This window comes from Perissodus microlepis, chromosome 9 (genome assembly GCF_051167445.1).
Source record: "Perissodus microlepis isolate ML-2025 ecotype Zambia chromosome 9, ASM5116744v1, whole genome shotgun sequence".
NCBI classification, from domain to species: Eukaryota; Metazoa; Chordata; class Actinopteri; order Cichliformes; family Cichlidae; genus Perissodus; species Perissodus microlepis.
Window position 1 is genome coordinate 27,013,057 of NC_140469.1, and position 112,544 is coordinate 27,125,600.

The window sequence follows — 112,544 nt, forward strand, 5'->3', positions numbered from 1 at the left end:
TGTCCTTACTGAATCATCAGAGCTGTGATGGAGAAACAGGTTTACCTTTTAGGTGACAGGAATGAGTTGAAGGGAAGTTATGAACTGTTTCTGAGAGACAAATAACACCAGGATCCTTTTCTAAGTAGCTGACAGCTGGTAACTGTGCAGGGGCGGGTCTAGCAAAGTGTTGCCAGGGGGCCAGGTAGGGCATTAACAGGGAGAGGGGGGCACAAAGAAATACTTTTCTTTCTTATTCTCATTTAAAATATCTAGCTTTTATTAAATAATTATCTGAATCATGCAAACAAAGTTTTTATCTGACGTAAAATGTATAGAAATCATACATATACCAAAAAGACAGTGTACATTACTGTCACAACAACATTTGTTTTCATTCAAAGGCTTTATGGCTTTAATACCTGGTGGGCCGGTCTGTAGTGAAAATGCCCAATTTTTTTGTCCCAGTCCAGCCCTGCAGGTTAATACTGGCAGTGTCACCATGCCAGCTGACTGTATTTCATCATCAGCCAGTGTTGTTCTTTATACATCAATATTACCAAAGTTTACCATAAGGCAGCATAGAAAGTATTTACTTGCTTTCAGGTTTTATTCAAATGTTAGTCTTACCAGTTGTTTCCCCACTTTTTTCCTGTTTCAAAATCAAACACCAGTTTGTGAGAAGATTATCTTCTTTTTTTTAACAGGCATTGGTTTTGCATTGGCATTGGCTAATTTGCCAATTTGTATGTTAAAAATGTTTGTATTTTAATATTCAAAAATGTTTTTGCCCAAAACATATGTGCACTACATGTCAGTAAAAATACTATGCAAATATTGATGTCCTTGAATACTGAATAAACACTGACTGATTGTATCTCTTGTACTTTATCAACGCAGTATCTAAAAACTTTGCACCGTAGTGGTTAAAATCTCATTCTAATAAGAGTTAAAAGCGCATTCGGTTATTAGGTTTATAGGGTTATTGAATTATGGTTAACGGTTGGTAGAATTGTTTTTAACATTATCTGCCAATTACATCTGCCACCCTTCTCCAAATCTGTGCCCCTACCTGGCCCCCCCAACAAAAATTTTCTAGACACGCCACTGGTTCCCAGAGTCAGAACCAGACACGGAGAAGCTGCATTCAGCTTTTATGCTCCATATATCTGGAACAAACTCTCAGAAAGCCTCAGATCAGCTGAAACACTCAGTTTATTTAAATCCAGGTTGAAGACTCACCTGTTCTCAGCTGCATTTGAATAAAGCACCAAATCCACACTTTTAAGCTTAAATTATTTTAAATCAATTTTAAATCGTGCTTTTTACTTGTTTTTGTTTTTTAATGTCTCTGTAAAGCACTTTGAATGACCTTGTTGTTGAATTGTGCTATATAAATAAACTTGCCTTACTGAATATTATGTCACTTATTTATGTGCAAATGTTGAATAATGAAGAACATTAAAACATTACTGTTGGCCACATGTCGGGAAAGTTATGTGACATTAGTGATGTTTGTACTAACTTGGTTTTAAAGCCTTTACTTTAAAATATTCACTGTTCAATAGTCGACCTTAATCTTACAGAGCATGTGATGATTTTATGGATAATTAAAGTCAGTCATATATCCACAAACACAACAAGCTGAAAGTCAGTGATGCTGCTCGGTTTGCAGTCCTCAATATCACGGCACAAGCAGGATTCACACTGCACTGTTAATGTTAGCTATGTTATATTGCTGCCTCTGTTCGGTGGTGTCGAGCCAAACGGACTTTAACGTGTGTTTGAACGAGCTGACGGTTCACTCGTTAAGCTGAAAGAAAGATGCCTCCGTGCAAGCTTGAACATGTTGCGTGTGCCGTCGGAACTGGATTTCAGTCTAAACTGATGTCCGTGTTGGTCCTGCAGAGAATCAGAGTTGGAAAAGTTGTTAATGTAGCAAAAAAACAAAATGTAATGCATTTTGTTCATAATCTCTTTAAAGCCATGATCTTTTTTTTTATCGCTGTCACTGGAGTAGGTAAATGAGTCTGCAAAGTTAAAAAAACAGATTTACATTTATTGTTTATTACTTTTATCGAATATCATCCCATCCCATTTATACACATTTAAGAAATAACGTGTAAAATATCCTTTTGTTTGCATTTGGAGACTCAGCATTTGAACCATCCCAAATATCTGCACCAGGGAACCAACTTCTCAAGCCGATGAAAAGGTCAAGGACACAGTTAGACAATCGCTAAACTAACCTGTTTTTGAATAAAAGAAAACCATATAAGCATGATCCCTGGAATCTCGGTTAAAAAAAAAAAAGTGAAGCACTACAAATTACTTTTCTTATGTTTAGTATACAGGAGTTGCTGCTCACACTCTGAGTTGCACTAATGTGTCTGTCAGACATCCCAAATGGACAGACCGCACGCGCACTCACGCCGGACACTGTAAGAGTCACAATGGTGTGGTGTCTCTTTAAGACAACCCAAGTCGAGGGTTAATGTTGTCATCCGTATGCGCCACTGACTCTCTCTGTGATTGTGTGGACATGTGCTTGCACGCTAGTGCATGAGGAGGGACGGATTTTATGATTTACCTCTCCAGACACCTTTGTTTGCAACGTTATTGTCACGGACCCGGCTCTGGAGGACTCAGAGGTCCGTGAGCAGTGGTTATTATTATTGTTATTATTATTACGACTATTATTTGGGGTCTGTGTCGTCTACTGTTTTGTCCACGTTTGTATGTAGAGTGCGTGTGTCTGCTTCTCTCTCTCTCTCCCCCCGTCCTCGGGGCTGTTGACGGAAGCGCGCGTCGTGAGAGAGGCGTGTCGGGGCGACTGTCGTCATCGGGAGTCCCTCTTTGCTGTTGCAGCTGATTACCTGACCAGCTGGTGGTAATCATCCCTCCCGGCTAGGAAGAGGTATTTAACCTGGACTCGCGGCGACAGTTGATGTGGAATTATTACTCTTGACCGGTATAGTCTGTGCTAGGCGTGTGGTCTGGGGAGTCGACTAGCATGTGTGGCTAACTGTGGTTTTTCCTTCTTCCTCCAGGAAAGTCGAGCGAAGAAGCGAGTTGGGGAGCACACAAACTAAGGGGGCTGTGGTGTATTCATAATTGTCTCTGGTACATTTGTTGTATGGGCAGTATGTGTTCATTGTTTGATTGTGTAATTACGTGTTACGCACTGGCAATGCATGCCGGGAGATGGTAATACAGGAAGTAAAGAGATGGTCTTACCGCACACAGTGGTCCCGCGTACTTATTCAGATTCAGAGTAAGAATCACACATGGTGTCAGAAGTGCTGTGTGACTTGTAAGACTCCATACATCTGCCGAGTGTGAGGAGAAGGGGAAGGTGGAAACAAAATGCCGAATGACGACGTAGACGATCGTCCGGGGCAGGAGTTAGCACCGCGGCTAGCACTCCCAGCGCTACGTTTAGCATCCAACCACTGGAGCCCTTTGATTTTTCCAAACCACATGAATGGACAAGATGGGTCCGTCGCTTCGACAGATTCAGTCAGGCAAGTAATCTGTCTGCGAGCTCGGAGGAAAATCAAGTGAACACTCTCATATATTGTATGGGAGACAAAGCGGATGACGTCCTGAGAGGACTAAAGTTAAGTGATGTAGACCAACGGGACTATGCTAAAGTGAGAGATAGCTTCCACAACTTTTTCATTGTCAGGAAAAATGTTGTTTATGAGCGCGCACGTTTTAATATGCGCAAACAAGAGCCGAATGAGACTGTTGATGCATTTGTGACTGCCTTGCATGCATTAGCAGAGCACTGTAACTACGGACCGCTCCACGATGAGCTGATAAGAGACAGAATAGTAGTGGGCTTGGCCGACGCGAGGCTGTCTGAGCGCATGCAGATGGAAAAAGACTTGGACTTGGATAAAGCTATAAATATGGCCAGGCAGTCAGAAGAAATCAAAAAGCAACAGTCAGCTTTGAGAAGTGAAACAAATGTAATGCAAGTAAATGCGAAAACGGTTGACAGAGTGATACAAAAGCACGACAAAACAAAGTTCAACATGTTCAAAAATAAAACTGTCAAAACACAACAGCAATATAGCAAGAGACAAAGTAATAAATGCTACAAGTGCGGAGGCTCTCCACATCCGAAACCTGAGTGCCCAGCAAATGATGCAAAATGTCATTTATGTGGAAAAAAAGGTCACTACCAGCGAGTCTGCAGACAAAGCAAGACAGTGCAAAGTATTGAGGAGGAAGAGGAGCAAGGTTTCTTCCTAGGCTCAGTTTCCAGTGACGGCCAGGCGTGGACAGCCATCATACAAGTGAAAGATGCAAAAATCACTTTCAAACTGGATACTGGAGCAGATGTGACTGTAATAGCTGACTCAGACTTATCAAAGATTTTTGCTAATGAACACTGACCAGTTCTCCAGCAGCCAGAAAAACCTTTGTTAGGCCCTGGAAAAACACCACTGGACGTTGCAGGTTTTACAAAGCTACAGCTCAACTACGGAGCAAAACAGACAACAGAGAAGGTCTATGTTGTAAGAAACCTGAGCACTCCACTGCTAGGCCTGCCCGCCATTACAGCTCTTGGCCTGCTGGTGCGAGTTGACGCGGTTTCAATGGACACTCTGAAGACTACTTACCCTAAACTTTGCAATGGTCTAGGGAAAGTGCAGCGGGCCTATCACATTAAACTCAAACCGAATGCTGTGCCGTACTCACTCAAAACTCCGCGAAGGCTTCCTCTGCCTCTAATGGGAAGGGTAAAGGAGGAACTCCAACGAATGGAAGAGCTTGGTGTCATTACCCGAGTTGAGGAACCAACGGATTGGTGTGCCGGCATGGTTGTTGTTCCAAAGAAAAACAGCCCTAGGCTAAGACTTTGCGTAGACTTTACCGGACTAAATGAGTATGTGTGCAGGGAAAAATATGTGCTGCCATCGGTTGAACAAAGTCTCGGAATGCTCGCAGGAGCCAACGTGTTTAGCAAACTGGATGCCAACATGGGCTTCTGGCAGATTCCCCTGTCCGATGAGTCTGCCAAACTCACCACCTTCATCACACCCTTTGGGCGGTTCCACTTTAACCGCCTACCGTTTGAGATCAACTCAGCACCCGAACACTTTCAGCGCATGATGGCGGAGGTCATCGAGGGTCTCGATGGAGTGGTGTGTCACATTGACGATGTGTTGGTGTGGGGACGTAACCATCAGGAGCATGATTCCCGTCTCCATGCTACACTGCAAAGACTGGAAAAAGCAGGCATACCGCTGAATGTTGAAAAATGCGAACTCTCCCAGAGCAAGGTTGCTTTCTTGGGCCACATCATAGCGGATACAGGAATCAGTCCTGACCCGAAGAAAACGGAGGCAATTACAGAAATGACAGAGCCAACTAATGTGTCAGAGTTGCGCAGTTTTCTGGGCATGGTGAATCAAGTGGGCAAGTTCATCCCCCATTTAGCTGAAAAAGACAAAGCCCTGCGAGATCTTCTTTCCAAAAAGAACGCATGGTATTGGGGAACTGACCAAGCGAGAGCTTTCAAAACATTACGAGATGCCCTGACCTCACCCCCAGTGCTCGCAATGTATGACCCCAACAGAGACATTAAAGTATCAGCAGATGCTTCATCCTATGGTCTCGGAGGTGTTCTTTTGCAGCTGTGGGAAGAAGGATGGCGACCAGTGGCGTATGCATCGAGGTCCCTTTCTCCTACAGAACAACGATACGCACAAGTGGAAAAAGAGGCACTGGCATCTACATGGGCGTGTGAGCGTTTTCGTGATTTCCTGATTGGTAAACATTTTTGTCTTGAAACGGACCACAAACCTCTCGTTTCCTTACTGGGAGGACAAGCTCTAAATCTCTTGCCACCCAGGATCCAGCGATTCAGAATGCGACTCATGCGTTACTCGTACACTGTGCAGTACGCCCCAGGGAAATCGCTCTGGACAGCAGATACTTTGTCCCTCTCACCTCTGAAAAAACCAATGAACCTGTCAGACAAAGAGCTAATGGAAAGCACAGACATATATGTGGACAGTATTGTAGCAAACATGCCTGTCAGTTCATCATATATGCAAACACTGAAGGAACAACTGAAAAGCGACAGTGTGTGTGCTCGCGTTATGGACATGTGCACCGAAGGCTGGCCAGAACATGCAAAACAAGAGCCTTTACTGCGAAATTACTGGCCTGACCGAGCCACGCTCACTGTTGAAGACAGCCTTTTGTTAAAAGACATTCCTTCAGCGATGAGAAATGAGGTGCTGGAAAAACTACACGAAGGACACCAAGGTGTTGTAAAATGTAAAGCTCGTGCACGCCAAACAGTGTGGTGGCCCGGGCTGAATCAACAAATCTCTGAGATGGTGCTCAAGTGCAAAACGTGTATTCAAGAAAGACACAATAACAGTGAGCCACTCATGCCAACAGAATACCCTGCCCGCCCATGGCAGAGAGTGGGCACAGATCTTTTCGAACTGGGAGGGAAAACTTACCTTCTCGCTGTTGACTATCACTCTAGATTTGTTGAGATTGCTTTGTTAAACAGGACAAAATCAAACGACGTCATTACTCACCTGAAATCTTTCTTTGCCCGTCATGGCATCCCAGAGGTCCTCATGTCTGATAATGGGCCACAGTATTCAGGTCAAATCTTTACAGACTTTGCAGCAGCGTACAGCTTTAAACACATCACAAGCAGCCCCAAGTTTCAGCAAAGTAATGGAGAAGCAGAACGTGCTGTGCAGACTGTAAAAAATCTTCTGAAAAAAGCGGCTGATCCTTATCTAGCTCTTCTTGCCTATAGAGCTACACCACTGCAGTCCGGCTACAGCCCCGCAGAGCTTTTAATGGGCAGACGTCTGCGAACCACACTGCCGATACTTCCATCGCAGCTGGAACCTACACTGCCGGACGACGCACTGCTCGCTCAAACGGAAAGGGAGAAGAGGATGATGGACATGGTAAACTTCAACAGGCGCCACCGCGCAAAACCTTTATGCAGCCTGTCCCCAGGAGAGCAAGTTTGGGTGACTGATGTCAAAACTACAGGCACTGTTATCCAAAATCACTCTACACCCCGATCATACACAGTGGAGTTACCACAAGGGACTGTGAGGCGTAATCGTGTGCATTTGATGCCTTTAAGTTCACCAGTGCATGAACCTGCTAATGTGCCTGTGTTGCAGAAGCCTCAAACACCCAGTGTGATCCCTGCTACACCTGTTAACACTGATGTGGTCAGAACCAAGTCAGGGAGGCCAATAGTTAAACCTAAAAAGTTAGATCTGTAAGAGAAAAAAAAGGTTGTTGTTATATAACTGTGTTATAATGGTTTTGTAGAGCACAGTAAAATACATCTAAAAGGAGTTGTCAAAAAAAAAGAAAACCAAAACAAAAGGTTAAAAATGTAATGCAGATTGTTTGCCAGATGTTCTTGTATGGCTTTGAAAAAGAGAAAAAAAAAAGAATCAAGAGGTAGTCTGGTTGAAAGTTCTGTCCTGAGAAAAGTAATATTCTGTTTTTGTTTAAAAGGGGAGATGTGGTGTATTCATAATTGTCTCTGGTACATTTGTTGTATGGGCAGTATGTGTTCATTGTTTGATTGTGTAATTACGTGTTACGCACTGGCAATGCATGCCGGGAGATGGTAATACAGGAAGTAAAGAGATGGTCTTACCGCACACAGTGGTCCCGCGTACTTATTCAGATTCAGAGTAAGAATCACACAGGGGCTACAGCACGGGACGCACTGGGAGCAAGGGATGAGCACCATTGGCAAATTACATCTGAGTTAACTGTTGGACTGACCTGTCTATTCACTGTAAATAAAGTGCACTGTGGCATCGCAGAGTCCTGCGTTTTGGGTCCTACTTTCCTCATCCCCACGGTCTGCCAGCCAGACCGTGACAGTTATGGGTTGTACGAACACTGCGCTCTATGTTTGTTAAGCTGCAGCCGTTCAACCGGGCTTATATGGTTGATGAAGAGAAGAGATATTAAAGAACACGCTGTGGAATTCCCAATGCCAGTGCGAGTGTGTATTCTTTTGGCTACCCTGCTAAGTGTTTTGCCGCCTCCTCTCAACCACTAAACGCAACCCGATGTTACAACACCTCCTGACCTTATTTCCACGAGCCCTCGACTCAGCTGCAAAGTGCTTACGGGGTCAGTTTCATCAGAATTATCTGCTGTCATTCAGACATAAGTTGAGCAATGGTTTAGCCAATTTTCCATCAAACCATGAAGGGATGTCGGAATTAAACAGAACATTGGATGTAAGTTAAGGAAATATAAGTTTGACTATGGAGCACATCTCCTTCAGCGTTCACAATAATGGATTGCATTTCTCTCAGTCAACTGACTGTTTAGGGGGGAAAGCGGCTAATAGTTAGTGGGCTCTGTGTTTGTGGTTTTTTAATCACACTAGGAGTGAACAAAAGCAGAAAACAACCCTGTTAAGATGCAGACTGTAAAAGTCTGGTATATATCATAAATCTTACCAGCTGTAACTGAGTTTTTTGTGTTTTAAGTTATAAGCACGTGTCAAGACTTCTGTCTCCCAGCAACATTGCCGATGTGATCCTTCTTTTTTGTTCCCTATTAATGATCTACGGTAATTTGTGATATTGCCCCCATAAAATAATAAGGCTTTAATGAAATCATTGTGATACAGAGATTTGGATTCTTGTGCATGCAATGTGCATGAAGTAGACAAACTAGAAATTTTGTCAAGATTGGATGTACTTCTGTGTTTACCAACTGCTCCTCAGTCCAAACTGACTATATGCTTCATACGTGTCAACTCAGGGAACTCCTGTCGTGACCTCCCCTCTGTGAGAGCACACACACACACACACACACACACACACACACATGCACACACAGACACACACGCACACACACAGAAAGAGAGAAACAGAGAGATCATTAATGCAGAGGATTGCAGCAGCTCTTGGATTTTCACTCTCTGCTGGATTTTAGATGAACAGTCACATAAATCTCGCTCCAAAATTTTCACCTTTTCTTCAATTAAGATGTGTCTTTAAATCCTTTCTAGTTCGAATAGTTTATTCACATAGTAAAAAAGTAGCTCAGGAACTCAGTAAGTAGGAACAGCGATAGTTTAAAGACATTTTCTAAAATAAAGAGGATTTCATCATCCACAGTTTGTGAAAACTGCAGTTAAAAACAGATCAGTAAATTCACAAATGATGGACTCTTTTCAGAGCTACGCTTCATGTACTGATTAACATACACTTAAAAGATGTACATTAGGGTGCAGACTGGTTATGTGGATTTGCTATATGAATATGCTCAAGAGTCTGTTTGAGCTAAGAAACTTGAAATATATACATATAATTTTAAATCAGTAACATAGATCAAATGTTTTTGGATAACAAACGAGTCACATTTTAAACACTGTTTGAATAATCAAAGAGACATTTCTAAAGTGCAGGCTACAACAGACATGCTTACCGGGAGCAGAGAAACACGCTGTATTGTCTCTTTTGCATAAGCCACACCAGAAACGCTCTGTGGGGACAGCAAAGTCTGCGCCGTGGGAGTGTCTGGACCCTCCATGCCGGTGTTCTGACAAACCATCCTACTTTGGCAACGTCCTACCGTAGGTAGTTTCTGCACATTTCTGCTGGCACAGAGTAATTCCAGCACAAATTAAAGTAGGTATGACGGTTTGCCACTTAACGTTGCCCATCAGAGTATGCTTGTAGCTTATATTCTTAAAGCCAGAATGGTTTGCCACTTCATTTTACCCGTTAAATTCTGCTTATAGGTAACATTCACAAAGGTAGCATGGTTTGGCACTTAATGTCACCCGTCAGAGTATTTTTCTAGCTAATATTCACAAAGGTAGGACGGTTCGCCACTTAATTTCGTGTTGTGCGCATGCGCAGAAACAACGGGTAGGATGGTTTGTCAGGTAGGATTGATTCCCAGAACACTGGGATCTGCCGCACAACCTTGCACTGGTCCCATGCAGGGGCACGGCAAACTTGTAAGCCCTAGTGTAGCTCCCGAAAAATATGCTCGAGTTGTTCTTGTGTCCAACAAAAACGAGTTCTAATATGTTTTATTTTTAATGTTACTGCGTTGAAGTTAGCACAATTTAAATTCAAAAAATTATTAGACTCTTAAATGAATGGCATCTTGACGTGGATTCAGTGAATGGCTTAAAAAACTAATACATTGTTTTACATCTTGTGCACTTGAGTATACTCCAATGAAACTCGAAAAGTGAGATAAATCCAGACAGATTATGGAGATGATGACTCGGCATTTGTTAGGGAGAAGTGTAAGTATAGAGAGGAGGAAAATAAAACAGGAAACAATACACAAGGACACAGACTAAGAAACACGGACCTTACACAGGCAGAAATAAACCTAAACCAGAATAAGCTGGAACCTAGATCATCATCATCTAGACCAGGGGTGGGCAATCTCAGTCCACGAGGGCCGGTGTCCCTGCAGGTTTTAGATCTCACCCTGGGTCAACACACCTGAATCACATGATTAGTTCGTTACCAGGCCTCTGGAGAACTTCAGGACATGTTGAGGAGCTAATTTAGCCATTTAAATCAGCTGTGTTGGTTCGAGGACACATCTAAAACCTGCAGGGACACCGGCCTTCGTGGACTGAGATTGCCCACCCCTGATCTAGACCAAGAAGATAACCAAAAATACAAAATCAAACCAAGACATGAAAACTCAAAATACTGTGTCAAACTGACCCAGAACCGTGACACTCTCTGGGTAAAAATTAAGCCAACATCCAAGTGTCAAAGGTCGGTTCTAAAAACAAGTCAGTCCCTGAACCTTATTTGTCTCACAGATGCTAATTCGGTGACTGCAGGAACGTGTAAGGAATGTTTTGGGACTGTACCCCTGTCTGATCTTAAAAAAAACTAACTTTGTTGTTACATTACAGCAACATTGAGGAAACACTTAACGGCTGATCATGGAGCAGGATGAATGTCAAAGGGAAAGTCCCTGGGACGCTTCCGGTTATGCTTCCATCCGGCGTAGTCATCTGACCGGTCCGTGCTATATCGCCCCTCCTGACCCGGAGTGGTATAACGTTTTGTAGAAAAGTTTGATCGATTCGCGCTCTCTCTCACTCTTACAAAATAATAAATTCTCTGGAGTTTTTTCTCATATTTTTATGGTACCCAACGGAGGAAGCATTGACCGGGATGAACCGACGGTCGTCTGACTCCTTCTTGATGTGCGTAAAACAAGGCCATTTTCTTTTAGGGTTTCTGTCTATTTTCTGTTAATGAGAAAACCCGTTGTAAAAGTAGCTATAAAAATGAAGAAAAACTCTTTACTTTGGTATGAGTGGCTGCACCAAACCAAAATACCTCATCGAGGTGTTTTAATAAATTATTTGGGATAGAGTTCTGAATATGTGAGCGGTGCTTTTTTCACTAAGGGATATTTTTTTTACACATACGAGGAGACGAGTGGGCGGCCTGTAGGTTAATATAAGAAAGTAAAATACATCCGCTATTGTAAAAAGAAATGGCTCTCTACAAGCAATAGAAAGTCCTTCTTTTCATTACAAGCGTTGGTGTAGCATGCCTCCACCCGGCTCTATAAATATAAATGCAATCCGTTACTAGTCAGATAATGTTAAAGGTTTTTATTTTATTGTGGCTGTAATAAGATTAACATAAGAAAGCAAAATAAAGCCGCTATTGAAAAAAGAAATAGCTCTTTACCGAGACAAAGGTTATTAAGATCATTGTCATAATACTGAAACATTTAAACAGAATTCAAACTATGAGTTTGTCTGTGAAAAACTAACTGCCTTGATCATTCTGTCTGTCTCTATGCAGCATGTGCACCGATCTCCACTGACTCATCAGAAATCTGCTGCGTCACCCCCCTGAACTTTTCCTCCCCCCAGGAACCACCCCTCCTTTTTTCCCACCGGATGCGATTAGTCACACATATGGAATTGATTAGACACTTCTGGAGTACTTCCGGTAAGGTCAAAAGGTCAAGGCTAGGGCCATCAATCAAATTGATGACACATGTTGTAGGGTTATGTTTTTTTTTTTTCTATAAGGATGGTATGTGTTTGTATACTTTCTGCCCAGTTTGACCCATTTAGCAGAAGTCAGCCTGTTTAAGGCTCTGATATCTATTCTGTATGACTTAAAGCAGTTATGACATGGTCTGATTTTCTCAACCAATAAAGGAATATTTAATATATCAGTCTACTCTTCATTCTATCAGAAACAGTTATCACAGCTTGTACATTTTCTTTTTACACATAATGTAAGCATTGAGCCAAATGTAATAATGCCAACACATTAAATGAACAATATTTGTCTCTTATATATAATACATCTATATATACACTGTCAAAGATACTTGTCTTTAAGTGAAGATTTAAGGTGAGGAAATATAAATAACTGCAACTTGAATCTTTACTGAAGCTCAGTATTTGACACGGAGTTCAAACTCACTGCTGTAATGACTAATAATGATTAATATAATAACTATAATATTGGCCATTTTATATTTACATTACCAAAGTGAGATGATTTTAGTCTCATGAACAACATTAGCTAATTGTTATTTACTAGCTAATCTTAAAATGACTGTTCAGTACAGAAATGAAGCCCAACAATCATGTTTTACAGTCCTGTGGTCTCAGCCTCAGATACTTATTAAATCACACAGAGCTCATGTAGAAACAAATGAACAAAATATGTTCTCCTTCATTTCTGTCAAACAAAGCTGTATGAAACGTTTCCAGCTGTTAGTATCATGGTTGCTAGGCAACCTGGGCAGCGCGACGGAGGCTAGACGTCCCGTTTCACAAGCCTACAAGCCTCGCACTTCCAGCCTTAGCGGTCTTTGAGTACGCGGCCCTTGAGGACCATTAAGGCTGCGTACTTTAAGGCTGCAGACCTTGAATTGGGATACAGCTCTGGTCTGATTGGGGAGGGGACCAGAGAAAACTACAGAGTCCGACATTGTTTTGGCAAAATTACACACTGATTCAATATTGATTTTAGTGACCTCCGATTGGCGTAACTGGGTGTTGATTGATTGATTAATTGATTGATTGATAATACTTTATCCATCCATTATTGCGTCACGAGAGGTTCCACTGTCAGCAAATAAAAAGTGGGGACTGACTGGACTGACAAAAGCTTTCACTGACTTGACACCAGTATGCAAGATTGCACCTCCACCCAGAGTGACCAAAGGGTGGATGTATGTATGTATGTTTCTTTTTACAGGAGCAGAAAGATGACAGCAGCAGGTTGCATGGGCTTTTGGGCCATGCTGACTTAACCTTTTAATTGCCACTTTCTGTGTCTTTGTGAATTTACCAGGGGTGTGTTATTCATGACCTTGTATTGTTTACAGTGCAGAGGTCACTGTGAGAAAGTGTGCATACAGATGCGTTGCGCTAACATCTACATCACTTTTTCCACAGCAAAGGGTTAATCGTGGGATCTAATCACATGATTTACAGCAGGACACACCACTGGCTAATGTTTTACCTTACAACAGGGCCTGGAGTGAAACTACTCCAGGGGAGAAGCCCTGGGAATTTTTAAGTGACAATGCACAACTTTATTGTGCATGTCTAATTGTGTTAAACTAACATGTAGCAAAAGAGGGTTTTCCGGGGAAGCTTTCATTTTTAAATTGCAGAGACCGTGACATGAGGGATATGGAAGGATTGACTGAGGTGCAGATGCAGACCATGACCAGGAGAGAACACTTCAACAGGACCAGTGAGAAGCAGGGACCATCTGCAGGACAACTGACAAACAACAGTGGGCTGCACCACCGGGCTTCAAAGATGAACAAAGGGTGGTGGGAGAACAGTGAAGAGAGGATACACAGTGTGAAACTCCTTTAAGTGAACAATAATGTTGATGTGATATACAGAATGTCAGGAAAGAAATTCTGGTATTAATGTGATTCTTGATTTAAGAATCAAAGGGTGGGATTGTATAGGAATTTCTTTTACTTGTGTATTAATCACATTATTTTATTGTATAATGCCTTGGTGCCACTGGATTTTAACATGTCTGACACCCATACTGTAAGAAGGAAGTTGGGGGAAGCAGACCACTCCACAGGAAGAGTCTTTTGTCTCTTTGAGGACTCTGGGAGGTAGCAAGGGAGTTTGAACCTTAAGGTGTGAAACAGCTGTGTACTGCCTTTTGTTCCTGGAGAAGGTATTTAACTGAGAGCCATGCTAGGCTCAGTGAGACTCTGCTGATCGTCTGTCCCGCGGTCATGTAGGCTCCACCAAGCTTGGTTGTCTGTTCTTTGTGTGTTTGGATTAAAGAATGTTAGCTACCGCTCACCGCTCGTCTGGAGGCTTTATTTAAATGGAAAACTTCCACAACACTCGTCACATACAAGGTCTTAAATAATAAGGGCCCATCGTATCTTAGAGCACTTCGCTCTCGCTCTGAAGGTTTACTTGTTGTTCCTAGAGTATTTAAAAGTAGAATGGGAGGGAGAGCCTTCAGTTTTCAGGCCCCTCTTCTGTGGAACCAGCTTCCAGTTTGGATTCGGGAGACAGACACTATCTCTAATTTCAAGATTAGGCTTAAAACTTTCCTCTTTGCTAAAGCATATAGTTAGGGTTGGATCAGGTGACCCTGAATCCTCCCTTAGTTATGCTGCAATAGGCATAGGCTGCTGGGTATTCCCATGATGCATTGAGTTTTCCTTTCTAGTCACCTTTCTCACTCACTTTGTGTTAATAGAGCTCTCTGAATTGACTCGTACCTGTTATTAATCTCTGTCTCTCTTCCACAGCATGTCTTTATCCTGTTTTCCTTCTCTCACCCTGTGGCGTGGGTGTGGTCTCTGGCCAGCTGCAGAGGAGGGGTGACGCAGTGAGCTCCCGGGGCGGTGCAGGGGCGGGGTGAACAGGTGTGCTGGGATCTGACAGTGATTGTGTCTCTTTATATGTTGGCAGTGACAGTCGGAGGGGAGAGCGGACGTGACAGCAAAGAGAGAGAGCGGGAGTGTCTGTGTCCCTGTACAAAACCACAGTATTAAATAAAAGTTCTGCTGTCGTCAAATTCGCGCCAGCTTATGTTTCTTGGGTCCAACGTTACACACCCCAACCGGTCTGAGCAGATGGCCCCTCCCCTCCCTGATTCTGGTTCTGCCGGAGGTTTCTTCCTGTTAAAAGGGAGTTTTTCCTTCCCACTGTCGCCAAAGTGCTTGCTCATAGGGGGTCATATGATTGTTGGGTTTTTCTCTGTATCTATTATTATAGGATCTACTGAGGCTTTCTGTCTCCCGAATCCGACTGTTGCGATTTGGCGCTATATAAATAAAATTGAATTAAATTGAAGAGATGTCATCGTGGATATCCCTAATCACGGCACTAGGTTAACTGAAGTAGAACAACGTGTGAGCAAACTTGAGACAGTAACTGTGGACCTGAGAGATACGCTAATTCGCTGTCTGGACCAGCAGAAAACTCTCCAGACCAAAGTCAGGGACCTGGAAGGAAGACTTCGTCACAACAATCTCCGTATATATGGAATTAAAGAAGGTGCTGAGGGCAATGATATGATGGCATTCAGTGCAGCTTAAAGAAAGAACTTGCCCTTCTGGAAAATGAGGATTTGCAGATTCAGCGTGCTCACGGATCACTGCGACCAAAGCCATAAGACACAGTGATTGCAAAGTCTACTCAGGTTAATGTTCAGAGGTATGACATAAAAGATAAAATTCCGAGAGCAGCTTGGGCTAAGAACATTTCTTATGAGGGCAAAACTAGACTATACAGCCCTGCTAGAGCACTAAGATCGTCTTCCCAGTCACTTTTGGTACAGCCGAGACCCGGCTGAAGACTAGAGGTGACCGCATGTTTGCCTTGGCTGCACCTGATCTGTGGAATAACCTCCCCATTGCCACCTTTGAGTCCGATTCCATTCATTCTTTCAAATCGTGGTTAAAAAACTATTTATTTAACCTCGCCTTTTCTACCAGTTAATGCTTGTTTGTTAGTTAGTTTAATGCTTGTTGCTACCTTCATTCTATTCTCAACATCTTTTAATTATTTTACATTTTTCTTGACTCTTTTATATTTTACACACAATGTTCTAATATGCTTTTATATGTATTTCTGTTTTTAATGCCATTAACCTGCTAGCATGTTTGGTACTTTGCCATGGCCTTCATCTTTCTCTTTTACTTACATCTGACCCTCTCACATGTTCAGCACTTTGGTATACCACTGGTTTTTAAATGTGCTATATAAATAAAGTTTGTTGTTGTTGTTGTTGTTAGTAGGACAGAGATCAAGAGTATAATACGGCACAAAATGAAGGAAAGGTGGCAAAAGCAATGAGAGGAAGAGAGGAAAGGGCGATGGTTTTTACGGTGTGGTCTCTCTTTGTTTGCGACTTCTTGATGTTGGTAGATAGTAATAATTGAAAAATACATATAATATACACATTATTATGTACAACACATTATGGAGTATACTTCTGCTGTGAGGCCCTGCTTCCATGTACTAATACAATTAATCACTGGACAGCTGAACAGGTATGTTTATTAATAATATTATATTTGGCCAATATTCTTATACATATTTTTGACCTGGGGGCAGAATTGATTGTGAACTGGAAAGAGAAAATGCTTATGAACTTAAAAACATGATGCATTTAAGGTAACCCTTTTTTTATTTTTATTTAAGAAGAGAATTTGTTCCACTGTGTGATGGCCGAGTCTGCTTGTTTTCATGGAGTAATTTCTCCTGCCTTAAAAAAAACCCTCTCAGAAGAGGCTGGAGTGCACAGAAACTGGTAGAGATGCAGGTATCTGGTCGTCCTGGGTTCCACAGACTATCAGCTAAAAAGAATAAACACATTAAATTGCTGCACATTTGTACAATAACATTTTAAGATTACTTTAAAAATAAAATATATTTTTTATTACATTAAATGTAAAGAGTCAAATGGAAGTATTTCTAAAGTTATTTTATGATATTTATATTATGAAAAGCAGATTTTTGACAATTTAAGTGTTTTACATTTTTAGATAAAATAAACATGCAAAAAACAAACGACAAGAACACAAAACTGGCAAACCCAACCAAAACTGACCAAAATCAACCAAAACTAATACCACACGACAGAACCTCTCCTCTGCCTCTCTGGCTCCATATCTCTCAATAGAACAATCTGTGGTTTGCTATCTCTCACCATCAGAACGCTCCACAAATCCTGTGAATGATTCACTTCCTTATAAACAGTGTTGGCAAGTCATTTTGAAAAAGTAATTAATTATAGTTACTAGATACTTCTTCAAATAAGTAACTTAGTTAGTAACCGAGTTACAATATTCTAAAGGTAATTAATTACTTGAAAAGTAACTATTGTGTTACTTTAAAAAAAAACATTTAACCCTCTGGGCTCCAGAGGATAATTGGCCATTTTTAACTACTTTTGATTTTCCCTTTAAAAACTATTTACTTTGCCTTCTTTGGCATCATTCTTTTCAGCACAACCTCAAGTGTCTGAATTTACAGTCATGTTTTCATTTTGACATACTGTACTAACACAATTGATCTAAAATCAGACAAAAACATAAAATCCGAATAGAAAAAGTCATATATTTTACTGTAACAACCACAATCATGTTTAAGGAATCATATTCCATAATTTTAAATGCAAATATAAATTGACAATTTTAAAATTATATACAAAAGTTTTGCAAACAACAAAGTTATTTGCAGCCATTTACCTTTTACCCCTTTTTATAACCATTTCAAACAATTTACAGAACAATCAGCTGTTCTGCATTCAATAAGATGCCACACAAATTATTTGTGCCACTCCAAATATCAAATCAAATCAAATCAAAATTTATTTATATAGCACATATTAAAACAACAGTGTTGACCATAGTGCTTCACAGTCAATAAAAACATGAGACAGTTAAAACAAACAATAAAAGAGGACAACAAACAATAGGTAACAACGCAACAAGCTAAAACAGCCAACTAGACAGAATCAAAAGCCAAAGTAAAAAAATAAGTTTTAAGACGTAATTTAAAAGACTGGATAGACTCGGCAGTGTGAATATGAACGGGGAGGTTATTCCAGAGTCTTTAAATATTTAAATATTTCTGTCCACTATAAAGGAGAACATCACAGCCTGATACCTGCAGGTCTGACAGCAGCAGGTGTATCACTCCTGTTTCTACCTGGAGACAGCAGTCGCCTCATGGTTCTGTCACACAACACAAAACTTTCCACAACACTACACTCTAACTACACAAGACAACACACTAACTACACACTCCAAACACGCTAAACGTCACAAATCTCTCACATCTCAAAACTCTCTCTCTCTCTTTTTCTGCTTTCTTTCTCTCTCTCTCGCCATCACTCCTAAAACTTCCCCCTCTTCCTAAACAACCAAATGTCATGTTGCCATATCATTTTTTGATTGGTCGACGTGGTGCATTTTTCCAACAACATGAACGGGCTGGTTTTTGTTTGGTCATAAGCAGAGAGTGCTTGCCAGCTCTGTCCTTAGACAGTAAACGTGACGAAACTATTGAGGAAAAAATGCCGCGTATATATTGTTTGTCATGACTCTGGTTTTACGTGGCCTATCAACACAATTTAAAAACTGGTATATATCACCTTGTTGCTTTGTCATCTTGAAGTGGTCATGTGATTGGCTTACCACGACTACTTTATTCTTCCTCAGTCAAACAGCAGCACTAATGCGATTGTTTTGCCGCCTTAGCTCCAGGTGTTGTGCCAAAAAGTGATCGTCGGACAGAAAGTGATTGCCGTCCGCGGGAGCGCACAGCTGCTTAAAGCTGTAGCGTCCAGATTACTTACAGCTACTTCCGTGCAACTGATATAAGGTGCAGTAAGCTGAACACAGCTTCAACCGTCTGTTTGTTGAAAAACAGTAACGTGACCGCACCGCATTTTCTTGTTAGTAACGGTAACGGCGTTGTAACGATAGAAATAGTAATTAGTTAGATTACTCGTTACTGAAAAAAGTAATGCCGTTTGCTGCTTATAAACCACTGAATCAGGTACGTTCTAAATGGGGGGCTGTGGCAAGATGGCGGAGTGAATAGACGCTCTCTACCGATTTCTGCACAGAAAGTTTGTGAGCAATGGTAAAAGCTCAAATTTATGCTGCTAACACTAACAATTCACTAAACAAGGGAAGATACAACAATCATAAGGCAAGAAGCAGCAAAATGCCGAATCAGAAAGAAGCAAAAAGGGGACTGGAAAGTTCCAAGTCTAAGACAATGCCTGAGAGTGCTAACAAGGAGAATGCTACGCCCAGCAACGTGCTAATGGATAGCTGCCATAACTACGCAGCTACTGCGGTAACACTCATGTTAGCCGAAGAGGAAATGAATGAGTTCCCACCTCTCCCTCTTAACCTCTTAAATCACCAGCTCTGAAGAAGGTGATGTACGAACACAGCTCTGACCCAGTTGATGTAAACCAGATAATTTCCAGTTTATCGGCACTAATAAACACCAGGTCTGATAACATCGAGAGCATGGTGAGAGAGAACTCAAACATGGTGAGAGATAATACGATAAAGATTGAGGGTCTCAAAAAGACGACTGATTTCGTGTGCGCGGAAATGAAAGACATGAAGGGGAAAGTTCGCAACCTGGAAAAAAAAGTCACTAAAGAGGAAGGCCGGGTGGACAACGGCCATCAGAGAATATCTGAGCTGGAAAGATATTCCAGGAGTTGGAATCTCAGACTACATGGAGTCAAGGAGACTGAGAAAGAAGACGTAAGGGGAAAGGTGATAGAGATATGCCGATCTGTTCTGGCAGAACAAAATCACAAGCTGCCTGATGCCATCGACACCGACTCGGAGCCAAGCGCCAAATTAGCACCAGACCCAGAGGCATCATTGTGCAGTTCACCTCCCGAGTCTACAGGGATGCTGTATGGAAAGCGGCCAAAACATCCCCCTAGCTGCAGGACAATCAGTGTTGGGGAGTAACAGAATACATGTACCGCCGTTATGTATTTAAAATACAAAATATGAGTAACTGTATTCCGTTACAGTTACCGTTTAAAAAGGTGGTATTTAGAATACAGTTACTTTGTTGAAATAAATGGATTACACAGCGGTACTTTCCTGTTTCATATTGTGGCGGGTCAGGACTGTTTGGGTTTTGTTTGACAGCTACGTTCTGTTGTTCCAGGTGGCAGCGTTACGGTTGCCATGGTTATAGGGTGACGCTCTCTCTCTGCGTGTTTCCTGGGTGAGAGAGCGCCTTTTTGTTGTTGTTGTTGTGCTAAGCTAATAGACAGAATGCTACTGCTCTAAAGAATGTAGCATCATGGGCAGTGTAGTCCGTGCTGCAGGGAGAATGGACTGCCATACTCGTTATGTGTCTGTGAGCGAGGGAGGGAGAAAAAGGCGAGTGGAAAAGTACGAGCTGTCATCGAGCAAAACCGGGAGCTGGAAGCATGTAAATATAATAATAACCACTGCAGCCAAGAAGAGTGTCTGACGAGCCCAGTTGTAAGTAAGCTATTAAGACTCGACTGTACGCTGTGTTCGTGTTTTCCTCCGAAACAATAAGTTCCGTTGGAGCAGCCTTTCAACGCCTCTCTCTGTCTCTCGCAAGCAAAGTTGACCCAGACAACAAAGTAAAGCTAGTTTTCGACTACAAACCCGACACGAACCCGACGTATTAGCCAGATGTCCCTTTACTATGGTTCGGAACTTCAGTAACAGTAATAAATCACAGCAATAGTACATTCACGTAGTTGTAAAAGCATGATAATATATTAAGTAATCCAAAGTATTCAGAATACGTTACTGTCATTGAGTAACGTAACGGAATACATTACAGAATACATTTTGGGGCATGTATTCTGTAATCTGTAATGGAATACATTTTAAAAGTAACCTTCCCAACACCTAGGACAATCACTACCTTTGTTCAATAATTAGACACAGTAACAGTATTTTCATTACAGTAAATATATATGGTTACAATAATAAAACTGAAAATGATAAATTACTTGACTCCTTAGAAGAAAGAATTAATTTCTTTCTCTCCAAATACCCAAATTCAATCCTCTTAATTGGTGGAGACTTTAACATCGCTTTAGATAATGCAGTAGATGGCCTCCAGGGCAGCAATCTTCATACAGTGCAAACTTAAAAAATTTCATGGCAAAATTTTATGTCATGGATATTTGGAGAGAAAAATTTCCAGATGATAGACTTTTTACCTGGAGCAATAAGACAGGATCCAGGCAATCATGTATTGATTTCTGGCTTGTTTCTGACTGCATTGATAAAGATAATATTACTGTTAATATACTCGCCAACCCCCTCACTGATCATAGAGCAATTTACATTAACATCCAAATGCTCACACTGGATAATATAACTTATAAATTCTCTTACTGGAAGTTAAATAACTCCTTAGTAAAAGATAAAATGGTTAACACGCAGATTAAAAAATTAATGGCTCATTATTGGAATAAAGCTAACACAGAGAAGTCCTTTTGTCCTATTTGAAGCATGCAAATTCAAAAGACTTGCATAAGATGTGGCCTACTTCATATAGTGAATCATATAAGGCTTATATGATTTACTCATGAAAGTGGCCACTTTCATATATTGTTTTTGTAAGTATCCAAAACATACAAGTTTCATTTATATAATTTTTCTATGGATCTTGTATCTGTTTTCACTATTGTATGCTTTTCATACAAGTTTCACACAAGACAGATACAAACTTTATAAGATTTATATATATCTTTTCTATGTGCGTTATTACCAGAATTCCCCAGAAGAAATCTCAGAGGAAGATAAATTAACTTTACTAGACCTTCAAAATAAATTGGACGGTTTATATCGACACAAGGCTGAGGGTGCTTTTGTAAGATCCAGGAAGAGGTGGCTGGAGGAGGGAGAACAAAATTCTGCTTTTTCAGGCTTGAAAAATACAGATCCAAAATCAACTAAATATTAATGGCATTGTCTCTGACAATCCTAGAGAAATTTCAAAGTTTTGTGCCAAATTCTATACTAAACTGTACAACTCAAAATATAATGAGGATGTCTCAACACTGTTTCTCGAAATATTAAAAACCTAAAAACTATTGTTGTGGAAGATAGAAGTCACTGTGACAGCCCTCTGACTGTGGAGGAAGCTTGTAATTCTATTTCTGCACTTAAGGCCAACAAATCTCCTGGCACAGATGGTTTAACTGCAGAGTTTTATAAATCATTTTCTAATCTCCTGGCTCCGTTCTTACTGCAGCTTTTCATAGAAAGTATAGAGAATAACACCCTCCCTCCTACTCTTACTCAGGGTCTCATAACACTTATTCCAAAGCCAAACAAAGACTTACTTCTTATTGATAATTGGAGACCCGTCTGTCTGCTCAATAATGACTATGAGATTATGGCTTTAGCTAACAGTTCTTGGATACAATTATCGCTGAGACACAATCAGGCTTTATGAGAAATAGACACATTTCTAATAACATTAGACTGGTTTTAGATCTACTTGATTACTCTGATTTGGTATCTGACAATAGCTTCATTCTCTTCCTGGATTTTTAAAAGGCTTTTGATACAATTGAACATCAATTTATTTTCCACTCTTTGGAAAAATTTGGCTTTTTTCTATAAAGCTATCAAAACCTGTTATACAAGGAGTCACCATAGCTGATAAGGAGCTCATCATCAGCCAGCTAGCTGATGACACCACACTCTTCTTGAAGAATGCAAATCAAAGCCCTTAGTGTTATTAGTGATTTCTCTGAGGCATCTGGTTTATGTCTAAATCTAAAAAAAAAATATGAATTACTAGCAATAAAAGACTGCACTGCAAATGCTATCTGTAACATTTCTGTTAAACAAGAAGTCACATACCCAGGACTGTTAATATCCAAAGACCAAAAGTCAAGATGCTCGTCAAACTTCAATCCGATTATACAAAAAACATGAAAAAAGTTCAACCAGTGCCTGCAAAGGGATTTATCTCTGAAAGGTAGAGTGTTAATTATTAAAGCTGAAGGGATATCCCGACTGGCATATGCTGCTCTCTCCTTACATCTGGATAAGAAGATTAGTAAAGACATTGACCGCATGCTCTTTAATTTTATATGGAAAAACCATAACAACAGAGATATTTTATTTCAAAATAAATCACTTTTCCTGGAAACTTCGATCCAAAATGGGATCCTATTGGTGGCTCAGCTGGTTAATAAAGAGGGAGTACTGCTTACTTACAATGAATTCCTTACACTATATAATTTTCCCATCAGTGTTTGGGAATTCTCAATGGTGCTTGGTGCCATACCCTCAGGTACTTTAATATTATATAAAAACACTGACAGTTCAATATCTACCTCAGTCACTCTCCCTGATCCAGCTGAGTCAGCAGTGGGAAAAATCTGCTTTTCACAGGAACTTGGTAACAGCAATAAGAGAATACGTAGTTTATTCCAAGAATATATCATGTCTCTCCCATATATATAATATCTTACTGGAACCGACATGTTCCAGATATCACCTGGAAGACAGTCTGGATGAGCCCATAAATATCTAATTGTAAACAAGTTGAAGGAAATCTCATGTAAAATTCTTCATAAATGTTACCCAGCCAGTCACTATATGTAAAATTAAAAGAGACATAAATACTAATTGCACTTTCTGTGGGGATCATCCAGAAACTGTGACACATCTTTTCTGGTACTGTTCCTCTACACAGAGATTCTGGAAGGAATTTAGCAGTTTTGTTATTGTCCATATTTTAAGGGAGTTTTCTTAATGATGGGAAAATGTTTTATTCTGTTTCTTTAAGTTCTCCAGGAAGAATGATAAATCTTTTTTTATAATAAATTTTTTAATACTTTTAGCTAAAATTTTTATCCATAAATTTAAGTTTATTAATAAAACACCATATTTCTGCCTTTTTATAAGGATATGGAATTGTACATACAATCAATATCAGACTCAACCAACAAAAAGGCTCTCAGAACAATATTTATATATGTAGATTTTTGCGCGTACTCATATAATAATTGTTTTTTACCCCTGATTTTGTATGTTCATATTCTGTTCTTTCGTAAACTTCATCTGTTCGTATGGTGTATACTCATTGTGTTTCAATAAAGTTCAATTTAAAAAAAGTACATTCTAAATGAAGCTTCAGACGTCACTAATCATGTGACTCTGGCCAAACGAATCAAGCCTCGACACAGTGCTTCTGAAGCAGTGTGTTGATCTTTTTCACACACGCACCGGAGCGTCAGCTTCAAGCGGACCATCACTACCTCTCACATCTAAAGGTTAGTGCCAAGGTAACTTTGAACTGAGTTCAGTCAATTTCGAGTTTTTCGAAGTTTTCTGAATGAAGTTTTCTGTTGCTCTCTGTGAGAGAAGACCGTTAAAGGCGAGGCTCTCCAGAGTGCAGCAAAACAGGAAACAGCAGCTGGGTGTGTGTAAGTGTGCAAACGAATAGATTAGAAGTGCAAGTGAGCCACGAGTATAGAAAGGTCAAATTTCGTGAGTTGTTTTTCTCACCACTGATCACGCGCTCAACACTCTACACATACTTGCATCACACGCGCGCTCTCAAGCATCAGTATTGTACAATTGACTATGTGCACGTTAGCATATGCTACTTCCGGTGCGGAAACTCCTGTGGGGAGCTTTGTTTCCGGTGTCCTATTCGCGCCTGGTTTACGGTCCAAAACAAGTTAAGCAAATGAATGAATCAAGCGGCGATTTACATTTCTATAGATGTCTTGGGCATTTACCCAATATATCTGTAAATGATGTTCATTGACTTGTCGATATTTTTCCCCCGCGCCTCAGAGCAAAAGAGAAAATGGATTCAAATGTTATATTTCTCAGCTGTCCCTCGTTTATCGCAGGTGTTATGTTCTAAAAATAACCAGCGATAGGTGAAATCAAGTTGCCAATTTTATTTTTTGACGGTGCAAAACGTTTCGTGGACATACAGTACTGCACTTCAGAGTCACACTGGTAGCGATCGATGCAGCGATTCTGTACTGTACAGGAGAGACGTCACGGAGGAGATCGTCTGCAGCGATCAGGACGCAGGACACAATGTGACGTAAAAAAAAGCATGCAAACTTGCACTAAAAAATCCACGAAACAGCGAGGTGAAAGGTGAACCGCGTTATTAGCGAGGGACCGCTGTAATTTTGAAGGTAAGTCACAACATACCCTTCGTAAATACTAATGTATAGAAACCGTTACCAGCAATCATTCATTTTTTGTGTGGCTTTTTTCACGGTTTGTTAACATGCTGTGTAGGTGTGTACTTGACTAGCTGATATCGACATAACAGGGGAAACATCTGGTTTGACTATTCTTCACCTGTAGTTTGAATGCTGAACATTTGCCTGTTTAAAACATAATAACTGTCACTATACAGAGATGTGCTTCTGAATGTGGACGATGTGTCTTCTGCTGCAGTGATGCAGTTCTGCTTGTGTTGAGTGATGTAAACAACTGATCGATCTAAACGCTTTAAACGTCAAAATTGATCATTAGATTTTTTATGACACAACAGTGGTGAGTGTTCCCACCTTCTGCTCTTTGTAACTTAACGCAATCTTTCCGTTTTCGAGTTTTGGACATGATTTTGGAGTATATCTTCGCAGTAGCGACTGACCGCAAAGTAAAGCTACCGGAAATGCACAACCCCACATCCGGTCTCAAACCAGGAAGTTAGCATTGTCTCGTGCACATAGTCAATTCTGGGCGTCACGTGAGTTGCAGGTGTTACCATATAACGGAAATCTCCATTGTTCTGTAGCAGTGGTTCTCAAACATTTCACAATGAGTTTCACCCTTACGAGCGACATCAAAGCACAGTAGTATAGGCAGTAGCAGTTTTTGATACGGGCGATTTTCATTTTCGCTGCACAACTAAAGCGTGCAATTTACTTTGTGTGCACTCAAATGGAGTCGAGTCAACCAGCGCAACCTCTGGCCAAGTACCATAGCCTACAGCCAGATTAACTTGTGACACACACAGTAGCGGTTTTTGATACGGGCGGTTGCCCGTATCAAAAAATCGTGGTGAGGGTTAGTTGTCTTTGCTTAATGATTGGTTTTAGTCTTGACAATCCTCATTGCTGGCATTGCATCTTTCAATGCCAGCAATGCCAGGTATCGGTGCTCAAGCCTTTTATGTTTGTTTCCAATAAGTTGCCCACCTCGGGAAACAAAAATGTGTTCTTTTACTTGTCAGATGAACATATGAGACACTTTGACTCTTCAGTGCAGTGTGGAGCCTAACAAAGATCTGTTTTGTGTCCCAGCTGATCAGCAGGAGGAGAAGAGTCTGACGGAGCAGCAGAGGAACATTTTCAGCTACTTGGACTCAGCTCAGCCACTACAGAGAAAACAATGAGCTCAACACAGAAGGTGACAGACAGAGCAGGGCGATATGACCAAAAATATTTATCACGATATACATTTGAAAATTTGCGATAACAATATAACTGACGATATAATTGACACTAGACAAAATACTTTACAACTCCACAAAAAACACAGTAATAACGACGGCCTGCTAGCATGCTCTACCACAAATAGTGTTTGTTGTGTATCTGATGGACGAAAGCTAAACCAGTTCCACATCACTGAAGTTGCAGCATTTTTACAAACCAATTCTGGTTCATCTGTTTCATTCAACGATCCGCTTTCACCCTTCTCATTCTCTGTCACTGCCATGTTTTTTCCTCCATGTGCGTGTGAAAACAAAGGCACTGCGCATGCGCGTTTTTCCCATATTCTATCGTGATATTTCATTTTCTTATCGTTGCCCAACATTATACCGGTATTACTGTGAACGGTATGATATGGGCCCGCTGATTGTGCACTAATCACACATTAAAATGAGCAAAAGAGGCAAAACTGTGTGCCAGAGTCAGGGGTCAGCGTTTTGTTTTTATGTCACAGCACCAGAACGATTGCAGGCGCTCATAAGTAGTTACCATAAATCACCACCTTTCATGGTCTCAGCACATCGACTCTGTTATTAAGAAAATGGGACAAGGCATAGCTATGGCTATGAAATGCTCTTTCTGTATCACTTCTTCAATTATGAAAGATGTCATTAATGCACTAGTAATGTCTCATCTGGAGTATTGTTCAATCACTTGGTCAGCAACTAATAAGACAGATCTTAACAGACTTCAGTTACTCCAGAATAAGGCGTCCAGATTAGTGTTAAGATGTTCATACTATACTAATATTGATAAAATGCATAATCAACTTTCTTGGCTTCCTGTACAGGCTAAAATATTCTATGGCTTACTTGTAGTTATAAAGAAAGCAATTCTGTTAAACACACCACATTTATTTCTGCTCAGCTGCAGTATCCAGATGAAATACATAATCATATTACACAGTTTTCAACAAACTGCAATTTAGTAAATGCTCGAGTTAAAAGTAACTTTTTGTAAAACTGTTATATTTAGAGCAACTTTTAAGTGGAATAAATTGCCTTATAAAATTAGAGAATTAGCACCTATTCAAAACTTAAATGAACACTTAAAAGCTGATTTACAGAACTTTTAGTTGTTGTAAATATTGTAAGAGATGATTTGTTTTTGAAATTTGTGTAATGTGCCTGAATGTTATTGATATTATTATTATTATTATTATTATTATTATTATTATTATTATTGATTGCTTATATTTTAACAATTGTGAAACCGCACTGTGGATGTAAGAGCCAAATTATGTGGATATTTTGAATCCACTTTATTGTGTAATATTTTATGTGATTATATTTGACGGAAGACTAGCAACATCTGTTGTGGAAGCTAATGGGGTTCCTTTTGAATAAACAAATAAACAAACATAAGATTTATTATCACTGAATAATTATGTATAAATCTATACAAATTATAGAAATATGTAATAGGAAACAACAATATGATATAAATTCTAAAATAATATAAAAGTGTGTGTGTGTGTGTACAATCAGGCGGGATGGGCATGATTTTAGTGTTTGAACAGTCATGAATTATTTTTAACACCAGGTTGGATGTAATGTGTTTGTACTACCAGCAGGTGGGGATAAGAGACCTTTAAGGTGTATGGTGCCACACTCCACCTTCAGGTTTAAAACTAGTGTTAATGGAGGGAGTTTGAAGGTTGAGTTTGTTCCACGACTGCATTTCACTCACTGCCTCTGTTTGTATCTCTGTCACTGCAGGAACAACATGGAGCGAGAAGTCAGCGCTCTCAGGAGGCCGACAAACCTCACAGAAGAAAGAGAGAGAAAAAACACACCTGTGACGAGTGTGGGAAGGGTTTTACTGGGAAGGCTGAACTAAAACAGCATCAGGTCATCCACACTGGAGAGAGACCGTTCAGCTGTGACTTGTGTGGAAAGTCTTTTTCCTTGAAGGGTCACCTAAAAAGACACCATCTCATCCACAGTGGAGTTAAAGCGTACAGCTGTGATCAGTGTGGCAGAGCTTTTACTCACAGTAGCAACTTACAGAAGCATCTAGTTACCCACTCTGGAATTAAGGCATACAGCTGTGACATCTGTGGAAAAACTTTCAGCCTGATAGGGCACCGAAATACACACCTACGCATTCACACCAGACATGATGTGTACTGCTGTGAACAGTGTGGCAAATACTTTGCTACAGACACACACTTACAACGACACATGTTTACCCACACTGAGGGACGACCTTATAAATGTGACCTGTGTGAGAAGACTTTTAAATCTCCACACTACCTGAGAGAACACCAACAGATCCACACCAGAAAGAGACTCTACAAGTGCAGTTACTGTGAGGTATGTATTTATATTGTTATCTTGTCATTTTAGCCTGACTGTTTGGAACAACTCTGCTCATTAAACTGTGTTAGCATGTTAGCAATTCTACTGCATGGAAAAGCAGCTCTGAGTGATTATTTAGATTTTCATGTCAGTTATGATTTTAGTATTACTGTAGTATTATGGTGGTAGTATTGTAGTTTTTGCAGCCCAGTAAACTGAGTGTGTTAACTGAAACAGTCAAATGTAATTGGACGTCTGCAGAGATGCTCTTTATTTCAGGCGACGTTCAGGATAAAAATGTTGAAGGACTGACTTACACTGTCTTTGTGTCTTTGTTTAGAAGCAGAGCGACACAGATGGATCCAGTTCTCAACCCTGTCATCACTGTGGTGGTGGGAAAGACTTTCATTGTGGCCTCTGTGGAAAAACTTTCAGTCAGCAAAAGACCCTAAAAAGACATCAACGTAGACACACTGGAGACAAACTGCAATACTGCAAAGAATGTGGGAGAAGCTTCACCATATCACATCACTTAAAACAACATGAACTGATTCACAGTGGGGTTAAAAAGCACCTCTGTGATCAGTGTGGGTCATCCTTCACCACTGCAGGTCAGCTTAAAACACACAAACGAGTCCACACAGGAGAGAAACCATACAAGTGCAGACACTGTGACAAAAGCTTCTCACATTCATGTAATCGTAACAGGCATGAATGTACACACATGGAAGGAAACTACAGCTGTGACCAGTGTGACAAGAGCTTCAGGAATCTCAGTTCATACTCCGAACACAAACAATCCCACGTTACTAATAAACTGTTTCACTGTTACCAATGTGCCCAAACATTCACCTCATTGTCTGCTCTGTGCAAACATCAGCGTGATCACTCAGGGCTGAAATCACTCCCATCACTGGATCACAGTGAATCTGAAGAGACAGAAAGATCCTCTGGTTTCAGTGTCAGACTCAAAAAGCTTGAGATCAGGCTCCACAGAGTTCAGATAGAATCATTTAAACTTGTGTTGAACTGAACTGGTTGCTGGGCCGAACTTCTACATAATACAGATTTACATGGGATCTTATTTTCTGTCGTTTTACTGAGTCAGTTTTGTCCTTTTTTCTCTGTCCTGGTTTTGCTCGTCTGTGAATAATTGAAACTCAGTCAAATAGTTCATTGTTCTCCAGCAAAACGTTTTGGAAACTCATGTTTAACCTTTAAAACTGACATGTTTTAGCACACAAGGCTTCATCGGGGAGTTCACTCATGATTGGACCATGAGAATAAAGGTTTTTAGTTCTTTCAAAGAGAGTCTTGGAGGTGTTTGATGTTTCTGTTTTTTCTGAATCCACCTGAATGAAAAACTACTTTTCTTGCTTCATGTAGTGTGGAAGTTTTTAATGTTTCTTTCATCTGTGATGTTCTTGAATGTGTTCACGTGAAGATGGTACAAATAAACTGTCCTTTTAACTTTAGCTCCTAATTTATTCATTATTTATGGATGTAGCACAGCAGCAGTTTCTTGATTAACACATGGAGGGCTCGGGATCTGATGGTAAATAATGTTTTGTGTCCTTGTACACATCATACAGCTCAGCTGTTCCACAGATGTCAGGTTTACACAGTGGGATGGTTTGTAAGAACGCAGCTCTCCTGTGGATAAACCCTTACTCTTAGCCTCAGGACCTCACACAGTCCCAGCAGGTTTGGTTAGAAGATTTATCCCTTATAACAAAACGTCACAGAGTCTCCTTTGCTGTGCTGTTTTCACAAAGAAACGTAAACTGAAGACCTGAACTTACAATGTTTTAATTAGTTTAGCAGATTCAGTGTCTCCATGATTGAATCTGCTGTTTTTGTGCTGCTGTTGGTAGAAAGCCGTTTAATACTGAAATGAACTGGCTGCGTGCATCTCTGAATGTAAATTGGTGCACTATTAATAGATCACTCTGGAACAGTATCGTCACCCTAATTTGCCCACTTAGTAAATCTCACTCTTTGCCAAGAAATTGAAATAAATCTTGTTTCCCTGCTGGATAGTGATCCACTGTAACTCTGCTCCTCCTTCCTGTTTAGGATTTCTGTGACTGAAGTAAAATTCCCTCCATCCATCACTTATCCCAGCTAACCCAAAGTAAAATAAAGTTTTGCTCATCTTAAAAAAGCATTACAATAATGGGCATTACCAATGCAAACTGAATAATACAGAAGATGAAAGAATAGACTTTGATCAGTTAATAAAGCTCATGATCTTGATTCATTGTGGCTGCTACACAGATACTTCTGGGTCACTTCTCTCAGTTAGGAACCTTCCTCACCAAAACTGACTGTTGGACCACAGCCCTGGTTTCATGAGAAATTGTTTCAGCCATGATTTCTCTTCCTGTATTTCAGAGTAAAGACTGAAGTGACAAATGGAAACATGTTTAAAAAACGCAATGTGAGAGAGACGTTGAGGTCCTTAGAAGTTACCCTTGGTTTTTCTGTCACCCTGCTAGATGTTACACACCTTGTTATTGGACTGATTTCTACTGCTGGACTACTCCTGGGGAGAGTAACAATACTCTTACTAATTAGCTCCCTTTCACACCGTTGGGGATATTTATTTTTGTGCTTGCAGCGCTGTGAGCCAGAACAGCGAGAGAAAAATCTGCAACAGCGACGAGCCGAATGCTTACGTGAATCCCAGCAGCTGCACATGTGCTACGCTGATTTAGAGGATATCTTTGCTCTGGATTTATATTTATACTTTTTCATTTCTATATGTTTCTTCTTGCATCTAAACAAAGATGATTCAATTTGCTAAATTTTGATGGCTCTTCGTGCTCGGGTGTAAATGAGACGTAATATTTGCTCTTGGTTTGGTTCTCCTGTACAGAACCTTGCAGAACAACAGAAACCTAAAAACATTATTTGTAGTTGTTATTCTTAGTTGTTCTGCTGCCTAAATACCACAGGGTGTAATTATGAAGTTATTGAGCTGCACAGCAGCTGGAACATAATGAAGTCTACAAGGTTAAAGTTTTCTCTTCACTTGTTGTTCTTTCTGCTGCTTGGTTTGATGGATCTGAGAGCTTTTGTTTTTATTACTGTTATTATAATTATCATTAATATTTTACTCTTTAGAAGCTTTAAAATAGTGTTTGTGTTTGAAAAAATGGATTTAAGAATTGAACAGAAACATCTGTCCTTCTGAAAATCGCCCAAAGACACGGAGACAAACTCAAAGGATGCAACCTGTAACTTTCTCTTCCTTCATGTCAGTACCATCATCGATTATTTATATAAAATGCATATAGCAACAGTAACACTTTAGTTTGGATTTCATGATTTCTGTAACTGGAAAATATTTTGTTTAAAGACAGAAGTGACCGCATAGTTGCAACATTAAAGTGAAATATTTAATAGTCTAATAACAGATTAAATGCTGTGTTGAGGCTGTCGTTTCAGGAGGAGAGAAGCTGCAGAGAGGCGTGTAAGACTGCAACTCTGCTTCCTGGTCCCAGCTCTGGATAGTCATATTTTAGGGGGTTTAATAAATTTGTCCATATTTCTAGAAATGAGAGCTGCTCCATCCAAAGTGGGATCGATGCCCTCTCTCCTAACAAGACCAGGTTTCCTCCAGAAGGTTTGCCAATCATCTATGAAGCCCACATCGTTTCTTGGACACCACTCAGACAGCCAGCAACTTCAGGAGAACATGTGGCTAAACATGTCACTCCTGGTCTGTATCCCAATTCAGGGTCTGCAGCCTTAAAGGCCGCATTTTAAGGCCGATTACATCACAGCAACGCGACGAAGGCTGTCCCAATTCAAAGGCTGCTCGAAATGCGGCCCTCAAATGCGTCCTTCATTTCCCTGAATTCTAAGGATGTGGCGGTGTAGACTTCGTGGCCCAACATATCCCAGATTCCATAGCGCGGCGGTGGCTGTGGATAATTTTGCCGAAAAAAACGGTGGAAGCGGAGCGGCCAAAGAGTAAACGTTTAAAAGTAAGTACTGATATGTCTCAAGAGGACCTGGAAAAACTAGTCCATGCATTCATTTTTAGTAGGCTTGATTACTGTAACAGCATCTTTACAGGTCTACCTAAAAGATCAGTCAGGCAACTACAGCTCATTCAGAACTCTGCTGCTCGAGTCCTCACTAAGACCAAAAAAGTGGACCACACCAGTCCGGCTCTGAGGTCTTTAGTCTGGCTGCCTGTCCGTCAGAGGATAGACTTTGAAGTTCTGATGCTGGTCTATAAAGCTCTGAATGGTTTAGGACCAAAATACATCAGTGACCTCCTGACCCAGTATGAACCTTCCAGATCCCTCAGGTCACCTGGATCCGTTTTTTTTAATCAGTTCCCAGAGTCAGAACCAGACACGGAGAAGCTGCATTCAGCTTTTATGCACCATATATCTGGAACAAACTCTCAGAAAGCCTCAGATCAGCTGAAACACTCAGTTTATTTAAATCCAGGTTGAAGACTCACCTGTTCTCAGCTGTATTTGAATAAAGCACCAAATCCACACTTTTAAGCTTAAATTATTTTAAATCAATTTTAAATCGTGCTTTTTATTTGTTTTTGTTTTTTAATGTCTCTGTAAAGCACTTTGAATGACCTTGTTGTTGAATTGTGCTAAATAAATAAACTTGCCTTACTGAATATTATGTCACTTATTTATGTGCAAATGTTTAATAATGAAGAACATTAAAACATTACTGTTGGCCACATGCCGGCAAAGTTATGTGACATTAGTGATGTTTGTACTAACTTGGTTTTAAAGCGTTTAAAATATTCACTGTTCAATAGTCGACCTTAATCTTACAGAGAATGTGATGATTTTATGGATAATTAAAGTCAGTCATATATCCACAAACACAACAAGCTGAAAGTCAGTGATGCTGCTCGGTTTGCAGTCCTGAATATCACGGCACAAGCAGGATTCACTGCACTGTTAATGTTAGCGATGTTATACTGCTGCCTCTGTTCGGTGGTGTTGAGCCAAACGGACTTTAACGTGTGTTTGAACGAGCTGACGGTTCACTCGTTAAGCTGAAAGAAAGATGCCTCCGTGCAAGCTTGAACATGTTGCGTGTGCCGTCGGAACTGGATTTCAGTCTAACCTAAAGTCCGTGTTGGTCCTGCAGAGAATCAGAGTTGGAAAAGTTGTTAATGTAGCAAAAAACAAAATGTAATGCAATCTCTTTAAAGCCATGATCTTTTTTTTATCGCTGTCACTGTAGTAGGTAAATGAGTCTGCAAAGTTAAAAAAACAGATTTACATTTATTGTTTATTACTTTTATCGAACATCATCCCATCCCATTTATACACATTTAAGAAATAACGTGGAAAATATCCCTTTGTTTGCATTTGGAGACTCAGCATTTGAACCATCCCAAATATCTGCATCAGGGAACCAACTTCTCAAGCCGGTAAAAAGGTCAAGGACACAGTTAGACAATCGCTAAACTAACCTGTTTTTGAATAAAAGAAAACCATATAAGCATGATCCCTGGAATCTCGGTTAAAAAAAAGTGAAGCACTACAAATTACTTTTCTTATGTTTAGTATACAGGAGTTGCTGCTCACACTCTGAGTTGCACTAGTGTGTCTGTCAGACGTCCCAAATGGACAGACCGCACGCGCACTCACGCCGGACACTGTAAGAGTCACAATGGTGTGGTGTCTCTTTACGACAACCCAAGTCAAGGGTTAAAGTTGTCATCCGTATGCGCCACTGACTCTCTCTGTGATTGTGGACATGTGCTTGCACGCTAGTGCACGAGGAGGGACGGATTTTATGTTTTACCTCTCCAGACACCTTTGTTTGCAACGTTATGGGTTGTACGAACACTGCGCTCTATGTTTGTTAAGCTACAGCCGTTCAACCGGGCTTATATGGTTGATGAAGAGAAGGTATATTAAAGAACACGCTGTGGAATTCCCAATGCCAGTGCGAGTGTGTATGCTTTTGGCTGCCCTGCTAAGTGTTTTGCCGCCTCCTCTCAACCACTAAACGCAACCCGACGTTACAAAATGGCGCCCAAACATCTTCTCTTGGACCTCAGTGTGCAGTATCTTCGAGCAGTTGATGATTGGTACATAACAAGGTTCGACGCGGCGAAGTGGCTGTCCGCCATGTTTCGCGGGAATGGACCTGGCTGGCTTGGACGCGGACGTTGGGAGGATCAAAGGGTCGCGGCGATGCATTTCCATGGCAACGTCTGGAGCCGCTCCAGCGCTGTTTGTGGACTGTGGTGCCGTTCTCTGTTTGGTCTCTTCGTCGTGGCTCCATTGGATGTGCGTGGACCTGCGTTTCCTGGGCATGGGTTCGATGCAGCTTTGCCATAGTTCCTGAATTTGCATTTTTTCTTATGTATTTCGTGTTGGTTACTGTTGTAACATGACTGTTGTTTAAGTTTTCTACAGTACTTTCTGGTACTGTTTTCACATATTATGCTTACTGTTGCTGTTTTTGAGGAAAAAGAAGAAACACAATGAAAGAAACAGGGAATTTCATTCTGTAATTGCCCTGGCTATCCTAAGTTTATTTTCTTTCTTTGGCATTTATTTAAATGGATATTCACCATGTGGGACACTGTCATGTATGCCAGTTTGTCGATATTGCACTGTACATTTCCCTGTTTTGGTTTCAACTTCTTATCCTGCTGACCATGTATGGAGGCTGGTTAAGTCTGGACTGTACCTTTGCTGTGTTCGGCTGGGGACAGCCTTTGTTTAACCCGGGGGGAATATGTAACAGTCACAATGGTGTGGTGTCTCTTTAAGACAACCCAAGTCGAGGGTTAATGTTGTCATCCGTATGTGCCACTGACTCTCTCTGTGATTGTGTGGACATGTGCTTGCACGCTAGTGCATGAGGAGGGACGGATTTTATGTTTTACCTCTCCAGACACCTTTGTTTGCAACGTTATGGGTTGTACGAACACTGCGCTCTATGTTTGTTAAGCTGCAGCCGTTCAACCGGGCTTATATGGTTGATGAAGAGAAGGTATATTAAAGAACACGCTGTGGAATTCCCAATGCCAGTGCGAGTGTGTATTCTTTTGGCTACCCTGCTAAGTGTTTTGCCGCCTCCTCTCAACCACTAAACGCAACCCGACATTACAACACCTCCGGACCTTATTTCCACGAGCCCTCGACTCAGCTGCAAAGTGCTTACGGGGTCAGTTTCATCAGAATTATCTGCCGTCATTCAGACATAAGTTGAGCAATGGTTTAACCAATTTTCCATCAAACCATGAAGGGATGCCGGAATTAAACAGAACATAGGATGTAAGTTAAGGAAATATAAGTTTGACTATGGAGCACATATCCTTCAGCGTTCACAATAATGGATTGCATTTCTCTCAGTCAACTAACTGTTTAGGGGGGAAAGTGGCTAATAGTTAGTGGGCTCTGTGTTTGTGGTTGTTGTTTTTTAATCGCACTAGGAGTGAACAAAAGCAGAAAACAACCCTGTAAAGATGCAGACTGTGAAAGTCTGGTTTATACCATAAATCTTACCAGCTGTAACTGAGTTTTTTGTGGTTTAAGTTATAAGTACGTGTCAAGACTTCTGTCTCCCAGCAACATTGCCGATGTGATTCTTCTTTTTTGTTCCCTATTAATGATCTACGGTAATTTGTGATATTGCCCCCATAAAATAATAAGGCTTTAATGAAATCATTGTGATACAGAGATTTGGATTCTTGTGCATGCAATGTGCATGAAGTAGATAAACTAGAAATTTTGTCAAGATTGGATGTACTTCTGTGTTTACCAACTGCTCCTCAGTCCAAACTGACTTTATGTTTCATACGTGTCAACTCAGGGAACTCCTGTCGTGACCTCCCCTCTGTGAGCACACACACACACACACACACACGCACACACACGCACGCACACACACGCACGCACACACAGAAAGACAGAAACAGAGATCATTAATGCAGAGGATTGCAGCAGCTCTTGGATTTTCACTCTCTGCTGGATTTTAGATGAACAGTCACATAAATCTCGCTCCAAATTATTCGAAAAAAACATCAAAGTTGAGGTAAGTGCTCATCACAGTATCGTGTTTTTTTGTTAGGGTCAAACTTCTCTTTGGGTAAAAATTAAGCCAACATCCAAGTGTCAAATGTCGGTTCTAAAAACAAGTCAGTCCCTGAACCTTATTTGTCTCACAGATGCTAATTCGTTGACTGTGGGAATGTGTAAGGAATGTTTTGGGACTGTACCCCTGTCTGATCTTAAAAAAAACTAACTTTGTTGTTACATTACAGCAACACTGAGTAAACATTTAACAGCTGATCATGGAGCAGGATGAAGGTCAAAGGGAAAGTCCCTGGGACGCTTCCGGTTATGTTTCCATCCGGCGTAGTCATCTGACGGGTCCGTGCTATATCGCCCCTCCTGACCCGGAGTGGTATAACGTTTTGTAGAAAAGTTTGATCGATTCGCTTGTCTGTCTGTGCTGTGCTTTACAAACACTCTTAAAGAAAAACAAACATCAGCCAAACACACGGTTCATCCTGATTGTCAGGTGTCGGCCATCTAGATTCCAGAGGTGCTGTGAAAGGTCATAAAGTTAATCAGAACCATCAGAACACTCCACAAATCCTGCGAATGACTCACTTCCTTATAAACAGTGTTGGCAAGTTATTTTGAAAAAGTAATTAATTATAGTTACTAGATACTTCTTCAAATAAGTCACTTAGTAACTGAGTTACAAGATTCTAAAAGTAATTAATTACTTGAAAAGTAACTATAGCGTTACTTTAAAAAAAAAAACGTTTAACCCTCTGGGCTCCAGGAGATAATTGGCCAATTTTAACTACTTTTGATTTTACCTCCATATTTCACCTTTACAAACGATTTACTTTGCCTTCTTTGGTATCATTCTTTTCAGCACAACCTCACATGTCTGAATTTACAGTCATGTTCTCATTTTGACATACTGTACTAACACAATTGATCTAAAATCAGACAAAAACATAAAATCCGAGTAGAAAAAGTTATATATTTTACTGTAACCACCACAAACATGTTTAATGAATCATATTTCATAATTTTAAATGCAAATATTAATTGACAATTTTAAAATTATATGCAAAAGTTTTGCAAACAATAAAGTTTTTGCAGCCATTTACCTTTTACCCCTTTTTTATAACCATTTCAAACAATTTACAGAACAATCAGCTGTCCTTCAATAAGATGCCACACAAATTATTTGTACCACTCCAAATATTTCTGTCCACTATAAAGGAGAACATCACAGCCTGATACCTGCAGGTCTGACAGCAGCAGGTGTATCACTCCTGTTTCTACCTGGAGACAGCAGTCGCTACTACTAGACACTACCTTTGTTCAATAATTAGACACAATAACAGTACTTTCATTACAGCAAATATATATGGTTACAATAATAAATCTGAAAATGATAAATTACTTGACTCCTTAGAAGAAATAATGAATAACTCCTTACTAAAAGATAAAATGGTTAGAACGCAGATTAATCAATTAATGGCTCATTATTGGAATAAAGCTAACACAGAGAAGTCCTTTTGTACCAATTGGGAACTTTTTAAATTTGAAGCATGCAAATTCTTGAGAAGATATGGGAGTCAAATTATTAAATCAAGGAAAGCTGAAGAGGAAGAAGTGATCAGCAAAATTGCCTCTTATTACCAGAAATCCCCAGAAGAAATCTCAGAGGAAGATAAATTAACTTTACTAGACCTTCAAAATAAATTGGACGGTTTATATTGACACAAGGCTGAGGGTGCTTTTGTAAGATCCAGGAAGAGGTGGCTGGAAGAGGGAGAACAAAATTCTGCTTTTTCAGGCTTGAAAAATACAGATCAAAAATAAACTCTATTCATCAACTAAATATTAATGGCATTGTCTCTGACAATCCTAGAGAAATTTCAAAGTTTTTGTGCCAAATTCTATACTAAACTGTACAACTCAAAATATAAATAGGATGTCTCAACGCTGTTTCTCAATAATATTAAAAATCTAAAAACTATTGTTGTGGAAGATAGAAGTCACTGTGACAGCCCTCTGACCATAGCTGGACTGGCCATCGGGCATACCAGGCATTTGCCCGGTGGGCCGATGGTGATTTTTCGTTTTTATGGGCCGATGGGGTTTTTTTTTTCCGTAATGGTATAAATACTGAAAGGTGGTGGATTGGCCAGATGAAGGGAGATGTGTAAAAATAACTCAGGTGTTTGGTGGTGGCTATTGCGGAGCTTCCACAGATTCAGTAACATTAGCAAGTGGTGGAGGCCAGCAGATGCAACACGCTGGCAGGTGGATGACGGAAAGGCAGGAGGAGGAGAGACCCGAGGCGGTGAACTGAACTTCAGGTAAGAAGTTATGACCTGCAGTCTGTCTGGGTCAGATATAAACCAAGTTTAGGTGCAGTTTATTTTCGTTATGCTGACTTTTTACAGTCAGTTACAATAACTCGTTCTGCGTACTAGCTAGCATGACGGAGTTTATATACGGCTGGGCGGGTGCTATGATATGATTGATGTTGAACTTGTTTTATCTTATCTTATTTATAAGGTTAGTTATTAGAGTTGCCAACCATCCCGTAAAAAACGGATTCGTCTTGTATTCAGAGAAAATATTATGCGTTTTGTATTGAGGTGAAAAGGAACACAGTTTGTCCTGTACTTCAGCTAGAATGAAAAAGACAAAGCTGGAGTTATTCTGTGTCTTTGCTGCACAGCTGCCTCTTCTTCTCTCATTCTCTCCCCCTCCCTCTCCTGTTTCTACTTCAATCATGAAACTGATCAATGATCAGCTGATCGGCTTTTCTCTCTTGTTTGTTTATCGCCCACTTTGCGCCAGAAAGAGGAAACCAGCGGATGTTGCACTAAACAACAGCAGCACATTTAAGCTTGATCAGCTGTTGTTAGAATGTATTTAATATTAATTTCTAGCATCAGCTGATGTTGGCTGGAGCCACAGCTGTAAAGCTGCTGGTCATGATATTGGTTTGGATATGTGGTGAGAGGGAAACATGAAGATGAAACCAGGAGATGTCCTTACTGAATCATCAGAGCTGGACTGGTGATGGAGAAACAGGTTTACCTTTTAGGTGACATGAATGAGTTGAAGGAAAGTTATGAACTGTTTCTGAGAGACAAATAACACCAGCATCCTTTTCTAAGCAGCTGACAGCTGGTAACTGTGCAGGGGCGGGTCTAGCAAAGTGTTCCCAGGGGGGCAGGTAGGGCATTAACAGGGAAAGGGGGGCACAAAGAAATACTTTTCTTTCTTATTCTCATTTAAAATGTCTAGCTTTTAACAAATAATTATCTGAATCTTACAACAAACGTTTTCATCTGATGTAAAATGTATAGAAATCTATTATTGTACATAGTAATTTTTTTAGGGTCCCATCATAATTTCTTCAGAAGTAGATAGGTACTGTATATGATGCCAGTATTTTCTCACATTTTCTAGATACTGTACCAGTACTGTGTGTAAAGTGCCATCAAAAAGTCAATTAAGTTTTATTCTTTCTCACCTGTCTTTCTGTCTCCTTTCACTTTTTAAAGGTTGCTATGTTAGAAAAAATATTTTGCCCTGCCATGCTGTTTATTGATGTGGCAAATGAATGGTTTATGAAAATATATCTAAATCTGTCATCAGTAATAAGTAATGATCATGTCTCACCTCTAGTCTTCTCTGTCTTAATTTCAGGTTTTCACCATGTGTTGTAGATAGTTTAGGAGGTTAACTCGACCAAGCAGTCTACTTTCGGGTACTGTTTAGAATACCAGAATAGGGAGATTGGTGTAGGTGTAAGTTTATTAGACTGATACATATGTACCAACAAGACAGTGTACATCACTGTGACAACAGCGTTTGTTTTCATTCAAAGGCTTTATGGTTTTTCCTATAATACCTGGTGGGCCGGTCTCTAGTCAAAATGCCCGGGCCGATTTTTTGTCCCAGTCCAGCCCTGCCTCTGACTGTGGAGGAAGTTTGTAATTCTATTTCTGCACTTAAGGCCAACAAATCTCCTGGCACAGATGGTTTAACTGCAGAGTTTTATAAATCATTTTCTAATCTCCTGGCTCCGTTCTTACCGCAGGTTTACATAGAAAGTATAGAGAATAACACTAGCTATTGCTAGCAATTAAAGGCTGCACTGCACTGCAAATGCTATCTGTAACATTTCTGTTAAACAACAAGTCACATACCAAGGACTGTTAATATCCAAAGACCAAAAGTCAAGATGCTCATCAAACTTCAATCTGATTATACAAAAAAATCTGAAAAAAGTTCAACCAGCGGCTGCAAAGGGATTTATCTCTGACAGGTAGTGTTAATTGCTAAAGCTGAAGGGATATCCCGACTGGCATATGCTGCTCTCTCCTTACATCTGGATAAGAAAATTAGTAAAGACATTGACTGCGTGCTCTTTAATTTTATATGGAAAAACCGTACACATTATATTAGAAAATCTGTTGTGATGAATAACTACAAATCAGGTGGGCTTAACATTTTAGACTTTTCTACTTTAAATAACACTTTCAAAATTATTTGGGCTAAACATTTTCTTAAAACCCTACCTCTATCTGGAATTTTATACCATATCATATTTTCTCCCATTTTGGTGGCTTTAATTTTATTTTAAATTGTAATTACAGTGTTGGAAAACTCCCTGTAAATCTTTCATCCTTCCATAAGCAAGTCCTCTTAGCATGGACCCTCATTTATAAACATAACTTCTCACTACACAAATACCTCATCTGGAACAACAGAGATATTTTATTTCTTTTATTATCACTTTTCCTGGAAACTTGGGTCCAAAATTGGATCCTATTGGTGGCTCAGCTGGTTAATAAAGAGGGAGCACTACTTACTTACAATGAATCCCTTACACTATATAATTTTCCCGTCAGTGTTCGGGAATTCTCAATGGTGCTTGGTGCCATACCCTCAGGTACTTTAATGTTATATAAAAACACTGACAGTTCAATATCTACCTCAGTCACTCTCCCTGATCCAGCTGAGTCAGCAGTGGGAAAAATCTGCTTTTCACAGGAACTTGGTAACAGCAATAAGAGAATACGTAGTTTATTCCAAGAAGATATCATGTCTCTCCCATATATATAATATCTTACTGGAACCAACATGTTCCAGATATCACCTGGAAGACAGTCTGGATGATCCCATAAATATCTAATTGTAAACAAGGTGAAGGAAATCTCATATAAAATTCTTCATAAATGTTACCCAGCCAGTCACTATATGGTAACATTTAAAAGAGACATAAATACTAATTGAACTTTCTGTGGGGATCATCCAGAAACTGTGGCACATCTTTTTAGCAGTTTTGTTATTGTCCATATTTTAAGGGAGTTTTCTAAATGATGGGAAAATGTTTTATTGTGTTTCTTTAAGTTCTCCAGGAAAAATGATAAATGTTTTTTTATAATAATTTTTTAATACTTTTAGCTAAAATTTTTATCCATAAATGTAAGTTTATTAATAAAACACCATATTTCTGCGTTTTTATAAGGATATGGAATTGTACATACAATCAATATCAGACTCAACCAACAAAAAGGCTCTCAGAACAATATTTATATATGTTGATTTTTGCGCGTACTCATATAATTATTTTTTTTACCCCTGATTTGTATGTTCATGTTCTGTTCTTTCGTAAACTTCATCTGTTTGTATGTTGTATACTCACTGTGTGTTCAATAAAGTTCAATAAAAAAAAGTACAGAAACTTCAGACGTCACTAATCACGTGACTCTGGCCAAACGAATCAAGCCTCGACAAAGTGCTTCTGAAGCAGCGTGTTGGTCTTTTTGACACACGCACCGGAGCGTCAGCTTCAAGCGGACCATCACTACCTCTCACATCTAAAGGTAAGTGTCAAGGTAACTTTAAACTGAGTTCAGTCAATCTTGAGTTTTTCTTAGTTTTCTGAATGAAGTTTTCTGTTGCTCTCTGTGAGAGAAGACCGTTAAAGGCGAGGCTCTCCAGAGTGCAGCAAAACAGGAAACAGCTGCTGGGTGTGTGTAAGTGTGCAAACGAATAGATTAGAAATTAAGTGAGCCACGAGTATAGAAAGGTCAAGTTTCGTGATTTGTTTTTCTCACCACTGATCACGCGCTCAACACTCTACACATACTTGCATCACACGCGCACTCTCAAGCATCAGTATTGTACAATTCTGGGCGTCACGTGAGTTGCAGGTGTTACCATATAACGGAAATCTCCATTGTTCTGTAGCAGTGGTTCTCAAACGTTTCACAATGAGTTTCACCCTTACGAGCGACATCAAAGCACAGTAGTATAGGCCTATTTAACACCACATACACATACTTGCCAACATTCAAAAGCTCTCTCTCTCTCTCTCTCTTTCTCTCTCTCGCTCTCTCATGTGTGTGTTTCTCTAGTGAAACAACAGTTTTATGTTAATGTAGAATCCTTAATGTGTGTGTGTGTAAAGTTCCACAATACATGTGGAATTTTCTATTTTGTCTGTTTTTGTGTCTTGCAAATAAACCTTTAAAATAAATTACATTTTATTATGTATTTATTTTTGGCCTACATCAGTAAGAAATGCCAAATTATATACACAAAGTCATAGAAAGCACCACTCCCGTTATTCATGATGATTTCAATAACATCACATAATAACATGTAACATCACATCCTGTAAGCATAGTCTGCCTGTGTCCTTTCTCTGGAAATTAACATTTTCAGCCAATATAGGTAATAAATCAACATGGCTGCCATGGCTAAGTTAGGAATATTTATAATGTAATTTCCAGAACTTGCATATGAGCTGCAATTTGTAGCAGATCTACTGACTGTCACAGAGCAGCTGGAGCAGTCTCAAATGGAGGTCAGTCCACTACTGCCACCTGTGGCCAAGTGCCATAGCCTACTACTAGATTAACTCTAGGGCTGGGTATCGTCACTGATTTCTAGAATCGATTCTATTCCGATTCACAAGGTCCTGAATCGATTCGATTCAATTCGATTCGATTCAATTCTATTTGAATCTGGGAAATGTTGCCTCAGACAGTCAGAAATATTATAATTCAGATCAGTACATTTACATAGTTTTGTATCTATAAAAAGGAAGCTGACACTTTCCAGACTTTATCAAAGGTGTGAGCATCACAGCAGATGCCTTTGTGTCAAAGTAGCTGAAGATAAAACAGAAAAACATGAAGGTGATTTTCCTGGCCTGGGATTTTATAAAAAATATTCTGCAGTAGATCACAAACGAAAGAAAACCATTAATCAACTTATGAACATTACCTCTGAAGTTACAGTTTTATTAGAGACACGGCTAAGCATTTTGCATTTTGTATGCTTTTAAAAAGTTTAAATTTGTTCAGAAGCCTATTGAACGGCAGAAATTAGGTTTTCTTTTCGGAAGTAAGTAAAATGAAAAAAAAACATTGGCCGACAGCGCTGTAAACAACGGCAGACTTGTGCGTAACAAGCAAGCAAATAATGCAGAAAACAGATTTCGGGGATAGACGGGAAACTGTTGTTGAAGTACAGAGAGAGCGAGAGAGAGAGAGCGAGCTGTGCATGAAGTGTGATTTTATTGTGGTGGAAGCAAAACAGCAAAAGTCAGAGGGAGTCCATGACGATGTTTATGTGAAGTGTAGTTTGGATCTTCTTTAGCTGCTGGTTCGGTCAATATCGTTTGGAGAGGTAAAACCTACAGCTTCAGAATCAGTGCAAAAAGGGCGTAAACAAAGCGCGGACCCGCCGAAACATCAGAATCAGTGAGCTGTCGGCTTTCAGCCCCGACCGTGTCCGTGCCGTCGGGTGAGAAAGGCGACATCTCACTGATTCTGATCCGCGGGTCCGCGCTTTATGTTTACGTCTTTGTGCAGAAGCCGTGTACCTGCTCTCATTTACTGTTTTAAATGTTTGGTGGTTGTCAAAATTTTGTGACGTTTCACCTGAGATTCTGGAATTTTGGGCAAAATACATTTATATAAAAAAAATCGATTCAAGATTTTAATGAATCGATATCACGTTATCCAAGCCAGAATCGATTTTAATCGATGAATCGATTATTAAAACCCACCCCTAATTAACTCGTGACACATCTGCACCTGTTTCTATGACCACATTGAGTAGAGTCTGAGTGGCTGCACTTACACTGGTGCATTCAAATCTACCCACAAACATATCGAAAGATACAATGACAGCAGTGTGGATTGTCAAGACTAAAACCAATCATTAAGCAAAGACAGCAGGGATCACTTGTTTCTGTTTATTATACAGCCAGATTTACTTGTGACACACATGTGCAGCTGGCTTTATCACCTATTTTGAATTTGTTTCAAGCACAATACATTTGTAACTTTCAGTGTTTTCCGGTCTTCCAAAAGAAGAAAAAAACCCTTCAACTACATGACATGCAATTGTGTATTTGTTTTCACCTTATCATACACTTGAAGTTTTACAAATCACCACTCCTTTTGTTAATATCATTTCAGTCTCAGACAATCTAGTTTTTCTTACAGAGATTGAATGCACCTTCTGCGGATGGCGGTACCACACAGTGTGCGTGGACTTCCCCTGTACAGAAGGCAACTACAAATGTTGTGAATGCTAAATAAACAGAAACAAATGGTCCCTGTTGTCTTTGCTTAATGATTGGTTTTAGTCTTGACAATCCACATTGCTGGCATTGCATCTTTCAATGCCAGCAATGCCAGGTATCAGTGCTCAAACCTTTTGTGTTTGTTTCCAATAAGTTGCCCACCTCGGGAAGCAAAAATGTGTTCTTTTACTTGTCAGATGAACATATGAGACACTTTGACTCTTCAGTGCAGTGTGGAGCCTAACAAAGATCTGTTTTGTGTCCCAGCTGATCAGCAGGAGGAGAAGAGTCTGACGGAGCAGCAGAGGAACATTTTCAGCTACTTGGACTCAGCTCAGCCACTACAGAGAAAACAATGAGCTCAACACAGAAGGTGACAGACAGAGCAGGGCGATATGACCGAAAATATTTATCACGATATACATTTGAAAATTTGCGATAACGATGTAGTTGACGATATAATTGACACTAGACAAAATACTTTACAACTCCACAACTTTATTAAAAAACCCATCAATGTATTTTCACTTAAACAAGCAGCTGTTTTTTTATGTGCATTAAAGTTATATAAAAATTTAACAGTGCAAATGCAAATTGCTTGCTGACAGTTTAACCAAAAGGCATTTCCAGTGGACATATCCTAAACATAACCATGTATAATATCCACAAGACTTAAAAAGAGGTTATACAGTCGTGGCCAAAAGTTTTGAGAATTGCATAAATATTGGAAATTGGAAAAGTTGCTGCTTAACTTTTTATAATAGCAATTTGCATACACTCCAGAATGTTATGAAGAGTGATCAGATGAATTGCATCGTCCTTCTTTGTCATGAAAATGAACTTAATCCCAAAAACCCTTACCACTGCATTTCATTGCTGTCATCAAAGGACCTGCTGAGACCATTTCAGTAATCGTCTTCTTAACTCAGGTGAGAATGTTGACGAGCACAAGGCTGGAGATCATCATGGCTGTATCCCAATTCAGGTTCTGCAGCTTTGAAGTACGCAGCCTCAACGGTCCTCAAGGGCCGCGTACTCAAAGACCGCTAAGGCCAGAAGTGCGAGGCTTGTAGGCTTGTGAAATGGGACGGTCTAGCCTGCCCAGGTTGCCTAGCAACCATGATACTAACAGCTGGAAACGTTTCATACAGCTTTGTTTGACAGAAATGAAGGAGAACATATTTTGTTCATTTGTTTCTACATGAGCTCTGTGTGATTTAATAAGTATCTGAGGCTGAGACCACAGGACTGTAAAACATGATTGTTGGGCTTCATTTCTGTACTGAACAGTCATTTAAGATTAGCTAGTAAATAACAATTAGCTAATGTTGTTCATGAGACTAAAGTCATCTCACTTTGGTAATGTAAATATAATATGGCCAATATTATAGTTATTATATTAATCCCTTCACTCAAAGACAAGTTTCTTTGACAGTGTATATATAGATGTATCATATATAAGAGACAAATATTGTTTGTTTAATTTGTTGGCATTATTACAATTGGCTCAATGCTTACATATATGTGTAAAAAGAAAATGTACGAGCTGTGATAACTGTTGCTGATAGAATGAAGAGTAGACTGATATATTAAATATTCCTTTATTGGGTGAGAAAATCAGACCATGTCATAACTGCTTTAAGTCACACAGAATAGATATCAGAGCCTTAAACAGGCTGACTTCTGCTGAATTGGTCAAACTGGGCAGAAAGTATACAAACACATAACATCCTTATAGAATATGATGTAACACTATAGATCAACTTACCTCAGAATATATAAAGCATATAAACAATTACAGCAATATGATGCAACAAACACAGCAGTACTACTAATCCAAAATACTCAAAGCTTCATAGAACTGAAACAAACATTTATTTTAGCTCCATTCTGCTGCTGATACATACTAGAGATGGCACGATACCACTTTTTTATGTCCGATACCGATACCGATATCATAAATTTGGATATCTGCCGATACCGATATGAATCCGATATAGTGTTTTTTAATCAATAACACGTTTTTTTAATATCTTGCTGCATTTTGTATAAGTTTATACTCAAGTTTAAATAAATAACAACACTAAAGCTATTCTGTTATACCTGTATGTAAAAAATACACTGCACCCAAAATATTTCATAGTTCAGCAACACTGATCAATCTAATAAACTTGAACCTACTCCATCCTCCCTATTCTGGTATTTTAAAGAGTACTTAGCAGAAATATTAAGCAACCTAACTAATAGGGTTGCAAACTCCCAGCAAAAAAAAAAAAAGGGAACCACCCCTCACCCTCCACCTCATGATGCTTAATCGATGTAATCAAATTTAATTTGATGCAGTGTGGAAAAATGCACAGAAATAAATTTTTTTTCAAGAATAATTAAATAGATTCAACATCTTTCTTCAACAGAATTGCAGAATTCACAGATGATACTTTCCCAAAGGAAAAAGTAGTATAGCTTACTAGGGTATATTAGACTTAACAGTTACTATATACAGTAATGGACTTCTATATATTTTACATCAGATTAAAACTTTGGGTGTAAGAGTCAGATAAATATTTATTAAAAGCTAGACATTTTAAATGAGAATAAGAAAGAAAAGTATGTCTTTGTGCCCCCTCTTCCCTGTTCATGCCCTATCGGCCCCCCTGGCTAAACTTTGCTAGATCCGCCCCTGCACGGTTACCAGCCATCAGCTGCGTAGAAAAAGATCCTGGTGTAGAAAGTAATATTAAATAAATTCTAACAACAGCTTATCAAGCTTAAACGTGCTGCTGTTGTTCAGCCGCTGGTTTCCTCTTTCTGGTGAGAAGTGGGCCAAAAACAAAGAAGAGAGACGGACTCGCGACAGAAAAGCCGATCAGCTGATCATTGATCAGTTTCACGATTGAAGTAGCAGCAGGAGAGAGAGAGAGAGGGAGAGAGAGAGAGGGGCAGTCCCTCCATATATCGGTTGTTAAGCTTAACGCAGGAATGCTTTACAAACATTCAGAGATGAACTTACACACTTGCTTTACTTCTCTCTGGGATAACTTCCTCGGAGATGAAATGCCGGATTGCTAGCAAGGCTACAAATACACACAGCCGCTCTATCACGTGATGCATACTGCTGCAACGTGCTACGGTTATGAGCCGAGTTACGCCGTGTAGCAAGTTTTGTGAGGTGCTTTTTTGATATTTAATGGATCGGATTACATTTTTTATTTCTCGCCGATATCCGATCCAGTAATTTGGGTCAGTATCGGACCGATACCGATACGTAATATCGGATCGGTCCATCTCTAATACATACTTTAGGTTTCTGAATATTAAACTTGTTTCTGCCTTTCATAGTGTGTAACTTGAAGGCCCTGAGTACTTTCTCCCACACTGAAAACACTGGAATGATCAAATTATTTGAACATTACCTAATAAGACTGATTCAGGACAGACAATTAGTTATTGTAAACTTTCCTAGCAGTCCTTCACAAACAGGGAACAGTCTGTCTATTCTCTCCATCTGTCAGCTGCTGCTGGCTCTTCCTCCTCCTCTTCGTCACACACTGCTGAGTTTGTCCTGGTGGATCATCAGGGGTGCAAAGCCTCACAGATGATGTGCAGCAGTGGGTCCCTCAGTCTGTCCTCACTCTGGACACTTGCAGTTGTCACACATGGAAATCAAAAGTGTGATAAGCTGCAGGATTCAAACACAAGTGTAACTTATAAATACATGTTCATACTTTTATTCCACAATCAGAGAGAAAGAAAGAGAGAGAGAGTGCAGGACAGACAGACAGGTGACAGTCTCAGGTGTATACACTGCTACAAAACAGCACAAGAGAAGGAGGATTTAGTGTTTGTGTTATTACGAGTGCTAAACAAGAAGAGTTCCCAGATGGTACAGTGGACACATGTGTGACTCCTGTGATTAAAGCATCTTTCTTTCAGCTTAATGAGTGAACCGTCAGCTCGTTCAAACACACGTTAAAGTCCGTTTGGCTCGACTCCACCGAACAGAGGCAGCAATATAACATAGCTAACATTAACAGTGCAGTGAATCCTGCTTGTGCCGTGATATTCAGGACTGCAAACCGAGCAGCATCACTGACTGTCAGCTTGTTGTGTTTGTGGATATATGACTGACTTTAATTATCCATAAAATCATCACATTCTCTGTAAGATTAAGGTCGACTATTGAACAGTGAATATTTTAAAGTAAAGGCTTTAAAACCAAGTTAGTACAAACATCACTAATGTCACATAAGTCTGCCGACATGTGGCCAACAGTAATGTTTTAATGTTCTTCATTATTCAACATTTGCACATAAATAAGTGACATAATATTCAATACTCACTTTTAAAAGTTTACTCTTCCGCCGTTTTTTCGGCAAACTTATCCACAACCACCGCCACGCTATGAAGTCTGGGATATGTTGGGCCATGAAGGCTTCACAGGCCCATCCTTAAAATTCAGGGAAATTAATGATGCGTTTGAGGCTGCATTTTGAGCAGCCTTTGAATTGGGACAGCCTCGCTGTCGCTGTGACGTAATCGGCCTTATAATGCGGCCTTTAAGGCTGCAGACCCTGAATTGGGATACGGCCTATGTCAGGCTGATTGGGTTAGAATGGCAGACCTGACATATTAAAAAGAGGGTGGTGCTTGAAATCCTTGTTCTTCCATTGTTAACCATGGTGACCTGCAAAGAAACGCGTGCAGCCATCATTGCGTTGCATAAAAATGGCTTCACAGGCAAGAATATTGTGGCTACTAAGATTGCATCTAAATCAACAATTTATAGGATCATCAAGAACTTCAAGGAAAGAGGTTCAATACTTGTTAAGAAGGCTTCAGCACATCCAAGAAAGTCCAGCGAGCGCCAGGATCGTCTCCTAAACACGATTCAGCTGCGGGATCAGAGTGTCACCAGTGCAGAGCTTGCTCAGGAATGGCAGCAGGCAGGTGTGAGCACATCTGCACGCACAGTGAGGCGAAGACTTTTGGAAGATGGCCTGGTGTCAAGAGGGGCAGCAAGAAGCCCCTTCTCTCCCCCAAAAAAACATCAGGGGCAGATTGATCTTCCACAGAAAGTATGGTGTATGGACTGCTGAGGACTGGGGCAAAGTCATATTCTCGGATGAAGCCTGTTTCCGATTGTTTGGGGCATCTGGAAAAAGGCTTGTCTGGAGAAGAAAAGGTGAGCGCTACCATCAGTCCTGTGTCAGGCCAACAGCAAAGCATCCTGAGACCATGTGTGTGGTTGCTTCTCATCCAAGGGAGTGGGCTCATTCACAATTTTGCCCAAAAACACAGCTATGAATAAAGAATGGTACCAAAACAGCCTCCAACAGCAACTTCTCCCAACAACAGTTTGGTAAACAACATAAGGCACACGGGATTATAAGGGGCACCGTCGATTTTCAGAAAAATCAAAGGATGGATTTTGAGTGTGCCATATTTTCCAAAAAACACGGTAATAACGACGGCCTGCTAGCATGCTCTACCACAAATAGTGCTTTGTTGTGTATCTGACGAACGAAAGCTAAACCAGTTCCACACCACTGAAGTTGCAGCATTTTTACAAACCAATTCTGGTTCATCTGTTTCATTCAACGATCCGCTTTCGCCCTTCTCATTCTCCGTCGCCGCCATGCTTTTTCCTCCATGTGCGTATGAAAACAAAGGCACTGCGCATGTGCGTTTTACCCATATTCTATCGTGATATTTCAATTTCTTATCGTTGCCCAACATTATACCGGTATAACCGTGAATGGTATGATATGCGAAAACTTTTCTTTTTGCTAAAGCATATAGTTAGGGCTGGACCAGGTGACCCTGAATCCTCCCTTAGTTATGCTGCAATAGACGTAGGCTGCCGGGGGATTCCCATGATGCATTGAGTTTTTCCTTTCCAGTCACCTTTCTCACTCACTATGTATTAATAGACCTCTCTGCATTGAATCATATCTGTTATTAACCTCTGTCTCTCTTCCACAGCATGTCTTTATCCTGTCTTCCTTCTCTCACCCCAACCGGTCGCAGCAGATGGCCGCCCCTCCCTGAGCCTGGTTCTGCCGGAGGTTTCTTCCTGTTAAAAGGGAGTTTTTCCTTCCCACTGTCGCCAAAGTGCTTGCTCATAGGGGGTCATATGATTGTTGGGTTTTTCTCTGTATCTATGAAGCGCCTTGAGGGGACTTTTGTTGTGATTTGACACTATATAAATAAAATTGAATTGAATTGAATATATCCCAGCCCTACATGAAAGCCAACCTGATTGTGCACTAACCACACATTAAAATGATCAAAAGAGGCAAAACTGTGTGCCAGAGTCAGGGGTCAGCGTTTTGTTTTTATGTCACAACACCAGAACGATTGCAGGCGCTCAAGTAGTTACCATAAATCACCACCTTTCATAGTCTGAGCACATCGACTCTGTTATTAAGAAAATGGGACAAGGCATAGCTATGGCTATGAAATGCTCTTTCTGTATCACTTCTTCAATTATGAAAGATGTCATTAATGCACTAGTAATGTCTCATCTGGAGTATTGTTCAATCACTTGGTCAGCAGCTAATAAGACAGATCTTAACAGACTTCAGTTAGTCCAGAATAAGGCGTCCAGATTAGTGTTAAGATGTTCATACTATACTAATATCGATAAAATGCATAATCAACTTTCTTGGCTTCCTGTACAGGCTAAAATATTCTATGGCTTACTTGTAGTTATAAAGAAAGCAATTCTGTTAAACACACCACATTTATTTCTGCTCAGCTGCAGTATCCAGATGAAATACATAATCATATTACACAGTTTTCAACAAACTGCAATTTAGTAAATCCTCGAGTTAAAAGTAACTTTTTGTAAAACTGTTATATTTAGAGCAACTTTTAAGTGGAATAAATTCCCTTATAAAATTAGAGAATTAGCAACTATTCAAAACTTCAATGAACACTTAAAAGCCGATTCACAGAGCTTTTAGTTGTTGTAAATATTGTAAGAGATGGTTTGTTTTTGAAATTTGTGTAATGTGCCTCAATGTTATTGATATTATTATTATTATTATTATTATTATTATTATTGATTGTTTATATTTTAACAATTGTGAAACCTCACTGTGGATGTAAGAGCCAAATTATGTGGATATCTTGAATCCACTTTATTGTGTAATATTTTATGTGATTGTATTTGACGGAAGACGAGCAACATCTGTTGTGGAAGCTAATGGGGTTCCTTTTGAATAAACAAATAAACAAACATAAGATTTATTATCACTGAATAATTATGTATAAATCTATAAAAATTATAGAAATATGTAATAGGAGAAAACAAAATAATATAAATTATAAAATAATATAAAAGTGTGTGTGTGTGTGTGTGTGTGTGTGTGTGTGTGTGTGTGTGTGTGTGTGTGTACACAATCAGGAGGGATGGGCATGATTTTAGTGTTTGAACAGTCATGAATTATTTTTAACACCAGGTTGGATGTAATGTGTTAGAACTACCAGCAGGTGGTGATAAGAGACCTTTAAGGTGTTTGGTGCCACACTCCACCTTCAGGTTTAAAACTAGTGTTAATGGAGGGAGTTTGAAGGTTGAGTTTGTTCCACGACTGCATTTCACTCACTGCCTCTGTTTGTATCTCTGTCACTGCAGGACCAACATGGAGCGAGAAGTCAGCGCTCTCAGGAGGCCGACAAACCTCACAGAAGAAAGAGAGAGAAAACATACACCTGTGACTTGTGTGGAAAGTCTTTTTCATTGAAGGGTTCCCTAACAAAACACCAACTTATCCACAGTGGAGTTAAAGCGTACAGCTGTGATCAGTGTGGCAGAGCTTTTACTCGCAGTAGCAGCTTACAGAGGCATCTACTTACCCACTCTGGAATTAAGGCATACAGCTGTGACGAGTGTGGGAAGGAGTTTACTGAGAAGGCTGAAGTAAAACGGCATCAGGTCATCCACACTGGAGAGAGACCGTTCAGCTGTGACTTGTGTGGGAAGTCTTTTTCCTTGAAGGGTTACCTAAAAACACACCAACTCATCCACAGTGGAGTTAAAGCGTACAGCTGTGATCAGTGTGGCAGAGCTTTTACTCAAAGAAGCAAGTTACAGAGGCATCTAGTTACCCACTCTGGAATTAAGGCATACAGCTTTGACGAGTGTGGGAAGGAGTTTACTGTGAAGTCTACACTAAAACGGCATCAGGTCATCCACACTGGAGAGAGACCGTTCAGCTGTGACTTGTGTGGGAAGTCTTTTTCCTTGAAGGGTCACCTAAAACAACACCAACTCATCCACAGTGGAGTTAAAGCGTACAGCTGTGATCAGTGTGGCAGAGCTTTTACTCACAGTAGCTGCTTACAGAGTCATCTAGTTACCCACTCTGGAATTAAGGCATACACCTGTGACATCTGTGGAAAAACTTTCAGCCTGATAGGGCACCGAAATACACACCTACGCATTCACACCAGACATGATGTGTACTGCTGTGAACAGTGTGGCAAAGAGTTTATAACTCACACACAGTTGCAACATCACATGTTTACCCACACTGAGGGACGACCTTATAAATGTGACCTGTGTGAGAAGACTTTTAAAGCTCCACATCACCTGAGACAACACCAACAGATCCACACCAGAAAGAGACTCTACAAGTGCAGTTACTGTGAGGTATGTATTTATATTGTTATCTTGTCATTTTAGCCTGACTGTTTGGAACAACTCTGCTCATTAAACTGTGTTAGCATGTTAGCAATTCTACTGCATGGAAAAGCAGCTCTGAGTGATTGTTCAGATTTTCATGTCAGTTATGATTTTAGTATTACTGTAGTATTATGGTGGTAGTATTGTAGTTATTGCAGCCCAGTAAACTGAGTGTGTTAACTGAAACAGTAAAATGTAATTGGACGTCTGCAGAGATGCTCTTTATTTCAGGCGACGTTCAGGATAAAAATGTTGAAGGACTGACTTACACTGTCTTTGTGTCTTTGTTTAGAAGCAGAGCGACACAGATGGATCCAGTTCTCAACCCTGTCATCACTGTGGTGGTGGGAAAGACTTTCGTTGTGACCTCTGTGGAAAAACTTTCAGTCAGCAAAAGACCCTAAAAAGACATCAACGTAGACACACTGGAGACAAACTGAAATACTGCAAAGAATGTGGGAGAAGCTTCACCACATCAAGTTACTTAAAACGTCATGAACTGATTCACAGTGGGGTTAAAAAGCACCTCTGTGATCAGTGTGGGTCATCCTTCACCACTGCATGTGAGCTTAAAACACACAAACGAGTCCACACAGGAGAGAAACCATACAAGTGCAGACACTGTGACAGAAGTTTCTCACGATCAGGTCATCGTAACAATCATGAACGTACACACATGGAAGGAAACTACAGCTGTGACCAGTGTGACAAGAGCTTCAGGAATCTCAGTTCATACTCCAAACACAAACGATCCCACGTTACTAATAAACTGTTTCACTGTTACCAATGTGCCCAAACATTCACCTCATTGTCTGCTCTGTGCAAACATCAGCGTGATCACTCAGGGCTGAAATCACTCCCATCACTGGATCACAGTGAATCTGAAGAGACAGAAAGATCCTCTGGTTTCAGTGTCAGACTCAAAAAGCTTGAGATCAGGCTCCACAGAGTTCAGATAGAATCATTTAAACTTGTGTTGAACTGAACTGGTTGCTGGGCTGAACTTCTACATAATACAGATATACATGGGATCTTATTTTCTGTTGTTTTACTGAGTCAGTTTTGTCCTTTTTTCTCTGTCCTGGTTTTGCTCGTCTGTAAATAATTGAAACTCAGTCAAATAGTTCATTGTTCTCCAGCAAAACGTTTTAGAAACTCATGTTTAACCTTTAAAACTCTGACATGTTTTAGCACACAAGGCTTCATCGGGGAGTTCACTCATGATTGGACCATGAGAATAAAGGTTTTTAGTTCTTTCAAAGAGAGTCTTGGAGGTGTTTGATGTTTTTGTTTTTCTGAAACCACCTGAAAGAAAAACTATTTTTCTTGCTTTATGTAGTGTGGAAGTTTTTAATGTTTCTTTCATCTGTGATGTTCTTGAATGTGTTGACATGAAGATGGTACAAATAAACTGTCCTTTTAGCTTTAGCTCCTAATTTATTCATTATTTATGGATGTAGCACAGCAGCAGTTTCTTGATTAACACATGGAGGGCTCGGGATCTGATGGTAAATAATGTTTTGTGTCCTTGTACACATCATACAGCTCAGCTGTTCCACAGATGTCAGGTTTACACAGTGGGATGGTTTGTAAGAACGCAGCTCTCCTGTGGATAAATCCTTACTCTTAGCCTCAGGACCTCACACAGTCCCAGCAGGTTTGGTCAGAAGATTTATCCCTTATACCAAAACATCACTGAGACTCCTTTGCTGTGCTGTTTTCACAAAGAAACGTAAACTGAAGACCTGCACTTACAATGTTTTAATTAGTTTAGCAGATTCAGTGTCTCCATGATTGAATCTGCTGTTTTTTTGCTGCTGTTAATAGAAAGCCGTTTAATACTGAAATGAACTGGCTGTGTGCATCTCTGAATGTAAATTGGTGCACTATTAATAGATCACTCTGGAACAGTATCATCACCCTAATTTGTCCACTTAGTAAATCTCACTCATAGCCAAGAAATTGAAATAAATCGTGTTTCCCTGCTGGATAGTGATCCACTGTAACTCTGCTCCTCCTTCCTGTTTAGGATTTCTGTGGCTGAAGTAAAATTCCCTCCATCCATCACTTATCCCAGCTAACCCAAAGTAAAATAAAGTTTTGCTCATCTTAAAAAAGCATTACAATAATGGGCATTACCAATGCAAACTGAATAATACAGAAGATGAAAGAATAGACTTTGATCAGTTAATAAAGCTCATGATCTTGATTCATTGTGGCTGCTACACAGATACTTCTGGGTCACTTCTCTCAGTTAGGATCCTTCCTCACCAAAACTGACTGTTGGACCACACCCCTGGTTTCATGAGAAATTGTTTCAGCCATGATTTCTCTTCCTGTATTTCAGAGTAAAGACTGAAGTGACAAATGGAAACATGTTTAAAAAACGCAATGTGAGAGAGACGTTGAGGTCCTTAGAAGTTACCCTTGGTTTTTCTGTCACCCTGCTAGATGTTACACACCTTGTTATTGGACTGATTTCTACTGCTGGACTACTCCTGGGGAGAGTAACAATACTCTTACTAATTAGCTCCCTTTCACACCGTTGGGGATATTTATTTTTGTGCTTGCAGCGCTGTGAGCCAGAACAGCGAGAGAAAAAATCTGCAAACGCAACGTGCCGAATGCTTAAGTGAATCCCAGCAGCTGCACATGTGCTACGCTGATTTAGAGGATATCTTTGCTCTGGATTTATATTTATACTTTTTCATTTCTATATGATTCTTCTTGTATCTAAACAAGGATGATTCAATTTGCTAAATTTTGAAGGCTCTTCGTGCTCGGGTGTAAATGAGACGTAATATTTGCTCTTGGTTTGGTTCTCCTGTACAGAACCTTGCAGTACAACAGAAACCTAAAAACATTATTTGTAGTTGTTATTCTTAGTTGTTCTGCTGCCTAAATACCACAGGGTGTAATTATGAAGTTATTGAGCTGCACATACTTTACGACCTGCTTAAGTTCGAGGTCACAGCGTCTGTAGAGCAGCTGGAACATAATGAAGTCTACAAGGTTAAAGTTTTCTCTTCAGTTATTGTTCTTTCTGCTGCTTGGTTTGATGGATCTGAGAGCTTTTGTTTTTATTACTGTTATTATAATTATCATTAATATTTTAATCTTTAGAAGCTTTAAAATAGTGTTTGTGTTTGAAAAAATGGATTTAAGAATTGAACAGAAACATCTGTCCTTCTGAAAATCACACAAAGGCACGGAGACAAACTCAAAGGATGCAACCTGTAACTTTCTCTTCCTTCATGTCAGTACCATCATCGATTATTTATATTAAATGCATACAGCAACAGTAACACTTTAGTTTGGATTTCATGATTTCTGTAACTGGAAAATATTTTGTTTAAAGACAGAAGTGACCGCATAGTTGCAACATTAAAGTGAAATATTTAATAGTCTAATAACAGATTAAATGCTGTGTTGAGGCTGTCGTTTCAGGAGGAGAGAAGCTGCAGAGAGACGTGTAAGACTGCAACTCTGCTTCCTGGTCCCAGCTCTGGATAGTCATATTTTAGGGGGTTTAATAAATTTGTCCATATTTCTAGAAATGATAGCTGCTCCATCCAACGTGGGATCGATGCCCTCTCTCCTAACAAGACCAGGTTTCCTCCAGAAGGTTTGCCAATTATCTATGAAGCCCACATCGTTTCTTGGACACCACTCAGACAGCCAGCAACTTCAGGAGAACATGTGGCTAAACATGTCACTCCTGGTCTGTATCCCAATTCAGGGTCTGTAGCCTTAAAGGCCGCATTTTAAGGCCGATTACGTCACAGCAATGCGACGAAGGCTGTCCCAATTCAAAGGCTGCTCGAAATGCAGCCCTCAAATGCGTCCTACATTTCCCTGAATTTTAAGGATGTGGCGGTGTAGACTTCGTGGCCCAACATATCCCAGATTGCATAGCGCGGCGGTGGGTGTGGATAATTTTGCCGAAAAAAACGGTGGAAGCGGAGCGGCCAAAGAGTAAACGCGTAAAAGTAAGTACTGATATGATGTCTCAACAGGACCTGGAAAAACTAGTCCATGCATTCATTTTTAGTAGGCTTGATTACTGTAACAGCATCTTTACAGGTCTACCTAAAAAATCAGTCAGACAACTACAGCTCATTCAGAACTCTGCTGCTCGAGTCCTCACTAAGACCAAAAAAGCCCACACCAGTCCAGCTCTGAGGTCTTTAGTCTGGCTGCCTGTCCGTCAGAGGATAGACTTTGAAGTTCTGATGCTGGTCTATAAAGCTCTGAATGGTTTAGGACCAAAATACATCAGTGACCTCCTGACCCAGTATGAACCTTCCAGATCCCTCAGGTCACCTGGATCCGTTTTTTTTAATCAGTTCCCAGAGTCAGAACCAGACACGGAGAAGCTGCATTCAGCTTTTATGCACCATATATCTGGAACAAACTCTCAGAAAGCCTCAGATCAGCTGAAACACTCAGTTTATTTAAATCCAGGTTGAAGACCCACCTGTTCTCAGCTGCATTTGAATAAAGCACCAAATCCACACTTTTAAGCTTAAATTATTTTAAATCAATTTTAAATCGTGCTTTTTACTTGTTTTTGTTTTTTAATGTCTCTGTAAAGCACTTTGAATGACCTTGTTGTTGAATTGTGCTAAATAAATAAACTTGCCTTGCCTTACTGAATATTATGTCACTTATTTATGTGCAAATGTTTAATAATGAAGAACATTAAAGCATTACTGTTGGCCACATGTCGGCAAAGTTATGTGACATTAGTGATGTTTGTACTAACTTGGTTTTAAAGCCTTTACTTTAAAATATTCGCCATTCAATAGTCGACCTTAATCTTACAGAGAATGTGATGATTTTATGGATAATTAAAGTCAGTCATATATCCACAAACACAACAAGCTGAAAGTCAGTGATGCTGCTCGGTTTGCAGTCCTGAATATCAGGGCACAAGCAGGATTCACTGCACTGTTAATGTTAGCGATGTTATACCGCTGCCTCTGTTCGGTGGTGTCGAGCCAAACGGACTTTAACGTGTGTTTGAACGAGCTGACGGTTCACTCGTTAAGCTGAAAGAAAGATGCCTCCGTGCAAGCTTGAACATGTTGCGTGTGCCATCAGAACTGGATTTCAGTCTAAACTGATGTCCGTGTTGGTCCTGCAGAGAATCAGAGTTGGAAAAGTTGTTAATGTAGCAAAAAACAAAATGTAATGCATTTTGTTCATAATCTCTTTAAAGCCATGATCTTTTTTTTTATCGCTGTCACTGGAGTAGGTAAATGAGTCTGCAAAGTTAAAAAAACAGATTTACATTTATTGTTTATTACTTTTATCGAACATCATCCCATCCCATTTATACACATTTAAGAAATAACGTGGATAATATCCTTTTGTTTGCATTTGGAGACTCGGCGTTTGAACCATCCCAAATATCTGCATCAGGGAACCAACTTCTCAAGCCGGTAAAAAGGTCAAGGACACAGTTAGACGATCGCTAAACTAACCTGTTTTTGAATAAAAGAAAACCATATAAGCATGATCCCTGGAATCTCGGTTAAAAAAAAAAGTGAAGCACTACAAATTACTTTTCTTATGTTTAGTATACAGGAGTTGCTGCTCACACTCTGAGTTGCACTAGTGTGTCTGTCAGACATCCCAAATGGACAGACCGCACGCGCACTCATGCCGGACACTGTAAGAGTCACAATGGTGTGGTGTCTCTTTAAGACAACCCAAGTCGAGGGTTAATACTGTCATCCGTATGCGCCACTGACTCTCTCTGTGATTGTGGACATGTGCTTGCACGCTAGTGCATGAGGAGGGACGGATTTTATGTTTTACCTCTCCAGGCACCTTTGTTTGCAACGTTATGGGTTGTACGAACACTGCGCTCTATGTTTGTTAAGCTGCAGCCGTTCAACCGGGCTTATATGGTTGATGAAGAGAAGGTATATTAAAGAACACGCTGTGGAATTCCCAATGCCAGTGCAAGTGTGTATTCTTTTGGCTACCCTGCTAAGTGTTTTGCCGCCTCCTCTAAACCACTAAACGCAACCCGATGTTACAACACCTCCTGACCTTATTTCCACGAGCCCTCGACTCAGCTGCAAAGTGCTTACGGGGTCAGTTTCATCAGAATTATCTGCCGTCATTCAGACATAAGTTGAGCAATGGTTTAGCCAATTTTCCATCAAACCATGAAGGGATGTCGGAATTAAACAGAACATAGGATGTAAGTTAAGGAAATATAAGTTTGACTATGGAGCACATCTCCTTCAGCGTTCACAATAATAGATTGCATTTCTCTCAGTCAACTGACTGTTTAGGGGGGAAAGCAGCTAATAGTTAGTGGGCTCTGTGTTTGTTGTTTTTTAATCACACTAGGAGTGAACAAAAGCAGAAAAAACCCTGTAAAGATGCAGACTGTGAAAGTCTGGTTTATACCATAAATCTTACCAGCTGTAACTGAGTTTTTTGTGGTTTAATTATAAGCATGTGTCAAGACTTCTGAGAGAGATCATTAATTGCAGCAGCTCTTAGATTTTCACTCTCTGCTGGCTTTTAGATGAACAGTCACATAAATTTCATTCCCAATTTTTCGCCTTTTTTCCAATTAAGATGTGTCTTTAAATCTTTTCTAGTTCGAATAGTTTATTCACATAGTAAAAAAGTAGCTCGGGAACTCAGTAAGTTTGAACAGCGATAGTTTGAAGACATTTTCTAAAATAAAGAGGATTTCATCATCCACAGTTTGTGAAAACTGCAGTTAAAAACAAATCAGTAAATTCACAAATGATGGACTCTTTTCAGAGCTACGCTTCATGTACTGATTAACATACACTTAAAAGATGTACATTAGGGTGCAGACTGGTTATGTGGATTTGCTATATGAATATGCTCAAGAGTCTGTTTGAGCTAAAAAACTTGAAATGTATACATATAATTTTAAATCAGTAACATAGATAAAAATGTTTTTGGATAACAAACGAGTCACATTTTAAACACTGTTTGAATAATCAAAGAGACAATTATAAAGCGCAGGCTACAACAGACATGCTTACCGGGAGCAGAGAAACACGCTGTATTGTCTCTTTTGCATAAGCCACACCAGAAACGCTCTGTGGGGACAGCAAAGTCTGCGCCGTGGGAGTGTCTGGACCCTCCACGCCGGGATCTGCCCCACAACCTCGCACTGATCCCATGCAGGGGCACGGCAAACTTGTAAGCCCTAGTTCAGCTCCTGAAAAATATGCTCGAATTGTTCTTGTGTCCAACAAAAATGAGTTCTAATGTTCTATTTTTAATGTTACTGCGTTGAAGTTTGCACAATTTAAATTCAAAAAATTATTAGACTCTTAAATGAATGGCATCTTGACGTGGATTCAGTGAATGGCTTAAAAAACTAATACATTGTTTTACATCTTGTGCACTTGAGTATACTCCAATGAAACTCGAAAAGTGGGATAAATCCAGACAGATTATGGAGATGATGACTCGGCATTTGTTAGGGAGAAGTGTAAGTATAGAGAGGAGGAATTCCTACTTCCCATTCATGTACTCTGCACTGGGCATTGTGTCAAAACTGTCCTTGTAACATGTTTACTTTTTTGCAGAATAAATGGCTGTGAAAAAAAAACATCAAAGTTGAGGTAAGTGTGTTTTTTTATTGGGGGTCAAATTTCTCTTTGGGTAAAAATTAAGCCAACATCCATGTGTCAAAGGTTGGTTAACATTTATAACGTGTATAACGTTTTGTAGAAAAGTTTGATCGATTCGCTCTCTCTCTCTCTCACTCTTACAAAAATAATAAATTCTCTGGGGTTTTTTTCTCATATGTTTATGGTACCTGACGGAGGAAACATTGACCGGGATAAACCGACGGTCGTCTGACTCCTTCTTGATGTGCGTAAAACAAGGCCATTTTCTTTTAGGGTTTCTGTCTATTTTCTGTTAATGGGAAAACCCGTTGTAAAAGTAGCTATAAAAATGAAGAAAAACTATTTACTTTGGTATGAGTGGCTGCACCAAACCAAAATACCTCATCGAGGTGTTTTAATAAAATTATTTAGTTCTGAGTTCTAAATATGTGCGTGTGTTTTTGTTTTTTTTTCACTAAGGGTTATTTTACACGTACACAAATTCTTTGCTAGGTTACAAGCATTAAGAAATACTAATATCGATTAGAGGGGTTGTTGACGCCTTCTTGACCTGCGGTGTGTGCAAAATAAGACCGTTTTCTCTTAAGGATTCTATTTTCTGTTAATGAGAAAACCCGTTGTAAAAGAAGCTCAAAAAATGAAGAAAAACTCTTTACTTTTGGTCTGATAAGGAGTGGCTGCACCAAACCAAAATAACTCATCGAGGTGTTTTAATAAAATTATTTGGGATAGAGTTCTGAATATGTGAGCGGCGCTTTTTTCACTAAGGGATAATTTTTTACACATACGAGGAGACGAGTGGGCGGCCTGGAGGTTAATATAAGAAAGTAAAATACATCCGCTATTGTAAAAAGAAATGGCTCTCTACAAGCAATAGAAAGTCCTTCTTTTCATTACAAGCATAGGTGTAGCATGCCTCCACCCGGCTCTATAAATATAAATGCAATCCGTTACTAGTCAGATAATCTTAAAGCAGGGGCGATTTTAGCCCATTTTTGGGGGTGCTTCAGCTGCCAGAGCGATAGTGGCTTAGACGCAGCGGAGCGCAGGTGTAAGTGTCTGGCTTAAACCAGGACATATTTGCTGCATTTAACCTTCAGTTACTCTTTATATAGTTGGGTAGGAGGCAGTCCATGTTTCTTTTTAACTGAAAAAAAGCATTACAACCAGTAAAAACATTACACCTAGGTAACCTGCTGTGTTCAAAACGTGTTTCCCGACTATCCGTCCTACTCTGTATTAAAATTATAGCCTATTTAAAATCTAAAACTTAACATTGTCCGTAGCCTGCTGCTGTTACCACTGTCCTGTTTGAAATGTAATGAGAGAAACTGGTTATTTTGTCATATGTGTATGTGCCGATATTGAACCCAAGGTACTAACTAGCTAAGTGGCTGGATGCCCATTAACCTTGTAAACCCTGGTGTGTGTGTGTGTGTGTGTGTGTGTGTGTGTGTGTGTGTGTGTGTGTGTGTACAGAGAGACAGCCAGGTTCATAATGGATATGAGGAAGTTTTTTCAAAAAAAGAAGCCACATTTAGGTAAAAGTGTAAGGTCAAATTATCCCTCAATAAAGGATAATGTTGGATAAGTGTTTCAATATTTATATCCTTTATTAGATGTACATGTGGTTTGGTTATTTGCCTTTTGGTTGAAAGTACACTGAGAGAGGACTATTTGTTAGTGCTCTTAATAGTATTTTTTTTTTAATCTAATTGAATACAATCAATTTGTGTATGATTGTCAGTCCAAAGAGGGAGAGAGGAAAGAGGAGAACATGAGGAGAAAGTACAAGGTCAGGAAGAACCAGGTAAGAAAACAGACGGGGAGTACTAACAGGCAAAACAGAAACTGTTAAACTGGCAAAGAAAAAAAAACAACTAATTTTACTCATACAATCTGGAAGTTGTTTTTTCCCTATATTAAAGCTGCTATACAGAATCTGCAAAACAAACTGGGTTGTCAGCCCTGGCACTGCATTACCATGTTGAACTTCAGTCAGAGGAAGTCACGGTTGCCAAAAACGTTTTGAAGCTCAAGAGTGAGGCTGGTGTCATTCCAGATATGTTAACATTGTACAATCTTCTGGATAATCAGATCTTCCCCACACTGAAAACTGTTATTCAGGTTGCCCTAACAAACCCAGTTAGCAGCTGTAGCTGTGAGAGGTCTTTTAGTCTCTTGCGTCAGCTCCATACCTGGCTGAGAAGGACCATGGGTCAAAGCAGACTCCAGAACCTGGCTGTGATGTCAGTTGAGAAAGAGATGCTTGAGAGACTTGACCACCAAAATGTGACAGATTTACCAACCTCAAGGTGAGGTGACATAGGTTAAAAGAAAAGAAAAAATCTGCAGAGCCATAGTAGTATCTGCAGTAAAGATCTTTTCATACATTGTATACATTGTACCAAAGGCCAAGGTGTCTCAATTTTTCTAATTTTTTAATAATATTTTGTACACTCTTCTATTTTTGGAGTGTATTTTTTATGTATCTGTATTATATTATACATACACATTAAAAGTGAATCTCTGTCCAAAAAATGCAGGTTAAGGTTTGACTCTCATCATCCACTGGAGCACAAACTGGGTGTCATCAGGACGCTACAACACAGAGAGAACACCATCCCCACTGACACAGCGGCCAGGGAGGCAGATGAACAGCACATCAAGAAGGCCCTGAGTAAATGTGGTTATCCCAGCTGGACTTTTGTCAAAGTGGGAAAGGCACCTAAAGAAAGCTCCAGCCGATCCAGGAGAGAAGGACAAACACTGCCCAAGCGAAAACCTGTAGTGATCCCATATGTGTCAGGAGTATAGAGCAGTTGAGGCGCAATTTTTTTCTAAACACCGGGTCTCTGTGGCTTTTAAACCCCAAAAGACGCTGCGCCAAAAACTGGTCCACCGCATGGATCAGGTCCCCCGACACAAACAGAGTAACATAGTGTACGCTGTTAAGTGCCAGGAGGATTGCCAGGATTTATACATCGGGGAAACCAAACAACCTCTGGCGAACCGGATGGCACAACACAGAAGAGCTACCTCGTCAGGCCAGGACTCTGCAGTCTATTCACACCTACAGGCCAGTGGATACTCTTTCAATGATGAGGATGTACACATCCTGGACAGGGAGGAACGCTGGTTTGAGGGCGGAGTCAAGGAGGCCATTTACGTGAAAAGAGAAAGACCATCTATGAATCGAGGAGGGGGCCTAAGGGTACATCTTTCGCCATCTTACAATGCTGTGATTGCAGCCATTCCCCAACTCTCTGTGAATGGTACTCATGGACATTGATCAGTGGTCTTTGATCAGTGGGTTTTGGTCAGTGGTTGATCAGTGGTCATGAGAATTTGCATAATTAAGATTAAGGAACTGACCTCCCAGCATTATGCAAATGTACTGTTTATAAGATTGGGGAAACCTGCAGTCAGCTGAGACTGAAGAAGTCACTTGGATGAGTGACGAAATGTTTCTCCCACAAAACGTTACGTCCAGATAAACAGAATCAACTTCTTGGAGATTTACTTTCCTGGATGATATAGAATGCATCAAGAAAAATTAATTAATTTACACATCATATTCATATGAGTACGGTCCTATTAACCCTCATGCTGTATAGCAGCGGTCCCCAACCTTTTGTGCGTCACAGACCGGTTTATGTCAGACACGGACCGGCCTTTAAGGTATCGCGGATAAATACAACCACATAAAATGATCCGACCAAGACAAAAACTGTGGTATTTTGTAATTATAATAATAAATGTGAATACACTGTTTAATTGTGTAAGCAGCGTTTTTGGACAAAGTTTGTGTTTTTTCCATTGCTTAAGCAGCTTTATTAGCAGCGTCAATCAATCAATCAATGCTCTCTGGTTGCTATGGTAACGACTACAACACGGGAAAAGACCTGGGGAAACCGAGTTAATGATAAAAACCCTGAAAACCATAAATTTCATACTGGAGCCTTAACTCCCGTGGCCTGGTACTAAACGAGGCTGAGGAGAGGAGAGCAGGGAGAGGATGGACAGACTGTTTTCACTTCTTTTTTTTTTTCTTTTTTTTTTTTGTGTCCCGTTTGGATCTTTAGCCATCAGAATTTTTGTCTTAAGGCCAAGAAAGATGCCAAGCGGATTTATTTTACCAAGTGGATCATCATGGCCTTGCCATATTGGTCCATTTGATTGACCTTTATTATAATTATGAATTTATTTTATTTTCGGTTGCTACAAACGGGACAGACATGACTGGGGGATAGGACAGGGAGAAAGAATGAAAGAAAGAGAGGGAGAGAAAGAAAACCAAAGGGGAGAACAGACGGTGAGAAGGGGGGGAAGAAAGAAAAAAACCAAACAAAACACCTGGATCACCTGTATGGAGAAAAAAAACAGAAGAGAAAGCAAACAACAAAGAGCAACATAATAAAAAAAACCAGCACCATCACAATAAACTAGCTAGCAGTAGATAACAGTAGATACTAAATAATAAACGATATTGTGCAGCACGCAAGATAGACAGCGCACAATGTGCTTTGAGGCAGCAGCCAAGAAAGGTGTAGTCCGCGTCTGTGAACACCCGTGTGTACACCTGTGTGCATACCTGTGTGGATCAGCATGCTTGTTTTCCAAAGGTTTCTCCATGTAATGATCTGCTAGGGAGTGTGGGGAGCCATAGCCCCGTCCACCAGGGTATGAAGCAGGTATGGAGGAGATCCAGGCCCCAGATATCCAGAGGCCCCAGAGTACAAGGACCCGAGGAGGACCACCAAAGGGGGGGGAACCGTGCCACCCTCCTGGGAAGAGCTGAGCAGAGCCCCAAACGAGAGGTCATCCCACAGCTATGGAGCAGAGGCCAGAGGGGGTTGCAGTGGCGTGCCCGTGGGCTCTGCCGGCAGCCAGCTGTGCCAGAGAGGACCGAGCTTCAGGCCCAGAGGCCAGAGGCCTGAGGGCATCCCACCCCCCGGAAGGAGCCCAGCCGGGCCACAGGCACCTGGCCCCGCCAATCGGCCACCAGGAGTGAGCCGGTACATACATGAGCGCCCAGCCCCAGATGACAAGGACCACCAACACACCAACGTCTGAGGGCATCAGCCACCGGCAGGGAGTGTGGTGAGGGGAGATAGGCCTCCATACTTTAGAGGGCCTGAGATGTACCCAGAGAGGTTGAGTCTAAGACCCAACCTGACATATAGACACAGACGAACAGGCACACGCGGACACAAACGTGCATTCCCACCCCATATGCACAACCAAATACTCGGCACTCACCCAACGTGTAGACAGACACAAATAGACACTGCACAGACAGTCGCACTCCCCAAACATACTCTATATCCCAGGTCCAGGTACCCCCGCCCTCAGAGGGGCAAGCCGCACCTAGACCCAGGAGATGTAACCCTTCTCTCTGGGGTGGAGGCAAGCGGACCACCTCCTTATCTGCAGTAGCAGGGAGGCCCCGCATCCCAGACCCCAGTCTGACGGCCAGCACCTCCTCCCAGCCCCCCAGCCCTGACGGCTAACAGAACCGGGGTGAGTGAAGACCTCAAACCTCCCTACGCCCGCTCATATGTAGTGTTGCTGTGTGCTGTTCTAAAGTGCATTTAAAACTCAGGAGAGCATGGTACTAGCTTCCTCTCAGAGAGCAGCACGGCTCCTCCCGAAAACCCTTAGTGTCTAAATGCCTGTTTTCACTTCTAGAAAGATTAGTTTCTCAAGAGTATAATACGGCACAAAATGAAGGAAAGGTGGCAAAAGCAATGAGAGGAAGAGAGGAAAGGGCGATGGTTTTACAAAATCCAAAGGAAAATAGGAGAAATGAGAAGCATAGGAAGAAACAGGAGAGAGGAGACGGTTATATCTCGACTTACATTCAGGCACAATGGTTTGAATGGCAAATTACTTTTAATAGGGAAACACAGTACAGGGGAGTGTTTGAGTGCAGCAGAGAACAGGCAACAATAGAACAAGTTTTATTGCATTGTCAGTGGGGATGGGTTCCAGTATCCGGTGCCATGATGGCACCGGTTCTGACATAAACGGTAGTAACCAGACCGAAAAGCAGCGCACATTTCGGTGCTTTTTTTTCCTGAGATGTCATACACTTTGGATTCTAGCCAATCATTTTACCTTTCCGAGAATAGTAGGCGGGCCCAGGTATGTACGTTCTTTTAGAGCAGAGCTACAGATTAAAAATGCCCAAAGCGAAGTGGTCAAAGTCTGGCTGTACTTCACAGCAAAAGATGCAAACTCAGCAGCCTGCAACAAGTGCTTTAAGGTGATACTGTGGAAAGGAGGTAACTCCTCAAATCTGATGAAACACCTGGCGACGTATAGCATTTTGTTAAAAGCCGAGAAATGCGCCGTATTTGATAGCTTGCTGCGGGTGTGGTGCCTGTTATCGGACCCGGAGTTCGCAACATCCCCCAAAAAACAGAAGAGTAGTGTCCTGGCCCCTAGCCCTGCCAGTGTAGCAGAAATGATGATGGATGATGATGGCAGCAGCAGCAGCCGTTCTTCTCTGCGTGAGTAGCTTAATGTTGTTTGTGTGTAATTTACGTTGAGTAGGCTAACCACGTCATTAAATTAACGCATGTAAGGTGAACTAGCAAACACCGTCGTAGTTACATGCGGCTGTGTTCTTGTTTGATGGCAGATCCTCCCTTCACCCTGGCCAAAAAGGCTAAAATGACCAAAAAAAAGTGAAAAACAGCTAAACATGAGAGGTTTTTGGACAAAGTTTGTGTTTTTTCCATTGATTAAGCACTGCTTCCAGCCAAGAGAGATACCATAAATCCCCTGTAGCTGCAGAAAAGTCTACCATTGTTATCTTTTTACAAAAAACCAGCTGAACATGAGAGGTTTTTGGACCAATTTTGTGTTCTCCATTCTTGAAGCACCGGTTCGAGAACCGTTTAAGCACCGGCACCGTTTCAAAAGTACCGGTTTGGTACTGGTATCGGATAAAACCTAAACGATACCCATCCCTAATTGTCAGTAGTATGATGCTGAAAGACGACAACTGATCAAAAAGCTTGACGATATGAAAGTGAAAATGGAATTGGTTGTTTTATTTCACAGGTACTCTATAAGTGAAAGCTATCGGGCCATATTTTGGGTTTTAAGGCAGACCAGTTGGTGGCGTTAATGCACCATTTTTCTTTTTGCCAACCACTAATAAAGAAAAAAACGTGGCCTATCAACACAAAAAGAAGAAGAAGCCGCATAGTTCTCGTTTCATTCCTGTGTGTTTCTCATTTTTTCCCCTCTCACTAGTGTTGGCCAAATGAAGCTTTCTGAAGAGTTGAAGCTTGTATTGAAAAACGGTTCATTACCAGAATCTTTTCAACAGTCCTGTCTGGTGACATCTGGTGGGAAAAAATATGAAGAGCAGCTTGAATCTACAACAAACTGAAACAAACTGCTCGATTATGGGTTATTACCAGAATTCCCCAGAAGAAATCTCAGAGGAAGATAAATTAACTTTACTAGACCTTCAAAATAAATTGGATGGTTTATATCGATGCAAGGCTGAGGGTGCTTTTGTAAGATCCAGGAAGAGGTGGCTGGAGGAGGGAGAACAAAATTCTGCTTTTTCAGGCTTGAAAAATACAGATCCAAAATCAACTAAATATTAATGGCATTGTCTCTGACAATCCTAGAGAAATTTCAAATTTCTGTGCCAAATTCTATACTAAACTGTACAACTCAAAATATAATGAGGATGTCTCAACACTGTTTCTCAATAATATTAAAAACCTAAAAACTATTGTTGTGGAAGATAGAAGTCTCTGTGACAGCCCTCTGACTGTGGAGGAAGTTTGTAATTCTATTTCTGCACTTAAGGCCAACAAATCTCCTGGCACAGATGGTTTAACTGCAGAGTTTTGTCAATCATTTTCTAATCTCCTGGCTCCGTTCTTACTGCAGCTTTTCATAGAAAGTATAGAGAATAACACCCTCCCTCCTACTCTTACTCGGGGTCTCATAACACTTATTCCAAAGCCAAACAAAGACTTACTTCTTATTGATAATTGGAGACCCATCTGTCTGCTCAATAATGACTATGAGATTATGGCTTTAGTACTTGCTAACAGAATTAAAGAGTTCTTGGATACAATTATCGATGAGACACAATCAGGCTTTATGAGAAATAGACACATTTCTAATAACATTAGACTGGTTTTGGATCTACTTGATTACTCTGATTTGGTATCTGACAATAGCTTCATTCTCTTCCTGGATTTTTAAAAGGCTTTTGATACAATTGAACATCAATTTATTTTCCACTCTTTGGAAAAATTTGGCTTTGGAGAATTTTTCTGTAAAGCTTCAAAACCTTGTACACGAATGGCAATAGCTCAATTAAAAATGATTAAGACTCCACCCCAAGATTTGAAACCTGTTATACAAGGAATCACCATAGCTGATATGGAGCTCATCATCAGCCAGCTAGCTGATGACACCACTCTTCTTGAAGAATGCAAATCAAATCCGTCCAGCCCTTAGTGTTATTAGTGATTTCTCTGAGGCATCTGGTTTATGTCTAAATCTAAAAAAATGTGAATTACTAGCAATTAAAGGCTGCACTGCAAATGCTATCTGTAACATTTCTGTTAAACAAGAAGTCACATACCCAGGACTGTTAATATCCAAAGACCAAAAGTCAAGATGCTCGTCAAACTTCACTCCGATTATACAAAAAAACACAAAAAAAGTTCAACCAGTGGCTGCAAAGGGATTTATCTCTGAAAGGTAGAGTTTTAATTACTAAAGCTGAAGGGATATCCCGACTGGCATATGCTGCTCTCTCCTTACATCTGGATAAGAAAATTAGTAAAGATCTCGACCGCATGCTCTTTAATTTTATATGGAAAAACCATAAGCAGGTCGTCTTAGCGTGGACCCTAATTTATAAACACAACTTCTCACCACACATATAACTCATCTGAAACAACAGAGATATTTTATTTCAAAATAAATCACTTTTTCTGGAAACTTGGGTCCAAAATGGGATCCTATTGGTGGCTCAGCTGGTTAATAAAGAGGGAGTACGACTTACTTATAAGAATTCCTTACACTATATAATTTTCCCATCAGTGTTTGGGAATTCTCAGTGGTGCTTGGTGCCATACCCTCAGGTACTTTAATGTTATATAAAAACACTGACAGTTCAATATCTACCTCAGTCACTCTCCCTGATCCAGCTGAGTCAGCAGTGGGAGAAATCTGCTTTTCACAGGAACTTGGTAACAGCAATAAGAGAATACGTAGTTTATTCCAAGATGATATCGTGTCTCTCCCATATATATAATATCTTACTGGAATCGACATGTTAAAGATATCACCTGGAAGACAGTCTGGATGATCCCATAAATAATTGCAAACAAGGTGAAGGAAATCTCATATAAAATTCTTCATAAATGTTACCCAGCCAGTCACTATATGGTAACATTTAAAAGAGAAACTGTAGCACATCTTTTTTGGTACTGTTCCTCTACACAGAGATTCTGGAAGAAGAAGCAATTTTGTTATTGTCCATATTTTAAGGGAGTTTTCTTAATGATGGGGAAATGTTTTATTCTGTTTCTTTAAGTTCTCCAGGAAGAATGATAAATGTTTTTTATAATACATTTCTTAATACTTTTAGCTAAATTTTCTATCCATAAATATAAGTTTATTAATAAAACACCATATTTCTGCCTTTTTATAAGGATATGGAATTGTACATACAATCAATATCAGACTCAACCAACAAAAAGGCTCTCAGAACAATATTTATATATGTTGATTTTTTCGCGCACTCATATAATTATTTTTTTTACCCCTGGTTTTGTATGTTCATGTTCTGTTCTTTCTTAAACTTCATCTGTTTGTATGTTGTATACTTATTGTGTTTCAATAAAGTTCAGTAAAAAAAAGTACAGAAACTTCAGACGTCACTAATCACGTGACTCTGGCCAAACGAATCAAGCCTCGACACGGTGCTTCTGAAACAGCGTGTTGATCTTTTTGACACACGCACCGGAGCGTCAGCTTCAAGCGGACCATCACTACCTCTCACATCTAAAGGTAAGTGCCAAGGTAACTTTGAACTGAGTTCAGTCAATCTTGAGTTTTTCGAAGTTTTCTGAATGAAGTTTTCTGTTGCTCTCTGTGAGAGGAGACCGTTAAAGGCGAGGCTCTCCAGAGTGTAGCAAAACAGGAAACCACAATTGGGTGTGTGTAAGTGTACAAACGAATAGATTAGAAGTGTAAGTGGTTCTCAAACGTTTCACAATGAGTCTCACCCTTACGAGCGACATCAAAGCGCAGTAGTATAGGCCTATTTAACACCACATACACATGAAGACGTTTCACCTCTTATCCGAGAAGCCTCTTCCGTTCTAAGGGTCAAATGGTGGAGAGTCCCAGCAAGGGCGTAGATTTGGCATGGACGGAAGGGACATGTCCCCACCAATATTCAGCGATTATTGAATTGTCCCCACCAATAATTTGATCTATTCGAGTAAAGAAAATCAAACTCGATAGAAAGAAAAAAAAAAAAACGATCTCATTCGCCCAGCGGTGCAGAAAGAGTTAAATTACGTCCTCTACTGGAGTCCTACGTCACGTGACAAATATAGCCAATGTGATTGGCTGTGCCTTTCAGGGAGCTCTGTTTAGTTTTAGCAGCCGCAAACCTGCGCTGGGAGGAGGAAAGGAGGATGGCAGCAAAAAGGAAGAACCTGGATATAAGTATTTTTCAAAGAAACCTGTAAGTCACTTAAAGTCAAGTTCACTCATAAAATGTGTCCGTCATAATAACGTTACAGGCTATGCTAGGCTTTGGCCCACATCTGTCTAAAATTGTATGTAACCACGAATAACGTGTTTTGGAAATTAACTGCACAACAGGCATCACTATTAGTTATCTCACTCTCAGAGCAGCATTTCTAATTTTGATTGAAACTGTCAGAGAAAACGGCAGCTTTGAGCAAGCCAGGATATTAGTTTACAGAGGCTGTTAAAATTATATGTCTAACATTAAAATGTTGGTGACACAATAATTTCATCCTAGTGGTACTGACATATTCATAGGGTTAATTTTTCAGACAAAATATCATGAGGTAGTCATGATTTTGCAAATATCCACCTCGTAGTGCAGTTTGCACAAATTGTTTTAAAAATGCACTCACCCTACAAACATTACTGATGAGTCAAGATCTGCACAAATTGACAGAAACACTGAAGCAGCTACACATTTTATTCTTATTGTCATGTATGTCCTATTTGTCAGGTGACAGAAGAACCAACACAAAGCTCAGAGAGTAATGGTGATACAAGATCACAGGTGAAATTGGATGATGACCTGGTGATTCATGACTGTATTTGAAGCACATGTGTGACTGCATGTATTTGGAATGTCTCACTGTTATTTATCAGGTGACAGAGGCAGCTCTGTCATGTTGTAGCACAGAGGTGAAGAGGCGAGGTCACGGGTGACTGACTGATGATTTGGTGCTATAGATTAACTAGTATTTATTAAATACTAGTTAATACTAAATTATTATTAACAATTGTTAGGCTGCTGGTGTAAATTGATTCATTAGTGTTTATTTGACAAAGAATCTGAATTGCCATGTCTCACTTTTTATATGGCACGAATCAATGTGTTATTTTATCAGGTGGCAATATGTCCTAGTGCAGTCAGAGGGGAAGAGCCAGGGCCAAAGGTGAGGCACATCAAGCACAGAATAATAATTTTAATCTGAGGATAAAACGCAGGTACTGAGGCTGGAAGAAGCTTCAGTGCTCTCAGAAGACTAAAAAGATGGCTAAGGTTAACAATGACTCAAATGAGATTAAACAATGCTGCTGTGTGTCCACCAGGAGAGACTGGACAGTATAGATGTAAAACAAATATGCCAGCAGTTTATCTCAGTTAACGAGAGGAGCAGGCATGTGTTTGGCTCCTTCACATAGAGGACATTGAGTTGTTGTGTGGGACACCAGCAGTCCATGTCTGTTGCTGTAACAGTAGTTCATGTTTAGAATAAAAAGTCCCAGCTCACTGATTTGATCGGGGCAATTGTGTGCCTAAACTATTGCATAATTTTGCTGAGCGATCTTTTACTTTGTGGTAATCTTAGATGAGTAGTTTTATGGACAAAAACCACCAGGTCAGTGTTCCCTTAGTGCCAAAATATAACAGATGTTGGTGTACTATGTCCCGATTCTAATTTGAGGTGAGGCAAACGACTGAAAGTCCATAGTGGGTCAACACAAATGATTTTATTAAAACACATATATGTGGTGAAGATGGGCTCTGCAAAACATCAGCCTCGATCTTCCCAGAACAATACATGGGGTGTGATATTTATACTTATGATGACAAGTAATCTGCGTCACCACAGATGAAAAACAACATGCATGTTCCAGTAACTCCAGCGAGGACATATTCTAAAAAAGAACAGCTACTTCCTTTGTTCCTCCAGATGCTTCCTGTTATTCCACTCCCTCTGCACTTCAGAACAGAACATGAGCATGCCGTTTACAAGCAACACAAGTCTACTATGTATGTGTGCAGGCAGACTTATGTCTGTGTTTTAACCTCAGTACATGACCTCACTCAACAAACAAAGACATTTTAGAAGTATACTTCCTGACTCCGTTTGAGTCCTCTGTTACCAGGCAAACTTCAGTGCAGCAGGCTGCTGAATGCACCCACACATGCCTTCAATATGTGGTAAATTGTACTGTAAACATGTAGGGCAATCCCTTCAATAGCTGTACTTGACTCCATAGATCGGCCAGACATCGCGCTGCCCGTAGCTTCAAACCATTAATTAACTTGTCCTAGCTTCAACTATTTAATTAGCAATATGTGTATAACATGATTACAGTTGCACCTGCCATGAAAGATTATTATGTGCTTATGCTAACACCTGAAATACAGACTTTAATGTAACATCAACAGTTTCAATAAATGTGTCAATGAAATGATAATAATGATAAATCATAAGTGATGCAACAGTAATAATAATGATTATGAATAGTAACAGTAAAATAATATTTCATCCCGACAACTATAACTGAAGTAATGATGTTAAGTCCTTAAAGTCATATTCATGAAGCTATTTTTAGTTTTGTATGATACCTGATTTATATGGATTATGGCTGAAGTAAACTAAAGCCTAAAATACTTAGTCAGTCATTTGTTTAATAGTAACTTAACATTATATAATTCACATATAAAACTATAAATTGTGATTTTAAATGGTTTAAAGGCACGTAGAATAGCATATGTAGGCAAGTATATTTCTCCTCTTTTTATTAAGAAGCAAAGACAAAAAGGAAAAAAAAAAAAGAAACAGGGCAGGGTTCAGTGGTTGAATCATCCGTCCCCACCAATGCCAAAACCAAATCTACACCCTTGAGTCCCAGATTTAAATGTATTTCAAGCTACTTGAAGAAGTCCAGACACTTTTCTTTCCAAGCTCCTTAGACTACGATGACCTGGATGACTGAGAACCTTCACAGACACCACATACACATATTTGGCAACATTCAAAGTGTGTGTGTGTGTGTGTGTGGGGGGGGGGGGGTGGGGGGGTCCTTCGAAAGCCGGGTAGGCTGGAAGTGAGCGATCGTGAAGTTGGACGGTCTAGCCTTCAGAATTACATCACGACCTCTCTCAGTGGAGTGAAACTCTGCCATCTGCTCCTTACTATCTAAAATATAACCGGATGCTGGTGTAAATTCTGGACCATCTCACACTTTTGTTTAATCAGTTTTCTGTTTGACGTGTTTTCAGCTGTGTGAAAACCCCGGAGGAACCCTTCCAAGGGAATAATAATGTTTTATTTAATCTAATGACTTTGATCTCAGCCTAACCGATTTACTCAGGAACAAATAAAACACTGAAAAAAGCCAAACAATAATAATAAGTTGTCTACATGACTTATATATCATGTTTAACCTGATTAGCAAAAAACCACAGGGGGTTTGAAAACGATGAAGCCAGGAGTTCGCTGTTCTTGCCGGCTCAGATATTTGAAGTTTACACAGCTACATTCTGACCTGAAAATATCTTAAAAGTTTATTTTGCAACTCAGAAAGAGTAATAAGAGTAATATTAAAACTAAGTTGCTGCCGCCATTGTTGAAAACTGGAATTAGCTGGGCCGCGCTAGGAATTCTGTGATATGATTTTTCAATTTTGTTGTTTGGGTGGAAAATCGTAAGAAATTTGGGAGAATGGTGGTTCAAGGGGATTTTCGGGAGGGGCAATGAAATTCTGGATTCTCCCAGAAAAATTGGGAGGGTTGGCATAGTCCAATGTTTTCCTCTTAGCCATTCTTGGGTTTTAGCTGTGTATTTTGGGTCATTGTCCTGTTGTAAGACCCATGACCTGTGACTGAGACCTGTCTTTCTGACACTGGCCGGCACATTTCTCTCTAGAATCCGTTGATAGTCTTGAGATTTCATTGTACCCTGCACAGATTCAAGACACCCTGTGCCAGATGCAGCAAAGAAGCCCAAGAACATAACCGAGCCTCCCCCATGTTTCACAGTTGGGATAATGTTCTTTTCTTGATATGCTTCATTTTTCCATCTGTGAACATGGAGCTGATGTGCCTTGGCAAAAAGTTCAATTTTTGTGTCATCTGTCCACACAACATTCTCCCAGAAGCTTTGTGGCTTGTCAACACGTAGTTTGGCATATTCCAGTCTGGATTTTTTTGTGATATGATTTTAACAGTGGTGTCCTCCTTGGTCGTCTCCCATGTATCCCACTTTGGCTGAAACAATGACGGCTCGTGCGATCTGACACTGATGTTCCTTGAGCATGAACTTCAGCTTGGATCTCTTTAGAAGTCTTTCTGGGCTCTTTTGTTACCATTCGGATTATCCGTCTCTTTGATCTGTCATCAATTTTCCTCCTACGGCCACATCCAGGGAAGTTGGCTACAGTTCCATGGATCTTAAATTTCTGAATAACATGTGCAACTGTAGTCACAGGAACGTCTAGCTGCTTGGAGATGGTCTTATAGCCTTTAACTTTAACATGCTTGTCTATGATTTTCTTTCTGATCTCCTGAGACAACTCCTTCCTTTGCTTCCTCTGGCCCATGTTGAGTGTGGTACTCACCCTGTCACCAAACAACACCTGGAGTCCTATATATAGGCCCACTAACTTATTACAAGATTGTAGACACCTGTGATGCTGATTAGTGGACACACCTTGGATTAACATGTCGCTTTGGTCACATTATTTTCATTCTTTTCTAGGGGTACCATCATTTTAGTCCAGCCCTGTTTCATCCATTTATTATTTAAATAATTCAGTTGAAGCAGGGTTGAAAAGCAATGTCTGATTTTCATTGGTTAAGATTCATAGAATTTTATTTATTATTACTTTTGTCAGATTAAAGTTTTTTCTGTGACCATTGTCAGTTCTTCTTTCATTGACTGAAGGGTACCAACAATTTTGTCCACGTCTATGGCGCTACTCCCTCGGACCGAGAAACTCCTCTCTCTCGGGCCTGGGTGACGGTATTGCTCTTGAGCTCATGTAGAGACAGATGAAGGCGGATTCCTCTTCACTCAAGTCTTCCTCCGACAGCTGGCTTCACCAATTCACTGTTGCTGGCTGCAAAGGATTACTACTCACTTGCAGAAGTGGCCGCGACCACTGGCAATAAGGAAATGCTGCTCTTTATAGAGGACTCATGCTCGGGGAGACGTTTTCTGGTCCACTCTCTCTCCCAGAAGAGCCCCGGGAACGCTTGTGTCGTCTTTGCATACCTCCACAATTACATATTGTTTAGTGTTTAAAAATTTTTTAGATTTTCCGTGTACCACCAGAGAGAGACTAAGTACTACTAGTGGTATGTGTACCACAGTTTGAGAACCACTGTTCTAAACCATGCTGTGAAACTCCTGGGGACCACCCCTTAAGGGTGAGATTAAAAGTATATGTGTATGACTGAGGGGCTGCCCCTCAGATCTGCTCTGGGAGAAACATAGGAATGTAGAAGAGGTGAAGGGAGTGTGTGTTTTTAAAAAAACAAAACAAACAAATCCGTTTGATAAAGTGCTTTCGGTTCGGTATGCATATGTATCGAACAATACAAAATCTTTTATTTGTTTTATCAACTTTTCTTCCGACGATGCTGTCTGTGTTGAGCGCTCAGTGGATCTGCGTTCGACTACCCTGCCTAGGCTGCACTGTTGAGTGCAGATCCACTGAGCGCAGCGCAAGCTAGCAAGACAGAAGCCAAGCTCGTTGCAATATGGCAACTGCCTCAACGCTACCCGAAATTGAACCTCCCCCACCTTCATTCAGATCTGGCGTTTGAAACTATCTTGATGTTCATGTGAAGCATGACCCTGATGGTAAGCGCGTCATGGACAAAAGTAAAACAGTATGTCGGATGTGCCACGCAATGCTCAATTGGTGGGAACTAGTGCGTTATCGCAGTTAGCTCGTTAACGTGTTGATGACGTCCAGCCCCACGCACGGGGCGATCCACGGTAATTCGTTAACGGAGATTTGCAGCGTTATGGCGTTAACGTCATTTTAACGAGATTAACGCTGACAGCGCTAGTGGGAACACAACGAATATGACTGCACATTTACGCTGACATCATCCTAATGCAAACACAAGTGGAAGCAGACAAAAACAACAAGCACGCATGCTACAAACTTTACCAGAGTCATTTAGACAGCCGTTAGCACATGATTCTCCTTATAGGGACCTGATATGTTTAATATGCTGCTGAGAATATAGCCCAGAAGAAGCGTATAGAATAGCTTTTATTTTGGAAAGAGCCATTTCTCTGTAATTTATTCTCTTTTCCAAAGATGAGTGATTTCTCGATCAGATAGATTTATTTATTTTTGTTGTTTCATCAACATTAAATTTAAAAACTGTACTTTTGAGTTAAAATATATATTTATAATTTTAATAAATGACAAATTAAAAAGGCATGAAGGTTTTTTTTTTTTTTTTTTTTTTTGTATCGAAAAAATATCAAACCGTGACACCAAAGTATCAAACAGAACTGAACTGTGAATTTTGTGTATCGTTTCACCCCTAGTTGGAGGTAAAAGTGCTACAATGAAAAACATTTCAAGAAAATGTAAAAAAAAGTATTCCAGGATAAAACTCAGCTGTCTTTGTCTTATCGCTGCAAATCATTGTGTCGGCCCACTGGGCATTTGATTCTAATAACAGGCCTCAGTCTCTCCTGCTACTGGTCTGCCATACTGCTAAATTTGGTATCCGTGCTCAAACCTCTTCTGTCTGTTTGCCCACCTCGGGAAGCAAAAATTTGTTGTTTTTTTACTTGTCAGATGAACATTAGAGACACTTTGACTCTTCAGTGCAGTGTGGAGCCTAACAAAGATCTGTTTTGTGTCCCAGCTGATCAGCAGAAGGAGAAGAGTCTGACGGAGCAGCAGAGGAACATTTTCAGCTACTTGGACTCAGCTCAGTCACTACAGAGAAAACAATGAGCTCAACACAGAAGGTGACAGACAGAGCAGGGCGATATGACCAAAAATATTTGTCACGATATACATTTGAAAATTTGCGATAACAATATAACTGACGATATAATTGACGCGAGACAAAATACTTTACAACTCCACAACTTTATTAGTGCAAAAAAAAAAAAACATCAATGTATTTGCACATAACCAAGCAGCTGTTTTTTTTTATGTGTATTAAAATTATATAAAAATTTAACAGTGCAAATACAAATGCCTTGGAGCAAATGTCGGCCAATTTCCTCTGGAAATGCCTTTTGGTTAAACTGTCAGCAAGCAATTTGCATTTGCACTGTTAAATTTTTATATAACTTTAATGCACATAAAAAACAGCAGCTTGTTTAAGTGAAAATATATTGATGGATTTTTTGCACTAATAAAGTTGTGGAGTTTAGAGTATTTTGTCTAGTGTCAATTATATCGTCAGTTATATAGTTATTGCAAATTTTCAAATGTATATCGTGATAAATATTTTTGGTTATATCGCCCTGCTCTACTTTCATGTGTTACTGTTTAGGCTTAAATGTGTTTGATGTTTGGTGCCTTTTCCTTAATGTAAAAAAACCCCCTTAGGTTACAATCAGACATTTTTCTTGCATTTGATTTGATAAATTTTGATCTTTTGATTGATAAACTAAAATGTTATGGATTTTCACCAGCTGCTTTGTGCTGGAAAAAAAATTATTCAGACAGAAGATAGCAGAAGGTTTATTGTAATGGTTATTTCTCAGTTATGAACTGCGGTTTACCCCAAGGCAGCTGCCTCGCTCCACTTCTCTATTCAGTTTTCACTAACGATCTGCAATATGTCTTGGCTTAATCTTGGGTATGCCAATGATTCCACCATGTTTTATTCAGCCAGTGACAACTCTGAATTGATCAGCGTGTCACAACAAAATTTGCTGAACCTTGACTGGATAAGTAAAAACAACATGATTTTTAAATGTATCTAAATCCAAATCTATGTTAATTAGAAGCAGATTAGTCAACAGCCCACAACTGAGTCTTTCCATAGCCAGTGTTAGAACACGTCACCCAGATGAAACTACTCAGCATTACCATAAATCACCACCTTTCATGGTCTCAGCACATCGACTCTGTTATTAAGAAAATGGGACAAGGCATAGCTATGGCTATGAAATGCTCTTTGTGTATCACTTCTTCAATTATGAAAGATGTCATTAATGCACTAGTAATGTCTCATCTGGAGTATTGTTCGATCATTTGGTCAGCAGCTAATAAGACAAACATAGGATTTATTATCACTGAATGGTTATGTATAAATCTATAAAAAGTAAGTGTGTGTGTGTGTACACAATCAGGAGGGATGGGCATGATTTTAGTGTTTGAACAGTCATGAATTATTTTTAACACCAGGTTGGATGTAATGTGTTAGAACTACCACTAGGTGGGGATAAGAGACCTTTAAGGTGTTTGGTGCCACACTCCACCTTCAGGTTTAAAACTAGTGTTAATGGAGGGAGTTTGATGGTTGAGTTTGTTCCACGACTGCATTTCACTCACTGCCTCTGTTTGTATCTCTGTCACTGCAGGACCAACATGGACCAGGAAGTCAGCGCTCTCAGGAGGCCGACAAACCTCACAGAAGAAAGAGAGAGAAAACATACACCTGTGACTTGTGTGGAAAGTCTTTTTCATTGAAGGGTTCCCTAACAAAACACCAACTTATCCACAGTGGAGTTAAAGCGTACAGCTGTGATCAGTGTGGCAGAGCTTTTACTCGCAGTAGCAGCTTACAGAGGCATCTACTTACCCACTATGGAATTAAGGCATACAGCTGTGACGAGTGTGGGAAGGAGTTTACTGAGAAGGCTGTACTAAAGCGTCATCAGGTCATCCACACTGGAGAGAGACCGTTCAGCTGTGACTTGTGTGGGAAGTCTTTTTCCTGGATGAGTTCCCTAAAACAACACCAACTCATCCACAGTGGAGTTAAAGCGTACAGCTGTGATCAGTGTGGCAGAGCTTTTACTCACAGTAGCTACTTACAGAATCATCTAGTTACCCACTCTGGAATTAAGGCATACAGCTGTGACATCTGTGGAAAAACTTTCAGCCAGAGAGGGCACCGAAATACACACCTACGCATTCACACCAGACATGATGTGTACTGCTGTGAACAGTGTGGCAAAGAGTTTACAACAGACGCAAAGTTACAGCGACACATGTTTACCCACACTGAGGAGAGACCTTATAAATGTGACCTGTGTGAGAAGACTTTTAAATCTCCACATTACCTGAGACGACACCAACAGATCCACACCAGAAAGAGACTCTACAAGTGCAGTTACTGTGAGGTATGTATTTATATTGTTATCTTGTCATTTTAGCCTGACTGTTTGGAACAACTCTGCTCATTAAACTGTGTTAGCATGTTAGCAATTCTACTGCATGGAAAAGCAGCTCTGAGTGTGTATTCAGATTTTCATGTCAGTTATGATTTTAGTATTACTGTAGTATTATGGTGGTAGTGTTGTAGTTATTGCAGCCCAGTAAACTGAGTGTGTTAACTGAAACAGTCAAATGTAATTGGACGTCTGCAGAGATGCTCTTTATTTCAGGCGACGTTCAGGATAAAAATGTTGAAGGACTGACTTACACTGTCTTTGTGTCTTTGTTTAGAAGCAGAGCGACACAGATGGATCCAGTTCTCAACCCTGTCATCACTGTGGTGGTAGGAAAGACTTTCGTTGTGACCTTTGTGGAAAAACTTTCAGTCGGCAAGCCACTGTAAAAATACATCAACGTAAACACACTGGAGACAAACTGCAATACTGCAAAGAATGTGGGAGAAGCTTCACCACATCAACTGACTTAAAACGACATGAACTGCTTCACAGTGGGGTTAAAAAGCACCTCTGTGATCAGTGTGGGTCATCCTTCACCACTGCATGTGAGCTTAAATCACACAAACGAGTCCACACAGGAGAGAAACCATACAAGTGCAGACACTGTGACAAAAGCTTCTCACAGTCAAATGGTCGTAACTATCATGAACGTGCACACATGGAAGGAAACTACAGCTGTGACCAGTGTGACAAGAGCTTCAGGAATCTCAGTTCATACTCCAAACACAAACGATCCCACGTTACTAATAAACTGTTTCACTGTTACCAATGTGCCCAAACATTCACCTCATTGTCTGCTCTGTGCAAACATCAGCGTGATCACTCAGGGCTGAAATCACTCCCATCACTGGATCACAGTGAATCTGAAGAGACAGAAAGATCCTCTGGTTTCAGTGTCAGACTCAAAAAGCTTGAGATCAGGCTCCACAGAGTTCAGATAGAATCATTTAAACTTGTGTTGAACTGAACTGGTTGCTGGGCTGAACTTCTACATAATACAGATTTACATGGGATCTTATTTTCTGTCGTTTTACTGAGTCAGTTTTGTCCTTTTTTCTCTGTCCTGGTTTTGCTCGTCTGTAAATAATTGAAACTCAGTCAAATAGTTCATTGTTCTCCAGCAAAACGTTTTAGAAACTCATGTTTAACCTTTAAAACTCTGACATGTTTTAGCACACAAGGCTTCATCGGGGAGTTCACTCACGATTGGACCATGAGAATAAAGGTTTTTAGTTCTTTCAAAGAGAGTCTTGGAGGTGTTTGATGTTTCTGTTTTTCTGAAACCACCTGAAAGAAAAACTATTTTTCTTGCTTCATGTAGTGTAGAAGTTTTTAATGTTTCTTTCATCTGTGATGTTCTTGAATGTGTTCACATGAAGATGGTACAAATAAACTGTCCTTTTAGCTTCAGCTCCTAATTTATTCATTATTTGTGGATGATCGGCTTTTCTCTCTTGTTTATTTATCGCGCTAAACAACAGCAGCACGTTTAAGCTTGATCAGCTGTTGTTAGAATTCATTTGATTTTAATTTCTAGTATCAGCTGATGTTTGCTGGAGCCACAGCTTTAAAAACGGCTGGTCCAAACCAGGAGATGTCCTTACTGACTCATCAGAGCTGAACTGGTGATGGAGAAATAGGTTTACCTTTTAGGTGACATGAATGAGTTGAAGGGAAGTTATGAACTGTTTCTGAGAGACGAATAACACCAATATCCTTTTCTGTGTAGCTGACAGCTGGTAACTGTGCAGGGACGGATCTAGCAAAGCTTTTGCCAGGGGGCCAGGTAGGGCATTAACAGGGAAAGGGGGGCACAAAGATATACTTTTCTTTCTTACTCTCATATAAAATATTTAGCTTTTATTAAATAGTTATCTGAATCTTACAACCAAAGTTTGTATAATAATACACAAGATTGGCTGTAGCCATTGTTAATCATTCAGAACACTGTGTAAAAAAATAACAAAAAGTGAATGCAAAAGTGCATAAATATTTATTTTACGTGTTTGATGTGTGTGGCGGGGCGTGGTCTGCAGTGCCGCTGCAGGGGAGGTGGACCCACGGGCGTAAAGTCTGTGCTCTCTCGGCTGTTTTTTGGGTGTGTGTTGGGCTGTGAGTTGAAAAGCTACAGCCGGCTGTGTGGGTACACCAACCATGTGTGAAAAGTGGTCCATAACGTAATGCTTCAAAGCGTGTTCATGCAAACATTGTCGGGTCTGCCGTGGTACAATGGGACTTCTGCTCATGAACCTCTGTGCACAGCGTCTGCAAATCGGGGCTGTACGAAGTCACCTCATCTTTACACAAAACTGTAAGCTGTCATCTGTGAGGCGCGAGCGGTGTTTGTTTTTACCATAGTTCATGGTGGAGAATGGCTGCTCTGCTGAGTTTTGCTCTCTGTAGCCGTATGAATGGCAAACTACACTGATTAGCAGCGGCATAGGCACACTTAAAATTTCTTCCGAAATTTTCGCTTTCTAGTTTTTAGTTGTTCTGCTGCCTAAATACCACAGGGTGTAATTATGAAGTTATTGAGCTGCACATACTTTACGACCTGCTTAAGTTCGAAGTCACAGCGTCTGTAAGAATTGAACAGAAACATCTGTCCTTCTGAAAATCACCCAAAGGCACGGATACAAACTCAAAGGATGCAACCTGTAACTTTCTCTTCCTTCATGTCAGTACCATCATCGATTATTTATATAAAATGCATATAGCAACAGTAACACTTTAGTTTGGATTTCATGATTTCTGTAACTGGAAAATATTTTGTTTAAAGACAGAAGTGACCGCATAGTTGCAACATTAAAGTGAAATATTTAATAGTCTAATAACAGATTAAATGCTGTGTTGAGGCTGTCGTTTCAGGAGGAGAGAAGCTGCAGAGAGGCGTGTAAGACTGCAACTCTGCTTCCTGGTCCCAACTCTGGATAGTCATATTTTAGGGGGTTTAATAAATGTGTCCATATTTCTAGAAATGAGATCTGCTCCATCCAAAGTGGGATGGATGCCATCTCTCCTAACAAGACCAGGTTTCCTCCAGAAGGTTTGGCAATCATCTATGAAGCCCACATCGTTTCTTGGACACCACTCAGACAGCCAGCAACTTAAGGAGAAGAGACAATACAGCGTCTTTCTCTGCTCCCGGTAAGCATGTCTGTTGTAGCCTGCGCTTTATAATTGTCTCTTTGATTATTCAAACAGTGTTTAAAATGTGACTCGTTTGTTATCCAAAAACATTTTATCTATGTTACTGATTTAATGTTACTGATTATGTATATATTTCAAGTTTCTTAGCTCAAACAGACTCTTGAGCATATTCATATAGCAAATCCACATAACCAGTCTGCACCAGTAAACACAGAAGTACATCAAATCTTGACTAAAATTCTTGTTTATCTAACTTCATGCACATTGCATGCACAAGAATCCAAATCTCTGTATCACAATGATTTCGTTAAAGACTTATTATTTTATGGGGGCAATATCACAATTTACCGTAGATCATTAATAGGGAACAAAAAAGAAGGATCACATCGGCAATATTGCTGGGAGACAGAAGTCTTGACACGTGCTTATAACTTAAAACACAAAAAACTCAGTTACAGCTGGTAAAATTTATGATATATACCAGACTTTCACAGTCTGCATCTTAACAGGGTTTTTTTTCTGCTTTTGTTCACTCCTAGTGTGATTAAAAAACAACAAACACAGAGCCCACTAACTATTAGCCGCTTTCCCCCCCTAAACAGTTAGTTGACTGAGAGAAATGCAATCCATTATTGTGAACGCTGAAGGAGATGTGCTCCATAGTCAAACTTATATTTCCTTAACTTACATCCAATGTTCTGTTTAATTCCGGCATCCCTTTATGGTTTGATGGAAAATTGGTTAAACCATTGCTCAACTTATGTGTGAATGACAGCAGATAATTCTGATGAAACTGACCCCGTAAGCACTTTGCAGCTGAGTCGAGGGCTCGTGGAAATAAGGTCAGGAGATGTCCGGCGTGACTGCGCGTGTGGTCTGTCCATTTGGGACGTCTGACAGACACATTAGTGCAACTCAGAGTGTGAGCAGCAACTCCTGTATACTAAACATAAGAAAAATAATTTGTAGTGCTTCTTTTTTTAAACCGACATTCCAGGTGTTATGGTACGGACTAATTCAATGGTTCATGCAGCACCCTCTGGTGGTTGTGTTGTGTGTGTTTGTTGTTGCAGCTTGGCAATAAACGAAGTCGCCACGTTAAGACAGAGCTGTCTCAGTCTTGTTAATGTTGCTGCTATCATAAACCGGGGATCTACCAAAAGATGGTGTCAGAAGTACTCAGGAGAGAAGAAGAACGTCACGATAACGAAAGCTTTCTCACCGGAGAGAACCTGCCCTGCAAGTTTGCATTAACAGCCACAGTAAGAGCTAAGCTAACAAATTAGCAAACGCTAAATAGCATCTCGCGACTAGCAGCATGGCAACTGCGCCGGCAGCCTTCCAAGTATCACCGCCACCGAAGTTCAACTTTTCAAAGCCAGAAGAGTGGCCGAAATGGATCCGACGCTTTGAGAGGTTCAGGATAGCATCCGGACTCGAGCTACAATCAGACGAAAACCAGGTTATCACTCTGATATATACAATGGGCGATGAAGCTGAAGACGTGATCACTTCGTTGAACCTGACCGAAGAGGAGGCGAGTACCACACTCTCAAAGACAAACTTGAGGCACACTTTGTAGTCAGAAGAAATGTTATCTTTGAACGTGCAAAGTTCAACTAAAGACAGCAAGAAGCAGGAGAGACTGCAGACGGGTTTATTACATCGCTATATGCCTTGGCTGAGCATTGTGGCTACGGGGCGCTGCACAGTGAAATGATAAGAGACAGACTCGTTGTTGGAATAAGAGACAAGAGGCTCTCGAAGCAACTGCAAATGGACGCGGAGCTCACGTTAGAAAAAGCAGTGATACGGATTCGCCAAAGTGAGCTTGTTAAGAAGCAGCAGGATCTTCTTAAAAACAACTTCAAGCAGGAAAATCCTTGTAATGTGGACGTCATTAAAGAAAAAGTAAAACACTTCAAACCAAGAAAGACTGTGCCACAAAACACAGAGAGGAATGTGAAAAGCCAATGCAGCCGATGTGGAAAGACACCCTTTCACAGCAAGAACCTGTGCCCAGCCAAAGAGGTACTCTGCAATCAGTGTAAAAAGGTCACTATGCAAGAGCGTGCAGGTCTGGGGCAGTGGGAGAAATACGTGCAGCAGGTGGTGACAGTGAAGAAAGGGAGGTAGCATTTTTGGGAACAGTAGCCTCAGAGAGAAATGAGGATGCGTGGTTGACTAAAATAAAAGTTAACAATGTGGACTGCTGGCTCAAAATTGACACAGGAGCGGACGTAACCGTCTTGCCTGAAAAGCACAAAAACCACAGCTGCAACCCACAGATCTGAAACTGTATGGGGCGGGAATGTCTCCACTAGCAGTTAGAGGGAAATTTACTGCTAACCTGAGCACTCCAAGCAAAACTACAGTACAGCCTGTGTATGTAGTAGCAGACCTGACGCAAGGGTTACTTAGCCGCCCAGCAAGTGTAGCACTTGGGTTAGTGGCCAGAGTAGAAGCAGTGTCACTCACTTCGGTAGAGGCAGTAAAGCAGCAGTTTCCAAAACTATTCAGCGGGTTAGGCCGAATGGAGGGGGAATACAAAATTGAGCTTAAAGAAGACGCTAAGCCATTTGCCCTGTCAACCCCAAGAAGGGTCCCGCTTCCCCTGTTGCCCAAAGTCAAAAGAGAGCTTGCTCGTATGGAAGAGTTAGGGGTAATCTCCAGAGTAGAGCAGCCTACTGACTGGTGTGCAGGAATGGTTCCAGTACCTAAACCAAACAGAGATGAAGTGCGTGTGTGCGTGGACTTGACCAAACTGAACAATTCTGTGAAAAGAGAAAGACACATGTTGCCATCAGTTGAGCACACCCTAGGACAGCTAGAGGGCGCAAAGTTGTTCTCAAAACTCGATGCTAACTCAGGATTTTGGCAAATACCTTTGTCCAAGCATTCAGCTCTCCTCACAACCTTCATCACACCATTCGGAAGGTACTGTTTCATTAGACTCTGTTTCGGCATATCCTCAGCCCCTGAGCATTTTCAAAAACGAATGTCTCAGCCTTTGGAGGGGCTGGACGGAGTTGTCTGCCAAATGGATGACATTCTGGTTTATGCTGACACACAGGCCCAGCACGACAAGAGACTGGTCGCAGTCCTTGAACAGCTCACAAAAGCAGGGGTGACATTGAAAAGTGAGAAATGTGAGTTTGCAAAGACCTCAATCAAGTTCCTCGGACAGATCATTGACACTACAGGAGTCAAAGCAGACCCAGAAAAAGTGAAAGCGGTCAGCAACATGGACGCACCCACCGATGTGGGTGGAGTGAGACGATTCCTGGGAATGGTTAACCATCTAGACAAGTACCTTCCCCACTTAGCAGAGAAAACACAGACATTGAGAGAACTACTCAGTACCAAAAACATGAGGTATTGGAGTGAATCTCAACAAACTGCGTTTGACAACATTAAGTCAGAACTGAGTAAACCACCAAACTTGGCACTCTACAACCCCAAAGCACAAACAACAGTATCAGCTGATGCATCCTCCTATGGATTGGGAGCGGTGCTACTTTAGAAACAAGAGGATGACACAACCAAGCCAGTGGCCTTCGCTTCAAGAGCATTAACCCCCACAGAACAAAGGTATGCTCAAATAGAGAAGGAAGCACTAGCCATAACCTGGGCATGCGAGCGATTCTCTGATTTTCTTATAGGCATTGAGTTCCATGTTGAGACAGATCACAAGCCGTTAGTACCACTTTTGGGCTCCAAGAACTTAGACGAACTGCCACCACGAATACAAAGACTGAGAATTGGATTAATGAGGTACTCTTTCACCATCTCACATGTCCCGGACAAACACATAGAAACTGCAGATGTGCTGTCCAGAGCACCAGAAAGGATGGTTTGTGGCGAGACATTAAGAGACGAAATAGACCTGTATGCACATCAGGTGATTTCAGGCCTTCCTGCAACAGAGGAGAGACTACAACAAATAAGAGAGCAGCAAGACAAAGACGAAACACTAAAACAAATCAAACTCTACTGCAAGAACGGCTGGCCGGACAAACTCAAAATACCAGGTCCATGTTTCCCATACCACCAGCATGCAGGGGACCTGACTGCTGAAAATGAACTTCTCCTAAAAGGTATGCATATAGTTATTCCAAAGATATTACAAAAAGATGTTTTGACACGACTGCACACAGGTCACCAGGGCATTGTAAAGTCCAGGGAACGAGCCAAGTAGTCGGTATGGTGGCCAGGATTGAGCTCTCAACTACAACAGCTGGTAGCAGAATGTGAGACATGTGCAAAGGTGAGACAGCAACCCAGGGAAACACTCATGCCAACTGAGTTTCCTACACGGCCGTGGGAGTTAGTTGGTGGTGATCTTTTTGAGTGGAGTAACAGCCAGTATTTGGTTGCAGTGGACTATTTCTCACGGTACATAGAAATAGCTAAGCTGTCCTCTACCACATCAGCAGCAGTGATTGACCACTTAAAGTCCATACTCGCACTCCACGGCATACCAACAGAGTTAAGGTCAGATAATGGCCCACAATTCTCCTCAGAACACTTCCAAAAGTTTGCTTCAGAGTGGGGCTTTGCCCACACCACTTCCAGCCCGAGATTCCCTCAGAGCAATGGTGAGGCTGAAAGAGCAGTGAGAACAGTAAAGAGTCTTCTACAGAAAGAAGGAGACCCATATCTCGCTCTCATGGCATATCGCACCACACCACTTGCCAATGGACATAGCCCTGCAGAGCTTCTGATGGGGAGGAAACTTCGTACCACAGTTCCCGTACTTCCATCCTGCCTCAACCCAGGCTGGACAAACATCACTAAACTGAGAGAGAGAGAAGAAAAGGAGAGAGAAAAACAGTGGAAATGGTTCAACAACACACACAGAGCACAAGACCTCACTGGACTACACCCAGGAGATCAAGTTTGGATCACGGACATGAAAACAAATGGGACTATATCAGGCAGAGCAGATACACCACGGTCTTACCTTGTGGAGACCCCGAGGGGGCTTCTACGTCGAAACAGGAGCCATCTCATCACACTAAAAGGGACCAAGACTGAACCAACTGAACAACAAACCCCTGTCCTGCCAGAGAACAGCAGCAGCCCTGTTTCGAACCAGGTTCAGCAGTCTCTTATACCACCAAGTAACCAGACTACTGAAAGAAGATATCCTACAAGAGACAGAAACCCACCGAGGTACCTTAAGGACTTTGATTTAGGTAGAAGGTACTCACGAGCACCTGAGTGACCAGCCCGGGGCAGAATAATCCCCTCACTCAGTTGAAGGACTGGGTTGTCTACCCCACCTTCATAGTTAGAATAAGTTCCCACAGTTAAATAAATAATAGTTATAAATAAAGGAAATAAACGTTTGTTACAGATTTGAGTTAATGTAACAGCCTTGGAGTATCCAGCTACAAGTTAAGTTGCAGTAATTTCAGTATTGACATAAAAGTGGATTATTACAGAAAACATTATAGTTTATAATGTACTCAGAAGGGGGGATGTTATGGTAAGGACTAATTCAATGGTTCATGCAGCACCCTCTGGTGGTTGTGTCGTGTGTGTTTGTTGTTGCAGCTTGGCAATAAACGAAGTCGCCACGTTAAGACAGAGCTGTCTCAGTCTCGTTAATGTTGCTGCTATCATAAACCGGGGATCTACCAAAACACCAGGGATCATGCTTATATGGTTTTGTTTTATTCAAAAACAGGTTAGTTTAGCGATCGTGTAACTGTGTCCTTGACCTTTTTACCGGCTTGAGGAGTTGGTTCCCTGGTGCAGATATTTGGGATGGTTCAAACGCCAAGTCTCCAAATGCAAACAAAAGGATACTTTCCACGTTATTTCTTAAATAGTATAAATGGGATGGGATGATGTTCGATAAAAGTAATAAACAATAAATGTAAATCTGTTTTTTTAACTTTGCAGACTCATTTACCTACTCCAGTGACATCGATAAAAAAAGATCATGGCTTTAAAGAGATTATGAACAAAATGCATTACATTTAGTTTTTTGCTACATTAACAACTTTTCCAACTCTGATTCTCTGCAGGACCAACACGAACATCAGCTTAGACTGAAATCAAGTTCCGACGGCACACACATCTTTCTTTCAGCTTAAGGAGTGAACCGTCAGCTCGTTCAAACACACGTTAAAGTCCGTTTGGCTCGACACCACTGAACAGAGGCAGCAATATAACATAGCTAAAATTAACAGTGCAGTGAATCCTGCTTGTGCCCTGATATTCAGGACTGCAAACTGAGCAGCATCACTGACTTTCAGCTTGTTGTGTTCGTGGATATATGACTGACTTTAATTATCCATAAAATCATCACATTCTCTGTAAGATTAAGGTCGACTATTGAACGGCGAATATTTTAAAGTAAAGACTTTAAAACCAAGTAAGTACAAACATCACTAAAGTCACATAACTTTGCCGACATGTGGCCAACAGTAATGTTTTAATGTTCTTCATTATTAAACATTTGCACATAAATAAGTGACATAATATTCAGTAAGGCAAGTTTATTTATATAGCACAATTCAACAACAAGGTCATTCAAAGTGCTTTACAGAGACATTAAAAAACAACAACAAATAAAAAGCATGATTTAAAATTGATTAAAAAAAATTTGAGCTTAAAAGTGTGGATTTGGTGCTTTATTCAAATGCAGCTGAGAACAGGTGAGTCTTCAACCTGGATTTAAATGAACTGAGTGTTTCAGCTGATCTGAGGCTTTCTGAGAGTTTGTTCCAGATATATGGAGCATAAAAGCTGAATTCAGCTTCTCCGTGTCTGGTTCTGACTCTGGGAACTGATAAAAAAAATGGATCCAGGTGACCTGAGGGATCTGGAAGGTTCATACTGGGTCAGGAGGTCACTGTTGTATTTTGGTCCTAAACCATTCAGAGCTTTATAGACCAGCATCAGAACTTCAAAGTCTATCCTCTGACGGACAGGCAGCAAGAGTAAAGACCTCAGAGCTGGACTGGTGTGGTCCACTTTTTTGGTCTTAGTGAGGACTCGAGCAGCAGAGTTCTGAATGAGCTGTAGTTGTCTGACTGATTTCTTAGGTAGACCTGTAAAGATGCTGTTACAGTAATCAAGCCTACTAAAAATGAATGCATGGACTAGTTTTTGAGACATCATAACAGTACTTACTTTTAAACGTTTACTCTTTGGCCGCTCCGCTTCCACCGTTTTTTTTCGGCAAAATTATCCACACCCACCGCCGCGCTATGCAATGTGGGATATGTTGGGCCACGAAGTCTACACCGACACATCCTTAGAATTCAGGGAAATGAAGGACGCATTTGAGGGCCGCATTTCAAGCAGCCTTTGAATTGGGACAGCCTTCGTCGCGATGCTGTGACGTAATCGGCCTTAAAATGAGGCCTTTAAGGCTGCAGACCCTGAATTGGGATACAGACCAGGAGTGACATGTTTAGCCACATGTTCTCCTGAAGTTGCTGGCTGTCTGAGTGGTGTCCAAGACATGATGTGGGCTTCATAGATAATTGGCAAACTTTCTGGAGGAAACCTGGTCTTGTTAGGAGAGACGTCTTCCATCCCACTTTGGATGGAGCAGATCTCATTTCTAGAAATATGGACAAATTTATTAAACCTCCTAAAATATGACTATCCAGAGCTGGGACCAGGAAGCAGAGTTGCAGTCTTACATGCCTCTCTTCAGCTTCTCTCCTCCTGAAACGACAGCCTCAACACAGCATTTAATCTGTTATTAGAATATTAAATATGTCACTTTAATGTTGCAACTATGCGGTCACTTCTGTCTTTAAACAAAATATTTTCCAGTTACAGAAATCATGAAATCCAAACTAAAGTGTTACTGTTGCTGTATGCATTTAATATAAATAATCGATGATGGTACTGACATGAAGGAAGAGAAAGTTACAGGTTGCATCCTTTTGACTTTGTCTCCGTGCCTTTGGGCGATTTTCAGAAGGACAGATGTTTCTGTTCAATTCTTAAATCCATTTTTTTCAAACACAAACACTATTTTAAAGCTTCTAGAGAGTAAAATATTAATGACAATTATAATAACAGTAATAAAAACAAAAGCTCTCAGATCCATCAAACCAAGCAGCAGAAAGAACAATAAGAGAAGAGAAAACTTTAACCTTGTAGACTTCATTATGTTCCAGCTGCTCTACAGACGCTGTGACCTCGAACTTAAGCAGGTCGTAAAGTATGTGCAGCTCAATAACTTCATAATTAGACCCTGTGGTATTTAGGCAGCAGAACAACTAAGAATAACAACTACAAATAATGTTTTTAGGTTTCTGTTGTTCTGCAAGGTTCTGTACAGGAGAACCAAACCAAGAGCAAATATTACGTCTCATTTACACCCGAGCACGAAGAGCCATCAAAATTTAGTAAATTGAATCATCTTTGTTTAGATGCAAGAAGAAACATATAGAAATGAAAAAGTATAAATATAAATCCAGAGCAAAGATATCCTCTAAATCAGCGTAGCACATGTGCAGCTGCTGGGATTCACTTAAGCATTCGGCTCGTCGCTGTTGCAGATTTTTCTCTCCCTGTTCTGGCTCACAGCGCTGCAAGCACAAAAATAAATATCCCCAAAGGTGTGAAAAGGAGCTAATTAGTAAGAGTATTGTTACTCTCCCCAGGAGTAGTCCAGCAGTAGAGATCAGTCCAATAACAAGGTGTGTAACATCTAGCAGGGTGACAGAAAAACCCAGGGTGACTTCTAAGGACCTCAACGTCTCTCTCACATTGTGTTTTTTAAACATGTTTCCATTTGTCACTTCAGTCTTTACTCTGAAATACAGGAAGAGAAATCATGGCTGAAACAATTTCTCATGAAACCAGGGCTGTGGTCCAACAGTCAGTTTTGGTGAGGAAGGTTCCTAACTGAGAGAAGTGACCCAGAAGTATCTGTGTAGCAGCCACAATGAATCAAGATCATGAGCTTTATTAACTGATCAAAGTCTATTCTTTCATCTTCTGTATTATTCAGTTTGCATTGGTAATGCCCATTATTGTAATGCTTTTTTAAGATGAGCAAAACTTTCTTTTACTTTGGGTTAGCTGGGATAAGTGATGGATGGAGGGAATTTTACTTCAGTCACAGAAATCCTAAACAGGAAGGAGGAGCAGAGTTACAGTGGATCACTATCCAGCAGGGAAACAAGATTTATTTCAATTTCTTGGCTATGAGTGAGATTTACTAAGTGGGCAAATTAGGGTGACGATACTGTTCCAGAGTGATCTATTAATAGTGCACCAATTTACATTCAGAGATGCACACAGCCAGTTCATTTCAGTATGAACCGGCTTTCTACCAACAGCAGGACAAAAACAGCAGATTCGATCATGGAGACACTGAATCTGCTAAACTAATTAAAACATTGTAAGTGCAGGTCTTCAGTTTACGTTTCTTTGTGAAAACAGCACAGCAAAGGAGTCTCAGTGATGTTTTGGTATAAGGGATAAATCTTCTGACCAAACCTGCTGGGACTGTGTGAGGTCCTGAGGCTAAGAGTAAGGATTTATCCACAGGAGAGCTGCGTTCTTACAAACCATCCCACTGTGTAAACCTGACATCTGTGGAACAGCTGAGCTGTATGATGTGTACAAGGACACAAAACATTATTTACCATCAGATCCCGAGCCCTCCATGTGTTAATCAAGAAACTGCTGCTGTGCTACATCCATAAATAATGAATAAATTAGGAGCTAAAGCTAAAAGGACAGTTTATTTGTACCATCTTCATGTGAGCACATTCAAGAACATCACAGATGAAAGAAACATTAAAAACTTCCACACTACATGAAGCAAGAAAAATAGTTTTTCTTTCAGGTGGTTTCAGAAAAACAGAAACATCAAACACCTCCAAGACTCTCTTTGAAAGAACTAAAAACCTTTATTCTCATGGTCCAATCATGAGTGAACTCCCCGATGAAGCCTTGTGTGCTAAAACATGTCAGAGTTTTAAAGGTTAAACATGAGTTTCCAAAACGTTTTGCTGGAGAACAATGAACTATTTGACTGAGTTTCAATTATTTACAGATGAGCAAAACCAGGACAGAGAAAAAAGGACAAAACTGACTCAGTAAAACGACAGAAAATAAGATCCCATGTAAATCTGTATTATGTAGAAGTTCAGCCCAGCAACCAGTTCAGTTCAACACAAGTTTAAATGATTCTATCTGAACTCTGTGGAGCCTGATCTCAAGCTTTTGGAGTCTGACACTGAAACCAGAGGATCTTTCTGTCACTTCAGATTCACTGTGATCCAGTGATGGGAGTGATTTCAGCCCTGAGTGATCACGCTGATGTTTGCACAGAGCAGACAATGAGGTGAATGTTTTGGCACATTGGTAACAGTGAAACAGTTTATTAGTAACGTGGGATCGTTTGTGTTCGGAGTATGAACTGAGATTCCTGAAGCTCTTGTCACACTGGTCACAGCTGTAGTTTCCTTCCATGTGTGCACGTTCATGATTGTTATGATGACCTGAATGTGAGAAGTTTTTGTCACAGTGTCTGCACTTGTATGGTTTCTCTCCTGTGTGGACTCGTTTGTGTGATTTAAGCTCACCTGCAGTGGTGAAGGACGACCCACACTGATCACACAGGTGCTTTTTAACCCCACTGTGAATCAGTTCATGTTGTTTTAAGTCACGTGATGTGGTGAAGCTTCTCCCACATTCTTTGCAGTTTTTCAGTTTGTCTCCAGTGTGTCTACGTTGATGTATTTTTAGGGCCTTTTGCCAACTGAAAGTTTTTCCACAGAGGTCACAACGAAAGTCTTTCCCACCACCACAGTGATGACAGGGTTGAGAACTGGATCCATCTGTGTCGCTCTGCTTCTAAACAAAGACACAAAGACAGTGTAAGTCAGTCCTTCAACATTTTTATCCTGAACGTCGCCTGAAATAAAGAGCATCTCTGCAGACGTCCAATTACATTTGACTGTTTCAGTTAACACACTCAGTTTACTGGGCTGCAATAACTACAATACTACCACCATAATACTACAGTAATACTAAAATCATAACTGACATGAAAATCTGAATAATCACTCAGAGCTGCTTTTCCATGCAGTAGAATTGCTAACATGCTAACACAGTTTAATGAGCAGAGTTGTTCCAAACAGTCAGGCTAAAATGACAAGATAACAATATAAATACATACCTCACAGTAACTGCACTTGTAGAGTCTCTTTCTGGTGTGGATCTGTTGGTGTTCTCTCAGGTAATGTGGAGATTTAAAAGTCTTCTCACACAGGTCACATTTATAAGGTCGTCCCTCTGTGTGGGTAAACATATGTTGTTGTAACTGTGCGTCTGTAGCAAAGTATTTGCCACACTGTTCACAGCAGTACACATCATGTCTGGTGTGAATGCGTTGGTGTATATTTCGGTTCCCTCTCAGGCTGAAAGTTTTTCCACAGATGTCACAGCTGTATGCCTTAATTCCAGAGTGGGTAACTAGATGACTCTGTAAGCTCCTACTGTGAGTAAAAGCTCTGCCACACTGATCACAGCTGTACGCTTTAACTCCACTGTGGATAAGTTGGTTTTGTTTTAGGTGACCCTTCCTGGAAAAAGACTTTCCACACAAGTCACAGCTGAACGGTCTCTCTCCAGTGTGGATGACCTGATGCTGTTTTAGTGAACTCTTCAAAGTAAACTCCTTCCTACACTCGTCACAGCTGTATGCCTTAATTCCAGAGTGGGTCACTAGATGCTTCTGTAAGCTGCTACTGCGATTAAAAGCTCTGCCACACTGATCACAGCTGTACGCTTTAACTCCACTGTGGATGAGTTGGTGTTGTTTTAGGTAACCCTTCCTGGAAAAAGACTTCCCACACAAGTCACAGCTGAACGGTCTCTCTCCAGTGTGGATGACCTGATGCCGTTTTAGTTCAGCCTTCCCAGTAAAATCCTTCCCACACTCGTCACAGGTGTGTTTTTTCTCTCTCTTTCTTCTGTGAGGTTTGTCGGCCTCCTGAGAGCGCTGACTTCTCGCTCCATGTTGGTCCTGCAGTGACAGAGATACAAACAGAGGCAGTGAGTGAAATGCAGTCGTGGAACAAACTCAACCTTCAAACTCCCTCCATTAACACTAGTTTTAAACCTGAAGGTGGAGTGTGGCACCAAACACCTTAAAGGTCTCTTATCACCACCTGCTGGTAGTTCTAACACATTACATCCAACCTGGTGTTAAAAATAATTCATGACTGTTTAAACACTAAAATCATGCCCATCCCTCCTGATTGTACACACACACACACACACACACACACACACACACACACACACACACACACACACACACACACACACACTTTTATATTACTTTATAATTTATATCATATTGTTGTTTCCTATTACATATTTCTATAATTTTTTTTATAGATTTATATATAATCTTTTACTGATAATAAATCCTATGTTTGGTTATTTGTTTATTCAAAAGGAACCCCATTAGTTTCCACAACAGATGTTGCTCGTCTTCCTTCAAATACAATCACATAAAATATTACACAATAAAGTAGATTCAAAATATCCACATAATTTTACATCCACAGTGGGGTTTCACAATTAAACTATAAGCAATCAATAATAACAATAACAATAATAATAATAATAATAATAATATCAATAACATTGAGACACATTACACAAATTTCAAAAACAAATCATCTCTTACAATATTTACAACTAAAAGCTCTGTAAATCGGCTTTTAAGTGTTCACTGAAGTTTTGAATAGTTGCTAATTCTCTAATTTTATAAGGCAATTTATTCCACTTAAAAGTTGCTCTAAATATAACAGTTTTACAAAAAGTTACTTTTAACTCGAGCATTTACTAAATTGCACTTTGTTGAAAACTGTGTAATATGATTATGTATTTCATCTGGATACTGCAGCTGAGCAGAAAAAATGTGGTGTGTTTAACAGTATTGCTTTCTTTATAACTACAAGTATTAAATCCCAGTTCTTTGTATTCCCTACGGCAAAGAAAGACACGGCTCAAAGTGGTCAAAGCTCAAAAGATGATCTCTATTTTTCATTCCCAGGAATGGAGACCTGAACACACGAACACATAAGCTCAGGTCTGAAGCACAAACAGGAAGCCTAGTGATTTATATACTTCCTCTAGACGTCACACACACTTTAAGTTTAAATCAAAGACTGTGCTTAGTTTCACTTTCTAGCTGCAGCTCCTATTTTCTGCAAAAGCATGTAGTTTCCTGTCAGTACTTTTGGCACAGACTGTACTCAGAGTTGGGCCTCACAATATAATCAGCAAATAAGCGCTAAGAATATATATTTAAATCCCAACAGACCTCCTTTTCGTCTTTTTTAAAAGACGACATAAACCCTAATTTATCCCATTAAGTTTTTACTTTTATGTGACAGTAATAGCTAAAATATAACAAACATCTAGCTCTTAGACGGCACCTCACGTTTGCGCTGGGCTGTGAACTGTCCTCCCTTAATTATTACCCCCTTTTTAAGTAGAATCCCAGTTTAAACCCACTTCTGACTTCCCTCACTGCTCACGGTAAAATCCAAACAGATATAATTAGCTTTTCCTAATAACAGGTCCTACATTACTTTTTATCACTCTTTGGAAACAGCCTCTATAGAGTTAAAATTTACTCCTGGTTTTTCACCCCCTCTACGGGTAACATATATCTGGCCTTAACACTATTCTTGGGCAATTTACATAACATAGAAATCCTGCAAACTATAACTAAAGTCCTTCTCATTACTCTTCATTACTTTTATGCTCACATTTAACCTGTGTCTAACGAGCTTTTAGTCTCCTAAACCACACATTCTCTGGAACTGAGGTTCTCTGTGCTCTGTGCTTCTTTTCAGGGTCTCTCTTTCTCTGGTTTGTTCCTGGATTCTGGTTATACACGACTGTATAGCCTCTTTTTAAGTTTTGAGGATATTATACATGGTTATGTTCAGGATATGTCGGCCAATTTCCACTGGAAATGCCTTTTGGTTAAACTGTCAGCAAGCAATTTGCATTTGCACTGTTAAATTTTTATATAACTTTAATGCACATAAAAAACAGCTGCTTGTTTAAGTGAAAATACATTGATGGGTTTTTTAATAAAGTTGTGGAGTTGTAAAGTATTTTGTCTAGTGTCAATTATATCGTCAGTTATATAGTTATCGCACATTTTCAAATGTATATCGTGATAAATATTTTTGGTCATATCGCCCTGCTCTGTCTGTCACCTTCTGTGTTGAGCTCATTGTTTTCTCTGTAGTGGCTGAGCTGAGTCCAAGTAGCTGAAAATGTTCCTCTGCTGCTCCGTCAGACTCTTCTCCTCCTGCTGATCAGCTGGGACACAAAACAGATCTTTGTTAGGCTCCACACTGCACTGAAGAGTCAAAGTGTCGCATATGTTCATCTTACAAGTAAAAGAACACATTTTTGCTTCCCGAGGTGGGCTACTTATTGGAAACAAACACAAAAGGTTTGAGCACCGATACCTGGCATTGCTGGCATTGAAAGATTCAATGCCAGCAATGTGGATTGTCAAGACTAAAACCAATCATTAAGCAAAGACAACAGGGATCATTTGTTTCTGTTTATTTAGCATTCACAACATTTGTAGTTGCCTTCTGTACAGGGGAAGTCCACGTACACTGTGTGGTACCGCCATCCGCAGAAGGTGCATTCAATCTCTGTAAGAAAAACTAGATTGTCTGAGACCGTGAAATGATATTAACAAAAGGAGTGGTGATTTGTAAAACTTCAAGTGCATGATGAGGTGAAAACAAATACACAATTGCATGTCATGTAGTTGAAGGTTTTTTTTCTTCTTTTGGAAGACCGGAAAACACTGAAAGTTACAAATGTATTGTGCTTGAAACAAATTCAAAATAGGTGATAAAGCCAGCTGCACATGTGTGTCACAAGTAAATCTGGCTGTATAATAAACAGAAACAAGTGATCCCTGCTGTCTTTGCTTACTGATTCGTTTGAGTCTTGACAATCCACATTGCATCTTTCAATATGTTTGTGGGTGGATTTGAATGCACCAGTGTAAGTGCAGCCACTCAGACTCTACTCAATGTGGTCATAGAAACAGGTGCAGATGTGTCACGAGTTAATCTAGTAGTAGGCTATGGCACTTGGCCACAGGTGGCAGTAGTGGACTGACCTCCATTTGAGACTGCTCCAGCTGCTCTGTGACAGTCAGTAGATCTGCTACAAATTGCAGATCATATGCAAGTTTTGGAAATTACATTATAAACATTCCTAACTTAGCCATGGCAGCCATGTTGATGTATTACCTATATTGGCTGAAAATGTTCATTTCCAGAGAAAAGACACAGGCAGGCTATGCTTACAGGATGTGATGTTACAGGTTATTATGTGATGTTATTGAAATCATCATGAATAACGGGAGTGATGATTTCTATGACTTTGTGTATATAATTTGGCATTTCTTACTGATGTAGGCCAAAAATAAATACATAATAAAATGTAATTTATTTTAAAGGTTTATTTGCAAGATACAAAAACAGACAAAATAGAAATTTCCACATGTATTGTGAAACTTTACACACACACACACACGCACAGAGCCCTTTTGAATGTTGGCAAGTATGTGTATGTGGTGTTAAATAGACCTATACTACTGCGCTTTGATGTCGCTCGTAAGGGTGAAACTCATTGTGAAATGTTTGAGAACCACTGCTACAGAACAATGGAGATTTCCGTTATATGGTAACACCTGCAACTCACGTGACGCCCAGAATTGTACAATACTGATGCTTGAGAGCGCGCGTGTGATGCAAATATGTGTAGAGTGTTGAGAAAAACAACTCACGAAACTTGACCTTTCTATACTCGTGGCTCACTTACACTTCTAATCTATTCGTTTGCACACTTACACACATCCAGCTGTGGTTTCCTGTTTTGCTACACTCTGGAGAGCCTCGCCTTTAACGGTCTCCTCTCACAGAAAGCAACAGAAAACTTCATTCAGAAAACTTCGAAAAACTCAAGATTGACTGAACTCAGTTCAAAGTTGCCTTGACACTTACCTTTAGATGTGAGAGGTAGTGATGGTCCGCTTGAAGCTGACGCTCCGGTGCGTGTGTGAAAAAGATCAACACGCTGCTTCAGAAGCACTTTGTCGAGGCTTGATTCGTTTGGCCACAGTCACGTGATTAGTGACGTCTGAAGCTTCGTTTAGAACGTACCTTTTTTATTTTTTTGAGCTTTATTGAAACACAATGAGTATACAACATACAAACAGATGAAGTTTACAAAAGAACAGAACATGAACATACAGAACCAGGGGTAAAAAAATTATCATATGAGTACACGCAAAAATCCACATATAAATGAACAGATGACATCATACAATCCAGTAATAGTGGCTGGATCCAGGCAACTAACCACTCTTACTAGATTGTATGATGTCATCTCAACAAGAACAAATTAAGCTGCTGAATTTCATGCAGATGTTATATGATTTAATTACGTTCACCATAGAAACATGGAATTATTTAGTTCAAATTACAAGTTTCGATCTTATGCATGTAACAACCACCCAATTTCATAGTTGGACCTGTAAGAGAAAGGTTAATCTGAGGCCTGCGATTTTAATAAACATCTTAATGCAATATCAATGCTGTAGGTTATATTATTAATGCAATGTTAATGAAGGTTATATTGTAGCAGTAAAAATATTTCTGTATCCCCACACTGTGAAAAGCAGATTTTTCCCACTGCTGACTCAGCTGGATCAGGGAGAGTGACTGAGGTAGATATTGAACTGTCAGTGTTTTTATATAACATTAAAGTACCTGAGGGTATGGCACCAAGCACCATTGAGAATTCCCAAACACTGATGGGAAAATTATATAGTGTAAGGGATTCATTGTATGTAAGTCGTACTCCCTCTTTATTAACCAGCTGAGCCACCAATAGGATCCCATTTTGGACCTAAGTTTCCAGGAAAAGTGATTTATTTTGAAATAAAATATCTCTGTTTTTCCATATAATAATTAAAGAGCATGCGGTCGATGTCTTTAATAATCTTCTTATCCAGATGTAAGGAGAGAGCAGCATATGCCAGTCGTGATATCCCTTCAGCTTTAATAATTAACACTCTACCTGTCAGAGATAAATCCCTTTGCAGCCACTGGTTGAACTTTTTTCATGCTTTTTGTATAATCGGAGTGAAGTTTGACGAGCATCTTGACTTTTGGTCTTTGGATATTAACAGTCCTGGGTATGTGACTTTTTGTTTAACAGAAATGTTACAGATAGCATTTGCAGTGCAGCCTTTAATTCTAGCAATTCACATTTTTTTTAGATTTAGACATAAACCAGATGCCTCAGAGAAATCACTAATAACACTAAGGGCTGGACGGATTTGATTTGCATTCTTCAAGAAGAGTGTGGTGTCATCAGCTAGCTGGCTGATGATGAGCTCCTTATCAGCTATGGTGATTCCTTGTAAGTAGTAATATACCGGCAGCATTTTTTGCCCCCACACCTCTCACCCCCTCCCCACCACCCTGCACGTCCATGTGAGTGCACACGTGCGTGTCCCCCTGTAGCCAGTGGCTTTGCTCGTGCATGTGAGTTCAGGGGTCATCAAGTCAAGTCAAGTCAACTTTATTTGTCAATTCTACCACATGTACAGGACATACAGAGAATAGAAATTTCGTTACTCTCAAACCCTAGGTGAAATAGCAAATGAACATTTAAATATAAGAGAGTGATTAAAAAATGCAAATAAAATAATTAAAAATAAAAATTTAAATAAATACAATACAATTTTACGTATAACAAGAAAGCTATGCAATATACAATATACAATATTCAAGTAGGATAAATGACATTGAGTGTAAACCAGGCAGAGTAGTGCAAATAAGCAAATAGTGCAAATGGAGATTTAGTAATATACGGTAAGAGATAGTATAACAACAAAGTCTTATGAGATAATGGCAGTCCAATGCTCCACAAAGTGACTGGTAACTGGTGCAGGCCAGTGAGCGAAGTCAGAGAGTGTGTGTGTGTGAGTGTGTGTGACAGAGTTCAGTGAGACCGTGAAGGAGAAGAGGGGAGAGGGGGCAGAATCGGAAGGGAGTTAAGCTTCCTGACAGCCTGATGGATGAAGCTGTCCTTCAGTCTGCTGGTCCTGGCCTGGAGACTCCGCAGTCTCCTCCCTGATGGCAGCAGCTTGAAGAAGCTTTGCATTGGGTGCGTGGGATCAGCCGCTATGCAAAGGGCTTTTTTAGTGAGACGGGTGCTGTAAATGTCCTGGAGGGAAGGGAGAGAGACACCAATGATCCTCTCTGCAGCCCTCACTATGCGTTGGAGGGTTCTATGACAGGACGCATTGCAGGCTCCAAACCACACAGCGATGCAGCTCGACAGGATGCTCTCGATGGTGCCTCTGTAGAAAGTGTACATGATGGGGGCTGGTGCTCCTGCTCTTCTTAGTTTGCGGAGAAAGAAGAGACGCTGCTGTGATTTCTTGGCCAGTGCTGTGGTGTTGTGCGTCCAGGAGAGATCCTCTGTGATATGCACACCCAAGAACTTGATGCTGCTCACTCTCTCCACAGACGCTCCGTCGATGGTCAGAGGAGCATGTTGGGTGTGCATTCTCCTGAAGTCCACGACAATCTCCTTCGTCTTCTCCACATTCAGAGAGAGATTGTTGTCAACACACCACGTGGCCAGGCGTCTCACCTCACTTCTGTAGTCGGTCTCATCCCTGTTGCTAATGAGACCCACCACCGTTGTGTCGTCCGCAAACTTGATGAAGAGGTTGGAGCTATATGATGGAGTGCAGTCATGGGTCAGCAGAGTGAAGAGGAGGGGGCTCAGCACACATCCCTGCGGGGCCCCCGTGTTTAAAATGATGGTGCTGGATGTATTACTGCCGACCCGTACTGCTTGAGGTCTTCCGGTGAGGAAATCCAACAGCCAGTTGCACAGTGAGATGTTGAGCCCCAGCTGGACCAGTTTTTGAGTGAGCTGTTGGGGGATTATAGTGTTAAATGCTGAACTGAAATCTATGAACAGCATTCGAACATATGAGTCTTTTTTGTCCAGGTGTGTGAGTGCTGAGTGGAGTGCAGTGGAGATGGCATCATCGGTTGAGCGGTTGGGCCGATACGCAAACTGGAAGGGATCCAGGGAGGGGGGCAGGACAGTCTTGATGTGTTGCATGACTAGTCGTTCGAAGCACTTCATCAGGATGGGAGTAAGTGCAACAGGACGGTAGTCATTAAAGCAGGAGGGAGATGACTTTTTTGGAACCGGAATGATTGTGGTGGCTTTAAAACATGTGGGGACGACAGCCTGGATGAGTGATATGTTAAAGATGTCTGTGAAGACATCAGTAAGTTCCACTGCACAGTCTCTCAGTACACGACCAGGAATGTTGTCAGGACCCGGAGCTTTACGTGCATTGATCCTGCTGAGGGATCTCCTCACGCTGTCCGGGGACAGAGTCATCACCTGGTCACCAGGAGGGGGTGGGGTCTTCTGTGCAGTGGTGCTGTTTTGGGCTTCAAAGCGAGCAAAGAAAGTATTCAGCTCGTTCAGCAGGGGGATAGTGCTATCACAGGTCTGTGGTGGGGGCTTGTAATCTGTGATGGTCTGAATGCCCCGCCACAGGCTCCGTGAGTCTCTGCTGTCTTTGAAGTGATGAGATATTTTCCTAGAGTACTGTCTCTTAGCCTCTCTGATGCCACGGGAAAGGTTGGCCCTAGCTGTCCTCAGGCTCGCCTCGTCTCCATCTCTGAAGGCAACATTCCTAGCTTTCAGCAGCCTGTAGACCTCTCCTGTCATCCATGGTTTTTGATTTGCCCGGACAGTTATGGTTTTCGTGACTGGTACATCCTCAGTACACTTGTTGATGTAGGCAGTAACAGTCTCCGTGTACTCCTGGAGGTCAGTGGTGTTGTTATAGGTGGCAGCCTGCTTAAACATGTTCCAATCTGTGGTGTTAAAGCAGTCCTTTAAAGCCTCTGAAGACTCTTCTGGCCACACTTGTATCCGCTTACGAACCGGTTTGGTGGTTTTAACGAGCGGTCTGTAAGCAGGCATTAGCATGACAGTGATATGGTCTGAGGCGCCAAGGTGGGGGAGGGGAAAAGCTTTGTAAGCTCCTCTCTGGGTGGTGTAAACAAAGTCCAGTGTGTTATTTCCCCTTGTTGGAAAGTCTATGTGTTGTTGTATTTTTGGAAACACGCACTTTAAGTCTGCATGATTGAAATCCCCAGCCAAGATGAGAAAAGCATCAGGATGGGCTGTCTGCTGCTCACTGATGTGCTGGTACAGTTCATTCAGTGCCTCACTCCTGTTGTTGACATTGGAGGAGGGAGGGATGTACACAGCACACAGTAGTATGGCTGTATATTCCCTCGGTAGATAGAATGGCCGGCACTTAATAACCATAAACTCCAGCACTGGTGAGCAGTGTTTACAGACCGTAACAGCATCGCGACACCAGGCATCATTGATGTAAACACAAAGTCCTCCCCCGCGGGTCTTACCTCCCGCGACGATGACTCTGTCAGCACGGTAGCATGTTAGCTGGTCGAGCTGAATGGCGCGGTCCGGGACACTGTCGCTAAGCCATGTTTCCGTGAACACAAAAGCACAGCAGTCCTTTACATTCCTTTGAGATGAACGTAGCAGTCGGATGTCGTCCAGTTTATTTTCTAGCGAGCGTACGTTGGCCAGAACGATAGAGGGGATGGCGGGTTTGTGTGGGCTAGCCGCTAGCCTAGCTCGGATGCCACCGCGCTTACCCCTCTTCTGCTTCCTCTCACACCGCTTGAGGCGCATCCATTGTGAGTATGAGTTCACATGTGTTCAATAGCGTTTTATTTAATAAAACCATTATGTGTTTTAATTAAACTGTTTTTAAGGATTGTATAGGTCTCAGTGCTCTGTTATTTACACATAGATGATTTAATTTAACTAGTTTAGGAGCATTTCACCTTTCTTTTGTGCTCTGAAGCACACAGAGGCTAATAGTTTCAAACAGTGCCACAAATAACAGGTATCCCTTTAGAAATAAACTTTTCTTGTGATACTTCTAAAAATACATATTCACACCTAGCCACACTAGCACTGTATCAACCCCCAATTTTCCTTTAATGCAACTAGCCCTATAATTATCTACTAGTCACAAACACACTGTAACAGTAAGACTCAATGATTACACATAGATGATTTAACTGCTTTAGGGGCATTTCACATTCTTTTGGTACTCTGAAAGACACAGGGCCTATAGTTTTTAAACAGAGTACCACAAACAACAGGTATCCCTTTAGAAATGAACTTTTCTTGTTATACTTCTAAAAACACATATTCATATCATACCTAGCCACACTAGCACTGTATCAACCGCCTATAATTATCTAGTAGCCACACTCTGTAACATTAAAACTCAATGATTAGACATAGGGGGTTACAGGTAGGCTCCCAACAGTCAGCAAAACAAGTCATAAAAGCGGGTTCTTTATCAAGAGCATCACAGCACACACATCCCAACTGTAGTTCCATAGTTTCCACCTTTTTTTCATTACAAACAGTTCTTTTATCTCTACATCTCAGAGGTCAACTGAAACCAACCCCACCTATATAAAAACACCCTAATCAGACTGTCACGGTTCTGGGTCAGTGTTGACCCAGCATTTTGAGTTTCTTATATTTTGGTTTATTTTTGCATTATGGATTATTTTCTGATGTTCTGGTGCTTTTGTTCATTATTCATTATTATTATTATTATTATTATTATTATTATTATAGATCTGTTTCAGTTATTCTTGGTGAGGGATTAGCTCTTAGGTTGTGTCTCGTGTTTAGGTTTAATTCTGCCCGTGTAAAGTCCGTGTTTCCTAGTCTGCATCTTTGTTTATTGTTTCCTGTTTTATTTTGAAAGGTTGTGTACTATGCCAGTGTGTCCAGCTTCGCTCCCCCTGTCTCGTTAGCCCTGATCTCTCCCAGCTGTGTCTCCCTCCTGTCTTCCATTCCCTGATTACTTCCCTGTGTATATTAGCCCTGTGTTGGCCCTTGTGTGAGTGTGTGAATGTGTGTGTGAATGGCAGGTTGTGTAAAGCGCTTTGGGGGGGGGTCCTTAGGGAATAGAAAAGCGCTATACAAAATAAAGGCCATTTACCATTTTGCTCAGTGTCGCGTCGTGTGTTCTTCTTGCCAGCCTGCCAACCCGCCAACCCATCTAGTTATTCTGTACTCCCTGTTTAGTTAGTGTTTTTCTGTTCTGCTTCCTCCCAGCAATAAAGCTGTGTATTTTGAAGTTTCTTCCACCTCCGTGAGTCCTGCATTTTGGGTCCTCTCTTCCTGCCTGCCTGACACAGACACCCTGTATTTTTCCTCACTACTACACATCAGCACTTGCGAGCACAACGCTTCGTTCAGCAGGACGGACAGCAAAGCTAACAGTGTTCTTTTTTTTTTTTTAACATGGACTTCATATATGGTAAGTAAAACAAGACTGTTAATGTATTTTTAAATTTATATCATAGCATATCATAAGATATTCAATGTGTTTTCTTTTCTAAAACCAAAGCCTGATTTTTAGGAGCTCGTCACAACGGGACAGCATACATTTCACATACACAAAGTTTGTGTTTCTTCTTTAAAAAAAAAAAAAAAAAAAAAGTCACTCGCTCACACAAAACGGTTTGTCTCGTTGTTTTAGAAGAAATCTTACCTGTTTCTCATATAGTACCATTTAAAATGTATGTTTCTGTCTCTTTCTACAGGATCACAAGCCTATATAGGGCAAACTACACCTAAAAAACACAGGGTATAGAAAGTGTTACACGTTTTAAATATAAGAGTGTTTTGTTTAAACCGTGCATTAACTGTACTTATCCCTCGTACTTATACACCGGGTCAACCAATTTAAAGGGAAAAAAAAGGTTTAAATATTTACAAATGTTCTAATACACCAGACCTGAGACAGAGTACGCAGCGTGTCAAGAACCAGGGCCATCCGGAATAACACAGACCAATGTGTCAGTGTAGTCATAAATAAATCAAAAGACCCAAACATATCCTGTTGTTTTTGAAATGATGGAGACTCAGAACCATTCTTCATCACCGGACCATACATACACGCGAGTGCCAGCCTTGTGATTTCAGCGATATTTCTGAGTACGGTATGGAGTGTGGACCAAAATGACAAAATATCCCCTCAAACAAATGACTCTGCCTTAAAACCCCAAATATGGCCCGATAGCTTTCACTTATAGAGTTCTTGCGAAATAAAATAACCAAGTCCACTTTCACTTTCATATCGTAAAGCTTTTTGATCAGTCGGCTTTCAGCATCATACTACTGACAATGCAATAAAACATGTCCTATTGTTGCCTGTTCTCTACTGCACTCACACTCCCCTGTACGGTGTTTCCCTTTTAAAACTAATTTGCCATTCAAACCAGTGTGACCGAATCTAAGTCGAGATATAACCGTCTCCTCTCTTCTGTTGCTTCCTGTTCTTCTCATTTTCCTTTGGACTTTGTAAAACCATCGCCCTTTCCTCTCTTCCTCTCATTGCTTTTGCCACCTTTCCTTCATTTTGTGCCGTATTATACTCTTGATCTCTGTCCTACTAACAACAACAACAACAAACTTTATTTATATAGCACATTTAAAAACCAGTGGTATACCAAAGTGCTGAACATGTGAGAAGGTCAGATGTAAGTAAAAGAGAAAGATGAAGGCCATGGCAAAGTACCAAACATGCTAGCAGGTTAATGGCATTAAAAACAGAAATACATATAAAAGCATATTAGAACATTGTGTGTATAATATAAAAGAGTCAAGAAAAATGTAAAATAATTAAAAGAGGTTAAGAATAGAATGAAGGTAGCAACAAGCATTAAACTAACTAACAAACAAGCATTAACTGGTAGAAAAGGCGAGGTTAAATAAATAGGTTTTTAACCGCGATTTGAAAGATTGAATTGAATCGGACTCAAAGGTGGCAATGGGGAGGTTATTCCACAGATCAGGTGCAGCCAAGGCAAACGTGCGGTCACCTCTAGTCTTCAGCCGGGACTCGGCTGTACCAAAAGTGACTGGGAAGACGATCTTAGTGCTATAGCAGGGCTGTATAGTCTAGTTTTGCCCTCATAAGAAATGTTCTTAGCCCAAGCCGCTCTCGGAATTTTGTCTTTTATGTCATACCTCTGAACATTAACCTGAGTAGACCTTGCAATCACTGTGTCTTGCGGCTTTGGTCCCAGTGATCCGTGAGCACGCTGAATCTGCAAATCCTCATTTTCCAGAAGGGCAAGTTCTTTCTTTAAGCTGCACTGAATGCCGTGATTAGGGATATCCACGATGACATCTCTTCAATTCAATTCAATTTTATTTATATAGCGCCAAATCGCAACAGTCGGATTTGGGAGACAGAAAGCCTCAGTAGATCCTATAATAATAGATACAGAGAAAAACCCAACAATCATATGACCCCCTATGAGCAAACACTTTGGCGACAGTGGGATGGAAAAGCTCCCTTTTAACAGGAAGAAACCTCTGGCAGAACCAGAATCAGGGAGGGGAGGGGCCATCTGCTCAGACCGGTTGGGGTGAGAGAAGGAAGACAGGATAAAGACATGCTGTGGAAGAGAGACAGAGATTAATAACAGGTACGATTCAATGCAGAGAGCTCTATTAACACATAGTGAGTGAGAAAGGTGACTAGAAAGGAAAAACTCAATGTATCATGGGAATCCCCGGCAGCCTGCGCCTACTGCAGCATAACTAAGGGAGGATTCAGGGTCACCTGATCCAACCCTAACTATATGCTTTACCAAAGAGGAAAGTTTTAAGCCTAATCTTGAAAGTAGAGATAGTGTCTGTCTCCCGAATCCAAACTGGAAGCTGGTTCCACAGAAGAGGGGCCTGAAAACTCAAGGCTCTGCCTCCCATTCTACTTTTAAATACTCTAGGAACAACAAGTAAGCCTGCAGAGCGAGAGCGAAGCGCTCTAATAGGGTGATATGGTACTACAAGGTCATTAAGATACGATGGGCCCTTATTATTTAAGACCTTGTATGTGACGAGTGTTGTGGAAGTTTTCCATTTAAATAAAGCCTGCAGACGAGCGGTGAGCGGTAGCTAACATTCTTTAATCCAAACACACAAAGAACAGACAACCAAGCTTGGTGGAGCCTACATGACCGCGGGACAGACGATCAGCAGAGTCTCACTGAGCCTAGCATGGCTCTCAGTTAAATACCTTCTCCAGGAACAAAAGGCAGTACACAGCTGTTTCACACCTTAAGGTTCAAACTCCCTTGCTACCTCCCAGAGTCCTCAAAGAGACAAAAGACTCTTCCTGTGGAGTGGTCTGCTTCCCCAACTTCCTTCTTACAGTATGGGTGTCAGACATGTTAAAATCCAGTGGCACCAAGGCATTATACAATAAAATAATGTGATTAATACACAAGTAAAAGAAATTCCTATACACGAGCAGGATTTTGAATTCAATTCTGGATTTAACAGAAAGCCAATGAAGGGAAACCAATACAGGAGAAATATGCTCTCTCTTTCTAGTCCCTGTCAGTACTCTTGTTGCAGCATTTTGGATTAACTGAAGGCTTTTCATGGAGTTTTTAGGACATCCTGATAATAATGAATTACAGTAGTCCAGCCTGGAAGTAATAAATGCATGAGCTAGTTTTTCAGCATCACTCTGAGACAGGATTTTTCTAATTTTAGAGATGTTGCGCAAATGGAAGAAAGCAGTCCTACATATTTGTTTAATATGTGCATTGAAGGACATGTCTTGGTCAAAAATGACTTCAAGGTTCCTCACAATGTTACTGGAGGCCGAGGTAATGCCATCCAGAGTAAGAATCTGGTTAGATACCATATTTCAGGAATCAGAAAATATTACAAGATTTTCAGGGCTGAGTAAAATAACCTGTTTTATCTGAATTAAGAAGAAGAAAGTTAGTGGCCATCCAGGTCTTTATGTCTTTAAGACATTCCTGCAGTTTAACTAATTGGTGTCTGTTATCTGGCTTCATGGACAGATAGAGCTGGGTGTCATCCGCATAGCATAGAAAATGTATGCTATGTCTTCTAATGATACTGCCTATGGGAAGCATGTATAATGTAAGCAGAATTGGTCCTAGCACTAAACCTTGTGGAACACCAGGATTGACCTTAGTGTGTGAAGAGGACTCTCCATTTACATGCACAAATTGGAGTCTATTAGATAGATATAATCCAAACCACTGCAGCGCAGCACCTGTAAATTAAATTAATTTGTGGCCACATTCAAAAGGACTTCTCCCTGTGACTTTGTCTTTAATAGCGTTTAATGAGTGGTCTTTACAAAAACTGCTTCTTCACTTAGTAGTTGACAACAGACCTTAATCTAGAGGTTTAAGATTACCATTATGATTACCATTTCGTAATCTTAAACTAGCTAGCTGCATAAATTTGGGCACCCCAACAGAAAATTTACATCAATATTTAATAGATCCACCTTTTGCAGAAATAACAGCCTCTAATTGCTTCCTATCGCTTCCAATGACAGTCTGGATTCTAGTTGAAGGTATTTTGGACCATCTCCAAAACATCTCCAGTTTAGCCAGTTTTTGTGGTTTTTGAGCATGAGCAGCCCACTTTAAGTCACACCATAGAATTTCAATAATATTCAGGTCTGGGGACTGAGATGGCCATACCAGAACATTGTACTTGTTTCTCTGCATGAATGCCTTACTAGATTTTGAGCAGTTTTTAGGATTGTTGTCTTGTTGAAATATCAGCCCCGGCACAACTTCAACTTTGTCACTGATTCTTGAACATTGTTCTCAAGAATCTGCTCATACTGACTGGAATCATGTGATGTTTGTGTAATGTATGTATGGTTGGGAGAGTAAGATGGCGCTGGCAAGGCTGGAAGCCTTAACCCGCTCGAGGCAGGCGTTGACGATTTGCAACAGTTAAAAACTAACAACCTGATTACCCCACATACATATTTTATGAGTTGTTTTTTTTTACTCAGAAGTATCACTGCAGGACTTGGTTGTGCATTAGCAACTAAAACTTAATTTGAGCCTGAGAGGGTTACCCAATTTCCCTTGGGATGGATAAAGTATTATCAATCAATCAATCAATCAATCAATCAACACCCGGTTACGCCAATTGGAGGTCACTAAAATCAATATTGAATCAGTGTGTAATTTTGCCAAAACAATGTCGGACTCCGTAGTTTTCTCTGGTCCCCTCCCCAATCAGACCAGAGCTGTATCCCGATTCAGGGTCTGCAGCCTTAAAGTACGCAGCCTTAATGGTCCTCAAGGGCCGCGTACTCAAAGACCGCTAAGGCTGGAAGTGCGAGGCTTGTAGACTTGTGAAATGGGACGTCTAGCCTCCGTTGTGGTGCCCAGGTTGCCTAGCAACCATGATACTAACAGCTGGAAACGTTTCATACAGCTTTGTTTGACAGAAATGAAGGAGAACATATTTTGTTCATTTGTTTCTACATGAGTTCTGTGTGATTTAATAAGTATCTGAGGCTGAGACCACAGGACTGTAAAACATGATTGTTGGGCTTCATTTCTGTACTGAACAGTCATTTTAATATTAGCTAGTAAATAACAATTAGCTAATGTTGTTCATGAGACTAAAGTCATCTCACTTTGGTAATGTAAATATAATATGGCCAATATTATAGTTATTATATT

The 112,544-nt window shown here is 40.5% G+C and overlaps 4 protein-coding genes across 6 annotated transcripts; 3 read left to right on the top strand and 1 right to left on the bottom strand.

Moving 5' to 3' along the window:
* The first annotated feature begins 24,350 nt into the window (after window positions 1–24,350).
* Window positions 24,351–30,300, top strand: LOC146380629 (uncharacterized). The gene is made up of 3 exons (XM_084940224.1): window positions 24,351–26,442; window positions 28,244–28,840; window positions 29,166–30,300. Exons 1-3 carry the CDS (start codon window positions 26,425–26,427, stop codon window positions 29,856–29,858), a joined length of 1,308 nt encoding a protein of 435 aa, XP_084796350.1. The 5' UTR covers window positions 24,351–26,424; the 3' UTR covers window positions 29,859–30,300.
* Window positions 30,301–37,133: 6,833 nt separating this feature from the next.
* On the top strand, window positions 37,134–55,559 carry LOC146380630 (uncharacterized). The gene is made up of 4 exons (XM_084939948.1): window positions 37,134–37,246; window positions 42,650–42,725; window positions 53,082–54,098; window positions 54,424–55,559. The coding sequence occupies exons 1-4, from the start codon at window positions 37,134–37,136 to the stop codon at window positions 55,114–55,116; spliced, it is 1,899 nt and encodes a 632-aa protein (XP_084796074.1). The 3' UTR covers window positions 55,117–55,559.
* A 16,158-nt stretch (window positions 55,560–71,717) lies between these two features.
* On the top strand, window positions 71,718–83,076 carry LOC146380631 (uncharacterized). Of its 3 annotated transcripts, none has more exons than XM_084940093.1 (4): window positions 71,718–71,833; window positions 79,173–79,278; window positions 80,851–81,615; window positions 81,941–83,076. In XM_084940093.1, the coding sequence occupies exons 2-4, from the start codon at window positions 79,261–79,263 to the stop codon at window positions 82,631–82,633; spliced, it is 1,476 nt and encodes a 491-aa protein (XP_084796219.1). In that variant the 5' UTR covers window positions 71,718–71,833; window positions 79,173–79,260; the 3' UTR covers window positions 82,634–83,076. The 3 variants fall into 3 exon arrangements, with proteins under 3 accessions (XP_084796219.1, XP_084796220.1, XP_084796221.1); XM_084940094.1 differs by lacking the exon at window positions 71,718–71,833 and adding an exon at window positions 71,841–72,518; XM_084940095.1 differs by lacking the exon at window positions 71,718–71,833 and adding an exon at window positions 72,525–73,094.
* An 11,892-nt stretch (window positions 83,077–94,968) lies between these two features.
* On the bottom strand, window positions 94,969–99,156 carry LOC146380632 (uncharacterized). Its single transcript, XM_084940080.1, has 3 exons — window positions 99,057–99,156; window positions 95,987–96,835; window positions 94,969–95,661 (listed from the first exon to the last, which is right to left on the bottom strand). Exons 1-3 carry the CDS (start codon window positions 99,072–99,074, stop codon window positions 94,969–94,971), a joined length of 1,560 nt encoding a protein of 519 aa, XP_084796206.1. The 5' UTR covers window positions 99,075–99,156.
* Window positions 99,157–112,544: the final 13,388 nt, after the last annotated feature.

Bases quoted from the DNA above. Each gene is read 5' to 3' on its own strand.
- LOC146380629 (XM_084940224.1), top strand. The intron at 28,841-29,165 runs GTATGTATTTAT...GTCTTTGTTTAG, and splicing joins ACAAGTGCAGTTACTGTGAG to AAGCAGAGCGACACAGATGG.
- LOC146380630 (XM_084939948.1), top strand. From the start codon at position 37,134: ATGGAGCAGGATGAAGGTCAAAGGGAAAGTCCCTGGGACGCTTCCGGT. The intron at 37,247-42,649 runs GTATAACGTTTT...GTGCTTCTGAAG, and splicing joins GCCCCTCCTGACCCGGAGTG to CAGCGTGTTGGTCTTTTTGA. The intron at 42,726-53,081 runs GTAAGTGTCAAG...CTGTCACTGCAG, and splicing joins ACTACCTCTCACATCTAAAG to GACCAACATGGAGCGAGAAG.
- LOC146380631 (XM_084940093.1), top strand. The intron at 81,616-81,940 runs GTATGTATTTAT...GTCTTTGTTTAG, and splicing joins ACAAGTGCAGTTACTGTGAG to AAGCAGAGCGACACAGATGG.
- LOC146380632 (XM_084940080.1), bottom strand. The intron at 95,662-95,986 runs GTATGTATTTAT...GTCTTTGTTTAG, and splicing joins ACAAGTGCAGTTACTGTGAG to AAGCAGAGCGACACAGATGG.